At 42.5% G+C, this 121160-nt stretch overlaps 1 protein-coding gene across 2 annotated transcripts; it reads right to left on the reverse strand.

Moving 5' to 3' along the window:
* Positions 1 to 20909: 20909 nt before the first annotated feature.
* On the reverse strand, positions 20910 to 105650 carry dtx2 (deltex 2, E3 ubiquitin ligase). Of its 2 annotated transcripts, XM_060848449.1 has the most exons (9): positions 105214 to 105650; positions 77015 to 77597; positions 58803 to 58861; positions 50308 to 50463; positions 38746 to 38813; positions 35415 to 35573; positions 34253 to 34414; positions 32351 to 32440; positions 20910 to 30691 (listed from the first exon to the last, which is right to left on the reverse strand). In XM_060848449.1, the coding sequence occupies exons 1-9, from the start codon at positions 105554 to 105556 to the stop codon at positions 30467 to 30469; spliced, it is 1845 nt and encodes a 614-aa protein (XP_060704432.1). In that variant the 5' UTR covers positions 105557 to 105650; the 3' UTR covers positions 20910 to 30466. The 2 variants fall into 2 exon arrangements, with proteins under 2 accessions (XP_060704432.1, XP_060704433.1); XM_060848450.1 differs by lacking the exon at positions 50308 to 50463.
* Positions 105651 to 121160: the final 15510 nt, after the last annotated feature.

The following is a 121160-nucleotide window of genomic DNA, read 5'->3' on the forward strand; positions in this document are numbered from 1 at the left end:
TAAATTCACTTAATCTATCAATATCTTCTGTAACGTTATGCTTTCATCTACGCTGAAATGCTGTCTGGCTCTCTGTGATCAGCTAATTTGGAGATGGGGCTTTCTGTCCGATCAAATTCATCGATAAATATAATGAATGGTTGAGTCTGTCATACCGATCCCTCTGGGAGAAAGTGAGGGCTGCAGATGCTGGAGATCAGAGTCGAAAGTGTGGTGCTGGAAAAGAACAGCAGGTCAGGCAGCATCCGAAGGGCAAGAGAATTGATGCTTCGGGCATAAGCCCTTCATCAGGAATCACTACCTGCCAATGAGAATACTTGTTCTTGATACTTACTCTCTGTCACCTTCCTCTTAGCCAATAATTTGTATTCATACACAAGTTTAAAATTTGATTCATACATGGGAAGGACTTTCTCAGTGCCTTCTGGGAGTTCAATCTTCTTCCCTTCCCTTGTTCCCAAGCCTCACACTGCAATGCTGATGGGGCTAGGAGGTGAAGACATAGAGATGTACAGCATGGAAACAGACCCTTTGGTCCAACCTGCCCCAACCCAATCTAGTCCCACCTGCCAGCACGCGGCCCATAATCCCTCCAAACCCTTCCTATTCATATACCCATCCAAATGCCTCTTAAATGTTGCAATTGTACCAGTCTCCACCACATCCTCTGGCAGCTCATTCCATACACGTATCACCCTCTGTGTGAAAACGTTGCCCCTTAGGTCTCTTTTATATCTTTCCCCTCTCACCCTAAACCTATGCCCTCTAGTTCTGGACTCCCTGACCCCAGGGAAAAGACATTGTCTATTTATTCTATCCATGCCTCTCATAATTTTGTAAACCTCTATAAGGTCACCCCTCAGCCTCCGCCACTCCAGGGAAAACAGCCCCAGCCTGTTCAGCCTCTCCCTGTCGCTCAAATCCACCAACCCTGGCAACGTCTTTTTAAATCCTTTCTGAACCCTTTCAAGTTTCACAACATCTTTCCGATAGGAAGGAGACCAGAATTGCAAACAATATTCCAACAGTGGCCTAACCAATGTCCTGTACAGCCACAACATGACCTCCCAACTCCTGTACTCAATACTCTGACCAATAAAAGAAAGCATACCAAACGCCTTGTCACTATCCTATCTACCTGCGACTCCACTTTCAAGGAGCTATGAACCTGCACTCCAAGGTCTCTTTGTTCAGCAACACTCCCTAGGACCTTACCATTAAGTGTATAAGTCCTGCTAAGATTTGCTTTCCCAAAATGCAGCACCTTACATTTATCTGAATTAAACTCCATCTGCCACTTCTCAGCCCATTGGCCCATCTGGTCCAGATCCTGTTGTAATCTGAGGTCACCCTCTTTGCTGTCCACTACATGTCCAATTTTGGTGTCATCTGCAAACTTACTAACTGCACCTCTTATGCTCGCATCCAAATCATTTATGTAAATGACAAAAAGTAGAGGGCCCAGCACCAATCCTTGTGGCACTCCACTGGTCACAGGCCTCCAGTCTGAAAAACAACTCTCCACCATCACCCTCTGTCTTCTACCTTGGAGCCAGTTCTGTATCCAAATGGCTAGTTCTCCCTGTATTCCATGAGATCTAACCTTGCTAATCAGTCTCCCATGGGGATCCTTGTCGAACGCCTTACTGAAGTCCATATAGATCACATCTACTGCTCTGCTCTCATCAATCTTCTTTGTTACTTCTTCAAAAATCTCAATCAAGTTTGTGAGACATGGTTTCCCGCACACAAAGCCATGTTGACTATCCCGAATCAGTCCTTGCCTTTCCAAATACATGTACATCCTATCCCTCAGGATTCCCTCCAACAACTTACCCACCACTGAGGTCAGGCTCACTGGTCTATAGTTCCCTGGCTTGTCTTTACTGCCCTTCTTAAACAGTGGAACCACGTTTGCCAACCTCCAGTCTTCCAGCACCTCACCTGTGACTATCGATGATACAAATATCTCAGCAAGAGGCCCAGCAATCACTTCTCTAGCTTCCCACAGAGTTCTCGGGTACACCTGATCAGGTCCTGGGGATGTATCCACCTTTAACCATTTTAAGACATCCAGCACTTCCTCCTCTGTAATCTGGAACCACTGCAAGATGTCACCATCTATTTCCCTACAGTCTATATCTTCCATATCCTTTTCCACAGTAAATACTGATGCAAAATATTCATTTAGTATCTCCCCCATTTTGTGTGGCTCCACACAAAGGCTGCCTTGCTGACCTTTGAGGAGTCCTATTCTCTCCCTAATTACCCTTTTGTCCTTAATATATTTGTAAAAACCCTTTGGATTCTCCTTAATCCTATTTGCCAAAGCTATCTCATGTCCCCGTTTTGCCCTCCTGATTTCCCTCTGAAGTATACTCCTACTTCCTTTATACTCTTCGAAGGATTCACTCGATCTATCCTGTCTATATCTGACATATATTTCCTTCTTTTTCTTAACCAAACCCTCAATTCCTTTAGTCATCCAGCATTCCCTAAAAGTACCAACCTTCCCTTTCACCCTGACAGGAATATACTTTCTGTGGATTCTTGTTATCTCATTTCTGAAGGCTTCCCATTTTCCAGCCGTCCCTTTACCTGCGAACATCTGCCTCCAATCAGCTTTCTACAGTTCTTGCCTCATACCGTCAAAATTGGCCTTTCTCCAATTTACAACTTCAACTTTTAGATCTGGTCTATCCTTTTCCATCACTATTTTAAAACGAATAGAATTATGGTCGCTGACCCCAAATTGCTCCCCCACTGACACCACAGTCACTTGTCCTGCCTTATTTCCCAAGAGTAGGTCAAGTTATGCACCTTCTCTAGTAGGTACATCCACATACGGAATCAGAAAATTGTCTTGTACACACTTAAGAAATTCCTCTCCATCTAGACCTTTAACATTATGGCAGTCCCAGTCGATGTTTGGAAAGTTAAAACTCCCTACCATAACCACCCTATTATCCTTACAGATAGCTGAGATCTCCTTACAAGTTTGTTTCTCAATTTCCCTCTGACTATTCGGGGTCTATAATACAATCCCAATAAGGTGCTCATTCTTTTCTTATTTCTCAGTTCCACCCAAATAAATTCCCTGGATGTATTTCTGGGAATACCCTCCCTCAGCACAGTTGTAATGCTATCCCTTATCAAACATGCCACTCCCCCTCCTCTCTTGTCCCCCTTTCTATCATTCCTGGAGCATTTGTATCCTGGAACATTAAGCTGCCAGTCCTGCCCATCCCTGAGCCATGTTTCTGTAATTGCTATGATATCCCAGTTCCATGTTCCTAACCATGTCCTGAGTTCATCTGCCTTCCCTGTTAGGACCCTTGCATTGAAATAAATGCAGTTAATTTATTAGTCCTACCTTGTCCCTGCCTGCCCTGACTGTTTGAGTCACTTCTGTTCTCAGCTGTACCCGTCTCAGATCGATCTCTTTCCTCACTATCTCCCTCGATCCCAGCAGCTTAAAAGCATGAGTCGTGGAAGGGGAGAGCAGAACAAGGGAGTCCTTACGAGAACAGTTGAATGGGTTTTGCAGCATTTATTCACTTCTGTTGCACTGAGGCAGTGCTTCTCTCTCACTATGTAAGTGAAAAAAAATTTAATATCATGTGTGGTATGACTCAAAAGACAGTCAATAAAAAAAATAAAAATACATCGCAATGAATTCTCTGAGTGACAAAACATGAGCCTCTAATCCTAAAATGGTTCTGGTCAGAGTGAAACTCTCCAATTGTAAAAGTCTAGTCATTAGGTTTCTGTATGAAAAATTTGCAGGGTTATGGAAACACAGGGCCGTGGGTATGATTATGGAGCACTTTCAGATAGATGCAGAAGCCCACAATGGGCTGAATGGCCTTCTTTATTCTATTCATTTTTGTGATATATGGGCACTGTTGGCTGAGCCAGCATTTGTTGTCCATCCCTAGTCATGTGAGATGCCTTCGCAGCCCACTGCAGCCCATGCAGTACAGCCCACTCTCAGTGGAGGAGGTCACGAGTTTGGAAGGAACTGTTCAAGGAGTCTCATTGAGAAGATTGTTACACTGCACCTTGCAGCATCTTTGTGCTGCGGTATTCTATCACACTTTTCTAGCTTTGTACATCACCCCAGCAATTACATTTGTGTGAGAAAGAAGAGTCTTGTCATCTTGCTTGAGGCATCACGAGTAAGCAGCATACTTGATAGATCAGGCAATCCTTTCCAGCCCATCATTTTCATATCTTCCTTCTGAATCCATAGTCTATGCAAAACTCAGAAACATCCAGCTCTGCCTTACTGAGTCAAACTTACTGAACCAGTCTGGCTACAACACACCCTGAACCATTGCTCACAGCTGAACGAATTGGAGAGGAGTTTCAACACAGGCTCAGATGTTCATTCTAACCTCATGTTCTGACATTGAGTCTGTCACAAAGTCAATAGGAGAACCAGATTCTGGGTTAGTGGTGCTGGAAGAGCACAGCAGTTCAGGCAGCATCCAAGGAGCAGCGAAATCGATGTTTTGGGCAAAAGCCCTTCATCAGGAATAAAGGCAGAGAGCCTGAAGCGTGCAGAGATAAGCTAGAGGAAGGTGGGGGTGGGGAGAAAGTAGCATAGAGTTCAATAGGTGAGTGGGGAGGGGATGAAGGTGATAGGTCAGGGAGGAGAGGGTGGAGTGGATAGGTGGAAAAGGAGATAGGCAGGTAGGACAAGTCTGGACAAGTCATGGGGACAGTGCTGAGCTGGAAGTTTGGAACTAGGGTGAGGTGGGGGAAGGGGAAATGAGGAAACTGTTGAAGTCCACATTGATGCCCTGGGGTTGAAGTGTTCCGAGGTGGAAGATGAGGCGTTCTTCCTCCAGGCGTCTGGTGGTGAGGGAACGGCGGGGAAGGAGGCCCAGGACTTCCATGTCCTCGGCAGAGTGGGAGGGGGGAGTTGCGGTCAGCTGAACTATTGACCTAATATCAGAAAGCGTGAAGCAAGAATGATTTACAAACCTAAGATACAGAAGTACCTCTTAACTCAGACAGGTAGCTTCAAAATTCACTTCTGTGAGAAAGCTCGTACCTGAGTTTTGAACCCAGGAGCCATGTCCTTATGCCACCATTCATAGACAAATCACAATCCCAGTTCCACTACTATCTGGGTATTGGCCAGGGGGGAATTGGGGCCAGGGAATATTCAGAAGAAAGGGAGAGGTCATTGGGTATTAAATACAAATAGAATGCCATAACCTGGGGACTAAGTGTAGTCCCAGGTAATTCAGTACAAACTCCATTATAGCCTTGGCTGTCAGACCACTTCCCATGCCAAAGATCTTTTTCTCCACAGCTTTCACAGCTTATTAGAGCAGCGTTCGGAAGAACTGAGAACAGCTTGTGACAAGGTGTATATACACACACCCAAAATTGAGCCCATTGCTGGGACTGCAACAACAGCCTATTACCCTGGAGTGAGCTGCGCACATGTCTCCAAAGTCACTTTTCAGAGGCTTGGAATCAAGGATTGTGCTGGCCACCTACAGAGACAAGACTCACTCTTCACTCATTTCCAGGTTTTTTAGGTGCATCAAAAAAGGAGCAGTGCTTCGAAAGCTAGTGCTTCCAAATGAACCTGTTGGACTATAATCTGGTGTTGTGTGATTTTTAACTTTGTCCACCCCAGTCCAACGCCGGCTCCTCCACATCGTAATTAATAGTTCAGCTTCCTGTGACACAGTCTGGCTGCACCTACTGGGACTGGGACTGGGGCTGGTGCAGGTTGGGTTAGTGTTGGATTGCTAGGTGTGATGCATTTTCTGCTGGGTCTGACAAACACTTGCTGCTTATTAAATTTAATGCTCAGGGCATAAATGATTCATAATCACCATTGTGACACAACTGGTTTGTATGAAACAATAGCATTTATTCCTTTCTGTGTGTTGAATTAATCACTTGCCTGGGTCAGGGTGGGCGTGGAGGAGTGTAAACGGCGATATGCCCTCAGTGTTCACACAGAATCTCTCTGCTGCGATTGTACCCCATTTCCCTTCCATCCTGTTCCCCTCAAATCCCTGAAGGTGTTGACTCTTTCCCAGCAGTTATGCAAGTGTAGCCATCCTCTGGTAGCTTGCTTGTATAAGAAATGCATTTGCTCTGAACTTGCTTTCTCTGAGACGTTCATTTCAAAGCTACCTGTCTGAGTTAAGAGGGTCTTCTGTACCTTAGGTTTGTAAATCATTCTTGCATTGTGCTTGTAACCAGACCAGTTAAGACTTTCACTCATACTTGATGATGAACTTGAAAAGCAGTTTGCCTGATCCTATCCCCAGTGGGGAATAAAGCAGCAATAGTAATATTTGGACAGGTTGTACTCGGCCTCTATTTTGAAGGATACAAGATGAGTATTTGCTACTTCAACTGCTTTTCCATTTATCTATAAATGTTCTCATTACATTACAGCTGTGCTGAGGGAGGATATTCCCGGAAATACATCCAGGGAAGTTATTTGGGTGGAACTGAGAAATAAGAAGGGGATGATCACCTTATTGGGATTGTATTAAAGACCCCCAATAGTCAGAGGGAAATTGAGAAACAAACTTGTAAGGAGATCTCAGCTGTCTGTAAGGATAATAGGGTAGTTATGGTAATGGATTTTAACTTTCCAAACATCGACTGGGACTGCCATAGTGTTAAAGGTCTACATGGAGAGGAATTTCTTAAGTGTGTACAAGACAATTTTCTGATTCAGTATGTGGATGTACCTACTAGAGAAGGTGCAAAACTTGACCTACTCTTGGGAAATAAGGCAGGGCAGGTGACTGAGGTGTCAGTGGGGGAGCACTTTGGGCCCAATGACCATAATTCTATTCGTTTTAAAATAGTGATGGAAAAGGATAGACCAGATCTAAAAGCTGAAGTTGTAAATTGGAGAAAGGCTAATTTTGACGGTATTAGGCAAGAACTTTCGAAAGCTGATTGGAGGCAGATGTTCTCAGGTAAAGGGACAGCTGGAAAATGGGAAGCCTTCAGAAATGAGATAACAAGAATTCAGAGAAAGTATATTCTTGTCAGGATGAAAGGGAAGGCTGGTAGGTATAGGGAATGCTGGATGACTAAAGAAATTGAGAGTTTGGTTAAGAAAAAGAAGGAAATATATGTCAGGTATAGACAGGATAGATCGAGTGAATCCTTCGAAGAGTATAAAGGAAGTAGGAGTATACTTCAGAGGGAAATCAGGAGGGCAAAACGGGGACATGAGATAGCTTTGGCAAATAGGATTAAGGAGAATCCAAAGGGTTTTTACAAATATATTAAGGACAAAAGGGTAATTAGGGAGAGAATAGGACTCCTCAAAGGTCAGCAAGGCAGCCTTTGTGTGGAGCCACACAAAATGGGGGAGATACTAAATGAGTATTTTGCATCAGTATTTACTGTGGAAAAGGATATTGAAGATACAGACTGTAGGGAAATAGATGGTGACATCTTGCAGTGGTTCCAGATTACAGAGGAGGAAGTGCTGGATGTCTTGAAATGGTTAAAGGTGGATAAATCCCCAGGACCTGATCAGGTGTACCCGAGAACTCTGTGGGAAGCTAGAGAAGTGATTGCTGGGCCTCTTGCTGAGATATTTGTATCATTGATAGTCACAGGTGAGGTGCCGGAAGTCTGGAGGTTGGCAAATGTGGTGCCACTGTTTAAGAAGGGCAGTAAAGACAAGCCAGGGAACTATAGACCAGTGAGCCTGACCTCAGTGATGGGCAAGTTGTTGGAGGGAATCCTGAGGGACAGGATGTACATGTATTTGGAAAGACAAGGACTGATTCGGGATAGTCAACATGGCTTTGTGCGTGGGAAATCATGTCTCACAAACATGATTGAGTCTTTTGAAGAAGTAACAAAGAATATTGATGAGAGCAGAGCAGTAGATGTGATCTATATGGACTTCAGTAAGGCGTTCGACAAGGTTCCCCATGGGAGACTGATTAGCAAAGTTAGATCTCATGGAATACAGGGAGAACTAGCCATTTGGATACAGAACTGGCTCAAAGGTAGAAGACAGAGGATGGTGGTAGAGGATTGTTTTTGAGACTGGAGGCCTGTGACCAGTGGAGTACCACTAGGATCGGTGCAGGGCCCTCTACCTTTTGTCATTTACATAAATGATTTGGATGCAAGCATAAGAGGTACAGTTAGGTGTGTAGATGACACCAAAATTGGAGTTGTAGTGGACAGCAAAGAGGGTTACCTCAGATTATAACAGGATTTGGACCAGATGGGCCAATGGGCTGAGAAGTGGCAGATGGAGTTTAATTGGGATAAATACGAGGTGCTGCATTTTGGGAAAGCAAATCTTAGCATGACTGATACACTTAATGGTAAGGTCCTAGGGAGTGTTGCTGAACAAAGAGACCTTGGAGTGCAGGTTCATAGCTCCTTGAAAGTGGAGTCGCAGGTAGATAGGATAGTGAAGGCGGCATTTGGTATGCTTTCCTTTATTGGTCAGAGTATTGAGTACAGGAGTTGGGAGGTCATGTTGCGGTTGTACAGGACATTGGTTAGGCCACTGTTGGAATATTGTGTGCAATTCTGGTCTCCTTCCTATCGGAAAGATGTTGTGAAACTTGAAAGGGTTCAGAAAAGATTTAAGGATGTTGCCAGGGTTGGTGGATTTTAGCGACAGGGAGAGGCTGAACAGGACGGGGCTGTTTTCCCTGGAGTGGCGGAGGCTGAGGGGTGACCTTATAAAGGTTTACAAAATTATGAGAGGCATGGATAAGATAAATAGACAAAGTCTTTTCCCTGGGGTTGGGGAGTCCAGAATTAGAGGGCATAGGTTTAGGGTGAGAGGGGAAAGATATAAAAGAGACCTAAGGGGCAACTTTTTCACGTAGAGGGTGGTACGTGTATGGAATGAGCTGCCAGAGGATGTGGTGGAGGCTGGTACATTTAAGAGGCATTTGGATGGGTATATGAATAGGAAGGGTTTGGAGGGATATGGGCCGGGTGCTGGCAGGTGGGACTAGATTGGGTTGGGATATCTGGTCGGCATGGATGGGTTGGACCGAAGGGTCTGTTTCCATGCTGTACATCTCTATGACATATCCTCTTATCAAGGGGTGATCATTGGACAGTGATTTCCTGCCAGAACGTGAGCCCTCAGGTTACATTGGGGTGCTCAAGACAACTTACGGTGCCCTTAAAGCCATCCTAACGGAGATCACAAACCCACCATGGGCCTTCAGGGCAGTTCAGCTAATTGCCTGAGAAACCTGTTCAAGCTCACAAAGGTGGGCTTGTACTGTTTAATGACCACCAAGACTGCTGTGCCCCGTCCAACCTTATACTATATTCAACTTGCTTAAATCATTTTCCATTTTACAAATTGTCCCAACACACATCACAAAAGAGGTGTTTCATTTCAGTACTGCATTTATCAGTTGGTTGGGATACACAGCAGCCAAACACAATAAGAATGCGAGAACATTAATGAGATGAGGATGGAGGAGCAGCATTGCTAATGCTGGTTGCAGGCCAGAATGTTACCTCCCTGCTTTTTTAAGAATAGCAAATGGGATTGGTCACATGTGCAAAATAAAGGTAGGGCCTCAGTTTCACAGGTCATCCAAAATACAGTACCTCAGTATTACTTTCAAAAGGGTGGTTTATGTGTAGCCACAGAAACGATTTGGAAGCAGAAAATTGCAAGTAAATTCTACTTAAGTGCTAAGTGTGGCACTCTCAGTAGTTGTCTTACTGATTGGTATCAGGGCAGCTGGTGGAGAAGTTACCTGGCTGATTGTGAACCCAGGTTATGTGATTATGATTACTGATTATGTGAAGCTAGGTGTCTGGGATGATAAGCTGAGCAAAGGGGAATTCAAATCTCACTGGGCCAGGTTGTGAATTTGGATTCAATTTGCAAAAATAGTTTGGAAATAAAAGGGAGACCAGAAAGTGTTCAGATTGTTGTAAAGTACCAGTTGCTTTATTCATTTTACAGGAGGAAACAAGTCACCCTAATGCAGTCTGATCTGTATTGGCTGAGCAATGGGCAGTATCACTGGGCAATCTTGCTACAGCCGGGTGAGTAATGCAGGTGCCACTTCCCTGTCAGCACGACCTCCCTGTTGGTGCCACCTCTCTGTCAGCAATACCTGCCTATTAGTGCCACTTGCCCATCAGTGTTGCCAATTCACTGGCCTCTCGAACTTTTATGCCAGGAATCCCATTGGTGGTAGATGGGCCCAGCTCGTGAGCAAAATCCAGCAGGGCATCGATGGTAGTGCCCTGGTGGCAGACTGGGGCAAGAGGAAGGGCAGAGTCTCCATTATTTAAATCCTGCTCATCCTCCCTGCTGTCTTTAATGCAAAGCCTCGTCTACCACAGGATCAATGTTGCAGCCATAGGCCGCTCTGTGGAATTGAATCCACGATAATGGCCTTGCAGCTGTGGCCACCGCTAAGTTTCAGTAATTTCATATATCTTCGGAGGATACTCCACCTTGAGACATCCTTATATTCTGTTGCTTGCTGTAACACCCACCTCTATTTGTTCGTATTCTGTATTCATTGCTCATGATAGAACACATACAAGCAGACAGACAAACAAATAAATTAGCAGCAGATACAAGTCTTCAGGTTGTTCCACCACTCAATAAGATGATGGTTGAACTGTTTCTGTTTTGAATTCCAAATCCAAATCTATTCCCAAAAGCCTTGATTAACAAGAATTTATAAACTTCTGTCTTAAACATATTCAATGACCCCACCACCACAGCGTTCTGAGGCACAGTGTTTCTGCAGTCTCACAAGTGAGAGAAATTAGTTTTCCTTATCTCTGTTATAATACGGCGATCCTTAATTTTTACAGTGCCCCCCAATTCAAACACACACAAGAGCACATTGAATTTCCACATTCACCTGTTCAAGACCATACAGGATGTTATGAACTTCAATCAAGTCACCCTTTGCTCTTCTAATACTCCCAGTGGAAATAAGCGCAGTGTGCCCAATCTAGCTTCATAACCTTCCAGGTGTCAAACTAGAAAACCTCCTCTGAAACACCTCTGATGTATTTCCATTCTTTTTAAAAAGGACAAAATCTGCACACAGTATTCAAGGTGTGGGTCACACAATGCCCTGCATAACTTGAAGCTAGACATTCTTACTTTTAGGCTTAATTCTTCTTGTACTGAAGGATTCCATTAGTCCACTTTGGAGAAACCAACCACAGATCTTCTCTCTCCAGTCTGTAAGCATGCCTCTGAGCTCAGATCACTGATCATTTTAATTCTCCAGCAGGGAGGAGAAAGTGAGGTCTGCAGATGCTGGAGATCAGAGCTGAAAATGTGTTGCTGGAAAAGTGCAGCAGGTCAGACAGCATCCAAGGAACAGGAGATTCGACGTTTCGGGCATAAGACCTTCTTCAGGAATCATTCCTGAAGAAGGTCTTATGCCCGAATCGTCGAATCTCCTGTTCCTTGGATGCTGCCTGACCTGCTGCACTTTTCCAGCAATACATTTTCAGCTCTCAATTCTCCATCAGTCCCATTCTGTCCTCTGTTCTTAGTCTCCGCACCCCTATAAATAAGCTCAGTGAAAGCTTGAGGTACATCTCATCATTCCTGATAACATTCCTGATGAAGGGCTTATGCCCAAAACGTCGATTCTTCTACTCCTGAGATACTACCTGCCCTGCAACACACTCTTGAACATATGTACCTTGGTCACAGATCTTCCAGTTTTAATGCTGGTTACCTGCAGATGATCTGGATAACTGAATATTTTTCATGACAACGAAGCAGACAGGGTAGAAGCACATGGACCCTGACTATTACTGTTGCAAGTCTTTGGGAAGGTAGGAGTCAAGAGATGCTGGTATATAATAAGCTGTTCATTCACATGGTTGATCATTGGCGAGGGCTAACTTCTCTCTCTCTCTGAGTGCATGTTTTTACATGTTCCTAAAGAAACAAAAACTACAATTTTGGGAGGGGTGGATCATTCACGGTGTGTCTGAAACCAGTTCTGGTGCTGTTCGCATTATTATTTATCTGGCTTTCTGTAAAAACATTCCAATTGTTAACTAGGCCCAGTGTAGCAATGCCTAAACATCCCAAATATACTGCAGCCAGTTGTGGTCTTTACCAAGAATAGGTGCCTTCCACATTTAGCAAAAGGTAGACTCAAGATAAAGGAGCAAAGTTAATTAATGTAGGCTTGGGAAGTTGATCCCTTATCCTTCATTTGCCTATATAAACAGTGAAGTCCCACCCAGTTAATGCAGGTGGTTTCTCAATTTGACTGCTCTCCTGAGAAAAAAAGAGTTTTTATAACATGTACAGCTAGGAAAATGTCCAAAGGCACTTTTAAAGAACAAAGTACAAACATAAGTATAAATACACCACCAAAACATTGTCACATGTTGAGTATGAAATTGAGTTAGCTGATTTTCGCACAGTTACGGATGATGAGTGGGAGATGTCAGAGTTGTTTTGACATTTGACCTAAAGTATGAGAGGCTAGGGAGGGACAACTTCAGTGCGTTTTGTCTTCTGGGCAGTATGCAATAACCAATGCTGACAAAGAGCCATCCCTACGTTCTCCAGGGGAGCAGGATGGAGGTACAGATATGCAGCCAATTTGTGGCCATCAATTGCTATTCTACCAAGAGTCACTTTCAGGAAGATATGAGAAATCAAGTAGGAAAACCTGTCCAAGTACAAGATCTGTACACAAGTTGCGGGGGGGGGAAAGAGAGAGGGGGAGGGAGAGAGAGGGGGAGGGAGAGAGAGAAAGAGAGAGAGAGAGAGAGAGAGAGAGAGAGAGAGAGAGAGTGTGAGACAGAGAGAGTTAGGTAAAGTAAGGAAGATGATAAGCTAGATAGGTGATGAATGGGGACTGAGTGAGTGAGAATGGTTGGCTGTGCTGAAAGTAGCCAATTTGAATGACAAGGCCTGGGCTGTGGGGTGGGTAAAGACATGGAAGAATGTGCTAAAATTATTGTGCTCAATATGGAGTCCTGAAGGCTGCAAGATCCCCAAGTGGAAAATGAGATGCTGTTTTCCAGCTTGCACTGAACCCACTCGAATAACACAGTTGGCCTGAGACAGAAATGTTGGTGTGGGAACACAGTGGTGTGTGGAAGAACTAGGTAACTAGAAGCTTGGGATTATTTTTACTGACAGAACATAGATGTTCTGCAAAGTAGACACCCACAATGCTTTTCATCTCCACAGTATAGAGATCACAAAATGTACAGCATATACAGTGGACTGGGTGGTTTTAACATACATCATTCAGAAATGTTTCAAGAGATTAGAATTGACACATATCAACTGGGAGAAAGTGAGCACTGCAGACACTGGAGATCAGAGTCAGAGTGTAGTGCTGGAAAAGTACAGCCAGTCAGGCAGCATCTGACAAGCAGGAGAATCGACATTGACCATAAGCTCTTCCTGATGAAAAGCTGTCTGACCGGTTGCTTTTCCAGCATCACACTCTTCGATGAATGGCACATATCAACACCAGCCTCCCAGATTGCCTTGATCCAATAAAATTTGCCTACTAAGGGAATAGGTCCACAGCAGATGCCGTCTTCCTGGGCCTACGCTCAGCCCTGGAACATCTGGATAACAAGGACACCTATGTCAGATTCCTGCTCATTGACTTAGCTCTGCTGCCAAAATCCTCTGAACTCAGAAACCGAGGTATTGGCTCCTCCCTCTGCAACTGGATCCTTGATTTCCTGACCCGCAGATCGCAATCAGCAAGGATAGGTGACATCAATTCCTCCACAATAATCCTCCACACAAGTGCCCATTAAGGCTGCGCACTCAGTCCCTTGTTGTACTCCCTACACAGTCACGACTGTGTGAACAAATTCAGCTCTAACACCATTTACAAGTTTGCTGATGAGAACTATAGTGGGTTGAATCTCAAACAACGACTAGACAGCATACAGGAAAGAGACTGCAAGCTTATTGGCATGGTCTGAAGACAACAATCTCTCCCTCAATGTCAGCAAAACAAAGGAACTGTCATTGACTTCAGAAAACAAAGTGGAGGACACACCTCTATCTGTATCAATGGTGCTGAGGTGGAGATGGTCAAGAGCTTTAAGTTCCCAGGTGGAAATATCACCAATCTGTCCTGGTCCACACACATTGATGCTACAGTCAAGAAAGCACACCAGTGCCTCAATTTCCTGAGCAGACTATTGTAATTTGGCACATCCACAATGACTCTTACACATTTTTTGTAGGTGCACCATAGAAAGCATCTTATCTGGATGCATCAAAGTGTAGTTTGACAACTGCTGTTCCCAAGACTCTAAGGAATTACAGAGAGTCATGAATGCAGTCCAATTCATCACATAAACCAGCCTTTCTTCTATTGACCCAGTCTACACTTCCCACTACCTGGGAAAACAGCCAACATAATCAAAGATCTCCTCCAATCCTGGTTATATTCTCTTCTACTGGGCAACAGATACAGAAGTTTGAAATACCAAAAAATTCAAGAACAGCTTCTCCTCTGCTGTTATCATAAACAGACTGCATCCATTAGAGTTGATCTTTCGCTGCATCTTCACTGTTGCTGTAACACAATGTTCTGCATTCTGTTCAATTATCCTGATGTAGTTATGTAAGGTATGATTTCTCTGGTTAGCACACAAAGAATATGTTTCACTGTGTCTCGGAACGTGACAACTATAAACTAAAATGTGAAATGCAGGTAAAATCATTGCTTCACCTGGAGGGTGTGACTGGAGATATGCGTAGTGAGGAGAAAGGAGGTAATTGGGCATATGATTAGATCAGATTCCCCACAACATTTCAGGCAGAGGCTCTTTATCAAGATGCTCCTTGGATGAACTACCCAATGAAGCAGCAGCGCTTTGAAAGCTAGTGCCTCCAACTAAACCTGTTGGACGATAACCTGGTGTTGTATGATTCTTATCTTTTTTTTAAAAAAATCAGAACTAAATCCAATTCCATCATCCTTTCAGATCAGAATTTGCGATGTAAAAATAAAAGATTTCTCAGGTCTTTATTTTTTTGTCACGTATGAAGGGCTCTGGCCCGAAACGTCGAATTTCCTGTTCCTTGGATGCTGCCTGACCTGCTGTGCTTTAACCAGCAACACATTTTCAGCTCTGATCTCCAGCATCTGCAGACCTCACTTTTTACATTTTGAAATTAAGACCAAATGCCCAATTTTAAGTTACTAGAACATGTTAAGAACAACTGTTGTAATGCTATTTACTAAGGGAACACCAATATATACTGCCCAGTTTGTAAAAGAACTGCTTACCACGACACTGTTTTCTATCCCTTTGACAATTTAAAAAACTAGGTTGCCATTGTTTCTTTAATGCTATAGACTTTACACAACTTAATATGATATTTTGTCAAACAAGTTTTTGGATTCTCATCTAATATTTGTTATTTCAAAGACCTTGTTGGTATTCACAGTGCTTTAATTAAATAACTTATACTATTTTTCAATGCCAGTTAATTTTGCTTCACACTTTTATCTCATGACTGATTTTGGAAACCATAATCAAATTTGAACTGTGGTTTGAATGCCACAGCAGACAGGTCTTTTCAATTTCCACAATGAATTCAAGAGCAAATCTTTGGGGAGTTAAATTACTTGTGCCAGTGGTATCAATAAGTACAAAACAAAAAGCACAAACAAAAACCAATTGCAAAACGTGTCTTTGATGGCAAGACAACAATTGATGCATATTTTCACTGGTTTTCATTTTGGATAAGCACTTCAATGGCAGCATTTTAAGTTACAGCAGCAAGATTGTACAGATCCTATTGTAAGGACTGTGAATTCATCTCTAAGTTAAGTGTGCCATCTAGGGGCCATTTTAACAACTTTGACCCATCTTACAAGATGCATTGACTGGGGTTGGTTGCAAATTGCTCTGTCCATTCCTGTTAATTCAGAACACACGGGAAGAAGTGATTTGTTTTAGGATGAACAGAGTGATCTACAGTTCAAAAATCCACTACAGCTCTGGTGATGCAGTGGTAGTGCCTCTACCTCTGAACAAAGAGGCCTTGGTTCAAGTCCCACTTGCTCCAGAGGTGTGTATTTGCATCTCTGAACAGGTTGATTTGAAATATCTAAACAGAACCCATCTACAAGGACAAGCCACGAGGAATAGCTCAGCAAGCAGAATGGATTTGCACCTCAACAAGGAAGAAAGGCTCACTCAGGAAAACAAAACTAATTTTTCTAACACTGTTCCAATACTGATGGAATATAGTTAAAATACTAAGAAAAACAAGCCAGACTAAATGTAAAGAGGTTTAGATTAGATTACTTACAGTGTGGAAACAGGCCCTTCGGCCCTACAAGTCCACACCGACCCGCCGAAGCACAACCCACCCATACCCCTACATTTACCCCTTACCTAACACTACAGGCAATTTAGCATGGCCAATTCACCTGACCCGCACATCTTTGGACTGTGGGAGGAAACCGGAGCACCCAGAGGAAACCCACGCAGACACAGTCAGTCGCCTGAGTCGGGAATTGAACCCGGGTCTCAGGCGCTGTGAGACAGCAGTGCTAACCACTGTGCCACTGTGTTGCCCACAAAGGTAAGTGGAAATAGAATTCGAATTGCTATCCATTAAAAAAAAGATGAAGGGTCGAATTTCACTGGAGATTTTATATATTTAAATCCCTGCAGACATAAAAGTTTGTTCAATTGTCGATTCCACATAGAAGGAATGGCCAGTTGAGGGCTATCATCCACCCTATCTCCCTTTGGAAACCAGAGCGATCAGGTGGGGAAAGGAAGGGGAAGAGGAGAGGACAACTTGGACTCAGGGTCTCAAGTGGAAAAGTGCTTCAGTTGTCTCATTTGCACATCTCACTCGATTTCCCCAATCAACTAATGGCTCCTGGCAAACAGAGGCACTCTTAGGCTGTGCCCTCGATCTGTTCTTGCTGTTATTTTAGCAAAGATATTGGGGGCGATTTTTCTTTGGATGCGGCATACCAGTTGTGTGATTTACTGAGTGAGCAAGAACTGCAAGCCACAATGCTATCTTGGGATGACAGTTTGGTGGTGGTGAAGCTGCTTTTGCGACTTTCTGTAAAAATTATTTTAAATTGTTCAGGCGCAAGGAATTTAATGCAACCTTCATAAACGTGTCGACCAACATCCTATTTAGGTTACAATTAGCAACATTATGTATTGCACAACGGCTTGATTGTTGGTGGTTATGGGTGATCAGCAAGATCCAAAACATGACTGCAGTGATACAAAATTGAGCGATATCACAAGGGACAGCAATTCTAGTGGATAGTGGAAGGGTTCAGACAGACAGGGAATGTGATGGGGAAAGTCAGTCAACATCCTGAAGCTTAATATGTATTTGTTGATTCCTACTGGGAAGATGATGATATGTGGACATTAGCTGCATCAGGACCAGGCTTGGCTTTGATACTTCCTGATGGAACCCGCCTTGAAATGGTAACAGAAAGCATCACATAAATACACTTTACCACGGGCTTGTGCAGGTTTCCCCTCACCCAGACCACACACTGTCCGGACTTGGAAGTTTAATCACTATTCCTTCACTGTTGCCAGGACAAAATTCTGGAACTCCCTCCCTAAGCATACTGTGGGTGTAGCTGCACCACATGGACTGCAACAGTTCAAGCATGCAGTACAATCCACCTATCTCAAGGGCAATGAATGCTGGCCCTGCCAACAAAACCCACATCCCATGAATGAGCTTTCAGAAAGACAAAGTAATATCTTGAAGAGATGAAGGTAGAAGGCTGGAGGGAAAGAAATAAAATAACTGTTATTAAACATCACCCATACACTCCAAATTACAGTGCATGACATTGGAGCATGGTTAGTAGCAAACAATTGACTGTACCCTGTAGTAGTTTGCAATGGTCCTCTACCTCCCTTCCAATTACAACTGTATCACAGTCTGAGGCAAACAGCAGAGCCAAAACTGGTCAATCATGGAAAAGCTAGCCTTCATTTACCAAGTCAAGTCTGGGATGGACAAATAATCTTAAGACACAAGTAATTAAACATACAATATCATTGAGCTTTCAACTGCAGGGCTGAGGGATTTGAGAATCTTTGTGTATAACTGACAAAAATCTAGCAGACAAGTTTATTAGGTCTTGCTAAACTATACAAAATATTAGTTGGAGCACACCTAGAATACTGCAAATAGTTTTGGTCCTATTACCCAAGGTGAACTACTCTGGCACTGTAGGCAGCCCAGAAAACGTTTCATAAGGCTGATCACAGGTTAGGAGGGATTTACCAGAGGATAAACTGAGTAGGCCGGACACTAAACAAAGTAGTCAAAGAACTGTGAATGCTGGAAATCAGAAACTGTTGGAAAAAAACTTCTCCATTAGTAAGGCCATATCTGGAGTACTGCATACAATTTTGGTCACCCTGCTATAAGAAAAAGAGGATGTACAAGGATGTTATTGAGAATGGGAGGTTTATGTTATAAGGACAGGCTGAGACTTTTTCCCTGGAGCATGGGAGGCAGAGGCTTATCAACGTTTTTTTAAATCATGAAGGCCATAAATAAGGTGAATGGCCAAGGTGTTTTTTTCTAAAGGTAGGGTAGTCCAAAACCAGACAGCATAGGTTTAAGGGGAGAGGGAAAGATCCAGGGAAAGGAGCTGAGGGGCAATCATTTCACACAGAGCGTGCTGCATATACAGCATGAGGCACCACAGAAAAAACTAGAGGTCAGCACAATTATAACATTTCAAAGACATTTGGAGAGGTACAAGAATAGTAAAGGTTTAGAGGGATATGGGCCAAATGCAGGCAAATGGGACTAGTTTAGTTTAAGAAACCTGGTTGGCATGGACGAGTTCGATCAAAGGGTCTATTTCCATGCTGTATGACTCTTACTCAGCGTCTGTGTAGACATAGCAGAATTAATGTTTTGAGTCAAGTCTGAAGGAGGAGGGTCATTGGACCCAAAACATTAACTCTGTCTCCACAGATGCTGTCTGACCTAACCATATTCCCAATTCCTTCGTCTCCGCCGCATCTGCTCCCAGGAGGACCAGTTCCAACACTGCACAGCCCAGATGGCCTCCTTCTTCAAGGACCGCAGATTCCCCCCAAACGTGATCGACGATGCCCACCACCGCATCTCCTCCACTTCCCGCTTCTCCGCCTTGAGCCCCGCTCCTCCAACCGCCACCAAGACAGAACCCCACTGGTTCTCACCTACCACCCCACCAACTTCCATATACAACGTATTATCCGCCGTCATTTCTGCCACCTCCAAACGGACCCCACCACCAGGGATATATTTCCCTCCCCTCCCCTATCAGCGTTCCGCAAAGACCACTCCCTTCGTGACTCCCTCGTCAGGTCCACACCCCCCACCAACCCAACCTCCACTCCCGGCACCTTCCCCTGCAACCGCAGGAAATGTAAAACTTGTGCCCACACCTCCTCCCTCACTTCCCTCCAAGGCCCCAAGGGATCCTTCCATATCCGCCACAAGTTCACCTGTACCTCCACACACATCATCTATTGCATCCGCTGCACCCGATGTGGCCTCCTCTATATTGGGGAGACGGGCCGCTTACTTGCGGAAGGCTTCAGGGAACACCTCTGGGACGCCCGGAATAACCAACCCAACCACCCCGTGGCTCAACACTTTAACTCTCCCTCCCACTCCACCGAGGACATGCAGGTCCTTGGACTCCTCCACCGGCAGAACATAACACGAAGGCTGGAGGAGGAGCGCCTCATCTTCCGCCTGGGAACCCTCCAACCACAAGGGATGAACTCAGATTTCTCCAGTTTCCTCATTTCCCCTCCCCCCCCCTTGTCTCAGTCGGTTCCCTCAACTCAGCACCGCCCTCCTAACCTGCAATCTTCTTCCTGACCTCTCCGCCCCCACCCCACTCCGGCCTATCACCCTCACCTTGACCTCCTTCCACCTATCACATCTCCATCGCCCCTCCCCCAAGTCCCTCCTCCCTACCTTTTATCTTAGCCTGGTTGGCACCCTCTCCTCATTCCTGATGAAGGGCTTATGCCCGAAACGTGGAATTTCCTATTCCTTGGATGCTGCCTAACCTGCTGTGCTTTAACCAGCAACACATTTTCAACTAAATTTTTCAAGCAATTTTCGTTTTTGTTCAAGTATGTTGGACCTGTACTCATTGGAGTTTGGAAGAATGAAAAGTGACGTTATTGAAACATAGAAGATTCAAAGGAGACTTGACAGGATAGATACATAAAGGTTGTTTCCTCTCATGTGTGTCTAGGACCTGAGGGCATAATCTCAGAATAAGGGGCCACCCAATTAGGGCAGGGATGAGGAGGAATTTCTTTTGAGGATAGTGAATCTGTGGAAATGTTTACTACAGATAGCTGTTGAGACTGAGTTGTTAAGTATATTGAAGGGCTGAGAGATTTTTGATTAATAAGGAATCAAGGGTTATCAAGAAAAGGCAAGTAAGTGGAACTGAGGATAATCAAATCAGCTATGATTTCATTGAATGACCCGGCAGACTTGATGGGCCAAATGGCCTACTTTGAGAAAGTAGGGCTGCAGATGCGAGAGAGTCAGAAGCAAAAAGTTTGATGCTGGAAAAGCACAGCAGGTCAGGCAGCATCCGAGAAGCAGGGGAGTCGATGTTTTGGGAATGGGGCTACTTTGCCTATATCTTGTGAAAATTCTACTTTACCTTGTTGTGGACATCAATAAAATATATGTCCGGACAACAGCTGTGTAAGTCAAGTTATGAAAAATTATCGAGACTATTTCATACTTGGTTAGGAACCCTTAGCAGAAATTTAATAATGCAACTATACACAGTAAGGTTATTTAATAAAATGACAAAGGAAAATTGTTCCAGAATCAAGAAATTCTGAAGCAACAGCACAACTAAAAAAAAACCAAAATACTGAGACATCAGGTCACAAACTTTGCGAGGAATTTGAAAGATGATTACATAAAATTAAAAATGTTATTAACATGCCATCAGGATATCAGCACAAACACAAGCTTAATCCCTGGCTGGTTGGGAACAAATCTTTAATTTGCTCAACATATCATTCTCCAATATTTTGCTACATTCTACTTAAAAATTGGTTAAAAAATTAGAAACTGAGTAAACAATAAGTGAAGCAGAAACAAATGGGCATTTGGATGCAAAGTGAAATGGGTGGAGTGGTATGTTGAGAGAGGCTTCTCAGCCTTTTGGCTTGGAATATGTGTAGTTCCTGAGGTCCAGAGGAAGAGATTCTGCTCGTGAGCTGCAGGAGCGACGCTGCGGACTTGCGCTGGCGGGGGAGAAACCAAGGGGTTCGTGCTGCGAGTCGTTGGAGCTGCTGGAGACCATCGCTGGATCGTGATTGGCCGTTGGAGGATCGTTTGGTTGTGCTGACCTGCTCTTGGTGGATCTTTTATGCTGGCTTCGGCCTAACGCCAATTCAGGTATCAGCCAACCTCAGAGCTATGGCCTCAGCAGCCGCTCGCAGCCCTGGCCAGAGCATTCGCAACACAGTCAGGGTGACTGTGAAGAAGGTGGAGGAGCACACACAAGTCGATCGGATGGGGTTTATGAAGAAGGTTTTGCTGGAGTGCTGTGGGTTTGCAGCAGCGGACGGGTACTGCCTGCAGGATTTCCCTGGGGCAGGCTACTTCGATGTGACCTTCAGGAGTGTGAAGCATTGTGAGCAGCTCCTGAAGGTCTTCAAGGAGAAGGAAGGGGAACCTCTGTTCTCCATCTTGTCGGCGGTCCCGTTGTGTGTGCTTCCTGCGCAAAGAAGTCGGGTTGTTACAATCCAAATGTACAACCCTTACGTCCCAGCGGCAGATGTTCTCACCTTCTTGAAGAGGTATGTCCAGGTCGAAGGAGAAAGCACCGATGTGGTCGATCCTTTCGGGATCTGGACCAGTAAAAGACAGGTCAAGGTAACCCTGAGGGTCGATGGCAGCGGGAACATCCTCCACCCACCCTCCAGCTTCGCCATCGGAGGAAGCAGAGGCTACCTGACGTACGCAGGGCAGCCGAAGGTGTGCCGAACCTGCGGGAGGTCAGGCCGCATGGCAGCCAACTGTAAGGTGACCGTATGCTGAAACTGCAAGCAGGAAGGCCACCCGACCAAGGATTGTAAGGAGGCCAAGAACTGTAACCTGTGTGGAGAGGCGGGCCACATGTACAAGGCCTGCCCAAGACAAGGAGCCGCCACCTACACACAGATGGCCGGAGGTGGCAACACGAGCCGTGGACCAACAGAGGCACCACAAAATAGCACAGGAACGGTGCCTGGAGGCACCCAGAAGGAAGAGCAGGCGGTAGTGGAGCAGATGGCAGACAGCAGACAGCAGAAAGCAGAAAGCAGGGAGGTGCAGCAGCCGATCCAAGCTCCTTCAAGGCAGACGGAGGAAATGGAAGAGGAGGGATCAAAGGAGGCAGAGGATTGGATCACAGTCAAAAACAGGGAGAGAAACCTCTCTGGGGCCCCAAAGCCACCCAGGGAAGGGGGAAGCGACACCTGCAAGTCGAGGACACAGGCAGCTCTTCCGACGGTGAGGACGGGCGCAAGAAGGGTCGCCACCAGAGGAAGAGACAGAGCGCCATGGGGAGAAAGGAGGGCAGCACCAAAGGGAAAGACGATCCCTCTGAGGGGATGGGTAAAGGCCTCCCCCGACCCGGTGAGAACCAAGAGGTACCCACCGGCCCACAGCTCCAGGTAACTAGGAGCAGCAGTCCTGTGACAGCCACGCTGTCAGATGCAGAACTGGATGGTGCGGACCCTGGGTTCGACACAAAGACACCAGAGCGGGGAAGTGGCTCCAGCGTGGAGCCGGACAGCTACCTCTGCCTTGGGATGGTCCAGCAGTTTGCCGTCACCACAGGGATGCACACAGCTACCCCAGAGGAGCAAGACCAGCAGCAAATGGACACTGCTAACCTTGTAAATTGTTAAAATGGGGTTTAAAATTGCCAGCATCAATGTGCGTAGCATCAAATCAGCTACGCGATGTGTTTCAACGATGGCCTTTCTGGCCAGCGTTAAAGCCGACCTCCTGTTTCTGCAGGAGTGTGGGATACCGCACCTCAGCAGCTACAGGAGATTGTCGAGCTTGTGGGCCCATGGGCCGTCAGTTTGGTCGGGGGGCAACGATAGCCACACCTCTGGCCTGGGTATCCTGTTGCGAGGGAGCAACTTCACCATCTCCGAGGTTAAGGAGGTGGTGGGTGGACACCTCCTCGTCGCCGACGTTATGTACAAGAATGCTCCCCTGAGACTGATTAATGTGTATGCCCCAGTGGGTAAGAGTGAACGGTTGGCCGTCCTGCAGCAGCTTCCACTGTTGCTGGCTACGTCCAGGCCGGTCATTCTGGCCGGAGACTTCAACTGTATCATTGATGCAGATGGACAATCTGGCGGGGGGACAGTAAACTGGACGCCATGTCCAGAGCCCTGATGGACGCGGTAAAAGATGCCAAGCTGCACGATGTCTTCAGCACCCCTGCAGACGGAGCGCAGCGTAGATACACCTGGACACGGGCAGACGGGTCTATCCGCTCAAGGATAGATTACCTGTTTGTGTCCCGAACGCTCTCGGTCAGATCCACCGACATCAAGCCGGTGTTCTTCTCTGACCACTGCCTCCTGCTGGCCGACTGTCACCTACAGGACGAGCAGCAGGCTGGTAAGGAAACGTGGAAGCTGAACACAAAGCTGTTGACCCCGGGAAACATCGAGGAGCTCAAGAGGGATTACGCAGGTTGGAGAACCGTGAAGCCCCTCTTTGAGTCTCCAGCAGACTGGTGGGAAACAGTAAAAGGGAACATCAAGAGGTTCTTCATCCTCAAAAGGTGTTCAGGAGGCGAGAGAGAGGCGGGGAAAACTGTCCCAGCTCCAGGAAAGTATGCAGAACCTGCTCCTGCTGCAGACAATGGGGGTTGATGTCACGGAGGACCTCAAGGAGGTGAAGGGCCAGCAAGCCTTGCTCTTTGCCTCGGAGGCCTCCAAGATAATCTTCCTGTCCAGGGTCCGCTCGGTGGAGCAGGACGAGATGTGCTCACATTTCTTCTTCCAGAAGGTGCACAAAGAGAGCTCTGTGCTCAGCAGCCTGAAGGAAGAAGACGGCTCGATAACGTCATCTCAGGCTGACATCATGAGGATCAGTAAATCCTTCTACGCCAGTCTGTATGACGCGAAGCCGACCGACAGCGCGGCCTCCCAGTCATTCCTGTCGTCTATCACAGAGATCTTAGACGACAGAACACGCGAGAGGCTGGACCAGCCGCTATCTCTGGACGAGCTGACCAAGGCCCTCGAGTCCTTCGAAAAGAATAAAACTCCCGGAAGCGACGGCTTACCGGTCGAGCTCTATTCCGCTCTGTGGGACTTGATTGGCCAGGACCTGCTGGAGGTGTATGTCAGTATGCTTCAGGCGGGTACCATGAGCGAATCCATGAGGAAAGGCATCATCACCCTCATTTATAAGCGGAAGGGGGAGAGGGAGGAACCCAAAAATTGGAGACCGATCACACTGTTGAATGCAGATTACAAAATCCTGTCAAAGGTAATCGCCAACCGGGTCAGGTCTGCTCTGGGGTCGGTGATTCACCCTGACCAAACCTGTGCTGTGCCGGGCAGGAAGGTTGCTGAGAGTCTCGCACTCCTCAGGGATACGATCGCCTACGTGCAGGACAGAGGGTTGGACGCCTGCCTGATCAGCCTGGACCAGGAGAAAGCCTTTGACAGGATATCACACAGGTATATGAGAGATGTTCTCTCCAAAATGGGCTTTGGGGAGGGAATCTGCAATTGGATCCGACTGCTCTACACCAACATTGCCAGTGCAGTCTCAACCAATGGGTGGGAATCAGATAGCTTCCCAGTCAGATCTGGAGTCAGGCAGGACTGCCCTCTCTCTCCTGCCTTGTTTGTTTGCTGCATAGAGCCATTTGTCGAGTCCATCAGGAAGGATGCGAGCCTGAGAGGGGTGACTATTCCTGGCAGCAGGGGTCTGCAGGTTAAGGCCTCCCTGTACATGGATGACGTCGCCGTTTTCTGCTCGGATCCGCTGTCCGTGCGCAGACTCATGTGCATATGTGACCAGTTCGAACGGGCCTTAGGGGCCAAGGTAAACCGAGGTAAGAGTGAGGTCATGCTCTTCGGAAACTGGGCCGACCAATCCTCGATCCCCTTCACCGTCAGGACCGACCACCTGAAGGTGCTGGGTATTTGGTTCGGGGGGGCTGGGGCGTGTGCCAAGTCTTGGGAGGAGTGTATCAGTAATGTGAGGCAGAAACTAGGCAGATGGAGGCTACGGTCGCTCCCCATCACAGGTAAAAACCTGGTCATCAGGTGTGAGGCACTGTCATTGCTGTTGTACGTGGCACAGGTCTGGCCTATTCCCAGAACCTGCGCCGCTGCAGTCACCCGGGCCATCTTCCAGTTTATATGGAGGTCAAAGATGGACTGGGTCCGAAGGGACTCGTTATACAAAGATCTGGGCAACGGGGGAAAAAATACACCCAATGCCACCCCCACCCTGATGGCCACCTTTGTGTGTGACTGCATCAAGCTGTGCATAGATCCCCGGTACGCAAGCACCAAGTGTCACTACGTACTGAGGTTCTACCTGTCCCCGGTGTTGCGAAGGATGGGCCTGGCCTCGCTGCCGCGGAACGCTCTGAGTAGTTGGACCGTTCCATATCACCTGTCCTTCGTGGAGAAATTTTTGAAGAAAAACACCTTTGACCATAAGTCCATCAGGAAGTGGTCAGCACGTAGTGTCCTTGAGACCCTTCGGGAAAAGGAGGGGGCGGATCCTATCGAGCAGTTCCCTGAGCAGACTGTCAAAGCAATTTAGCAGAATGCATCATTGCCAGAACTTTCCAACAAGCACCAAGATATGGCTTGGCTGGTGGCGAGAAGGGCTCTACCTGTGAGATCACGCCTGGACTCTCAGCCGCACCGCACGCTGCCCTCACACACCTCCCTTCTGGAACGTGCCTATGCAGAGGAAGTCTGGAGAGGAATGCAGTGGTATTTGTCGAGGTTCGTCCCGAGCAGCGCCGTGACGCGGGACTCCGTGCTCTACGTCCTGTTCCCCAGGACGCACACCGAGACGAACATCAACGGCGCCTGGAAGATCATCAACGGGGTGAAGGACTCTCTCTGGGTGGTCCGAAACCTGTTGATCTTCCAGCTGAAGGAGTTGACCCCGACTGAGTGTTGCAGACTGGCACATTCCAAGGTCCAGGACTACGTGTTGAGGGACACGCTGAAGCTTGGGGCAGCTGCCGCCAGGGCGCAGTGGGGAAAGACCACCGTTTAACATCTGCCTGTCTAAAGATGATCAGGGGGCCCATGCAGTCATTTAGGCTCTGCTGACGCCTCAGCTCAATATATGGGCATAAGAGCGAGAAATGCACAGACCTGTACGTAATAATGATAATTCTGAGCTGTGTATGTAAATGTTGACATATGTATGGCATTACCTAATGTACAGTGTATCAAATTATTTTATGAATATTTTACGAATAAAGAATATTTTTGAAATAAAAAAAGGTATGTGATAGAGGCAGTAGTGGTCTCACTGGACTAGTTAACCAGAAACTGAGTTTAATGCTCTCAGGGCCTTTGTTTCCATTAATAAAATTCCAATACTGAAAGCTAGTTTCACTATTGGTGACCATGAGACAATCATCAATTGTTGTAATAATCTAATTCTCACGTCATTTATAGAATGAAACCAGTCATCCTTACTTGATCTAGTCACATACTCCAGGTCTCAGGCAATTCAACTGACGCTCAATTGTCCTCTGAAAGGGTCAAAGCCATTTAATTCAAAGGCAATGTAATGTGCCAATTATACATACATCCCATGAAAAAATGAAAAGGTATAAGCAAGGGCGGCACAGTGGTTAGCACTGTTGCCTCACAGCGCCAGAGACCCGGGTTCAATTCCCGACTCAGGCGACTGACTGTGTGGAGTTTGCACATTCTCCCCGTGTCTGCGTGGGTTTCCTCCGGGTGCTCCAGTTTCCTCCCACAGTCACAAAGATGTGCAGGTCAGGTGAATTGGCCATGCTAAATTGCCCATAGTGTTAGGTAAAAGGGGTAACTGTAGGGGAATGGGTGGGTTGCGCTTCGGTGGGTTGGTGTGGACTTGTTGGGCCGAAGGGCCTGTTCTCACACTAAGTAATCTAATCTAATCTAATCCTTGTTAAATGATAACCAAACTCTATAAAACAGTACCAAAGCTTGTCATTGATAAAAGACAGAACACATAGGATAATTATTTTGAATAGCAGTCTTTTTCTATCTCTAGTTTAGTGCCTAAAAAAATCAATTACTTTACCAAATAAATGTCAGAAAGAAAGTGAGACACACATCATGGTTATGTTTAGGAGGGAGAGAATGTGAATTTGCTTTCCAAAGTCTTAAAAAGCAAACAAAACAGCTATTTTAAGTTTGCAGTTAGTCACATGATGCCTCCCTGAACATAATATCTAGCAAAAAATGATTTGCAGGATACATTTCCTTGACCTCTGTAGAATTGTAGAACAGGACGTAGACTTGGATACAAAACTGCACACAACTGTGCCCAAAGATGAATCATACAGTAACACACATAGTACCTTATACTATAACAATCAGGTAACAGTGCATATGCTTTAAAATTTCACATTATCTTAGAAACAGCACACTGGTGGGATGATTTGCGCTTCAAGATTTGGTTAAATTAGACCATTTACAGACCTGCAAGTGTACTGCAGCAGTACCTGGAGGGCAGTTTGCTAATCTGGAGATGCTGGTGCTGGTTGTTGAGAATGTTTGCGTTGATATTCCTTTCCATTCTTCCCATTATCAAGAGATTTCATCCCATGACTTTAAGCATTCAACCACAGTAAGGCTTTTCATATTGCATTGTATTTGGGTTGAAAAGTAAACACTATGGAGGAAGATTTAGACTGATGGTGCTTTCAGAGAGTCTAATTAAGGCAGTTGACTCAGTTTTGACAGTTTGTTCCAATCACTGTAGAATTAATTTTAATGCTTAATTTAGATTTGACAGAATGAGTCATTGAAAGTCAGCAGACATTGTAGATTAATTGAGGAACTAACAAACTGTTTGTTGCCTTGGTCAAGCTAGGCTCAGAAACTATGGCAAAGTTCAACATTGTATAAAACTGGGGGACAGGCCAAAGGATGCGTTTCAGGAACATGCAAATTTGTGCCCAGGCACTGATTGCCCCAGTGTCTCATATTTCCCTTTTAGGTCTATGAAGTTCAGGCCGATTGGAGGGGTTGGCCAAAGACCTGGTCTCCACGTCAAACAGGATTTGTGGTATGTTGAGTAACACAAACAATCAGCTGTACCCACTGCATTCCCCCAGCTCTTCAATACCTGAATGCCAACATGATTTTAACACATTACAAGAAAACGTTAAATTCACTCATTTGTAAAAAGCTGTCATAACAATGCCCATGGGTGGGCAGCACAATGGTTAGCACTGCTACCTCACAGCACCAGGCACCTGGGTTCGATTCCAATCTCGGGCCACTGTCTATGTGGAGTTTGCACATTCTCCTCGTGTCTGCTTGGGTTTCCTCCGGGTGCTCCGGTTTCGTCCCACAATCCAAAGATTGTGCAGATCAGGTGGATTGGCCATGCTAAATTGCCCGTAGTGTTAGGTGCATTAGTCAGAGGTAAAAGTAGTGTAGGGGAATGGGTCTGGGTGGCTTGCTCTTTGGAGGGTTGATGTAGACTTGTTGGGCCAAATGGCCTCTTTCCATACTCTAGGGAATCTAATCATATCAAATGAGTGGGAACAATAAACTCCATGAAAGCAGTGTGAGGAGATCAATGGCACTCCTGTGGAAACTGCACATTTTCTTCCCTTTCAACATGCTGTCTTTAAGAAAATTTTACAGAGGATTCTCTACATAATTCAAAGTATTATGAGCATCATCTCTAAATTAAGAAATATGTACACATATCCTATTTGGCATTACAGTGTACCCCAATTGAATGAATTTCATAGCTACAGCAGGAAGAAAAAAAAAAGTGAGAAAATTGCACATATTTAGAATCATGGAGTTCTATAGCATGGAAACAGGCCCTTCGGCCCAACTTGCCCATGCTGTCCAGTTTTCACAATTAAACTAATCCCATTAACTTGCATTTGGCCCCTATCCCTCATACCATTTATGAGAAGAACTGTAGCAATTTCTCTTTCTAGTCTTTGCCCACCTATTTTCTCTATTAAGTTTGTATATTCACCCCCAAGCTTTAATAATAGGAATATCTGTCTCAGGACTTCCGTATCCTAGTGATTTTATCATCAACTGGCAGATCATTATTGTGACATGGTTTGGGGTTCAGGGTGAAATTCAGTTCCTATATTAAGGGCAACTGCTCTAAATACAAGGGAAAAATGATGCACTAATCAGTGTAGTTTTGCCACAGAGAAGATTTCTATTCCATCAGTCATTACTGGCAATGAAAGGTAAAACCAAAATATTCTGTAACGCTGCAATTTAAATGGTACACAATTTGTCGCAACCATTTTGCGAGTGAAAAAATTATTTATTACTATAATCACTTAATTACTAGGCTTCCCTGAGCACAATAGAAACCAGTAGAAAAGTGATGTGTTTACTGATTGCAGGTTACCATGCCTTGCCCCAGGTATGAAACAAGCAGTAGAATTGGGCACAAAACTACACAATTTGCTCCCAAATAGTAACACACAAGATTTTAGAGCCTCATGCTGTAAGGATAAAATAGTATTTCACATACTTCAAAATGTCACTGCCTTAATGTCCTAGGATGTAAAAAATAGATTCTCTTATAATGCTCCACTGCCTAAACCTATTAGAATCAGATAATAGTGCATGTTATAAGGGTTCCTCTGCTAGCCCCACTTTGAGTAGCCAGTGGTGCACAGATTACAGAAATTCCACTGTGGATCAGATTCTGTTCTACTTTAATGCTCACGGCTAAAACTTGATCAACAGAAGGATACATAGAAGAACTTCAGATGCTACAATTTCTAACATGGCTGCTATGGTAAAATGCAACATCTCAGACAATGCACAAGAAACTGTAACTACATCCAATTTGTTGAAGCTTTTGTTGGCCAACGCTATGTAAACATGTTGCAAGGTGCCAGGAGGAGATGGGGAGGAGGAGGGGATAGAGAAGGGGAAAACATGTGAGTCCAGCTCAGCGCGGTCTGGCTTTGAATGAAAAATCACTGGTGTGGTTAAGAGAGACATCTGGCTTTAGGAAGATGCAACCCGTGCACCCTTGCTTCACCATGCACAGCTATGAAAACTGATTCTGCATTTTACAAAACAAGCAGGAGAAAGGAATAATGAAAACACAGCTTGCACTAAAGCAAAGTGCAGAAGTCCAAACCCTTTTACAGGCTCTCCACTGGATTGGAGAAAACATGATCAATTATTGCCGAAGACAGTCCTCTGTGACGCCCTGAGCAGCCAGCTCTGCAATGACATTGTCTAGGTAGTTGGGGTCAGGGTATCCGTGCCCCGATACATTGGACCCCATCTCTGTTTTATGGTGAATTTCATTCCAAACCACTGTGTCCATTTCCCCAGTTGTGCTCGATGTTCCCACAGTAAAAATCAGCCGTCTGTTCCATGCTACTTTGAGAAGCTCCAGGACCTGAAATAGGAGATTCAATTCAGTTTGCATTCATTCCCTGGGGGAAGTACATATATAGATTTTCAGTCTGACTGCTGATAAATTGGAAATTAATCAGGGTACCCTAGGATTGAGCCCATTTCAGACTTCTACCTGAACGTTAGGAGACCTTTACCAGCACAGTCTGCAGAACCCAATGTGCATAACCAGTTCACCCTCATGGAGTAAATCATCGATTTTTTTCTCTAAAAATGAAACTCTACATTCTCCTGTTAAGATTAGATTAGTTAGATTACTTAGTGTGGAAACAGGCCTTCGGCCCAACAAGTCCACACTGACCCTCCGAAGAGCAACCCATTCCTCTACATTTACCCCTTCACCTAACACTACAAGTAATTTAGCATGGCCAATTCACCTAACCTGCACATCTTTAGACTGTGGGAGGAAACCGGAGCACCCGGAGGAAACCCACAGAGACATGGGGAGAATGTGCAAACTCCACACACAGCTGCCCGAGTCGGGATTTGAACCCGCGTCTCTGACGCGGTGAGGCATTGTTGGAATTAATTCAAATTTCTCAACTATAAAACGGAAAATCTATCCAATACCAAAGTCAGAACAGGAGGCAGTCACAATTATGTGCTTTATGGATTACAGAAAGTTTGTTGGTAATACAGAATTTGAGTACTGCTGACGAAAAATGAAGTTTTGCTGAAGCATTTCTTCTTCTGCTCATGAGAATATTCCGCAACAAAAAAACCTTTTGCATTAAAGTAGCTTCCAAAACACAAATACGCCAGTCACACTGCAAGTCCAACTGACAATCCTTAACTGGTCACCAGGATAATTGCTCACACACTCAGAATTATTGAGCAAATACTGCCCAACTGTGGAATTGCACCGAACGTTGAACACTGTTGTGTGGTTCTTAGGTTGATTGCAACAAGTGAGGTATTGAGTTTATCTGAAAAGTATCAGGGATATGCATTGATGTTATCTAGTTTGGGGATTTATAGTCTATATAACTAGCATCACTTTTGCAAACAAAGAATATGTACATACAGCTTACCTGTATCAATTCAACAAAATGACAGCCATTCTCTGGTAAATCATTACCCAGAATCTAGCTCAATAATTGAACTGACAGTCATTATTAACTGCTACATTCGGCACAATAGTTCAGTGGTTAGTAGTGCTACTTCACAGCATCAGGGACCAGGGTTCGATTCCAACCTTGGGCGATTGTCTGTGTGGAGTTTGCACATTCTCCCAGTGTCTGTGTAAGTTTCCTCCAGTGCTCCCACAAGCCAAAGACGTGCAGGCTAGGTGAACTGGCTAAATTGCCCATAGTGTTCAGGGACGTGTAGGTTAGGTGCATTAGTCATGGATAAATATAGGATAACAGGATAGGGGAATGGGTCTGGGTGGGTTACTCTTCGGAGGGTCAGTGTGGACTTGTTGGGCTGAAAGGTCTGATTCCACACTGGAGGGATTCTATTCTATTCTCCACAGCAACAGCTTCACCAGCCAGCCAATTGTGCGCTCATATAGTATAAATGGTAATTGCCTTTTACACTGGTATTTCTTGTGACTTTCTCAGATCAGCATAAGATATAAAGCTTCAGGAATACTCAATTAATGTGTTCTTTAATCATTAAAGCAGTTTAATCCTGATCTTACCTGTCTGCCCTTTTCACTGTAAGGCAGGTAACAGTGCCGGGGGAAGCCACGGGCAGTATATGGTTTGCCTGGGTTAGGGTGCTCTGGACCCTGTCAAAAAAAGGCAAGTTGGTTAATTTTAGTAAATAAAAAGATGAATTCCAGTTGCAGTTTCCTATTAGAATATCAGCCTGTGATTCAGTTTTCATAAGTGTTTATCTTTAATAAAGCAATAATTGCAGTAGAGTGATAAACAGAAGATGCACTCTCTTAAGACTGCCTGGTTCAAGAATCCTACAGCTCAGTCAGTTCTTAACTCTAACTGCCAGTGTATGCTATGTTATCTAGTCTCTTTTGTGGTGGCTGTTGTTGGCATAATAGACTTTCATGTAATGGAGTTAAGCTAGGGTGGAGTGTAAAGTGGGAGCTGCAGCTCCTCATAATTTTTTTAAAAAGTTCATTGACAGGATGTGGGCATCACTGGCCAGGCCAGCATTTATTCCGAGACGGCAGTTGAGAGTCAACTACTGAATGAAAAAGCGTGATGACGATTTTCACTCCATGGCTGTAATTTGTTGATAAACATTTTTAAAATTCATTCATGGAATGTGGGCATCTGTGGTTGGGCTAGCATTTCTTATCTATACCTAAGGTTGTGTTGGTTGGCTGCTCTCAGGCAGAGAAGCTTGGCATTTATTTCAAAATAGATCTTTTACAACATTACTGATATAATGAAATTGGGAGCAGGAGTAGACCATTCCGCCCTCTGAGCCTGGTTTCCCATTCAATATGATCATAGCTGATCATCCATCTCAATGTCATATTCCCATGTCCCCCCCATACTATTGATGCCTTCATAATCTAAAAATTTATCTCCTGATTGAATATATTCAGTGAGATGGTCCCCATAGCCTTCTGTGGTAGGGAATTACACAGGTGCGCTAACCTTTGAGTGAGAAAATCTTTCCTCATCTTGGTCCTAAGTGGTCTATCCCATATCCTGAGACTGTCCCCAATTTAACTCTCCCAGCCAGGTAAAACATCCTCTCAGCATCTATGTCCAGCCCTGTCAGAATTTTTTGTTTCAAATGGATTTTCTCTGTCTTCTAAGCTCTAGTGAATACAGGTTCAGTCGAACCAATCTCTGCTCATAGGACTCCCATAAAAACTCCATGCATGAAAACAATGCCCTGCGCTACAAGTCTCCCAGCCTCATAATAGGACAGCACCTAATGCATTCCCAACGCTAGCAATAAAATTAGCATCCTAATTCCAAGAACAATGTTATAGCTTCAAAATATCTATGAAAATGCTAAGATTTAGGAACAATTCCTAACAAGTGATATCTGCCTTTCTTCACCTCTCCCATCACAAGACATTCTATGTAACAGATGTAGGTGGAAATTGATGCAACAGAAATAGTTGAACTATCCTCATTGCAATAAAATATTCTGATACAAATTTTGTTGATTTGCACCAAGGTACATAGTAAATAATTAAAGAATAAATCAACATCCAGGTTTGATATTGTTTGAAACTTGGCTGCAGTGAATTTTTGATAATGAATGATTTTAACTTGAGCATCAATCTCCCTTCTGACATTTATAAACTCAAAACTTCCATTACACAAACTGCAGACACGGTACCTCAGTTTTATGACCAAAGCTAATAGATTGGTACAACGCAAGTAAGAATAGACCTGAAACATTAACTGCCCATTGATGAGCAGTGAGGAATTAATTTAAACAGTAAGATATCTACTTATTCAAATTATTGTAATAAGCCCAGATTGCTTTGAATACACAAAACATGAACAATAATAAGAAAATCTAGCTTTCCCACAACCTGCGTGTGAGGTAGTCAATCTGAATCTTCGGGAAGCATAATTTCTACTATCACAAGTGACTCAGAAGAAGTGGTTACCTGAATACCAGGTGGGATATTGTACACAATTTGTATAGATCCAGAGTCTGCATATCCAGGCAGTGACTGTGGTAATAAATAAATATCCATCTTTCCTTTTGGCTGTGTTCCAGTCTTTTCACCATAGATGGTCTTACATGAAGGACACTGTAAACTGCCATCCTGAAATGAATTAATTCCATTGCTTAGCAGAGTTCTCTAATCTGAAATAATGACTCTATTCTGGAATAACAAATTTTTTTATCGCAATGCACTAGTGCATCATGTTTAACATTCATGTGATCTTCCGACAGAGAATTACGTGGATAAGATCAGAGTGGAGTTAACATCTCTCAGCTGGGGTACTTATAAGAGCGTTATGCCTGGCTTCACAACAGTTCTTTTAGCAACATATCACAATCACTGATGTCAACTGTCAAAAACAATGATGTGGAGCTGCTGGTATTGGATTGGGCGAGCAAAGTTAAAAATCGCACAACACCAGGCTATAGTCCACCAGGTTTATCTGGAAGTACTAGCTTTTGGAGCATTGCTCCTTCATCGGGTAGCTGTCTGATCACTCCAAAAGGTAGTACTTCCGAACAAACCTGCTGGACCACAACCTGGTGTTGAGTAATTTTTTTAACTTAATCAAAAACAAAGTGGGGGGGAACAAAACAGAAACAAATAGGATCACTTTAGAAAGGAACTAACAACCTAAAAATTGCTGTAGATCCGGTACAAAAATCAATGCTTACCACTCACAATATCCTATCTTATGATTCAACGCTTCAGGGAAGATTATAATGACATTTTTGCCATTGTGATGTTACTGGCTGTTTTTTTAACTATCCCTTACTGCCAAGAGGGTAATGAAGAGTCAACAATACTGCTATAGGCCTAGAGACACAGACCAAGTAAAGACAATAGATTGCTTTCTGTCACAGTTAGATTTTATGACAACCGATAGTGATTGCCATTCGGCTAGATTCATTTTAAGATTCCAGAGTTTTGTTGGGTTCCAACTTCACCATTTGAAGTCGAGAGATTCAAATCCACATGGTCAAAACATCAGCTCGGGGTTCTGGATTAGTAACCTGGAAGTATCGGAGTACAGCACCACCACCACCCCTTTGAAAGAACATTGCTGCACTATTGCTAGTTGCACAACAGTTTTCTGTACCTTGTTTCCATTTTCATACATGGCCATCATACACAATAAGTGGAAGACATGGCCACATCTTGTGAACTTCCCCACTGTATCTGGCCGAATGGTTCTTGTCCTGGACATTTCATCATAGCCAGACAAGGCACTCAGCTTCTCCATGCAGATTATACAGTCCTAAAATACATGCAAGAAAGATCAATACTTAGTTTTAAAATTTCAACATTCATTAGGTTTGAGGACACTATACTGATATCCAGTTCAGGCTTGCAACATAATCACACCACCTTCCTGGCGCACACTACTTTGGAATTCTTAGGAATGGGCAGTCACCTTATTTAAGCAGAAGGATTGATTCAATGTGTACACCAAAAAATGGAGTAGCAACAAGTTAGTTGAAACATTCAACCCATGGCCTCAGATTGATTCACAGATCCTCATTTTCCAAGATGATGCAGATGACATGTACAGTTTCAGCTTGGCTTAGTTAGCAGCATACAGACATATTATTATACAGTTTACTCATCAGGTTTCGCTTTCTAATCCTGCTCCAAACTTCAGCATATAGTCTAGCATACTTAGCGAGTTTTGAGAAGATTTGTAGTTTCTGGATGTGTTTTGAAACCCTCCCCTAGCCACTCTCCCCTATAGCAATGACATCGCGGGAATGACTGCCAGACAACTCAGACCCCTTGGCATCATGGTAGCCCACAAACCTACCAACCTTCCAGCTCAGCACTGTCCTCATGACCTGTCCTACCTGCCAATCTCCCTTCTCATCTATCTGCTTTACCCTCCCCTGTGACCAATCACCTCCATCCCCACCCCCATTCACCTGTTGTACTCTTTGGTACCTTCTCCCTAGCTCCACCCCACCCCCATTTATCTCTCCACCCTGGAGGCTCCTTGCCTCTATTCCTGATGAAGGGCTTTTGCCTGAAACATCGGTTTTCCTGTTCCTCGGATGCGGCCTGACCTACTGTGCTTTTCCACTCGGATCTCCAGCACCTGCAATCCTCACTTTCTCCTCCATTCGGCTTTGTCTCAGTCCAGGGTCGTTCCCTACCCATGCTCAAGCTTTACCCTTAAATCTACCCAAAGCAACTGACATGCAGCAAATTCATGGGATGAAGAAGCCTTACATGATGTACTTCTGGTGACTGAAGAAACCAAACCCTGACAGGCAGTTTTTGCCACAATTCATCACAGAAGGTGGGGGTTTATCTAATGTTGTTATGGTTTGTTACTTTCAATATCGGTATCTGTTGCCAAGCTGCGGTAGTCACTGATTGTTATGTGGTACACACTGACCCATAGACAATATCAACATTTTCCTCTGCTCCTGTAAGTGTGTGTTTAGGGCCTTCACATGCTATTTTCAAAAATCTTTGATGTAGAGCTTTAAGCACCCTGCTCTTCTGGCCCAGTTTAAAAAAAACCATGAGGAACATGGGGGTCACTGACTGATGAACATTTATTGGCAGTCCCTAGTTGCCCTTGAGAAGGTGGTGGTGAACTGCCTTCTTGGACAACTGTAGTCCACCTGCTGTGGCTTGACCCATGATGTCATTGGGGATTCCAGGTTTTTTTTGACCGAAGACAGTGAAGGAATGGTAATATGCTTCTAAGCTAGAGCGTACTAGATTCCTAGAATACACAAGCACCTTCTATTCTGTAAACATATCTAATAGGTGGCATCTACAAGATGAGCGTGAACATGCTTTCAAGAGATGTCTTCATAGGGACTGCTGCATTTTCAATATAGTCACAATTTGTGACTAGATATGGTCCAACTTTAAATTGTATAAAGTCTCAAATACATATCTGCATGCCCTCAATGCATGACCTGTACAAAAGATTTTGTACAAAACAGTAATAAAATACCTTCATTAGAAGAAACTGGCTAGTTAGTGGAGAACAGTCTGTGATACAGGATATGCACTGACATTCCAATTGTGTGGTCATACAGTTGCTGTTCGGGCTAAAGAAATAAACCCATATGTTGTTCTCAGGGCTGATCCCATTTAGAAAAGCTATTCTTGCATGATCCTCATCAAATCTTCCCGGTTCACTTAGTAAAGTGGTTGGGCATTTGATTTAACTCTGGAGCTCTGCTAACTGTACCAAATATCAACCCCCACCCAATATATTCCTGAACTGAAAGCAGTGCAGTGAACAAAAGAACTTTGGATGTGAGGACCACGTGTAGTGTGTCAAAGTTTGCGAATGACACAAATATGAGTGATAGAGCAAAGTGTGCAGGGACATAGATAGTTTAAGTGAGTGGGCAACAATCTGGCAGATAGAATACAATGTTAATAAATGGGAAGGCATCCATTTTAGTCAGAATAACAGTAAAAAGGACTATTACTTGGATGGTAAAAAAATTGCAGCACACTGCTGTGCAGAGGGGCCTGGATGCCCTTGTGCATGAATCACAGAAGATTAGTCTACAGGTGCAATGGGTAATTAAGGCAGCAAATGGAATTTAGTACTTCATTGCTGAAGGGATTGAGTTTAAAAACAGCGAGGTTATGTTGCAGCAATATAGGATGCTGGTGAGGCCACACCTGGAGTAGTGTGGGCAGTTTTGATCTCCTTACTTGAGAAAGGATGCAGAAAAGGTTCATTAAGTTGATTCCGGAGTTTGGGGGGAGGAGGGGTCGGCTTCAGGAGAGACTGAGGATACTGAGATTATATTCCTTGGAATTTAGAACAATGAGAGGGGGATCTTACAGAAACATTAAATTATGAAGGGGACAGATAGAAGTAGAGAGGATGCTTCTACTGGTGGGTGAAAATAGGACAAGAGGGCATAGCCTCAAAAGTAGGGGAAGCAGATTTAAGAGTGAACGAAGGAATGTCTTCACCCAGAGGGTTGTGGTTCTATGGCATTCCCTACCCAGTGAAGTATTTGAGACACCATCAGTAAATGTTTTTAAAAGCCAAGATCGATAATTGTTTGAACTGTAAAAGGAATTAAATGTTATGGCGAGAGGGCAGGTACGTAGAGTTGAGGCCATGAAAAGATCAGCCATGATCTTATAGAATGGCAGAGCAGGCGCGAGCGGCCAGATGGCCTAACTCCTGCTCCTAGTTCTTATGTTTTATAGTTATTTTAAAAAGTAAAACAACAGATGTAGATGATTCGCAAAGAATGAAATTCCTGCAACTTCTGCAGGGGTGGGGTGATGGTGCAGGAATAAAATAGCGAGTTTAACCTTTTTAGGACAGCCATGATATACAATTGCAAAAAGGACACTTCTGCTTTGGAATTATATGCATTTAAATATCTTCATGTTTAAGTCATGAAAATTGCACATAGTCAGCAATAAAATTTTGACATCACCTCATCTGGAATTTCTTCTATTCTCATCATATACTTGTTTACCACCTCCTCCGGATCCTTTACCATTTCTACAATGGGAAAAAAAATGGAAAGGCATCAGTTACACATTGAGCTGACTGATAAGTACCCAGTACTGCTTAACATTCAGCCCAAACAAATTCCCTTCATTCTGAACTTTACAAGTGATAAGCTGTGAAACCACAGTGAAACATAATCAAGTGGAAGCTGACAGAATCACTGAGTAAAGATGAATGGTCAAGGCTGCATCTCCGCAACAATGCTCATTTTTGCAAATTTGGATGAATCACGTTGAGATTTCAACATCCGATACCTTGGTGCCATGTAATAGCCTAGGGTTAAAAATTATTTGCAAAAAAAGACAACAAATAATATCACCACCAGACAAGTTTAAATCTCTGCAGGATGTGAGGGAAGCAACTGATAGCAATATTCAAAGCTGAAGTGAGGATGATTATCTAAAACAGTTTGACTAACTGATCCTCTTGTATTAATTCAGCCTTTCATAGGATTCAGATTTCTCAACAAACTTTCCAAACATTGTAGTAACAATGTTCAATTAGACAACCAGACAGTTATTACTCTCCAGTCTCATTTATTTCCTCAGATAACCTCATTTCTACTGACTTCTGCCCGTGTTTTAATATTAATACTTTACAAGTACTTAATTCAGACGATAAAATGGTATGTGCCATGGATAATGCAGGAACATTCCACAGGTACTTAGCAGAGAGGATAATGGAGCAATACTAGTCCTGTTATAATTGTCTTTGCATTTTAAGTATAGTCTATTTATAATTTGAAGTCATTTAACTTGAATCATCAGCTTATTTGAATTATGTTAATTCAACGGTGTTTAAATATCTGTTGCGTTCTTATTAAACTAATTTCAATTCAAAATGCTGAATAATTTGAAACTTTATTCCAGCAAAAGATGACTTTAAATATCCAAGTGGGAAATGGTGAACTCATTCAGGATGGGTAGATGAGTGAACCTCATATACTGCCAAACCCAAAAGGAAAGGTTAATGTGCACATGGCATTGAGGGGAACACATAATTTTTCTTTAATCAGCAACTTCTCATTCATCAGTTCATTGCTTAATCGGCAAAGTCTAAGACAGAGACGAATAATCATGGGAAATTTAACCACTATTAAATAAAATGGCAAAAAAAAAAATCAGAGTTAGAGATGCAGGTTTCCTTTGAGGCTCAAACAGATTAGGAGCTGTGATCCACTTTGGACCTTGTACCAGGAGTCCTGGATTCAAATTTGACCTATTCAAGAGTATGCAATACATCTCTGAAAAGGAGGATTAAAACATTGTTTCAAAATTAAAAGAGCTGAGTTCTTGGGCTCATGTGATATAGTGGTAGTGTCCCTACTTCAGAGGCAAAAGGCCCAGGCACAGTGGTTAGCACTGCTGCCTCACAGCGCCTGTAGACCCGGGTTCAATGCCCGACTCAGGCGACTGACTGTGTGGAGTTTGCACGTTCTCCCCGTGTCTGCGTGGGTTTCCTCCGGGTGCTCCGGTTTCCTCCCACAGTCCAAAGATGTGCGGGTCAGGTGAATTGGCCAAGCTAAATTGCCCGTAGTGTTAGGTAAGGGGTAAATGTAGGGGTATGGGTGGGTTGCGCTTCGGCGGGTCGGTGTGGACTTGTGGGGCCGAAGGGCCTGTTTCCACACTGTAAGTCTAATCTAATCTAAATCTAAAAAAGGTGTGTCATTACACTGAGCAGGTTGATTATAAAAGAGTTAAGTTCTCAAGTAGGTGTTTTGGTGCAGGGATGAAAAAAAGAGAGCTGAGCTCTGTAAGGTTTTTGTGGTGCACTGGTAGGTGAGTCATAACACACCTAAGCAACTTATTAAAAATACCTAATAGTGAAGCTTTTTAAACTTTTAGAAATATATAGCTACCACTTAGGATGGAGTGCATGATCTCTCCCACCAACAATATATTGATTTGATTCCCTCACTCATTTCCCCATCTTTTTGTTTGTTAGTGTGACAGTGTTTGTTATTTATTAATTGGTCATTTGATTAATTTGACATTAGGTATTTCAAAAATAAAGGCTGAATTCTTGAAGCTTTCAGAGAGAAATGTGCACTGCAAGGCCTGTAGTGCATTATTTCCCTCTGATAGTATTTTGATTTAATCCCCTCCCTTATTATCTGGCCCTTTTTTGTTATTGTGGACAGTGTTTTTTTTAAAAATAGGGTGAATGGTATTAAATTTTAAAAGGCGGAGTTCTTCCCCAAGTTGGACATTACCTTCTGGACAGCGAAATAGGTGGAAACAGACATTTGTTCTAAATTCTAGATTGACAGTAAAACATTTTTGTAATGTCTGAAAGTCTTTTGTTGCCCATGTACAGGTATTTGAATTCTTAAGAATGTGTACAGAACTCATTTCTTACCTAGACAGTAAGATCCACATTTTCCTTCATATACTGGGTTTAGCTGGTGCCAGCAAATTAAAAATGCAAGCTAACCCAGCAGTTAGTATTGAGGGACCAAATACAACCAGCTCTTTTACATTCCAGTTGACAGCACTTGCATTTTATACATTTACGTTGACACCTGATGCACTTACTTAATAACTGCTGATCTTCAAAACAGGATTGTTGTTTTATGGTCACAAGTACAGTAGACAAACACTAACAGTCATAATGATAATGCAGAGCTACTTTAATAACTCGGGCATGATTTGTAAGCTGTAAATGCTGAAAGTGCATTTTTTAACGTAGACACTGATATGGGTGAAAATGCATTATTCTCAAAACATCAGAAAAACTTTCAAGATTAGAATTTTAAGACTACAGGCAATTTTTTTTAAGGTGAGAAGAGAAAGATTTATAAGACAAAATTAGTGGTGTAGTGGACAGCAAAGGAGATTATTGCAGAAGGGCTAAGTGGGCCAATAAGAAGCAGATGGAGTTTAATTTAGATAAATGCGAGATGCTGCACTTTGGAAAGGCAAATCAGGACAGGACCTACACCTTTAATGGTAAGGTCCTCAGAAGTGTTGCTCAACAAAGAGACCTCGGAGTGCAGGTTCATAGTTTCTCGAAAGTGGAGTCCCAGGTAAATAGGGTAGTGAAGGCGGCATTTGGTATGCTTGCCTTTGTTGGTCAGTGCATTGAGTATAGGAATTGGAAGGTCACGTTGTGGCATTACCGAGATTGTTTAGGCCACCTTTGGAATAATGCATGAGCTCGGATTTCGCTGTTATGGGGAGGATACTGTGAAACTTGAAAAGGTTCAGAAAAGATTTATAAGGATGTTGCCAGGGAGCTGAATAGGCTGGGGCTATTTTCCCTGGAGTGTCAGGGCTCCGGGGTGACTTGATAGAGATTTATAAAATCATGACATGCACAGATAGGGTGAATAGACAGGGTTTCTCCCCTGGGGTGGGGAATTCCAAAACTAGAGGGCATAGGTTTAAGGGGAGAGGGGAAAAAAATTAAAAGGCACCTAAGGGGCAACATTTTCATTCATAGGATGGTGTGTTTATGAAATAGGTTGCCAGAGGACGTAGTAGAAGCTGGTAAAACATTTAAAAAGGCATCTGGATCAGTATATGAATAGGAAGGGTTTAGAGGACTATGGGCTAAATGCTGGCAAATGGGACTTAGATTTATCTAGGATACGTGGTCAGCATGAATGAGTTAGACCGAAGGGTCTGTTCCAGGCTGTACATCTCTATCACTCTATGACATGATGGATCATTTCTTTTTATATAAGCAGAGAGTAGTTTGTGTGCATAAACAACTTCCAGATGTAGGTACAGTTAAAACATTTAAAAGACATTTAGATAAGTACATGAATAAGAGATGTTTGGAGGGATATGGGACAAATGCAGAGGTGGAAGAAATTTAGTTTGGGATTGTGGCATTGGTTGGTATGGACTGAATGGACCGATGGGTCTGTTTCCATGTTGTTTGATTCTATGATTCTATAACTTATGAACTGTCAAATCCATCCATCAAATCATAGTCAACAGAGTTATGGGAGCAGGGGGTGAACAATGGATTTCAGTGAAATCAGATATACCAATTGATGGAACATTCCAGCTTGCAATACGCCACAGAACAGAAATTTTACTGGATATAAAAATCCAAACAAGGAAGGAAGCACTGCTGAATTTAACAAAGGGAAATGTTAACTAAAATGGTCAAGTATAGTTCAGCATCTAGGAAATAATGAAGACATAATAAATTTCAGGGTAACTGAGCAAGACATAATTAAGACAAGGACTGCAATATGGTCTTCTAACATATAGTAGTCATGTAGTAGACAGGACACTTCAAGGACTAGTAGCCAAATAGCTGCAAGCCAACTGTATAAAAGAGATTATACTGTACTCAAAGATGATCTGGAAAAATATCTAGAATCTGAAAATAATAAAGAACACAACCTCTGCGGATTTCCAGAAGGGAAGGTCATGCTTGAACTAGCCTTATTAAAAATTTTGAAGAACAGCAAAGGTAGATTCCTAAATATTTAACTTAGGTGGCATTTTTATGGCCTTATTAACCTCTGGAGACAAATAAAACTGGATACTGGAATCCAAAGTAGACAAGCAGGAGGCTGAAAGAACCCAGGCAGCATCAGGAGGGGGAGAAGTCAAATGTTTCAGGTACAGCCCTTCAGGAATGGAGGTGGGAATAGGGGTGGTTGTAGATAAGGGGGTTGGGGGGAGAGGGTTATGGTGGGGAGGGGGCAGGAGTGGTGAGGTGGTGCAAGGTGAATTAAGTTAGTAGGTATGACATGGTAGGTTGATAAGAGGAATGAATCCTGTCGGTAGCTGGAAGGAGGGGTTGGTTGGAAGGATGGTAGAGAGGAGGCGGGGCTGGAAAGGGAGTCAAAGGATAGGTGGGAAGGTTATTTGAAATTGGAGAACATTGAGTTCTCCAATTTCAAATGCTGAGTCCTCTGGATTGTAGGCTGCCCAGTTGGAAGATGAGGTGTTGTCCTTCCAATTTGCGGTCTGATTCACTGAGGCCATGGAGGAGACAAGACGATGGACAAGTCGGGCAGGAAGTGGGAAGGGGAATTGAAATGGGCAATGACCAGGTGGTCAGGCTTGCCCTGGTTTGCCAGGTGAGACAGAAGTTCACCTGTCTCTCCTCCCAACTAGCTTACGGTGTCCAGTGTTCCCGATGTGGTCTTCTTTACATCCGTGAGACCAAATGTAATTCACCCCTCCACTACCTCCAACCTCAAAATGTCCCCCAGCCCCACACTGCCCACTTCTACCTGCTTCCCGAGATCCACAAGCACAACTACACCAGTTGACCTATCGTCTCCAGATGCTCCTGCCCCGCCAAATTCATTTCTTTCTATCTCATCTCCATTCTCTCCCCTTTGGTCCAGGCACTTGCCACCTACATCCGGAACAAATTACTCTCTCCATCTCTTCAGAAACTTCCATTTACCCGGACCCCAGCGCTTTATCTTCACTATGAAAGTGTAATCCCTATACATATCCATCCCCCACAAGGATTGCCTGCAAACCCTCTCCAACAAGTCCATCCAGTCTCCCTCCACCAACACCCTCCTGTGCCTTGTCAAATTAGTCCTCACCCTCATCAACTTTCTTTCAACTCTTCCCATTTCCTCTAAATCTAGGGGTTAGCCATGGGTACTCACATAGGCACCAGCTATGCCTGTCTCTTTGACAGCCATGCTGAATAGTCCCTCTTCAGTACATAGAAAAGTACAGTTCCCCAACTCTTCTGCCATTACATCAGTGACTGCATCAGTGCTGCATCCTGCATCCAGGCTGCAGTTTATCAACTTTGCTCACAATTTCCACCCTATTTTTAAATTCTCTTGGTCTATCTTGGACACCTCCCTCCCATTACTTGATCTCAGTGGTTAGCACTGCTGCCTCACAGCGCCAGGGACCTGGATTTGAATCCAGCCTTGGGCAACTGTCTGCGTGGGTTTCCTCCGGGTACACCGGTTTCCTCCCACAGTCCGAAGATGTGCAGGTCAGGTGAATTGACCATGCTAAATTGCCCATAGTGATAGGTGCATTAGTAGGGAGTAGGGGAATGGGTCTGGGTGAGTTACTGTTCGGAGGGTTGGTGTGGACTGGTTGGGCCGAAGGGCCTGTTTCCACACTATAGGGAATCTAATCTGTTTCCATCTGGCAACAGTTTATGCATTGATATTTACTACAAACCCACAGACTCCCATGACTACCTGGACTACACCTCCTCCCACCCAGTATCCTGCAAAAACTCCATCCCATTTTCCCAATTTCTCTCTCTTGGTTGCATCTGCTCTGACGAGGAGACGTTCCACTCATAAGCATCTATGAGTGCCCACATATTTTGAACAACTTTTCCCCCTCTCTGTTATCCAGACAGCCCTCCACCATACCTCCTCATTCCCCACTCCACAGCTCTAAACCCTGCCCTCACATTCCACACCACCAGTTTATGCATCCAACAGATCATTCTTAAACACTTCCACCAACTTCAACTAGACCCCACCACCAAGAACGTCTTCTCCCTCTCATCCCCCTCTGCATTCCGCAGGGACCATTCCCTTCGCCACTCCTTGGTTCACGCCACCCTCCCCGCCAACTCCCCTGAACACCCACACCACCTGCACCCCGCCCCCCCAGTCACCACCACCATTGGGTCGGTGGTGATAACGGAGTCATTCATTAAGTCATTTCAGAGTCATAGAGATGTACAGCACAGAAACAGACCCTTCGGTCCAACCCGCCCATGCCGACCAGATATCCCAACCCAATCTAGTCCCACCTGACAGCACGCGGCCCATATCCCTCCAAACCCTTCCTATTCATATACCCATCCAAATGCCTTCTAAATGTTGCAATTGTACCAGCCTCCACCACATCCTCTGGCAGCTCATTCCACACACGTACCACCCTCTGTGTGAAAAAGTTGCCCCTTAGGTCTCTTTTATATCTTTCCCCTCTCACCCTAAACCTATGCCCTCTAGTTCTCGACTCCCCGACGCCAGGGAAAAGATTTTGTCTATTTATCCTATCCATGCCCCTCAATTTTGTAAACCGCTATAAGGTCACCCCTCAGCCTCCGACGTTCCAGGGAAAACAGCCCCAGCCTGTTCAGCCTCTCCCTGTAGTTCAGATCCTCCAACCCTGGCAACATCCTTATAAATCTTTTCTGAACCCTTTCAAGTTTCACAACATCTTTCCGATAGGAAGGAGACCAGAATTGCACGCAATATTCCAAGAGTGGCCTAACCATTGTCCTGTACAGCTGCAACATGACCTCCCAACTCCTGTACTCAATTCTCTAACCAATAAAGGAAAGCATACCAAACACCTTTTTCAGTATCCCATCTACCTGCGACTCCACTTTCAAGAAGCTATGAACCTGCATTTCAAGGTCTCTTTGTTCAGCAACACTCCCTAGGACCTCACCATTAAGTGTATAAGTCCTGCTAAGATTTGCTTTCCCAAAATGCAGCACCTTACATTTATCTGAATTAAACTCGATCTGCCACTTCTCAGAGGGTATCTAAGAGTTACCCACATTGCTGTGGGTCTGGAATCAGACAGTCCAAACCAGGTAAAGGTGGTAGATTTCTTTCCCTAAAAAGAGCAGTAGTATTCCAATGGGTTTTCACAACAAATCGCTGATGATCTCACAGTCATTGTTACTGATGAGCTTTCAAGTCTGAAAATGAAAAGCTCTTAGCACTCTTGTAATGTTGGATCATTTTCATTACTGTCTAGAAAAACCATGTTTATTTTTCTCTGTATAATTGAAATGTATAATAAATGACCCATGGATTAATGGCATGGTTGAGTAGTTTACAGTTATCATGTTGATGCTAAGACGGTGGTACATTTTTGTGACCAAGAGTGGATGCATTGAGTTATGATCTTTTGATAAAGCAAATGCTCCGGAGGTTGTGCGCACTTAATTACCAAAGTTGAAATGACAATTAATCTTACGAGTTATGGGGATGATATTGAATGGAAGTCCAAGTAAGACTCTCATGTTAAATAATGCAAGTTTATGAGAGTCATAAAAGCACAATTAATTTGGAGATTGATTTCAAATTATCTGTTTTGTGTCTTGTTCCAATTTAAAGATCAGAATAAAGGAAGTCTAAGAGAACATAAGACTAAGCTGAATGAAGAATTCAGAGACTCTAAGCCACAATGTGCAGAATGCAAGTTGTATAGAAATAGCACTAGAATCCTACAAAAGGAGCTACAGGGTCGAACCAGCAACTTGCTGTGAAATAAAATGAGGTGCAGACAAGCAAGTGTTACCACTTAGTAATCAATCTTATTTAATTATATATTAGATTTGAATGAGAACAGGAAAAAAATTTGTCTGAGAATCATTTAAACTGCTCATAATTTGTACACACACAGGTGACCAAACTACAAATCTGAATTAAATAAAACAAAAGAACCACAGGAGTAGGACTGAGCTTCGGTTTCTAGAAGAGGCCATTGTTATGGGATCCTGAAGAGCAGATGCTTGCAAGAAACTCAATGACAGAAAACCACAGCACACTTTAATCCTGTTCTCTCTGCATATCCATACAAACGGATTTTCTAACAAGGGCCCGAAAGACTGATTAATTACTCTTTAGCATAGAGATTGCTGTCTTGCTAATATTAGATAAACTGGCATAAACTGTGGATCAATTTGGGAATCTTGTGTGGTACAAGACAGAAGCTTGTGCATCTTGCCAAGGCATCAGACAGCATATTCACACTTTTATTCAGTAAGGTGACCATCACTGCAATGGGATAGTTTATAACAGAGGATAACAATTTATTTGGAAAACAATCCAGTTTGGATACCCTCCTGATATGCACTATATCCCAGTCAGCAGGTTCTAACTATCCCTGGGGTTGTGAAGGATGGATTGGGTTTTGTAACCAAGCCCAAGCAGTTGGACCATTCGTGTCACCGGTCCACTGTGGAGAAGTTTGCAAACGAAATCATCTTTGACCACAAGTCCATGAGGAAGTGGTCAGCACCTCCTCGAGACCCTGCAGGAAAAGGAGTGTGTGGACCCTGTCAGGTTGTTCCCTGGGCAGATTGACAAAATCATTTGGCAGAATGCCTCATCACCAGAACTTCCCAACAAGCACCAAGACGTCGCTTGGCCAATGGTGAGAAGAGCACCACCTCTGAGATGCTTCATGTACACCTGGACGCACTATCCCATCACATGCTTCCCTCAAAGTGGCTGCCAAGGTGTTGGGGGTGTGTGTGTGTGTGTGTGTGTGTGTGTGTGTGTGTGTGTGTGTGTGTGTGTGTGTGTGTGTATAGACACTGTCACACAAACTGCTGTAATGTGCCTTTGTGAAAGAAGTGTCGAAAGAGATGTAATGGTGTTTGTTGAAGTTCTTCCTGTGCAGTTCCATGAAGCAGGACTCCGTGCTCTACGGCCCGCTCCCCACAACACAGAGACACAAAAATTGACTGCACCAGGAGGACCATCAACTCAGTGAAAGGCACTCTTTGGTCTGCCCAAAACTTGTTAGTCTTCCAAAGCAAGAAGTTGACCTTGACCGAGTGTTACAGACTGGCACATTTGAAGTTCCAGGAGTAAATGCTGAGGGACACACTAAAGCTTGGGAGGCCACCGCCAAGGCGCAGTGGGGAAAAGCCAACATCTAAAGTCTTTCTGCTGAAATTAAAGGAGGGTCCATTCAGTTATATGCCTCAAACATATGTAAATATAATCTTGAACAAGTGAGAAATGCCTTTGTTTGTTGGATATTCAAACTCCAGTGTTTGTTTGCTTCTTCGCGTTACTATGCAGAACCGTGAACTTCAGTGACTATTTATGCATTAAAATACTTTTATGAATAAATTATATTTTTGAGATTAAAAAATCCTGGTCAGTTAGTTCCCAGAGTGCTGCCACTAAAGCCACTAGGATGGATACTTATGAAATTGATGCAATTCTCCGTGGATTTACCCCTACTTGCCTGCACCAGGAGGAGATTAAGATGCGCAGGATTTTCACTACTGCACTCCAGCAATACTGCACCAGCTAAGGTGGCACTGTCAGATTGGGTCAGTAAACTACAATATAAATTATTATGCTGTCAGTCCTTTTATACTGTCAGAAAAATTTCTCACTTTTCATCCCTTGCATGTGAAAATTGGTGCATGGCAAATTATAATCTTCCTGACATATACCTTGTTTGATTGGTACATTTATCAAATAACTATAATGACAATATCTGATAAATGTAAAACATTTAAAGGCCACATGAAGTTTGCAGGATAAACATAATCCAGTTCTGGGCATCATATTTTAGTAAAAGATGTGAAGGCATTAAAGATGATGGAATAATTCTTGTCTTTTTTTTTTACAAGAATGAAGAAATTCAGTTGTGTAGCTCGACTGGAGAAATCAGATCTGTTCTCCTCAGAGAGAAGATGTTAAAATTAAGAAAGGAAGGATCAAAAATCAAGGGACATCATTTTAAAGGGGATTTGCAAAAGGTGCAATGGCAATTAGAATCTGAAATTCTCTGCCCAAAAGCATGATGGAGACCGATTCAATCCAGATCTTCAAAAAAGAATTGAAGAATTATTTAAGGAGAAAGAAATTAAAAGGCTATGAGGAAAAAAACAAACAGCAGTGACTAGGTGAGTTGCTCTTGCAGACAGCCATATGAATACAACAGGCCAGATGACCTCCTCCTGTGCTGTTCACATGACCATTTTATGATTGCACAGGTATAACCAGAAAACTAAATATGACGTACTTAGATTAAAACAAAAATCCGATATAACTTGTACAGAAAATTGCATTGGCAAAAATTCCAACAAATACACAGTTGTTTCAAACAAAAACCTGATGGCTTTTCATTCAAAAGGATGGGAGCATGCATTTTGCTGTAACCAATATACAAGACTGTACTCTGCCTTCAACTTGAGAATGGGGTTCATTAAGGAATAGCACCTCTCAGGATAAAATCTGACATGACTAGTCACTGGTTGATTAACATCACATTACGAGACACATATGGAAACATAAAATAAATGTTGATCTTCAACATTTAAGTCAACATGCAAGAATTCATATTACTTACCTGTACAAAAGAATATAATGACCAAGAGACAAAGATGAAATTTTGGTACTTTGCCTGAACCCAAAATAGTCCAGAAATAGAAAATGCCAGAAATGCACTTGAAAGAGGGGGATGGGTTAACAATTCTGGCATACTCCTTGATTGGAGCATGGCTGAAACATCAAGCACTGTTGGATCATAAACCTACTCTGCAGTTCCAGCATTTGTGGTTTTACTTTTTAAGGTTACACTGAAGTTAGTGCAGAACCACTCTTGACACCTACAATCCATGCTCGCTCCCAAAAGTATATCAGTCAAAAATATTCAAATTCAGCAAAATTTCTGGGATTGGTTGCAGTATCACACATGAAAAGAGAAAAAAAAAATGCCATTACAACCAAATTTGAGACTTCTCCCCACTGAGCAACAGAAAACAGATTAAAACTAGATGTAGATAGGAAATGTCTTTATTTAACTACCTTTTCTGGATACTTTCTTCGATCTCCTAAATGATTTATCTTGGGCAGTGCTGAGTTTTTTACCGCTTTTTCTTGAGTCAGGTTTGTGTACGGGTTTAGTTGCGCGGGTGAAGCACACAGGCAGTCCAGCAGCACACATCAGAATTGCAGTCATGCCTACAGAGGTTCAGTGGACATCAGCATGCACAAGGGTAATGGTAAAAAAAACAAAATAAAGCACACAAAATAAATTTAAAAAGGAACCAGAGAAAATAAAGGAAAGTCAACAGAACTAAATAAAATTCAAATCACCAAGTGACAAATGATTTCATTAGGCAAAAAAAGAAGTGCAATTAGTTTAAACATTGTAGGCTTCACCAGTGATTTGAAAGAGACCAAGTGAATAAAATCCCACAGAACAAGCAATAAGGGCAGCAAAGCTGTGCAAATACTATGGCAACAGCAGAATCTTCTGAAACAGTTGAATCAGAGAACATCTCCATTCAGATAATGTTTTCCTGCAGCACAGAAAGAGTTCTAACATGAAATACCACATTGTCTATTTAAAATCCAATGAAAACATCAATACCGAGAGGTTCTGACACTGGTACTCCGATTACAATCATTCTCCTGTGGTTTGCATTTGTTTTCATGAGAAAGGGTGAACAACCATATTCTTTTTGAAAAAGCATTTCAACTTCGATATTAGGTGCAAGTGCTCTCTATAGGACTGCCCCAATCCACTTCCCTCTCAGATAATCTAATTTCTAATTGTTCATTTGATCAGAATTGTGGAATTAAAGCAGTATATTGAGCAACTTCCTCGGCAAACTCTTCTGATTTTTCTCAACTGGATGGAAAAGGTTTCCAATGAAAAGGCAGAAATTCCTCTAAATAGTAATGCATGCTGGAGAAGAATTTCTCACTCTTCTGATAAGAGAAATCAAACTGCTGCTATGATCCAACTACCCTGAGTGTGGCATAGTTAATGAAGTCAGTGTTTCATTGAAGCACAGCATTTGTAGTCTATACAGTCTCAATCCAAACTCTATTCATGCAAAAAATTTGGGAATTGAAATATAGTAACAACAAAACACACCTGGCTTACTTTGAAAGTCACTTGTCAAATTTCGAAAGGATGCCGTGGGTGTTTAAGGGATGATGCAAGCAGATCAGGTCAATTTGAAAGAATCAACAAGAAATACAAATCTGAATGCAATCAAAAGCTGTTTAGTTAAAAACAAAAGCTTGGAAGTTCGAAGGTTTAGTAGAAAAGTATATAACAGTGCACCAATGATTATCTCCTTCAATGAACTGCAATACTATATGTCAAAGTGCAACACTTTCAATGTTTAGCTGGTGTGTAAGGGCATCTAAGAAGCAAAATGAATGTCAGAGCACACAGTCAGATGATATAATTGTGCTAAGATTTAGGAGGAATATTTATAATGCACTGGGCAGATTAAACCACACAGTGGACCGAGAACGGTTTAGATACTGTGCTTTGAAAAGGGAGATCTAGGCATGAGATAAGCTGGAATGATACAGCAACAGATACCAATATAAAAGATAACAAGTTAGAAGGGAAGATCAGATGCTTGGGACTAAGTATAGTGACTGAACCGTTTGTTATAAATCCACTCTTGATACTACATTTATATTAAATAAACATTCCATTTCATTTTCAGGTGAAATTTATAGCCTTGAAATTAAGCAACACATTAACGCTCCAAAGATTTACCTCAGATAATTGTTTTCACTCATTATTTTTACAGTTTACTTTATAAAAGTTGAATATATTTGGAGAGCAAGGTAAAATCTTATAGCAAAATGTTTGCGAGTACCATAAAAACAAATCTGCTTTCCCAATTCCTCAATATTTAAGTACCTTGAGATATTCTGGCGGGATCTCTCAATAATAGGTCCAGCATCTCAGTGAATCACTTCAAAACATTGAACGTGGCAGCTCTATATTGCTGCGGAAAACTTCTTGGAATACAAATGTTGAAGTGAAAATTCAGTCTAATCCTTCCTTTGCTAAGGAGAGACAGTTCTGCCATTGACATGAACATCTGTTAAATATCCAGAGTTTGCCTGAAACGGTCTCCTTTATGGTCATTTATGAGGAGCCATGATCAGGTAACCGTGCTATGAAAGAATGAAATAACGTGGGCTGTGAAATTATATTGTACTGACAAATGAATGTTCAGCATATTTTTTGACTACTTCGACAGACATTAATACAATCAGCTGATTAATTCTTCTATGTTGGCAGAGGCAGTACAGATGAGCATATTAAGGCTTCATGTTTTGTTATCCCTCTTGCAAGTTTTGAGCACGGCTTTATAAATAAATCAGTGGATTTATAGCATTCTAAAAAGAAAATATTGTACACCAGGCAAACTAAGTGGTCCAATCATGAAGAATAGCTAATGAAAATTTTCAGACATAATTTCAGGCAAGTTTTCAGAAAGTGAGCTACACTATATATGAACTGTGCATGAAACCTCTCCCAGCTCCCAAAGTCTGCAATGATCAACAAGATACAAGTAAAGAGTGTAAGAGTATTTTTCATCTGTCTGGAGGAGTGCAGCCCCAGTGACACAAGCAGCCCTACATCATCCAGAACAAATCAGCCTGTGAGACTGGCACCTCGTCGACAGTCTGAGTATCATGCCTGGACTGCAGCAGTGCTGCACAGCTTCTTTGATAATTCCTTCTAAATGAGTGACCTGTACTTTCTGGAAAGGGTAGCATGTTCTTGGAAACACTACCTCCTTCAAATCTCACGCCATTTAGTCTTGGAATTATATCCCTGTCCCTCAGTTATCAGAGGTAAATTCCTGGAACTTATACCTAACAGCTTTATGGGTGTATTTACATTTCACAGATTGAGAGTCATTGTCGTGAATTGCTACAATCAACTTCTCAAGGACATTCAGGGACAGCCCAATATGTGCTGGCCTAGCCAGTGGCACCCACATCTCCTGAATGAATGAAAAGTATTCAATGATGAAATCTATGAAAAGAATATTTTATACATTGATATATTGAAGTTGTAGAAAACAGAACACATCTTTTTAGGAATTAATAAGACTAACCAACCATTCTGAAAATAGTGTAGAATACAGACAAAAGGTATTGCAGGGCACCTCCAATAATGCTTTAAAATGTATTCTCTCCCACTTTCAAAACAACAGACTCTATTGCTTCACAATATTTATTTCCCATGTTCTTTGCATCTCCAGTCTTCTCTGAGCCATCTAATGGATAGTATTGATCTGTGGTTTTGCCTAACTGGAAACTAGACGGAGATTACCTAGACCTTTGCTGATGAAGGGCTTACTCCCGAAATGTTGACTATCCTGCTCCCCGGATGCTGCCTGACCTGCTGTGCTTTTCCAGCGCCACACACTTCAACTCTGACTGTTCAGCATCTGCAGTCCTCAATTTCTTCTGGACTCTTACTGCTGTCATATCTGACTATGCTCTTTTTCCTCTCCACCCTAGTACTAGCTTTGCTTTTGACAGTATAGATTCATACTAGATAGAACTCTTATGGTATCAGAGAAATGGACTACCACTGAGTTACAGAATCATAGAGTCATAGAGACGTACAGCATGGAAACAGACCCTTTGGTCCAACCCGTCCATGCCAACCAGATATCCCAACCCAATCTAGTCCCACCTGTCAGCACCCGGCCCATATCCCTCCAAACCCTTCCTATTCATATACCCATCCAAATGCCTCTTAAATGTTGCAATTGTACCAGCCTCCACCACTTCCTCTGGCAGTTCATTCTATATTCGTACCACCCTGTGTGAAAAAGTTGCCCCTTAGGTCTCCCTTATCCTTTATAAAGAGTACTTTACTTTTACTTCTTGAAATCCATATGAGTGCATGACCCAGTGCTCTTAAACAAAGTATTATTTTTCTGGATCTCCCCCAAAAGGTTCACTAAGCCACAAAGTATGATAATAAATCACAAAGGCCAACTTATACAATTGAGCATTCATCATATGAATGTTGACAGGCTCCTTGATCAATTGAATCTTTTTGGGGGTAGAAGTGACCTGTACCAGGAGGATAGATTGCAACTAAATTGTATGGGGACTAATATACTGGCAGGGAGATCTGCTTGGATGGATTTAAACTAGTAAGGGGAGGTGGTGAGGTTCAGGTAAATAGTGGGGAAAGACTGGTACAAATTGAGAAAAGAAACAAGTCAAACAGTCAGGGCAGGCAGGGACAAAGCAGAGAACAAGATAGGACTGATAAACTGCATTTATTTCGATGCAAGGGGCCTAACAGGTAAGGCAGATGAACTCAGGGCATGGTTAGGAACATGGGACTGGGATATCATAGCAATTATAAAAACATGGCTCAGGAATGGACAAGACTGGCAGCTAATGTTCCAGGATACAAATGCTACAGGAAGGACAGAAAGGGAGGCAAAAGAGGAGAGGGAGTGGCGAATTTTGTACTGAGGGAGGATATTCCCAGAAATACATCCAGGGAAGTTATTTGGGTGGAACTGAGAAATAAGAAAGGGATGATCACCTGATTGGGATTGTATTATAGACACCCTAATCGTCAGAGGGAAATTGAGAAACAAATTTATAAGGAGATCTATAAGAATAATAGGGTGGTTACGGTAGGGGATTTTAACTTTCCAAACACTATGACTGGGACTGCCACAGTGTTAAGGGTTTGAATGAACAGGAATTTGTTTAGTGCGTACAAGAAAATTTTCAGTCTATGTATTTGGAAAGGCAAGGGCTGATTAGGGATAGTCAACAGTGGTTAGCAGTATTGTCCTCGATTCAGTACATGGAGGTCAGCTACTAGAGAAGGTGCAAAACTTGACATACTCTTGGGAAATAAGGCAGGGCAGGTGACTGAGGTGTCAGTAGGGGAGCACTTTGGGGCCAGCGACCATAATTCTGTTAGTTTTAAAATAGTGATGGAAAAGGATAGACTGGATCTAAAAGTTGAAGTTCTACATTGGAGGAAGGCCAATTTCAACAATATTTGGGAAGGACTTTTAAAAGCTGACTGCAGGCGGATGTTCGCAGGTAAAGGGACGGCTGGAAAATGGGAAGCCTTCAGAAATGAGCTAACGAGAGTGTAGAGACAGTAGACTCCTTTCAGGGTGAAAGGAAAGGCTGGTAGGTAAAGGGAATGCTGGATGACAAAAGAAATTGAGGGTTTGGTTAAGAAAAAGGAGGAAACATATGTCAGGTATAGACAGGGTAGATCGAGTGAATCCTTCGAAGAGTATAAAGGCAGTAGGAGTATACTTAAGAGGGAAATCAGGAGGGCAAAAAGGAGACATGAGATAGCTTTGGCAAATTGAGTTGAATTAAGGAAAATCCAAAGGGTTTTTACAAATACATTAAGGACAAAAGAGTACGAGGGAGACAATAGGACCCCTCAAAGATCAGCAAGGTTGCCTTTGTGTGGAGCCGCAGAAAATGGGGGAATTACTAAATAAGTATTTTGCATCAGTGTTTACTGTGGAAAAGGACGTGGAAGATATAGAATGTAGGGAAATAGATGACGACATCTTGAAAAATGTCCATATTGCAGAGGAGGAAGTGCTGGATGTCTTGAAATGCATAAAAGTGGATAAATCCCCGGGACCTGGTCAGGTGTACCCGAGAACTCTGTGAAAGCAAGGGAAGTGATTGCTGGGCCTCTTGCTGAGATATTTGTATCATCGATGGTTACAGGTGAGATGCCGGAAAACTGGAGGTTGGCTAACATGGTGCCACTGTTTAAGAAAGGTGGTAAGGACAAGCCAGGGAACTATAGACCAGTGAGCCTGACGTCGGTGGTGGGCAAGTTGTTGGAGGGAATCCTGAGGGACAAGATGTACATGTATTTGGAAAGGCAAGGGCTGATTAGGGATAGTCAACAGTGGTTAGCACTGTTGCCTCACAGCACCAGGGTCCAAGGTTCGATTCCAGCCTCGGGCGACTGTGTGTGGAGTTTGCACATTCTCCACGTGTCTGCGTGGGTTACCTCCGGGTGCTCCGGTTTCCTGTCACAGTCCAAAGATGTGCAGGTCAGGTGAATTGGCCATGTTAAATTGCCCAAAGTGTTAGGTGCATTAGTCAGAGGGAAATGAGTCTGGGTGGGTTACTCTTCGGAGGGTTGGTGTGGACTTGTTGGGCCGAAGGGCCTGTTTCTACATGTAGGGAATCTAATTTTTAAAAAATCACATCTCACAAACTTGATAGAGTTTTTTGAAGAAGTAACAAAGAGGATTGATGAGGGCAGAGTAGTAGACGTGTTCTATATGGCTTCAGTAAGGCATTTGACAAGGTTCCCCAAGGTAGACTGGTTTAGCAAGGTTAGATCTCATGGAATACAGGGAGAACTAGCCATCTGGACACCGAAATGGCTCAAAAGGTAGAAGACAGAGGGTGGTGGAGGGTTATTTTTCAGACTGGAGGCCTGTGACCAGTGGAGTGCCACAAGGATCGGTGCTGGGTCCACTACTTTTCATCATTTATATAAATGATTTGGATGTGAGTATAAGAGGTATAGTTAGTAAGTGTGCAGATGACACTAAAATTGGAGGTGTAGTGGACAGCGAAGGTTACCTTGGATTGCAATGGGATCTTGATCAGATGAAACAATGGGCTGAGGAGTGGCAGATGGAGTTTAAATTTAGATAAATGCGAAGTGCTGCATTTTGGGAAAGCAAACCTTAGCAGGAATTATACACTTAATGGTAAGGTTCTAGGGAGTGTTGGTGAACAAAGAGACCTTTGAATGCAGGTTCATAACTCCTTGGAAATGAAGTTGAAGATTATTAGGATAGTGAAGGCGGCATTTGGTATGCTTTCCTTTATTAGTCAGAGTATTGAGTACAGGAGTTGGGAGGTCATGTTGCGGCTGTACAGGACATGGGTTAGGCCACTGTTGGAATATTGCGTGCAATTCTGGTCTTCTTCCTATCGGAAAGATGTTGTGAAACTTGAAAGGGTTCAGAAAAGATTTACAAGGATGATGCTAGGGTTGGAGGATTTGAGCTACAGGCTAGGGCTGTTTTCCCTGGAGCATCGGAGGCGGAGGGGTGACCTTAGAGGTTTATAAAATCATGAGGAGCATGGATAGGGCAAAAAGACAAGATCTTTTCCCTGGGTCGGGGAGTCCGGAACTAGAGGGCATACTTTTAGGGTGAGAGGAGCAGGATATAAAAGAGACCTAAGGGGCAACTTTTTCATGCACAGGGTGGTGTGTGTGGGGAATGGGCTGCCACAGGAAGTGGAGGAGGCTAGTACAATTGCAACATTTAAAAGGCATCTGAATAAGTATGTGAATCGGAAGGATTTGGAGGGATGTGAGCCAGGTGGAACCAGGTTGAGTTGGGATATCTGGTCGGCATGGATGAGTTGGACCGAAAGATCTGTTTCCATGCCGTACATCTCTATTACTCTATGCTCAAAACCTGTGTATTTATTTGAGAACCGGCCTGTTCAGTCATATGAAGATCGACAGCTGAAACCCTCAATCCCGAGAAGACATCTTTGTTGAATTGAGGGGCAGCTAACAGCAATTTACTTAAAAGGATTAAGAGCTCAAAGTAATCCTTGTTTACATTTACATTTTCTGATCTTGATTTACTGAGGCAATTATATTAGCTCTGCCACAGAACTGACAAGAGATCAGCTGGTTCAGCAGTGACTGGGGTGATGGAGAGGGAACCATTCTCATGTGTCTTGTTTGACAGAATATTAACACGTACTCAGTGGAACATGATGTTTTTGCACCATGTCAGGTTACTTTTTGGATACAGGTCTTTCTGCAATGACATGCATTTCGTTAATGCAAATTCTCTATAACACAATTGACAAAATGGGGATACAGTTTCTAAAGTGCAAATTTTTAAGGCATGTATTGGGTATAATGTGGTTCTGGCCCCATTAGTTTCAGTGGCACTGCTATTATACAATTTTCTTATAACATGGATTGCACAAGAATGGAACTACCACGTTATCATAGAATCTCTACAGTGTGGAAATAGGACATTTGGCCCACACCGATCCTCTGAAGGGTTTCCCACCCAGACCCCTTCCCCTACCATACATTTCCCCTGACTCATGCACCTAGCCTACACAGCCGTGAACACTATGGGCAATTTAGCATGGCCGATTCACCTCACCTGCACATCTTTTGCCTGAGGGAGGAAACCAGAGCACCCGGAGAAAACCCATGCAGACAGTCGCCCAAAGCTAGAATCAAACCCAGGGCCCTGGTGCTGCAAGGCAGCAGTGCTAACCACTGGAGCCACCATTATAGCAGAACCAACGGTACAAGTTTCAAAGACTGAAAGTATACTGCCCTGTAAATCAGAAATCCATCGAGACAGCTTTAATATTGAGAAGACATTACTACTTTAGAAAATGCAAACAATGACAGATTCCCTTTGTATTTTCACAGGATCCGGAGCATCTGAGGTCATTTTACTGATCACCCGCATATCATTAATAAGTCAACTGATTACCTGCAAATGCTGGGAATACATTGTTTGGACCATTCAGCTGTACTGGCAACGTTTGAATGCTGGCAAAAACAAAAACAAATGCAGTGCAAGTTATTGGGATTGAACAAGATAAATAATAACCACTTATCATACTAAACACAAGCAGAATAATGGGACAGTTGACATTTGATATTTATCCTATAAAGCATTTTGGTATATTTTTTGTTATAGGCACTACTCCACCCACCTCATCTACTGCATCTTTAGCTCTCAATGTGGCCTCCTCAATATTGGGAAGATAGGATGCCAACACGTAGAGTGGTTCAGGGGTCAGCTCCGGTCTGCACACACCAAACAACTCCACCCCGCTATGACCAACCACTTTAACTCACCCTCACACTCCCGCAAGGACATGCAAATCCTCGGCCTCTTCCACTGCCAAATCAAAGCTACCTACCAACTGGAGGAAGAACGCTTCATCTTCCACCTCGGGACCAGACAACCACATGGCTTCAACACTGACTTCACTAGTTTCTAGATCTCACCTCCCCCAAACTCATCCCAGATCCAACCTCCAACTTGGCAGACTCTCTTGACCTGTCCATCTTCCTTTTCACCTATCCGCTCTGCACTCTGAGCTGACCTATCAGAATTACCTTCCACCTGCATCCACCTATCACCATCCCACCTACCTTCTCCCAGCCCCACCCCACCCCACCCCCTCAATTATCTCAAAGCTGCCTTCTCCCTCCACAATCCTGATGAAGGGCTTATGCCTGAAACAATCGACTCCCCTGTGCCACAGATGCTGCCATACCTGCTGAGCTTTTCCAGCACTACACCTTTTGACTATATAAATGCAAGCACCGTTAATAATTTCTGATTAAATCACTGATTCTGGGCATTCCACTCCCTCACAACACCTAGCATGAAGACACTTTTCCCACTCTTTCCTAATTCCAGACATCCTAGTACCAAGTCAGGCTGACATGTGAGGTTCAGTATTGTCCTGTGTTATCAGGGCAAGGAAAGAACCCCATAAACAATTCATCTGCATTACTATTTTGACAGTGACACCAAAGGAAGTGTTCTCTCTACGGAACAGTTATTTTCAGAAACCTCCAAACAGGAAACACTGACTGCACAAGGATTGTTAGATGCAGTGCAAAGTAACAGCTCAAAAGGTCCCAATATGACAATCTGGAGGAAGAGCTAATTTTAGTAGCTATTTAGTCACTACCATTTTCCATAAAAATAGATTATAAATTGAAATTGTGAAATTTTGAACTTCATATTGTTTCAAAATGAGAGAAAAAAAATCACTATGACAAAGACATACATTTTGAGTAGTTACTGGTACAACAGAAGGGAAAACGTTGGGAAAAAGGAAATTACTGCAGATGCTGGAATCTGAAACTAAAAGAAAACGCTGGAAAATCTCAGCAGGTCTGGCAGCATCTGTAAGGAGAGAAAAGAGCTGACGTTACGAGTTAACTGACCCTTTGTCAAAGGGAAAACATTGGGTCTGACTTGTATATTGCATATTTATAACAAGGTCAGTCGAAAGATCTTCATATAAAATTGCTGAAGAAATCATTGGACAACAATCAAGATTGCGAAACCCAGCTGATTTTGATCAACCCTAGCTCAGAGACCAACCCTCCCTCCAAGAAAGGTGAGCCAACACCACAAAAATCTCTGTTCTGATGATGTTGTCATCTTCTGCAGGGGGGCCTCAGAAATATCCACCATTTTCCTGAAATGAGGAAATTACTCCTGCCTGATTGGCGAGGCCCTTAGTTGTGTCCAGCCTATTTCCTATACTTCTGCCCTCACCCCTTCTCTCCCCTTCCACAAAGCTAATCGGATCGCCCAGTCCTCATTTTCTACCCCACTGCAACCAAAAGGTTCACAAGCCCTCATTTCCACTAGCTCCAGCAGGATGCCATCACCAGACGCACATTCCATTCCATTCCCTCCACTCCCTTGTCAGCATTTTGCATGGAACATTTTCTCCTAGACACCCTGGTCCATTCCTCATCTGAACCTGACATTCCCACTATACCTTCCCATGCAATCCCAGATGATGCAACACCTGCCCATTTATATCCTGCATCCTCACCATCCAAGGCTCCACACGCACTTTCAAGGTGAAGCAGCGATTTACCCACACTTCACTTCATCTACAATAATCGCTGCTCACAATGCAACCTCCTCTATACAGGGGAGATGAAACACAAACCGAGCGATTGCTTTGTTGAACACCTGCGTTCTGTTTGTAATAATGGTAAGCTTCTAGGTGTTACTTCAACACACCACCATATTCGCTGGCAACATTTCTGCCTAGGGACTGCTGCAGTGGCCCAGAAAGGCTCAGTGCAAAGTGGAAGAGCAGCACTTCATTTTCTTCGCGGGTCCTGCAGCTTGCAGGACTCAATATCGAGTTCAATGATTTTACAGACTCATCACCTGTGTGTCAGGCATAGCCAAGGGCCCCATTAACTTCCTTAATGCCATGAGCTGTTTTTAGCGCAGCTATTTCCACTGACTTATGGCCCACATTATTAGTTTCTCTCTTTCTCCTGAGCATATTGTTATCCATCCCTTTTACCTGCCAACTGTTGCTCACTCTCTTTGGGCTCCATCTCTGCCCATCCTCTCACTCTTTGCACCCCTTCTCCTGCTCTTTAGCATAAATACTGTTGTTTTCTAGTTACCACCAATTCTGAAGAAAGGTCATTACACTTGAAACGTTAACTCCGCTTCCCCTCCACAGAAGCTGCCAGACCAGAGTTCCACCAGCAATTTCTGTTCCCATCAAGATCTTTCTGTTTCAGTGTTACACTCATCAGATGAACTTTGCACTTTCCAAATAAGTGCTTCAGCTAGATCAGGGGAGACAGTTGTGTTATAGTAACTTCATTTGACTAGCAATCCAGAGGCCCTTGGTTAATGCACAGGGAGTACAGATCATGCCAGTTGGTGGAATTTAAATTCAATTTAATAATCTGAAATTAAAAGCTTGTATCAATAATGGTGGCTTACAAATGTTGTTTAATGAAGAAAATCTGCCACCTTTACCTGACATGCCTCACAGCCATGATGTTGGTTCTTAAATGCCCTTGGTACTGGCCAGCAAGTGACTCAGTTCTATTAAACTGAGGAAGGAACACTCAACCCAAAACCTTAACTCCTTTCTCTCCACAATACTGCCAGACCTCCTCAACCTTTCCAGCAATTTGTTTTTGTTTCCTAAAACACCCTTGGCAAAGGAAAATTCCACCAAACAAATTTCTCTCACTTGCGATCTCCTTTGTCCAGAAGAAAGGAAAAACAAAGCATGTATCTAGCAGCAGAGAGAGAACTCTAACTTTTTACAGCAGCAGAGAGAGTGTTGCATCCAGCAGCTTCAACTCCCAAAACTCCAACAACTAAAAGCAATAACTATAATCTTGTGTGGGAGTGCCTGACTCTACCCATTTGTACTTTTCTTTTGTAATTTAAAAGAAAATCAAAACCTATGACTCTGCTTTCCATGGAGCAGACACATGGGAAAATCTAGCCCTGTGGAGTTGCAGTCTTCCTTGCTAATATCTGGGGGCTTGTGCCAGAATTGGTAGAGCTGTCTCAAATACTAGTCAAGCAATGACTTGATAGTCATAGTCAGGTCTCTTATGTTAATCTTGTGTTAATCATTATCATAAATGCTTAACACAACAACTACTCCATGCCTGTTTATATGGTATACCAGAAAGTACCCACTCGAGGTGGCAGCACAGTTGTACATGATAGGAGGAATTCCCTAAGTCCTCAACATTGACTCCACAATCCATTAGGTCTCATGGTATCAGGTTAAATATGGGCATAAAAATGTGCTGCTCATTATCATATACCATTCCCTGCCACCTCAGCTGATGAATCAACATTCCTCTATGTTCAACAGCACTTGGAAGCAACAGTGGACTGTGGCAAGGGGACAGAACACATTCTGAATGAGGGACTTCATCAAAAGTAGTTTGGTAGCACCACTACTGATTAGGACACGGTCTGCTCAAAGGACATTGCTGCTACACTGGGTCAGTGGCAGGCAACGTGGAAACCAACAAAAGGACAAGACAGACTTAACTTCATCCTCACCAATCTACCTGCTGTAAATACAGCAGTCCAGAAAAGGAGACAGAATTTCACTTTCACATGGACAATACCTTAATCATGTTGTGCAGCCCTACCATTGTGCTAAATGTCATAGATCTGAGTGAACTCAAACATCTTAAAACATGGCGTCTACCAGTAGCCAAAAGAACTGTATTTAACTAGAATCTGCAATCACTTGCCTTGGCCTATCTCCCACTCCTCCATTAATGTCAAGCTGGGCATCAATTGTGCTTCAAATGAAGCATGGAGGACATACAAGGAGGAAACCATAAAATGAGGCACTAATGTGTTGAAGTGACAGTGGCACACAAGTAGACCTAACAGCACAAGTAGTATGCAACAGTCTTGGCCAAGCAAACCTACATCCAGCAGATCACATCTAAAATTCTACAGTCCTACACAAGGGCAGACAATTAATAGCTAACCAGAGGCAGCGTGGCTCTTCCTCAAACATCTCCATATTCATTGCATAGTTGAGCATTTGTAACCACTTGCAGCCAGAAGTACCAAGTAGATGATCTAGTTTGACTTCTTCCTGAGGTTTCTAGCACCACAGATTCAATTCCACAATTCAATTCACTTCATGGGTTATCAAGAAATGGCTGAAGGCATTCGATACTGCCAAGGCTTTGGTATCCTGACAACAGTACAGTCTGGCAATAACACTGAAGGCTCCAGAACTAGGTGTAGCCTAACCATGCTGTACAAGCACAGCTACAACAGTGGAATCTACACAACAATGTGGAAAATTGCCCAGCTATGTCCTAATTGCAAAATGCAGGACAAACCCAACTCAACAAATCATTGCCGTATCTCAATCATCAGCAAAGTGATGAATGTATTGTTGACAGTGGTATCCAGTGGCACTTACTCAGCAATAATCTGCTCAATGATATGCACTCAGGTATGGCCAGAGGCAAATTAATCTTTGGTCCAAAAATGGATACAAGTACTTAACTCCAGAGGTGAGTTGAAAGCAACTGCTCTTAACATCAAGGTCCACTTGACTGAGTGTGCCTTAGTAAAGGAGCTAATGAAACTGGGGAAAAAGTCTCCACAAAATCATATTTAACACAAAGGAAAATGTTTGTTGTTGGATGCCAGTCATCTCAGCTCCAGGATTTCACTGCAGGAAGTCCTTAGGTGTAGTGTCCAAGGTCCTGACCACCTCCAGCTGCTTCATGAATGATCTTCTCTTCATTGGAAGTTCAGGAGGGGAATGTTTGTTGATGATTGAGTAATGGTCAGCACCATTTAGGACTGCCTAAATACTGAAGCAGTCCACAGTTAATTCTGATATTGTCCAAGTATTGTTATGTATGAGACAAGGGTCAATCAAGATATATTCGTTGCCTGGCACAAGTGTATCAACAAAACTCAACATGTTCCTCCCACTACCAAATCCCCTACTAGCAGCATCCCACATAGTGCCACTGAACAGAAAAGCAATGCAATCAAACAGAATCAAAATGGCTTTGTAGAAGGAAATTCTGAGGATCTAACAGCAAATGTGGATAAAGAGAATATTTTGAAAAGGCATCTGACAAGGTGTGTTATATTAAGGATTATTACACAAAATAAAAGGTCGTGGCATAGGGTATAACTTGTTAGTTAACAGATACTCTATCAGTCCTAACAGGAGAAAGACAGTAAGCATAAATGAGTCATTTTTGGTTTGGAAAGGGGTGACAAATGGGGTACCACAAGAAGCAGTGCAGGGCCTTCAGTATGTGCAATTTCTCAATAATTTGGATGGAGACACCAAACGTGCTAAAAACCAACATAACATGGTTGCTAAATTTGCTGACGGCAAAAAGACAGGAAAAGTGAAGACGACATGTTTTCGTGCTGTAGGACTCTGATTATGACGTGACCTATCTATTTTCCTTTGCAAACTTGAGAGAGAAAGTAAAAATTAGGCAGATGGACAATGATGTGAGAAAAAAATGTGAACCTGATCACTTTGGCAGGAACAAAAACAGTAGATTATTAAAATAGAGAGGAATATAAAACTCTGAGGTACATTGGGATCTGAATGTTCTGATGCATGAATCACAAACAGTTCATGTACAGGTACAGCAAGTGATTAAGAGGCAAATGGAATGCAGTTGTGTCATGCAAGTAGAATGAAGTTATTTTGCTAAACTTGACAGGGCGTTGGTGAGACTACAACTGAGATATTGTGAATTGTTTTGCTCTGTTTATTAAAAGAAAATGAATATTAGTGCATCAGAAGCAGATCAGAGAAGCAGTACACTCAATTAATTCCTTTGATAGATATTACACTATCAGAAACATTGGATAGACTGGGCCTATATTCATTGATGTTTAGAAAAATAAGAGGTGACCTTATCCAATCATACAAGATCCTGAGGTAAGGTGGTGTGACAGGGTGAATGCTCAAAGAATGGTGGTTTCTTATGACAGGGACTAGAACTAGTGGGTACAGTGAGAAAATACAGTTTACCCATTCAAGACAGACAAGGAATTTTCTCTCTCAGAAGGTGGAGGCACGCTCACCGAATACTTTTAAGGCATAAATTTATTTGACTCCTTTATTAGTCTAGAATGCCAAATTATCGTGGATAGATAGGTCAAAATGTAGAGTTGTGGCCATGTTATTAATGAATGATGTAACCACTTGAGGGAATGCGGTTTACTCCTATTTCTAACTAATGTTCATGTGCATGGGGCCAGTCAGATAAATAAATGGGGAGAGTCGCACTTCCCAATGCCTATCCATCAGCAATAAGGCTCAAATCAGAATGGTGTTGGAATACTCTCCACTTGCCTGCAAGAGTGCAGCTTTAACAACACCACAGAAGCTTAACATCACTCTTATTGATATCCCATCCATCACCTTAAACAATCATAACTCCACTACCAGTGCAGATTGGCAAAAGTACACACTCTACAAGATGCACTGTAGTAAATCAAAGCTCTTTCAACCGCAACCTCTACCATCTAGAAGGACAAGGACAGCAAGTTCTTGGGAACGTCACCAGATACAAGTTTCCCTCCAAGCCATACATCATCCTGACTTGGAACTTTTGTTGGATCAAACTTCTGGAACTCCTTTCCCAATAACACTGCGGTTGTACCTATGAGGATGGTCTACATCCCTTGAAACATTCATTTCAGATGTCTGAGAAACACAAGACTCCATGAATAGCCATTTACCACACTGGGAACCATGCAACAGTAACACATTCTTGTATCAGATGAAGATAAATACCTAAACAGAAGTTTTGGAGAAGCTTGCACACTTCAGACATCACAGTTAAGAGTCAAAAGGACAAACATAAATTAGGAACAAATAAAAAAGGTGCCAGAGTTCAATTCAGGCATGTAACCAAACCTGTGCAAGCCCTGACTGACTGTTCTCACCAACACAGGTGTAAAACACTGACTGACCCACTTAAACACAGCTCCACAGATTACATCTGAGCAAATGCTCAGGCGTTAAAGACAACTGTTCTTCTGACACAATGATCAAAACTACTGAATCACTTTTCCACCCAAAAACACAAGGTAAATGTCAATGGCTAGTTGCAAGTGGACATTTTCCTTTAACCATACTGGAAATCAACTCTCTCTGATTACTGAATGTCCCAGACTAAGGAAATCAAAAGTATAGATTTGGACATTTAAATGCTCTTGTGGTACAGTAGTAGTGTGGGCTAGAAGACCTAGGTTCAGGTTTCACTATAGGATTGTGTTATAACATGTCTGAACAGGTTGATTCAACATAACTAAAATTGGATATTTAAATAATCTAACAAGACCGGGAGCCTACACGGGTCAGCACTGACAGGGATGATGACGGAACATGGCTGACACAAGTCAGCATACACACAAAATGAGTTGTACATTTTGAGCAAAGTCCCAAGCTGGTCAGTTGTGTCAAACTATTCTGTAAAACAGACCCAACAGACATGCTGATAAAGACTGAAGGTGATCTCATGAACAGGTCTTTCAACCCCTTCATTGACTGATGTGCTGTTCGTGCAAAATTCAGTCTCAACAATGGCAGATGCTTTCTCTTACATACCACCTTTAGCTAAACAAGACAGTTCACAATAGCAGACTGGACTTCACCCAGACACAGAGCTTCTGATTGCATGTGCTCTGATTAATAACCCTTATTCCCACCTGCATAGCATCAGGAGCAAACTTTATGAAACAAAAGGTTCTAAGGGAGCTTGACAGAGTAGAGATGGCAAAGTTGTTTCCCCTTGTGGGTGAATCTAGGAGTAGAGAGCATCGTTTCAGGGAAACGACTTGTCCCTTTAAGAATGATGAGGAGGAATTTCTCCTCTGAGGAGAAGTAGTGAATCTGTGGAATTCTTTACCACAGAGGACTGTCGAATTGGATAAAAAGTACTCAAGACTGAGATACAGATTTTGTTTTAAATCAGCAAGTAAATCAAGAGGTCTGAGAAAAAGACAGGAAATTGGAGGATTATCAGCAATGATCTCAGTGAATGGTCAATGGACCTAATAGCTTACTTCTGCTCCTATGTTTTCTGGTCTACAGTCTTAGCAAACTTTATCCACCAGTCGAGGAACTCCTCATCCATGCCCTTTTTTTAAAAAAAAAACTAGATACCATTATTCCATGCTCTCTTGAATGGCTTATCACTGTACCAGCTCTGTAAAAGTTCACCCAAACATCTGCGATCTGTATTTCAGCTTTCACAAAGTCCTGGTCATCTACCATTTACTGCTGCCTGATTAATGAAGTCTTCAAATCCAGCCTCAAATTCATTATTCTCGAGTGTTCAAATTCATAGCAACCCTACCTCTAAAAGGTCCTAACATGTTATGATACATATGAACAAATATCCTACAACATTCGCCATCAAGGCTTACATGTGAGGAACGGTGAATTAGTCCTAACTGAACTGCAGCAGAAACAGGAGAATGGCGGTGGGGACTGCAAGAAAAGAACAGACAGCTTCCAACTCCAACCTGAACTGCAACAATCAATATACTTTCAATGTATAATGGTGCAAAATTACCAAACACCTTCAAGACTTGAAAAAACATTCCTGTCAGTGTGTAGAGATTTAAAAATTGCTGGCATTATTAAGGAGGGTTATGGTGCATATAGCTTGACTGAGCCTGCTAAGCACGACATCAGTGTGTAGAAAGATTAGTTGTTGCTGCAGGGATTTGTTTGGGTTATTTAGAGACTGACAGATTATTAAAGTCAAGAACTTCATGTTGCAACAGATATGTTGTTTTAAAACTCAAAATATCATCCTCTGCCCAATTTTTCCTTTCTTCTGCAGAAGCTGAGAGGTGGAACAGATTTCCAATGGTTCATGAGCTTGCAGTAGTTACCAAGGAGGCCATGAAGGTAATAAAGGGAGAGGCAAATTGACCTTCTGGGCCTTGTGCACGATTATTACTAAGTCTGATATTTTCACATACATAAGGGGAACTGAATTTATTGTTTACACCTTTTTTTGGAAAGTTACAACCACTGTCAGCTTGCATGTTATATTTACATCTTATATTTTTCCTCTTGATCTGCCTCCCTCCTATTGCAAAGGCCTAATTTTGACACAATGCAACATTTCCAGCCCCTCACCCAAGTAACCTTTCTAACATTGATTTTCATAATAAGTGAAGACACAGCAAATCGACAGACTGTTTTATCTCCAAGCTACATTATGCATGGCTAATCCTATTCACTATCCACACTTGTAAGAAAACGGCAACTTTGCTGCAAACTAGTCAAAATGGTAGATAATGACAAATGTTCTGCCACAGAAGAGTGTCACAATATGTTTCATACAGCTAGGATGTTGTGTAGATTATAGGTATCCAGTGAAGATAGAATTATGTTCGACTAAGAAACCTCAAACAAAAGGATAAAAATCACAACACCAGGTTATAGTCCAACAGGTTTAATTGGAAGCACCCGAGCTTTCGGAGCGACGCTCCTTCATCAGGTGATAGTGGCTACCACCTGATGAAGGAGCGACGCTCCAGAAGCTAGTGTGCTTCCAATTAAACCTGTTGGACTATAACCTGGTATGGTGTGATTTTTAACTTTCGACACCCCAGTCCAACACCAGCATCTCCAAATCAAACAAAGGATGACACACTAAGATCAGCCACAGTATTGGGTACTGCTGCTGTTGACTGAACCACAGTTAGCATGGAATAAAAGAAAATCAACCTGGAGAGATGGCGAGAAATATTTCAGTCTGATACTCTAACATTCAAAGGGAGGCCTAGTACGTTTAGTCAATGTAGAATCACAGTTATGTGAAACACTAAAATCGGAAACAGCAGCAACCTTGACTGAATGATACATGAAACACAGTACACTGTGTTAACCGGCACACTATCAAACAAACCAGAATTTCGAACAGCATATTTAAATAAACAAACGGCCTGCAACTTCCAGTGCTGAGAAACGCATTCTTTTAAAACATGTAATAATAAAAAAAATTATAAATCTGTACAGGCTTTTAGGATTTATAGTGAAATTAAGTTAGCATGTTATTTTCAGTTATTGTGCCTTGAAAAAAAGTGATATACTGTTCAAGCAACTGTCAGTAAAGTTGAATGGCATTTTCAAAAAAAAAGAGGGCCTGAGGGAGGTGGTTTCATTCAGCCTGGTGTTCAGTTCTAACGGTTATATTGCGATGCCCTGCTGTGCTGGGGCATTCACTTCCCAAACTGCTTCCCCTCACCCTTAATGAGTCAAAGACAGAACAGAAAGTATTTGAGTCCAGAGTAATCTAATTCCCTGTTAAGACTAACTGGCACCACCCATTCCTTCAGCATGCCAGATAACAAAACATTTACTGTGGTTAATGATGCACACGTCCAAACAACTACAGGAAGTGTGTGGGACAGCTGCTATTCCCATCTTCACTTTTATTGTCTATAGATAATGTGGAAATCCTGTTCACTAAAAACAGTTACAGACCTGAAATGTTGACTTTTTCTGTCACTCCAGACTTAGAGCATTTCATTTTGTTTTTATTTCAGATTTATAACATTTGCAGTACAGTTTTCAGTTTTTGTGAGAAGTCTTTAATTGGATCTCTTGTAACATTGATTCAAGACTGATCCCTGACTGGTATCATTAACGAGTTAAATGAACAAATACCAAAAAAACAGTTGATGCATTATGACTCACTGGGCACGTGTACTACAAATCAAACCCTACCACTCCCAGAGTCATCAAAAATGTGAACATTTGATAAAACCACCAAATTTCTCAATTTTACCTCCTGACTAATTCAAGTTAAAAGGTGGTACCTAAGAACACAAGAACTTGAAGCAGAAGTAGACAATTCAGCCCCTCAGACCCACTCTACCATCTAATACGATCATGAATGATCACATCTCAACATCGATTCCACTTTCCTGCCTGCTCATTACTAATGGAAAATCTCTCTCCTCTTTAAATTCATTCAATATCCTGGTATTGGTCACACTCTGGGGTAGTGAATGCCACCATTTCACGACCATTTGAGAAAGGCAATTTCTCCTAATTAATTTTAAATCTGTTGCCACTTTACCCAAAAATTATGGCCTGAGGAAACATTCTCTGCATGTACCTCAAATAGATCTCCTCTGATTCTTCTAACTGTAGACAGTAAATGTCTAAGCTGCTCATTCACTCTTCATAAGACAAACCCCTCATCTCTGGAGTCTATCTCGCGAACCTCCTCTGAACCGCCCTCCAATGCAACGACATCCCTCAAATAAGGGAACCAAAATTGTATGCAGCATTCCAGGTGGAGTCTCATGATGCCTTGTACAGTTGCAGTAATACTTCCCTACTTTTATATTATATCCCTTTTGCAAGAAATGCTACAATTCCAGCTGTCTGCTTTATTACCTGCAAACCAGTTCTGTTATTCATGCACCAAATCACTTTGCACCAAAGCACTCCGCAGTTTCACTCCATTTGGATAATAAATTGCCTTTCTATTCCTCCAACCAAAACAGGTAACCTCACACTTATTTTCATTTGACTTCACTGGCCATAGTTTGGCCCATTCACTTAGCCCATCCATTTGCAAATTTCCTATTTCTTCAGCGCAACTTACTTTTCGAAATATTTTAGTGTCATCTGCAAATATAGTACTGACTATAGCACTTTTTAATCCCTGCACTGAAGTCATTAACATAGATTGTAAATAGTTGGAGCACCAAGGAACACCACCTGTGGTACCAAAATAGATACACTTTGCCAATCAGAAAAAGACCCATTGATTCCCACTCTGCTGAAGGCTAGCCAATCCTCCACGCTAATAAATTACTCCAACCCCATATGATCTTAAAACTGCACATCAGATATTTTCCCATTAACAAATAACTGCTATAATCAAACTGTTTTTAGCCAATGGCAAAAAAGTAGTCAAGTTGAATTGCTCATTTATAGCTAGTGGTGTTGATGCTGGCCATGGTGTGGAGGTGCCGGTGTTGGACTAGGGTGGATAAAGTTAAAAATCACAACACCAGGTCATAGTCCAACAGGTTTATTAGAAAGTACTAGCTTTCGGAGTGCTGCTCCTTCATCCTTTAGCTCTTTGATGAAGAAGCAGTGCTCTGAAAGCTTGTACTTTCAAATAAACCAGCTGGACTATAACCTGGTATTGTGCAATTTTTAACTTCATTTATAACTGTAGAAGTTAAACTTTACCCCTTTAAAAATTCCTATTCACACTTCCAGACATTCAGCACCAGTTCAAACTAAAGCCATGGAGAGGTAGTTTTCTTTCGGACTCTTTTCATTGACAAAGTGGTAGGTACAGTGAATCTCAGCCTTTTATTCCTTGGTTTGACAATTCACCCTTTCAGTGTCTTTGAAGGTAGTTTATGCTTTCTGATTTCAACAGGGGATTTGCAGAGATCAGCTTATAGGGGAAAGGTGAGGGAGAGTACCTAATTACTAAAAACTTTCTTTCACTTCACACACAAAGGAGAGAGAAATGGATGCTGTATTGTACACACACAAGGCTACAGCGATTTGCCCAGGAACCAGTCAAGAAGTTGTTACAATGCTGAGGTCTCCTGAACCGACAAAGGTACCACTTAAGAGTCATACAGCACAGAAACAGACCCTTCAGTCCAACCAGTTTATGCCAAACATAATCCCAAACTAAACTAGTCCCACCTCCTGGCCCATATCCCTCCAAACCTTTCCTATTTGTGTATCTATCCAAAAGTCTTTTAAACTTGTAATTATACCCACATTCATCACTTTCTCAGGAAAGACAACTCAAAAGACTACCTTTGAGCAGAATTGCCCTGAACACACACACACACACACACACAATTGGTGCTGATTTAGCTCAACTTCTCCTTCACTGCTTGAATAAGGCAACATTGTATATAAACTCACAATGGGCTCCAGTAACTTGATTTTGAAACTGCAAACATCTTACGTGGCTTAAAACATATCAACCCCATTTTCAGTCCACTGTTCAAAAATAAAAGTGGTTTTATACATGCAATACTCGTCCCTTTTGCCAACCAGCCTGAGAGAGAGAGAGAGTAAGAGAGACAGAGGACTTCACCACCTACTGCAATTAAAGTAAAAACAGTAAAATATCCTCTCAGCAATCTCAAAGTACTCGCTGATTGCAGGACATGTCCAAAGAACTTTTGCACCCACTCTGCTGTTGACAACATGAGACTCTTGTCTGGATGATCAGGTACTTACTGTAGGCCAAGCAGGAAGGATGGTGGTGTGGTAGAAACAGAGTACTTTAGTCTGAAATGTGTGAACTGAGGTAAGAATAAAAGCAAACGTCAGAAAAGAAACATGCAGCAACTCTGGGGAAAACAAATGACAGGAGAAAGTGAGGTCTGCCGATGCTGGAGATCAGAGCTAAAAATGTGTTGCTGAAAAAGTGCAGCAGGTCAGGTAGCATCCGGGGAACAGGAGATTCGACAGCAAATTAACATTTTGGGTCTAAGGGTTTGGAGGAAATTGTCTTTCACTACAACCATTAACTAACTGACATCCATTTCTCCACAGATGTTACTTCACAAGCTGATTCTACCCACCTCTATTTCAGTTTCAGATGTGCAGCATCTCCTGTGTTTTGCACTGAGATAGTTTCTGGTCTTATTCGGAATTTGATTATATTTAAAGCAACAGGACAGGTAGGAGAGAGTTTGAAAAGACATGCGGCAATTAAACACAACTATGGAGATAAAGACAGATCACAACTTATCAGCTTTTAGTTAAAAATCACACAACACCAGGTTATAATCCAACAGGTTTATTTGGAAGCACACTAGTTTTCGGAGCGATGCTCCTTCATCAGGTGGTAGTGCCACGATCACCTGATGAAGGAGCGTCGCTCCGAAAGCTAGTGTGCTTCCAATTAAACCTGTTGGACTATAACCTGGTGTTGTGAGATTTTTAACTTTGTACACCCCAGTCCAACACCGGCATTTCCAAATCATATCAGCTTTTAGCCAGTTTTCAAGGTGACAACCGGTATGGATAAAGCAAAAATAGATAAGAAAAGGTTTACTGGCAATAGAAGGAGAAAAAGATGAGAATTTGTTTGTTAGTTAGTTAGTAAGTACAGAATTAGATGAAGTTGTGTTGCATAAAACAAGTTATTTAACCCATTAGCAGTTAAGAGGCCAAGAATTTACCAGAGATGTAAATTTTAATATTTGCAAATTGTGAACTTGCAAAGTCTAGCCTAAATGTGAAATTACCTTTAAGTTATTTTACTACCTAATCAGTTTTCAAATTGAAGTTTAACCAGTGGCTCTAACTTCTGCAGTACTTCTAGACGATGTTACAGTCAATACCATCCTCCACTCAGTTGTTATCAGACACACACACTCAAAAGCTCCAGTCATTACTGGATTGGTAATGATTTGTAGATATGGAAAATATCTGATGAATTGCACAAAGGTTCTGGTTTGGGTTAAAGCTTTCAATTTGATGAGTAGTTTATCTGTTTGGTGACTTTTTCCTTTTGACAAGATGTCTCTTATGTACTGATATTCATAAATGTATTAGCAACTGTTATCCAGGCTAGATTCAAGGGATGTTGATAATTATTTCATTGTTTCAAAGAAGAAAGGTATCTTAAAGTTTTAAATATTTACATGAAGTTCCGGTATTGTTCCAGCAAAGGACAGTGAAGAGAGTACAAAACAACACTTATTTCAATTGATTCCCTTAGTTGAGCACAAGATAGCAGAGGGAAATCTGACAACTTTGAGAAATAGCTATAAAAAGAGAGCACTGGGGCTGTTCTTGTACCTTTCAGAGTGAGTGACCAATGAATTTGTTTTTCTGGTATTTGCTCAGCAGCAGCTCAGGACAAAACAAGTGAAGAGCACGGTATCCCGGTCACTGCAGAACACTTTACATCTTCCCAACAAAAACAATTGGAGGATGACACTTGCCGAGGATGACAACTAAAATCTGACAACTGGAAAGCAGAATACTGGCCTCAATTTCCCTAAGCTCTCAGTAACACAGAATCCGACTGCACCTGTTGTATTTGCTGCATTGCCCTAGTGGAACCATACAATGTTACATGAATTCTGGCATGTCCCAACATTCCATGAAACTTAAGTCAGACAATAACACACAGACCACCATGTGATGGAGTTAAAATTCTAATTCTTTTTTACAATTTTACAATTTGTCAAAAACTTTGGACTTTTAAATTATGTAAAGGTGCCATCATACACATGGAGATAAATCTGGTTTAAATCAAAGTGTTACACCATTTGGACACATCATTATGTAGCTTCCCATAGCATCTTACACTTGCTACAACACAACTGTTCTGTGCCCACAGTCAGAATATAGAAAAAAATATTGTGTCAGAGAAGACAAAGATTTAGGGAAAAGCAGCACTAACAGTTTTGTCATTATTTCACTGACTTTCTTCAACAGGAATATAGGAAAAAAGAGTAGGCCAATCAGCTCCTTGTGTTTGTTCCACCATTCAGTACGATCATGGCTGATCAGTGACCTAATTCCAAACTTCCTGCCTTACACCCATATCTCAGATTTAAATTTAACGATTGAACGACCACCGTTTGAGAAAGAGTTCCAAATCACCACTATTGTGTGTAGAAGTAATTTCTAACATCTCTCTGAATGGCCTGTCCCTAATTATTAGACTATGCCCGGTTTCTTAAATCTTGAATCAGTGGAAATACTTTATTTTAAATCTACCCTGCTGCCCCTGCTATTAACCTAAAAACCTGAGGGTCAGGTCCTCAAGGCTAGAGCCATGAAATAGATTAAGTGGACTTTGTCTTAAATTCTTTATTTTATTGTATTATCGTGGAAAGATTATTAACTTCTTATTTCTTCATCTTTCTAATTTATTACTATGATTTTGTACTTTTGAAGTTCAATAATGTGGACTTTTTATTTTTTAATTTTTCTAATTCGTCCCCCCCAAGAATTTGTACTCAAGTATCTTACCTTTAAACCTAAGATGGCGCTATAAGTGTGACTTATAAACTTTTTACTGTATGCAACTACATGTGACAATAAATCTAATTCATAGATCACCCTGTCCCCTTCTAAATTTTCAAAAATAAAGGCCTAATTTGTCTAATCTTTCCTCATAACTTACCCCCTCAAAGACCAGGTATCATCCCTCCAGGACCAAACATCCTTCCTAATGTGTGATGTCCAGGTCTGCTCACAATGCTCTAACTGCAGTCTAACTAGGATTTTGTCAACTGCAGCATAACATCTGCACCCCTACACTCCAGGCATTTAGAAATGAAGGGCAGTTTTCCATTTGCCTTAGTGACTACTTTCTATACCTGTTTGATCATTTTATAGAGCTATGCACCTGAACCCCCAAATCTTATTGGGTATCCACTGTTCTTCACTTTGTGCCTTCTTTAAAAAAAAAGTACCCTGATCTATCCGTTTTCAGTCCGAAATGGATAACTCCACACTTGATTAAGATCTATCTGCCGCAGCTTTGTCCATTCACCTCATCAACATCCTGTTGTAATTTTACACTGTCAATACGGTCTACAATTTGTGCCATCATAAAATTTGGGTACTTGATTTGTAGTTCCATTATTTAGTGTTGTTCATGAATATTGTAAAGAATTGAGGTCCCCTTCCTACATTAGTTAACAGTATCTTGTGTGGGGCTGTCAAAAATCTTCTGGAAGTCCACATCAACAACATCCATCAACTTACCTTTGTCTACCACTTTTGTCATCTCTTCAAAAAAAAAATTTGAAGTTTGTCAAGCATGACCTACCTTATGAATCCACGATGACTCTCTTTGAATAACCAAAATTTTTCAAGGTGCTAAGTTACCCTAACCTTGATTACAGGCTCCAACAATTTCCCCACCAGATGTTTGGCCAACTGGTCTGTAATTCCCTGGTTTCCGTCTATAAACCATTCTTAAAAGGGCAGAGTAACATGAGAAAATTTCCAATCTAAAAGTACAGCTCCTGAACACAGGGAACTCAAAAATGGTGTTTACGGCATCGACACGGTGCTCCGCTACCTCCTTTAACACCCATGGATTAAAATGGTCAAGTCCTGGCAACTTGACACTCATCAGTTCCATTAATTTCCCCAAAAACTAATTTTATTTACACCCTGTCCATGATCCTCTTAATTTCTTAACTCACTTCTAAGGAAGGGTCATTGGACCCGAAACCTTAACTCTCACACAGGGGGCCAGGCCTGCTGAGCCTTTCCAGGGATTCTGTTTTTGTTTGATTTACAGCATCTGCAGTTCTTGCGGTTTTGATTAAGCTTTACTGCTGTGAATACTAAAGTAAAATAATTGCTCAATACTTCTGCCATTTCCTCATGGTCATTGACAATATACCCACACTCAGCCTACAGTACACTAACTGTAATCTTAACCAGTTGCTTTCCCTTTATGTAACTATACGTTTTTTTTTATTATCCTTTACATCAACATCACCAGAGCTACTAATTCATCCTCAATATTTCCATATACAAGGCCTTGATTTAGCTGACAGGTTCTATATCACTGAGTAATTCAATGTCTTTTAGATTGCAAATGAAGCAACTGCATTAAGGTTTATTACTATACCTTGAACCATTGGTGAACTGAGAGCCAGCGGTTGTAGATTGACCTGGAATACCTGCTGCATTAACCGGCCGACTGGGATTTACAAAAGGCATAGGGCCCCCTGATGCTGGTCTCTTGTTATAAGGGGAGTATCCATGGTTATGAGGCATTATTAGAGATGATCTATTAGAAATTAGCTGAGTAGAAGGGCCTGCCAAGTTGGATACAGTGTATCGACTACGATTTGAAATAGGCCCAGAGCCAGTATAAGCTAAACATTGGTTGCAAGAGCAGATTTGACTTCCATGCGTTGAGCCAGAAACAGCTGATGGATAGGGTGCATCAGAAAGTCTTTGAACTCGTCTTCTGAACCCAGTGGTTTTATTTATTTGACATGAGTTGGTGAAATTCACTATGTAGTTGTAACCAAAGTGTCCCAAATCAGCTGTCTGCTGGTTTGCAATAAGACAATCCTCTATGAAAATGGAGATGGGCGTTTCATAGGCTGTCCAGCCACCTTCATCATTTTCCCACTGCCATAATAATCCTTGTCCTGGTGCAGATGACTGAGCATATCGTTGCCTCCTAACTCGTCTCATTCTTCCTGTAAGAATATTGTGAAACAAAATTAGAATCGAGACAGAACACACAGGAAAGCACAATACTGTATTCATGACCATACATAATCAACACTTTTCATTAAAATACACTGGGCAGTAACTTAAGCATTTCATCTTCTAGAAGTGCACCTTCTCCTTTCCCACAATACTTGAAAGTGAGGTGAACAATCAATAAAGTCCCTAGGCATCACTATCCCAGACCTTCTCAGAAAGCTCATCTCTCTGCCTTTCAACTTAGATTTCATCATGAAATAATGTGCTTCACTGGTATTCTTTTTGAAATGAAACTTTGAGCAGAGAACGACTTTGTGGTAAACATTAAGTATGGTTCATTTCTGTTGTTTCTAACTTCTGCGTGTAAGGAATGCTAAGACCGTTTCCTCAAAAGAATCAACTGTCAGCCCCAACTTGTGTGTTGACTTGGTGTTACTAACAGGAAGAACAAATCTGGAATAATTCAATTGACCTGTCCTGTTAGCTGGGGAGAGACTGTGTAGGCACAGGGAATGCCATATTGAACAGGCAGAAAAGCATCTGGCATTACTTATTCATCACACAAATTAATGAACTGATTGCACAGTAACAAGTGACACTTCTTGGGGGGAAAAGTTGCTTCACCTGCATACTTTTGTGTTCAGCCCAAATGCACGCAATTCAAACAGATTGCCTGAACCTGAAAAGTTGTGAAATACAAGTTAATATACTGAATTGAATTGGCTGCAAACTAACACAAAATTCTGGGGATCTCAAGAGAAGGATCATATCTTTAGTACTTCTGGCTGCTCGTACTTACAAAGTATTTCAGTCTCAACATGTGCAACCACTTTCTGGTTTTCTCTACTGCAGATGGAAAAATTAATCGCACCTCCTCCCCTCGTTAGTTCTTTAATTCTCTACCATTGGATGGGGCAAGGGTTCTTTAAGGATTCATTTCAATCTGTCTATTCAAGCATGCTTCTTTTGTTGCTTAGTAATCATGCTGTATTGTTGCCTCAAGACTTATACCATGGGTGAGGGAAGAAATCATAAAAGATCAAAATGTGCATTGAAAGTTGGAATAAATAATAGTGATAACGCTCAGCGTTCAGGATAAATATGTAATCGACAGACAAGGATGGAAAGCGTGGAAAGCATAGTGCACAAGGCAATGTTAAAAGCAAAAGACAAATCAGTAGAATGTATTTAAACATCTTGTAATGAAATGCACACAGTATTAGGAGAAAAAAAACATAGTGACAACACAAATTAAGACAAATGGGCACAACCTGGTGGGGATTATTGAAACATGGTTACAGGAAGATCAGGTCTGGGAGTTAAATGACTATTCTGAAAGAACAGACAAGAAGGAGCAAGAGATGGAGTTGCTTTACTGGTTAAGGATGACATCAAGGCTGTATTAAGAAATGATGTTGGTGCTAGGGATGAAAATGTTGAATCAGTCTGGGTGGAAATAAAAGGGATGAAACCCCTTAGTAGGAGTAATTTACAGGACCCCAAAGGAGTACTTCGGAAGTAGGGCATAGTATAAACCAGAGAGAAATGAGAGCTTGTGAGAAGGGCATAACAGTAATTATGGGTGATTGAACATGCATATTGATAGGATTAATAAAGCTGACAACAGCTTACTCAAAGAAAGATTCACACAATGTAACAGGAATTGTTTCTTACACTAACATATCATGGATCTGTCTATATTAGATTGTGTATTATGTAACAAGGAAGGATTGATAAATGGTCTTGTAGTTAAGCATCCTCTTGGAAGGAGTGACCACAACATGCTAAGAGTTTCAAATTTTGTTTGAAAGAGTGAAAACACTTTCATTCAAGAGTTTTTGCGTAGGGGAAGATAATTATACAGACATGAGGAAGCAGTTGGTCTGAGTGGACTGGGCAAAAATGTTAAAGGGTAGGTAAGGTGAAAAATCATTGATGGCTTAACAAGGAAGTCAAGGATCACATTGTCAAAATCTAGGGCAGCTCATACTGCAAACACTAGTGGCACTCTGGAGGATTGGGAAAACACGAATACCAAAGCCTCAGTCAAAACAAAATTGAAACAGCCAAGATGAGCTTCAAGGAGAAACTAGCATTAATACCAAAAGATTCTCCAAGTATATAAAAAGGAAGTCATGATTTGGAGATGCCGGTGTTGGACTGGGGTGTACAAAGTAAAAAGAAAGTCACAACACCAGGTTATAGTCCAACAGGTTTATTTGGAAGCACTAGCTTTCAGAGCACTGCTCCATCAGGTGGTTGTGGAATATAAGATCATAAGACAGAATTTATAGCAAACATTTACACTGTGATGCAGACGAAATTGTATATTGAAAAAGACCTGGATTGTTTGTTAAGTGTCTCATCTTTTAGAATGACCATGTTGGCTTCAGTTCTTTCATATGTAAATCCCAGAACTGTTTTTTTAAAAGTTACATTCTCAAGTGAACTTTAATAATAGGTACCATGTTGGACCAAATAATTCATTGAAGAAGTGAGGCTGTCTGTGCCCCAATGTTCAGACTGATTCTATTTCTAAAAAGGGGACTTACGGAATCTTATATGAATTCATGCAGTTTTTGAGCAAAATAAAATTTAATTCTGCAAGTATGAATTCGCCCCCACAAACTTACATGCATGGTTAGAAGGTTGGGGGGGGGGGGGGGGGGGGGCGCGAATATGAGTGCCTGTGAGAGTGTGTGTGCACGTGCATGTGAGACTGTAAAGTCTGTGAGAGGATGCATGTGTGGGTGTGTATGTGTCAGCATGAGCAAGTGCGAGACAACCCAAGACCCAACATAAAAAGGAAGAGAATAGTGAAAATAAATGTTGGCCCTTTAGAAGACAAAAATATCAAGGTAATCATCATTGCCTACAGGAAGAGTGCCAGAAGACTAGAGAATAGCAAATGTTGTCCCCTTGTTCAAGAAGGGGAGTAGAGACAACCCTGGTAATTATAGACTGGTGAGCCTTACTTCAATTGTGCGTAAAATGATGGAAAAGGTTATAAGAGATAGGATTTATAATCATCTAGAAAGGAATAAGTTGATCAGGTATCGTCAACATGGTTGTGAAGGGTATATATTGCTTGGCAAACCTTATTGAGTTCTTTGAGAAGGTGACCAAACAGGTGGATGAGGATAAAGTGGTTGATGTGTTGTATATGGATTTCAGTAAGGTATTTGATAAAGTTCCCTACAGATTAATAAAGTTGACAACAGCTTACTCAAAGAAAGATTCACACAATGTAACAGCAATTGTTTCTTACACTAACATATCATGGAACTGTCTATATTAGATTGTGTATTATGTAACAAGGACAAAATATGGAGGCATGGGATTGAGGGTGATTCAGCGATTTGGATCAGAAATTGGCAAGCTGAAAGAAGACAAAGGATGGTGGTTGATGGGAAATGTTCATCCTGGAGTTCAGTTATTAGTGGCATACCACAAGGATGTGTTTTGGGGCCACTGCTGTTGGTCATTTTTATAAATGATCTGGATAAGGGTGTAGAAGGATGGGTTTGTAAATTTGCAGAGGTCACTATAGGTTGGTGGGGTTGTGCATAATGCTGAAGGAAGTTGCAGGTTACAGATGCACAGAGATAAGCTGCAGAACTGGACTGAGGGGTTGCAAATGGAGCTTAATGCAGAAAGGCGTGAGTTGATTCACTTTGAAGGAGTAACAGGAATGCAGAGTACTGGGTGAATGGCAAGATTCTTGGCAGTGTAGATGAGCAGAGAGATCTCTGTGCTCATGTACATAAATCCCTGAAAGTTGCCACCCAGTTTGGTAAGAAGGCATACAACCATGTTGGCTTTTATTGGTGGAGGGATCAGGTTTCAAAGCCTTGAAGCCATGTTGCAGCTGTACAAAACTCTGGTGTGGCTGCACTTGGAGTATTGCATACAGTTCTGGTGACTGAGGAAGGATGTGGAAGCTCTGGAAAGGGATCAGAGGCGATTTACCAGGATGTTGCCTGGTAAAAAGGGAAGGCTGAGGGACTTGAGGCTGTTTTTGTTAGAGAGAAAGTTGAGCGGTTACTTAATTGAGACGTATAAGATATTCAGAGGGCTAGACAGGATGGACAGTGAAAGCCTTTTTCCTTGGATGGTGATGACTAGCACGAGGGGATATAACTTTAAATTGAGGGGTGATAGATAGTGGACAGATGCCAAAGATAGTTTGTTTACACAGAGCAGCAGAGGTGTGGAACAACCTGCCTGCAACAGTAGTAGTTTCTACAAATTTAAGGACACTTAAATGGGCATTGGATAAACATATGGATGAAAATGGAATAGTGTAGGATAGATAGGCTTCAGATTGTTGCGCCGACCTGTGGAAACATCGAGGTTCGAAGGACCTGTACTGCGCTGCATTGTTTTATGTAATAATGGGAAATGGCAGAGACACAGTCAAAATTTTGTCTGCTTTCATGGTAAAAGAATAATTTCTTATCAAAAACTGCACTTAGTACAAGGGAACTTGGTGAAATTATAACTATAACTATAACTAGGGAAAAGGTATAAGAAAATGAATGGGATTAATGACAGGGCCTGTTGGTATACACCCTGGGGTATTAAAGGAGCTGGCAGCAGAGATAGTGGATGCACGAGTTACCGTATTCCAAAATTCCCTGGATTCTGGAAAGGTACCATTGGATTGGAAACATGCTAAAGTGATAGTCTTAAGTCAAAAACAGAGAGACAAAAGAAATGGTTTCCATATGTGGATGTACCTACTACAGAAGCTGCAAAACTTGACCTACTCTTGGGAAATAAGGCAGGGCAGGTGACTGAGTTGTCACTGGAAGAGCATTCTGGAGTCGAGAGTGTCGTGCAGTAAGAGGTCAGGCAGCATCCAAAGAGCAGGAGAATCGACGTTTCAGACAAAAGCCCTTCATTGGGAATGAAGGAGCATTTTGGAGTCAATGGCTATAATTCTATTAGTTTTAATATAGTGATGGAGAAGGATAGACCTGATTGAAATGTCAAAATTCTAAACTGGAGGAAGGCCAGTTTTGCTAGTATTAGGTAATAACTTTCAAAGGTTGATTGGAGGTGCATGTTCGCAGATAAAGGGACAGCTAGGAATGGGGAAGCCTTCAAAAATATGCCGAAAGTCGAGACAGTATATTCCTGTTAGAGTGAAGGGAAAGGCTGGTGGACTAGACAAATTGAGCTTTTAGTTAAGAAAAAGAAGGAAGCATGTGTTAGGTATAGACAGCAGAGATTGACCGAATCCCTAGAAGAGTATAAAGGCAGTAGGAAAACACATAAGGAGGAAATCAGGAGGGTAAAAAGAGGACGCGAGATAGCTTTGGTAAACAGGTTTAATGAGAATCCAAAGGGGTTCTACAAATGCATCAAGGACAAAATGGCAACTAAGGAGAAAATAGGGCCCCATGAAGATCAGCAAGGCCACCTATCTGTGGAACCACAGGAGATGGAGGAGATACTAAACGAATATTTTGCAGTGTTTACTGTAGACAAGGATATAGAAGATATAGAATGTGGGAAAATAAATAGCAGCATCTTGAAAAATGTCCATATTACAGAGGTGGTGGTGCTGGATGTCTTAAAACAGGTGGATAAATCCCCAACATCTGATCAGGTGTACCCTCTAACTCTGTGGGGCAATAGGCAAGTGTTTGCTGGGCCCTTTGCTGAGATATTTAGATCATCAATAGCCACAGGTAAGGTAGCAGAACACTGGAGGTTAGCTAACATGGTGCCACTATATAAAGTGGTAAGAAAAAGCCAGGGAACTATGGACCCGTGAGCATGACACCACGGCAGGCAAATTGTTGGAAAGAGTGCTGAGGAATAGAATTTAATGTGTTTAGAAAGGCAAGGAATGATTAGGGATAGTCAACATGGCTTTGTGCATGGGAAATCATGTCTCACTAACTTGATTGAGGTTTTTGAAGTAGTAATGAAAAAGATCAAGGGCAGACTTAAGATGTGATCTATGTGGACTTCAGTAAAGTGTTTGCTAACCAGTCTACCACGCGGAGCCTTGGTCAAAGTTACAGCACATGGAACACAGGGAGAAGGAGCCACTTGGATACAGAACTGGCTCAAAGGTAGAAGACAGAGGGTGGCGATGGAGGGTTATATTTCAGACTGGAGGCTGGTGACCAGTGGTGTTCCATAACTATGAGCATTAGGTCTGCTGATTTTTATCATTTATACAAATTATTTGTATGTGAACACAGAAGGTATGATTAGTAAGTTTGTAGATGACCCCAAAATTGGAGTTGTAGTGGACAGTGTAGGTGGTTACCTCAGAGTACAGAGTCGATCAAACCAATGGACTGAGCAGCAGCAGATGGAGTTCTATTTGGATAAATGTGAGGTGCTGTATTTTGGAAAGGTATATCAGGGCAGGACTTATGCAGGTAAGGTCCTGGGAGTGTTGCTGAACAAAGAGACCTTGAGTGCAAGTTCATAGTTCCGTGCAAGTGGAGTCACAGATAGTGAAGGTGGTGTTTGGTATGCTTGCCTTTATTGGTCAATGCATTGAGTATAGGAGGTGGGAGGTCATGTTGAGGCTACACAGGACATAGGTTAGGCCACTTTTGGAATACTGCGTACAATTCTGGCCTCCCTAGTATAGGAAAGAAGTTGTGAAACTTTAAAGTGTTCAGAAAATATTTACAAGCACGTTGCCAGGTTTGTGTTATAGGAAGAGGCTGAATAGGCTTGGGCTATTTTTCTTGGAAGATCAAAGGCTGAGGGTGACATTATAGAGGTTTATAAAATCATGAAGGGCATGGATAGGTTGAATAGTCAAGGTCTTTACCCCAGGATTGGGTGGGGGGGGGGCAAAACTAGAGGCCATAGATTTAAGGCGAGATGGAAAAATTTTTAAAACGGACCTGAGGAACAATGTTTGACACAGAAATGGCATATATATGGAATGAGCTGCCAGAGGAAGTGGTAAATCATGATACACTAAAAACATTTAAAAGGTCTCTGGATGGATATATGAATAGAAAGGGTTGAGACAGCGATATGGGTCAAATGCTGACAAATGGGACTAGATTAATTTAGGATATATGGTTGGCATGGACAAGTTGGACGAAGGGTCTGCTTCCATGGTCTACAACGCTATGATTCTGTAGATCAGTTAGTTTGACCTCTGCAGTCAATCATAAAGGAGTTAACTGAACCTTTGAAAAAAAATAAAGCTCAATTCACTGGTGCCAGCATGATTTCACAAAGGACAAGCTGTGCTCGACAAACTTGGGAGTTCTTTGAGGATATACCCAGCAAGATGGATAACGAGGACCAGTGGATATGGTATCTCTAGATTTCCAAAAGGCATTTGATAAGGTGCCACATGAAAGACTGATCCAGAAGGTTAGATCCCAGGGTGTTAAGGATACACTATTGGTTAGAAATAGAGGATTGGCTGAATAACAGAAAGCAGAAGGTCGGGATAAATAGGTCCTTCGCTGGATGGTGAAATGTGGGCTACCGCAGGAGTTCAGTTCTTGGATCTTAACTATTTACAATCTACATAAATGATCTGCAAGCAGAAACAAACTGTCACATAGCTAAATTTGCAGATGATATGAAAATAGGTGGGAAAGCAGGCTATAATAAGGAGTTAAAGAGTTAACAGATGGATATTATTGGGTAATGAGAATGGGCCAGAATGTGGCAGATTGAGGTTAATGTGAACACACTCAAGGTCGTCCATTTTGGTTAGAAAATAAAAGGGCAAATTACTATTTAAATGGGAAGCAGATTCAAAGCATGTCAGTGCAGAGGGATCTGAGCATCTTTGTGCATGAATTGCTGAAAGTGGGTATACAGGTGCAGTATATGCATATGATAAGAAAGACAAGTGGAATTCTGACACTTATTGCAAAAGGACTGGATTACAAAGGTAAAGAATTGTTATTACAATTATGTAAGGCATTGGTGAGACCATACCTGGAGTATTGTGTCCAGTTTTGGTCTCCTTACTTGAGGAAGGATGTGGTAGCTCTGGAGGAAGTTCAGAGGACTCACACCAGATTGATTCCAGGGATGAAACAGCTGCTTTTGAGGAGTGGTTGAATAGCTTGGGCTTGTACTTGCTGGAGTTCACAAAAATGAGGGGAGATCTGACTGAGGATCCTGATCCTGTCCTGTCAGTGGAGTTTGTGATGCATGTGGTTTTGTGCAACTGAAAGATAGGCTGAAGATTTGAGTGCTGTTGGGATAGGCCTGTAAAAGCCTGTAGGTTCTGAGTTGATCTGTTATGTCATTATTGCCAGAATGATCTACTCACCCTTAACTTCCCTTCATTAATGGCCTAGTAAGCGATTCAGTTGAGTCAAGCTATTACAAGTTTGAAACTAAACAGATCATCAGTCTGGGCATCGTGGATGTTGATTTGATATTCCCTTTTGTGCATCAGTCGCAAACACGGACATAGATTGAGAACAGGTAGATTCAAACCGACATGAGGAGAAATTACATCTCTCAAACGGTTGTGAATCTGTGGAATTCACTTCCCCAGAGTGATGTGGAGGCAGAATCACTCAACAGATTAAGAAATAGATAAGTTTCTGATGAAAAGTTGGATAAAGGGCTTTGGGAAGGAGGCAGGAAAATAGAGTTGAGACCAGGATAAGATCAGCCATGATCATGTTAAATGGCAGAGCAGGCTCGAAGGGCTGAATTGCCTATTCCTTGTCCTAATTCCTATGATCCTAAACCTCATTATTTAGTATGCCTGCCATTGCTGCTGGCACATTCTCTTCACTGAGTCTAGACTGACCTCCTGGCCTCATGGTAATTATAGAATGAGGAATATTAGGTCATGAAATTATAGATGGTGATCGAATAGAACTCCATCACTGATACTTTACTGCACCACAGGATGCCTAGTTTTGAGCAGATGGATCGGTTTTGAATTTACTCAAAGTAGAAAGTAAACATTGCTCCTCAATTACAAACATTGCTCCTTAATTATATGCAAGTGGAGGGCATTCATTTGAGCACCACTTGAACAGGTGTAAAGAAAAACTCACTGAAACCAAGATGCAGATGCTTATCATGTTTTACTCTAAATAAAATGTTAGATCAGTATGGTTTAACCTCAATGCTACTCTTCAAGAACAAAATCAAATTGCCGGGGAAACTCAGCAGCCTGGCAGCATCTGTGGAGAGAAAAAAAGTGTCATTCTACAATGTTATTGACAGAGGGTAAGGAACAACAAGTGAAATGGTTTGTGAGGCTGCCTAAAGCAAAAGACAAAGGCCAAAGGCCAGTGGTAATAGCAGTCAAGGAGAAAGAGATATTAAAAAGGGTGTAAATGAAGGGGTGAAAGGAAAAAAAATGGATCTGCTCCAATGAGAGGATCCCCAACCAATTCCTCCCTCACCCATGTCTTGCTTTTGCAGTCTCTCAAACCAAAAGGCTCCAAACTTATGATAAAATTCGAAGTGTAGTCTTATAAATAAGCTGCCACATATTGGTGAAAATAACATTAGGTTTGTCTGGTCTGCGTACGCTTGTGGGTCCAGTGCCCAGACTGATGGTCTGTTTAGTTTCAAACTTGTAATAGCTTGACTCAACTGAATCGCTTACTAGGCCACTGATGAAGGGAAGTTAAGGGTGAGTAGATCATTTTGGCAGTAATGACATAACAGATCAACTCAGAACCTACAGGCTTTTACAGGCCTATCCCAACAGCACTCAAATCTTCAGCCTCTTTCAGTTGCACAAAACCACATGCATCACAAACTCCACTGACAGGACAGGATCAGAGAGATGTATAGCACGGAAAAAGATTCTTCAGTCCAACTCGACCATGCCAACCAGATATCCAAAATTAATCTAGTCCAATTTGCCGGCATGTGGTCCATATCCCTCTAAACTGTTCCTATTCAAGTACCTATCCAGATACCTTTTAAATGCTGTAATTGTACCAGCCTCCGATACTTCCTCTGGCAGCTCATTCCATACATGCACCACCCTCTGCATGAAAAAATTGCTTCTTTTATATCCTTCCCCTCTCACATTAAATCTATGCTCTCTAGTTTTGGATTCCCCCACCCTTGATAAAAGACCTTGGCCATTCACCTTCAAGATTTTATAAACCACTATAAGGTCACCCCTCAGCCTCCGACACTCCAGGGAAATAACCCCAGCCTATTCAGCCTCTCCTTATAGCTTAAACTATCCAACCCTGGCAACAACCTTGTACATCTTTTCTGAATCCTTTGAAGTGTCACAACCTCTGACTTATAGTAAGGAGGCAAGAATCAAACAATATTCTAAAAGTAGCCAAACCAATATCCTGTAAAGCTGCAACATGACCTCCCAATTCCTATCCTCAATGCACTGACCAATTAATGCAACTATACCAAACACTTTCCTCACTACCTGCGGACTCTGCTTTCCAGGAACTATGAACCTCTAGCCCAAGGTGTCTGTTCGGCAACACTCCCCAGGACCTTAACATTAAGGTGTACAAGTCCTGCCCTGGCTTGCCCGACCAAAACGCAGCACCTGTCATTTATCTATGCAATTCATTTTCCAATTGTCTAACATACAATAACTACATATAGCTGGACCATTCTGTAGTTTCAACAATCACCTCTGCATAAACAGGTTTCCTGTTATTCTTTCTGGTTTCCTGTGAAGGCCACTGTGTCAGTGTGCAGATAGCTGGTAAACCGCTTTGCACAATACAGCCCACGTGTCTATCAAGGAGTATTTGTCTAGACGTTCAAGAAGTCTATTCTAACTGTTCAAATCCATTTTTTCCCTTACCAATGATTCCCATGAAATAGGATGAACATTTCTCACTGCATTTAGAAAACATGATAGGAAGACAAATCCATCAAGTCACGAATTTTAGATTAGTATCCTGCCCCTCACCACCAGGACTTGGAATTACATAGACAACAAGTCTTCTTTTTGACAACTGTGCTACAAACACCTCTCAAACCAGTCCCTTGTAAGGAGTTCAAAGGGCAATCTGCCCTATTATTTCAGTACAAATTAGCATCGAATAAGCTCTCAAAGAGATTGCAGGGATGGCTAACATGGAAAGGCTACTTGGCTAAAGTTCAGCCGCCTCCCTCAAAAAAGCTGAACAGGATTTGTTAAACATAGTCATTCATGGGGTGAGGGGGTCAAGAGGGTCAGGCCAGCATGTATTACCCACCCCTAATTGCCCAAAAGGCAGTCAAGAGTCAGATTGCTGTCGATCTGGAGTCACATTAAGGAAAGATGCAGACTTCCTCCCCTTCAAAGGGGATCAATGAACCAGATGTACTTTCATGACAACCACCAGTAGTTATATGGTTGCTCCTAGACCAGCTTTTGTTAAATTAAATTCAATTTTCACTATCTGCCATAGTGGGATTTGGACCAATGCTGTAGAACATGGGCCAGACATTGTGGATTATTAGTCCAGGGACATTATCACCATACAGCACCTCTGCTTAGATGATCCTGACACTGCATGCTAATATGGAAACACACTCCTTTCCTTAACAATGGTAACCAATGTCTAGAAGTTTGTCCAGCTGTGTCCTGATGCATTTGAAATCTCTCTTTCATCTCGTTGTGCAGTATCATGGAAAATGCTTTGTTTTAAAAGCAGCACATAAATCATGAAAAAACAAGCTATTGGTGCAGTTCCCAAATTAGAAGCAGCTTACCTTAAGCTTTCTGAAAAGGGAGAAATAGGGCAGGGTTGTGGGGCTTTTCATAAAAGGAAAGTTTCTGGAGAAGGGTAATGTTCTGGAACTGATCTCTTTTTGGTTGCTTAGGATGACACCAAAATTTGAGATATCAGGAAGATTTATTTTCATATTACGAAACCTATAACTCTTTACTCGAACAGAGTGAGAAACAAAGCACATTGGAGGAGTTAAGATATAGATCAGTCATTATCTAAATGAATGTTAAAACTGATCATTTAATTGCCTATGCCAATTCCTTTGTAAATTCGAATGAAATCAAAAATATATTGAAAAACAAAATTAAACTTGCAGAATGTTTCAACAATGTTTATGAGTGATAAATTTTAAGAAAAGTTTTTGACATGATCAAAAACTGCGGAGCATCTTCAGAATTCAATGCTAAAACTGTTGGGGGGGGGGGGGAAACCTGCAAATGCTGGATATTAGAAACAGAAAAAAACAAATTTCTTGGAAAATTCAGCAGGTCTGGCAGCACTTGTGAAGAAAAAGCAGAATTAATGTTTCAGGTTCAGTGAGCCTTCTTCAGAACTGGGTATATATCTTCGCTTTCAAAAGTCTATTCTCACACTAGTGGCTATGTAACTCAAGCTTCAGAACCCACATGATACCCAAAACCAAGTGGTCAGAGATCTCCTAATGTCATGTAGTTTCAACAACCTGACACAGTAGTAGTTTTGGATTCAGTGATTGTAGTTTCTTCATGTACTTACCCCCTCACTCAAAATAACCAAGGTGGCCAAATGGACATTGCATGAAATCTTTCAAATATTAAATCAGTTGAGCACAAGTGCCTTTTTTTTAAAATGTGGAACTTGTACAGATACAGTGTCTCAGACTGAGTTCATCCCAAAAAAGGTTCTAAGGTATTTAGTGTCCAGGGTGAAATTATGTAAAAGTGAAACTAGATATTGATTTGGGAAGGCTACAACTTACAAAATACTGTTCACGCAAGGTCATTGGGAACAAGAAACACTCAGCATATCTCCCAAATTTTCTAAGGTGGGTTGGAGTTACTCTTGCCACATGGTATATAGGAAGTGGCAGGGTTGCAAAGTATATGATTATCAAGTGCATGCAGAAACTCTCTGAACAAGCCAAATGTTTTTCCACCCATTTAAATAATGCCTAAAATTTTTGCATGGCTTACTCAAAAAACAAGCCCTGTTTTTGGATAGCTGGATTTCAGGTGTTGTATTTCTACGAGTGGCTTCTGCAGTTGGCATTTACTTAGATATCAATAGTAAACCAGATTTGTGTGTATAACCATCATTTCAAGAGTCAAATTATCTAAAAGCACCAAAAACTGGGTTCAATTTCACTGAAGGTTGCTTGGTATGAACAATATGAATAATACTGTTGATATCAATTGAAAATCAATTTAGTTTATTATAAAGCGACATTGCATTTCTTACTAAGAATAAAAAGTTAGTGCTCCATTGCTATTTTTATATGTTTCTTCACACCATGGGCAATTCGAATTATTTCACAAAATTTGGGATCGTCTTCTAATCAATATGACACTACAGCAAATTTGATTTTCATCTGGAGAATGCAAGACGACCATTTAGCCTCTCGAGCTTCATTTACTTTTCAATCTACGGCCTAACCGTAAATATCCTCTATTTCCATATCCTGCAATATCTTTTGTTTAAAAAAAAATGTAAATCTCAAATTTAACATTGACTGAGCATTGGTGAACATCAGCCACATTGTGTGTAGACAGTGGCTCAGTGGTTTGCACTGCTGCCTCACAGCACCAGGGTCCCAGGTTCAATTCCAGCCTCAGGCAGAGTATCTGAGTGGAGTTTGCACATTCTCCCAGCGTCTGCGCAGGTTTCCTCCCACAGTTCAAAGATGTGCAGGTCAGGTGAATTGGCCATGCTAAATTGTCCATAGTGTTAGGTGCATTAGTCAGAGGGAAAGGGGACTCGGAGGGTCGGTGTGGACTTGTTGGGCCGAAGGGCCTGTTTCCACACTGTAGGGAATCTAATCTAAATTGTTTCTAATAGTTGAGAGAGGAGCCGGTGTTGGACAAAGTTAAAAATCACACAACACCCGGTTTTAGTCCAATAGGTTTATTTGGAAACACTAGCTTTCAGAGCGCTGCTCTTTCATCAGGTGGTTGTCGAGTATAAGATCATAAGACACAGGGTTTATAGCAAACGATTAGTGTTTACAGTAATATATTGAACAAACCTGGATTGTTAAGTCATTCATCTTTCAGAGCGCAGGTTTCAGTTGATTAATATGTAAATCTCAGAACTTCTTTTAAGTCACATTCTAGAGATAACAAGGTTTTATAACAAAAGATAACATCTCAGCTCACACAATGTATTAAAAGTGTGAGGTCAGAGTCCGTCTGCATCCCAATCTTGAGCCTGACTCTCTCATGTTTGCCATTCATTTCAGATACCACTGCTTGCATTTCCAAAAAAAGTTCAAATTTGAACAGGATGCAATTAAAACCATTTTCAGGTACAAAATAAATCTGCTCATAATTTTGTAAAGTTTATGTATTTTCAAAATATGATTGCACACTGGGGTTTGGTTTCTCAGTCTCAAAACTGCAATTGAGTATTCCTGTCTGCAGACCATTGTTATTTTTGCTAGCTTGTAAACTACACATAACTAACTGGTTAACTGAAGATATTTTGCCAAGTGAAAAATTTAAAGAAAATAGAAAATCAGGAAATAGTCTCCTCTAACTAGCCATAGTATAACCACTCTTACCTTCTACTAGCTCTGTTTACTTGCCCTCATTGGTTGAATTTTTAGTAGCTTCCTCAGTTTTATTTATTCGTGTGTTGTGGACATTACTGGTGAGGCCAGCATTTATTGGCTTTCCCCGATAGCCAAGAGGGCAGTTAAGAGTCAACTACATTGCTATGGGTCAGCACTTACACAAAGGTCAGATCAGGTAAGACATCAGATTTCCTTCCTGAAAGAAAATTAGCAGTTGGGTTTGTATGACAAGTTGAAAATGGGTAAATGGTCACCATTAGGCTAGTTCTTTTTCCCCTCAGATTATTAGTGAGTCCAAATTTCACCGTCTGTCACAGGGAGCTTTAAATCAACCTTCTGTGAACTTTTGGCTGGGGATTGGATTACTTGGACCAGTGACATTGCCACTGCACCACCATCTTGTTCCTCTGCTTTTTCCTTTGTCTTCTCTGCCATCGCTCCATCTCATTGCCCCTTCCCTCATTTACCCACTCTTCTTCATCTCTTACTTTCCATCTCCTACATTAATTTCATTATACCTATGTTCCGACCTCTCAAACTCAAAAATTCAAGCGTTCTTGATTATGTGTAAACATGAAGGAGGTTTTAATATTGATAAAGCATATGTCTCAACTGCATACAATCACACTTTGAAACCCAGACAGGTGTGAAGTAGGCAGATGTGTCAGTGCATGAGACAACTATGCCGCAGAAAGCAAAGCAATCGAATGAGTTGAATTGTATTGTTGTTGATGGTGCTTGAGGAAGTGATGCAAGTCAGATTTTTTTTGATTTAAGCACTGCGGACAAAGTCAGAATTTATTACCCATTCTTAATTGTCCTCATGAAAGTGATGATGGGTGCCTTTTTTTTAAACTCCTGCAGTTTACAATGCTATAAGGAAATGGGGGCATTCCTGGATCTTGGCTGAGTAACAGTGAAGAAATGGTGACATACTTCCAAGTCAAGATGCTGTATGGATTGGAGGGGAAAATTGCTATGATGTTCCCATGCATTTATTGTCTTCGTCCTTCTAGGACAGCAAAGATCACAGATTGGAAAATGCTGTTGAAGGAATCTTGGTGAGTTGCTTCAGCATATTCTGTACGTGGCACACACGGCAACCACTGTGCATTGATGTTAGAGGAATTGAACATTTAGGGTGACGGATTGGGTGCTTTCCCCTGACTGGTATTAAGCTTGAAAATATTACATCAAACCCCTGGCTTATGAACCATAGAGTGGATAAGCTTTGGGGAGTCAGGTGGTCAGTTATTCAGCGTACAATTCCCAGCTGACCAGTTCTTGTCACTGCAAAATTTTGTGAGCTCATCCAGTTTAGTTTCTGGTCTTTCGTAAACTCCAACATGTTGATGGTGCAATGCTGTTAGTATGGCACTTAAGTGGGAAGTTTGAATGTTATCCAGGTTTTGCTGTATATGATTACAGAGTGCTTCAGCTTCTGAGGAGATGCGAATGGAATAGCAATCATGCAATGAGTGTCATTGATGGAGCAGCTGAAGATGACCAGGCCTACGGTATCATCCTGAGGAACTCTTCCAGTGTCCTGCAGCTCCCAACAATTATATCCATCTTTCTTTACACCCAAAAATAATACAAAAGAACTGCAGATATTGGATATCTGAAACAAAAACAGATATTGTTCGAGAAATTCAGCAGGTCTAGCATTATCTGTGGGGAGAAAACAGAGTTGACATTTTAAGTCCGTTGACTAGGAGTCACCGGAATCAAAACATTAACTGCTTTCTCCCCACAATGCTACAGACCTATTCAATTTCTCCAGCAGTTTCTGTTTTTGCACCTTTATGCCCAACTTGACTTCACTCGTTAAAAATTTTATACAGATTCCCACTAACTTCAATTTTGCTTGGGCTCCTTGACATCACATTTGGTTAAATGGTGCGAGAAGATCTCCCCAGTCTTCCAACTGCAGCACAAATCTTTAATATCCATCTGAACAATCAGAACAGTACACCTGATGGATGGGAAAGGCACCGCCTATGAAGCATTGTAACTTCAATTTTTGCTCAGGCCCTGACGCGAGGTTCAAATTCATAACCTTATAACTTTAACCCACTTACATTAGATCCTATCAAAACATAATAAACTTGTTTTGCTGTGCAGCAAATTGGACCACAAGACACATTCCTATCTGGTGTCGAAAGTGTTCCAGTGTTGTTCCATTTGGAATTTAATTTATTTCAGCTGCAGAAATTCTTTCAAGTCAGCACTAACTTATTAGTACATTCCTGAAGTAATAGTTTATAATAGTTGCACAGAAGAAATAATTTCAGACTTAGAACAATGCCATCTGTTATTTTATCGATACTATGTGGACATGCAGCTGCAGTAGGTTAACAGTTTCTCAGTAACAACAGCAATGCTACAAGTGAAATGTCATCACTGCAGGCTAAACATAATTTAAGAGTCCTGAAAAAGGGTGAACATTGCAGCCAGGTTTCTTTTAAGTTGTTTTACCAGCACTTTGTCTTTACACCGGTTTTCACCACGTTAGGCAAAACTTAATAGTGCTTTGGGAATACAGTTTGAAAAAAAAACACTGTCAGCAAACCGTTATAAAAAGGAATCGGAAAATTTACATTCACAAAATTGGTGAAAAAGGGCCTTAGAGAGGAACATGAAACAGCACAGCAAATCCAATATAGGCTAACATTCCAAGATTCTTTACAGATGGTAAAAAACTAAAATGGATTCTAAGAGCAAGCAATTGGAAGAGGTAAAAAAATGTAATTACAGAGATGGACTTTGAAAGCATTTAAAGGGGGAAAAGCAAAAATATTTAAAAAGGGAACTGTAGAGAGCAACCAAAGCTGCTAAAGGCTCTTGCTCCAATGAAGAAATAGAATATAAATAGAAGCTGAGAATCAGAAGGGGCTTACACAGCTGGAGCAAGCTGAAGAGGAAAGGATAAAGATCACCTAGGGTACAGTCTACAGAGGATGACTGAGGATTATAAACATAATGCAATTAAAAAAGCGCAAAGAGATCAGGTTCCTTCTCACAAATCATTAGATAAACTGCAACTAAATCCCTTCTTCCTCTAGATCACCCATATTAGGCTCCAAGACAGAAATACAAAACAATTGCTGAGATAATAATAAAAATTAAAAACTATGGTTATTGTGGAATCCTGTAATGTGGAAGCAGGCCATTTGAGTCCAGACCAACCCGCTGAAGAGCATCCCACGAAGTCTCACCCCTTACCGTATACCTGCAAATCTTTATTTCCCATAGCTAATCGACCTAACTTGCACATCCCTGGACATTGTGGGGCAATTTTAGCGCGGCCAATCCACCTAACCCACACATCTTTGGACTTTGGAAGGAAACTGGAGCACCCAGAGAAAACCCACGCAGACACAGGGAGAATATGCAAACTCCACACGGACAGTCATCTGAGGCTGGAATCAAACCCTCAGTGGGGAGTGAGGCAGCAGTGCTAACCACTGTGCCTAAAGTCCTAAGGAAACTAAAGCAGCATGGATTTAAAGTTGGCTGAGTGACAAGAGAGAGATTAGTGTCGATGAGTTATTCTAAACCTTTCTCAGACACTGTTCTTTCTTCAACTGGAGTATTGTATTCAATTCTGGGCATCATTGTTTATGAATGATGTGGAGCCACTGCAAAGGGTGCAGAAATATTTACAAGAATTGTTCCAAGATGGTGGGAGACTTCAATTAAGGCTGAGAGGAGATTTGTTTGGGGTATTCAGTATCAGACTAGGTCTGGACAGCTTGGAGGAGAAGATGTTCCCATCAGCAGAGTTGAGAATGAAAGGACAATAATTTTAGGTAAATAGCAAAGAACCAACAGTAACTGAAAGAATGATTACATTATATATTGGGTGGAATGCATTGCCTGACAGGATGGTGGAGGCAAGTTCAATTATTGCTTTCTAATGGGAAATTTTATTTTTTTGAAAAGAAAATGTGCAACGCAATGGAGAAAAAAAAGGGGAGTGGTACCAGGCCAGTTACACAGTACGATGTGGCCTCCTTCTATGCTACAAATATTCCATAAAATTAAGTCAAAAGAAATTTTGACAGGATTCAAAACTGACAAGTTGAGATGATAACAGAGGTATTGTATCACTGGTGAGCCAGGATCTAGAGGGCATTAAAAAAAAGACAGGAAAAGAATTTATAAATGTTCACTTTTTGAAGAAAAAAAATGGCTAGTAAAGACATGATACACCCAACTAGGAACAGCTTGCTCATAAAGGTTGGACTACAGCCAACTTCAGGCTTTAAATTCACCCCACTAACCAATATGGTTCACTTCCCTTACAAATGCACAAATAAATGATTCATGGTGCTTTGTGGACCAAATCCATAAAATCTGATAATAACAGCTTTCCAGTTGCCAGAATGTATAGAAGCTGAAAGAAGTTGTGCAGAGGTAAAACATGGAGGGTTACACAGTTATTAATGCCTAAACAAAAAAAAACTGAATTCAAGCTAAGGTTGAGAGTGATTGCCGTTGAGATCAAGCCAACAGATGACAAAATATATCAAGAAACTCTAACAAAACCACAAATGCGAATTTTTTCGTGAGGGTGTTTGTGGGAGAAAGACGACTCTGAACTTACTACAATCATATCTCTAGAAGAAAGGAGGGCTGTGGTTTTTCTGAGGACAATTATTAGTATTTTGTTGCCTGCACAGTGAAACTCCTCATATGAAGGTAGTTGATACCCAAATGCAGTGAGACCTAAACAACATTCTAGTGTGGGCTATTAAGGGTCAAGGGCAGCATAAATTTTACATGTTCCAGATAATGAGAGAATATCACAATCTCCCTTGATGATCAACAGCAATGCCATAGTTGAATGTCTCACTGTCAACATCCTGTCATCAACATCATTCTGTGGTCAGCAGTGACCTGAAACTTAAATTAGCCTAATCATACTGTACTAGTCTAGGTTTTAGTTTTGTATACTGGGTTACAAGAACAGATCAAAAGCTGGAAATCCTGCAGCCAGCCATCACCATCTTACTCCCCAAAATCTGTCCACTATCTTCAAGAAATGATGGAATACTCTCTCCTTGCCTATATAAGTATAGCTCCAATAACAGAAGGAGCTTGACACCATACAAGATGAAGCAACTGACTCGATTGGCACCTGATCAATCACCTTTAATATTCACTGCCTCCACCACTGGAAACAACATACCAGATGGACAAGCCTAATAGTATTATCAATGGACTGTTAATTCAGAGACCCAGGTAATGTTGTGTGGATCTGGGTTAGGCAGATAGTGGAATGTGATTTCAATAAAATTTGGAATTACAATGACTATGAATTGATTATTAATTGTAAGAAAAACCCATCTGGTTCACAGTTGTCCTTTAGGGAAGACGACCGCCATCCTTACCTAGTCTGTTTTACATGTGACTCCAAACCCACAGCAATATGTTTGAATCTTAACTGGCCTTTGGAAAATTAGGGATAGGCAATAAGTGCTGGCCTAACCATGATGCCCCATACCCATGAACAAATATTTAAGATAACTTAACAAAACCCCTTCAAGAAGTGGAGAGCTTCCTTCCAAAGCAATATACCATATTTTCTAACTGGATTTTAATTGTTGCAATTACATTGACTGATGTTGCACGTAAAGACCATGAGGAAGTATCTACACAGCTGACTACAGGCATCCTTCTGCAAGTTAAAAGTTCCAACGGGCAATTACTTGGCATCTGGAGGCCTCCAAAAAGATCCCAGTTTGGTGTTAGAATCAGAGAGACCAGGCCTGGAGGCTCACTGCAGGCTGAGTCTTGATCAAAAAGGTTCTTACAGACACAGCAACCCCAGGAAGGACACTGCTTAAACAGAGAGCAGAAGTTGACTACTAACAAGGACAGTAGAGTGGAATGAGTTTTGGCAAGTCTAAAAGGGGCCAGATATTTAAGCAAGTGCCAGTTATTGAATGGCAACCGAGGCCTTGGGAAGGCACTCAGTCCATCAGGGTAGAATTGAAGTTGTTTTTTCTCAAGTGTTTCCTGAGAAGATGATCTTGATTGCTGTCAACACAGCATGAAGATTTCACCAAAAATCCTTAGGCAGCATCTTCCAAACCACAGCTACCTCCATGTGGATGGACAAGGACAGCAGTTACTTGGGAAAACAATCACCTGCAAGTTCCCCTCCAAGCCACTCACCCCACCCTGACTTGGGAATATAATCACCATTCCTTCACTATCATTGCATGAAAGTTCACCACTACCTTCTCAGTGCAACTTTGTACAGACAATAAATGTTAACCAGCCAGCAACTCCCAAAGTCCACAAGCGAACAAATGAAAAAAGCTCTCTGCTTAATCTCTCACACTAGCCTCCAGAAACCAAAAGAATAGAAAGCAAGGTTAGTACTATTGCTTCGTATACCTGGGTGAAGAGGTGATGACCTTAATCAGCAGTTCCAAAAGAGAACAACCAAGGATTTCACACTATGCCTGTTAAACAATGCATCATGAAAGCCATTTAAATAATCTAATAATCTGGCCTGTTTGTTATTTTCTTTTTATTTACCCCCTTAACTCTGTCAGTCTATTTGTCTTTAGCCCTTGTTCACATAAATGTTTTGGATTTAAAGCATGGACATTAATGAGTTTCCCTGTATTTAATTTTTCCTCTGTTAAAGTTATTGTGTAGGGTGCATTATTGTTTGAGATACAAAACCATTGTCTGGAATTGGTTATGCAAAAAGTCTGGGATTTGTTTAAAAGTCTGATCAGGGAACCACTGTAGTAACTCCGGAGGGTCTTCGACAGTTTAATTTTACTATGTTGCGAATATAAAGGGAGAAAGGCTGATTTGGTTTGGCTGTCTGTCTCCATATCGTAATGCCAACTCCACTCAAGATTAACCATCCCCTCAAAACAATTCCGTTCGCCCAAATCCCAATTAATTACCTTGGACATCATCTCCCCTCTTGACTTAACCTGACTGGATTGCAATCTATTTGTCCTCAACCCCAGACCACACCTATCTAATCACTACCAATTACAGAAATATTACAGAACACCTACAGTGTAGAAGCAGGCCATTTGGCCCATCAAATCCACACCGACCCTTGAAGAACATCCATCAAGACCCACCATCTATCCTATCCCCATTTTCCCATGGCTAATCCACCTAGCCTGCACATCCCTGGACACTATGGACAATTTAGCATATCTAATCCACCTAACCCACACAACTTTGAACTATGGGAGGAAACAGGACACCCAGAGGAAATCCACGCAGACATGGAGAGAACGTGCAAATTCCACAGTCGTCGAGGCTGGAATTGAACCCAGGTCCTTGGTGCTGTAAGGCAGCAATACTAACCACTGAGCCTGATACTCATGGCCAACACTCCCCCACCCCCACCCCCAACCGATTCTCTTCCAAACACTTCAACCTCATCTTGTCTTCATCTACCATCTACCCTCTTATCCATACACATCACTCACCCATATTCATTCACTCGAAATCATTTTAAAAAATTGAGCAAAAGCAAACTAGATTTTGACATTAAACTTTTAAGGTCATTAAGGTCTTAATCATTAAGAAATGATTTCACAATTAAGTAACATTAAATGCTTAAAAGAAATGGAAACATAATTAAAAAGCTAGATAACATCTAAATAATGCTTTGTTATGCTTGTCTTGTGGTTATTTCTATGCTATTTGCTACTGCCACAAAGGGGTGTTCACAACCAGGTCATCTGGTGTTTGGCTGATGATGATTGGTGGCTTTGCCTCCCGAGCACTACATTCAGGCTTAGACAGGAGCCCACAATGGAAGCATCCAGAACAAACCAGATTGAGAAGTCTTCCATCAAATATACAGAAAAGTAAATGGGCACTTTTCAATATGATTATCATTGGATGGATGTATTCCAATATAAAATGAGGTTCTGGATCATTGCCGTTGCTAGTTGATAGGACAACAGCAGCTAACACACAGGGACACCATGACCTGCAGACTCTCCTCCACACACCATCTTGACTTAGAAGGATATCACCAGCACCTTCTCAGCAGCAAACTGGAGATCAAATGCTGGCCATGGCAACAATGTTTACATCCCATGAATGATTAAGAAAACAATTGATTTTAGCAGTAATAGGTTACAAGAAATTGGATGGCAGGGATCAAAAGCAATCCTTCCAGTTTATGTTAAAAACTACTCAGTGTTTAATAATCAAAAATTACAAATAAGACTCATGTGAATTTATTATTGATAGATTAGATGACACAAATAGGTGAAACGAAAGTCTCGTATAAGATTTGACCTTAACGATCTTGGGAACAAAAACGTTATTGTGTGTTGGAACCAATATACAAGCCACTGTTCCTATAATCCACTCAATGCCAGCTACAGCAATCAATGTTTGAGGCCACGCTAAACTCCCATGGAGGAGTTATGCAGGCCAAATACACCATGTGTGAATTTCTAACTGTGACTATGGAACTAGTAAGTTCCACCAATTCCTAAAGAAAATATTTTTTAAAAATAGGATCTTTATAAAATCAGCAGCCTACTTATGTCAACTTGGATTTCCTGGTAGCATGTTCACTTCTGAAATCAGAAAACCTGTGTTTATCCATGCTGTACATCTCTATGACTCTAAGTAAGCAGGAATCGAGTGTGTAATTTAGGCTGACAATTAGGTGCATACTGAAGAAGCCAGTGAGGCAGAGGCTGTCTTTTGATTTAAGATGTTAAACTGAGGTCTTGACTACCCTCTTGAAGAGCAGGGAAATATGCCTGGGATCCTAGACAATATTTATCCTTTGTTTCCAGTAAAATTTCTGTTTGTAGGATTTTATTATAATAAAATGACAAGTTAAGACCACCGATTTGAGGTCTGCACAAGGGTCAATGGACTCAAAACATTAACTTTTTCTCTTCACGGATACTGCCAGAGTTGCTGAGTTTCTCCAGCAACTTCTGTTTTTGTTTGTGGGTTTTGACTGTTGTGTTAGCAACAAACTCGCCTCTGAGCTTACCTTTTCAATCAAGACTCCTACCCACCTTCCAAGGACCCCTTTGCCCGCCTCCAACACAGTCCATCCACCTGGACGCCCCGTGCCAGTACCTGCCCTTGACCTCTATTTCCAACTGCCACCAAGATACCAATTGCCTCAGCCTGTCTACCCCCTCCCCCACTCCAATCCCTCACCCTCATAACGTGCAACTCTCTACTCCCTCTGCTTCAACCCCAACCTCACCATCAAAGTAGAGGATGGGGGGAGGGGGGTGCAGTGGTAGTTTGGCATACTGACCTCTACACTGCTAAAGCCAGATGCCAACTCGAAGACACTCCTCCTACCAGCGCCTTGACCATGATCCCATCCCCCCATCACCAAACCATCATCTCCCAGACCACACACAACCTCATCACCTCTGGAGATCTACCACCCACAGCTTCCAACCTCATAGTCCGGGAACCCCGCACCACCTGATTCTACCTCCTACCCAAGATCCACAAGTCTGACCACCCCAGCCAACCCATTGTCTCAGCCTGCTCCTGCCCCATTGAACTCAGCTCCACCTACTTCGATACTGTCTGATCCCCACTGGTCCAGGAACTCCCCACATACATTTGGGACACCACCCACACCCTCCACCAACTCCAAGACTTCCGTTTCCCCGACTCCCAACGCCTCATCTTCACCATTGATATCCAGTCCCTCTACACCTCCACCCACCATGGCCAGCCTCCAAACCCTCCATTTCTTCCTCTCCCAACGTCCCCGCCCGTACCCTGCCACTTGACACACATTTGTTTGGCTGAACTGGTCCCTCACCCTCAACAAACTTATTCTTCCAATCCTCCCACTTCCTCCAGACGATAGGGGTAGCCACGGGCACCCACATGGGCCCCAGCTATGCCTGTCTCTTTGTCGGCTACATAGAACAGTTCATCTTCCAGAGTTACACCGGCACCACTCCCCACCTCTTCTTCTACTACACTGATGACTGCATTGGCGCCACCTCATGCTCCCGTAAGGAGATTGAACAGTTCATCAACTTCACCAACACATTCCACCCTGACCTTAGGTCCCCCTGGACCATCTCTGACACCTCACCTTCTTTCCTGGGCCTCTCCATCTCCATCAATGGTAACCGACTTAACATTACAAAGCCACCAACTCCCACAGCAATCTGGATTACACCTACCCCAACCCTGCCTCCTGCAAAAATGTCATCCCCTATTCCCAATTCTTCCGTGTCCACTGAGTCTGGTCCCAGTTCCACCACAGAACACACAAATGGCCTCCTTCTTTAAAGACCGCAATTTCCCCTCCCACGTGGTTGAATATGCCCTCCAACACATCTCATCCACATCCTGCAACTCCGCCATTGAACTCCACCCCTCCAACTGCAATAGGGACAGAACCTCCCCAATCCTCACCCTCCAACCCACCAAACTCCATATACATCGCATCATCCTCCACCATTTTCGCCACCTACAAACAGACCCCACCACCAGATATATCTTTCCCTCCCCATCCCTATCCGCTTTCCATAAAGATTGTTCCATCCGTGATTACCTGGTTTGGTCCAAACCCCCAACAGCCCACCCTCCCCTCCTGGCACCTTCCCCTGCCACCGCCATACATGCAAAACCTACGCCCACACCTCCTCCCTAAGGGAACCTTCGACATCCAAAGCTCCACTTGCACTTCCACACGTGGCATTTACTGTATCCGTTGCTCGCGATGTGGTCTCCTCTACACTGGGGAGATTAGCCACCTCCTGGCAGAGCGCTTCAGAGAACACCTCTGGGACACCACGCCAATCAACCCCACCACCCCTGGCTGAATATTTCAACTCCCCCTCCCACTCTGCCAAAGACACGCAGGTCCTGGGCCTCCTCCATCGTCATTCCCTCACCACCCAACATTTGGAAGAACGTCTTTGCTTCCGCCTCGGGATCCTTAAACCCCACGGCATCAGTGGATTTCACCAGTTTCCTCATTTCCCCTCCCCACACCCTACCCCAGTTCCAACCTTCCAGTTCAGCACAGTCCCCATGACCTGTCAATCTTCCTTCCCATCCTATCACCTTCCCCACCACCTTACTGTGCTCTCAGCTACTGTCCCCCAGCCACTCCACCCCCCTCCCATTTATCTCTCCACCCCCGAGACTCCCAGCCTCATTCCTGAGGAAGGGCTTTTGCCTGAAACTTTCCTGCTCCTTGGATACTGCCTGACCTGCTATGCTTTTCCAGCACCACTCTTAATCTTGACTCTAATCTCCAGCATCTGCAGTACCCACTTTTGCCTGTTTGGTAAGAACACCTACAAGCAAAAGGTAATGCAACCAACTATGAAAGTTACTATAAAAATGAACATTCTTGCAATTTAATGCCTCAGCAAAACAGGTCTCAATCATTTAAGCAATGTTCTAACATCTACGAAGGGCCTGTTTCCACACTATAGGGATTCTGTAGGAATTGTTTCGGTCAAATTACTGGTCTTTGTTAATCAAACATATGAAAAACTCTCAAACAACTAGAAATTTAACAAAGTACATCGCAACTCATGTTAAAAAAAATCAAAACTAAAGTTTTGAGCTACAGATTGCATTTCAATTTAAAATGGAAGTCAAAAACCTAAGGCAGCTTTATTTGTTCTCTTCTCATCCACCCAGAGAGAGCCTGTTTGTGTTGTGCTGTGCAAGGCTGAAGGTGCCTTTTGTCTCGTGGTTGAATAGTCAAGCCAAATAAATTCCCTCATGCCAGATTTCAATATTAAGATGAAGGTGTAGAAAGATTCTAAATTTGAACAATGAAAACTGTAGTTTTGACATGACAATTAAGATGTCTGTAGGGACTGTTCGCTGTAGGGAGCATTTAACTTTCTTGACAGCCAGCTTTAAGGTTGCAAACACCTTCAATTTTCTGGTCATGTACAAGCAATTCAATAATTCCCTTGTGGAGGAGGTACTGACAACAAACCTCAACCTATTCAGCTTTGTGAATGCACATCTTTACATTAAGTGTTTGAATCATTCCTTATATCAGTTTAAGTCTAGATCTAAAATCACAAATGCAAATAAGGAATCTTATGTTTGACTTGAGAAAGTATACATTTGTCTTGCTTCATTTCAGACTTAAAATCCCTGAAAAATGAATCTTTACGTACTATTGCAAGTTAATAGATTTCCACAGCACTGCAGAATCGCAGAACGTCAACTTAAGGTCAGAGTGCCAAGAACCCAATTTCTCCAATCTTAGTTGCAACTATGGGAAGATACCAAAGAAAGTGTCTTTTTTTAAATTTCATGAGCTGTAAGTATCAATGACAAAATTAGTATTTGTTGCCCATCCCTAATCACCCTTAAATTGAGTGGCTTGCTATGCCATTTCACAGGGCAGTTCAAAGTAAACCACACTGCTGCGAGTATGGAGTCACACACAGGCCAGATTAAGGTGGCAGATTTTCTTTATCAAAAGCCATTAACAAACCAGATAAATAGGTTTTTGAAATAATCTTGAGTTGTGTTGTGGCACAATCCGCTTTTGAATTATTTAACTGAATTTAAATTCAAACTTCCAATCCTGGGATTGGGATCCATTTCTCTGGGGCAACAGTCAGCGCTTCTGAACCAACAGTCCAGTGATATTACCACTACCTCAATATCTCTCTGAAACAGGGAGGGGGAAAATCTGAAATATATAGCCTAATCACAATGGTGACTATTACCAGGGAATCTAATTGAAATGATTAGTCTCGCAATTAAATATTAACACACCTATTCGTTAGTTTTGATAGTCCAGACAAACTATGGTGCGATGGAAAAGTTTTAATCTTTAATAGGGCTAATGTTTGATTTCCTCATAATTTTGGGAGAAATGAGCTCCAAATACATGCATGTTGCTCGAAAACGGAACCTCGTTTCAGTCAAAACACCTCAGACTTAAATCGAATGCAATTTACTGAAGAAAGGTGGAAATTAAGAAAGATATCTGCACCTTTAAATGAACATTTAGGTCCACAATGAACCACTGACAGCAACACCAAAGGTGAAGCTGAGGACTGGCAAGGATCAGTACGTTTCCGGACAGCAGTGAAGGCAGTACTGAGGGGATCTTGCTGAGTTTTGGGAGCGAGGGGCTGGTCTTACCTGTGTCCTGTCGGAACTGGGTGAGTGTGGGGATATCGATGATGTAGGGGGCCAGCCTCGGCTCGGCCTGGCCCAGGGAGATGCTGTTGATTCCTTTCGCCGCAGCCGCTCCTTGTAAATGCTGGAGGCTGCGCTCGATGTGCTCGCTCACACGGCTGCTGTAGGGCCTCCAGCGGCCCGCCTCGTCTTCCCACTCCCACACGGCGACCAGCGGAGCCAGGCCGGCTCCAGAGCCCGACACAGGGAAGGGGCTGACGGAGAAAGCCGAGCCACTGGCGCCGAGGCCGCCGCCGCCTCCTCCAGCAGCAGCTGCCCCTCCGTTTCCGAAACCCGGAGTTGCCATCCTCGTCCTCCCCGAAGTCAATGTCCGTGTGGGTCCGAGAGTTTAGTATCGGCTGCGAGAACTTTCCGATCCAAAACTCCGCCCTCCCACTGTTTTCCTCGTCTCCAGGGTGTCAACGACCGCACTGCCTTCTGGGAACTGCAGTCCTTTCCGGTCACAATCACCGGAAGTCTAGCTGCTGTTTCGCCCGCTGTGAACTCCAAATCCCATGAGACCGCGCTGCAGTTAGCACCCTCTCTTGACGACTGGTGTCAGGTGCGAGCCAAGAAACGAAACTTGGTCATAAACTTTATCGAAATAATTGTGCAAATCTAACAGCGGAGACTTAATTGCACAGGCCACGTTAAGCGAACTCTGCAGTTATAAAGGTTTCACCAGTAACCACATACAAAAACAAAATGCATAATCAGTTATAAAACAGTGCTGGAGAAATTTGAGAGTCTGGCAGCAACTCCAAGAGTCATACAAAACTCGAAACATTAACTCTCCAGCACTATTTTTTTATTTCGAAATCTCCAGAATCCGCAGTATTTTGATTTTTATTCGAGTGCATAATCAACTTGGCACGTTTAGGACTGACGAAGCGAGCCGCTGTTCCCATTTGTCTACTTTATTTCATGCTCTTGTCAATGTTGGTTTCACAGATGCACTCTCAGTTCGGGGTCATGCTATAGCACAATCGAATAATTGTGCAAGGCTGATGGGAAAATTCGTGTCCGGAAGATTATTTTTAATGCAAATTATCACTTGGAATGAATGCTGCGTTCAAGAATACAGCACAGACTGGTACAAGGGTTAGCAGGAGGATCCTGGTAAATCCAATCAATAGGTGCAAATACATTTCTCTTCAAAACTATTATGACAGTGAAAAGGATTAGGCGAGTTAGAAATCTGTAGGGGTAGAAATTTTTTAATCTGAGATGAAATCACTACAGCACTATTCTGGCACAAAGAGACAGCTGGGATTTAAAAAAAAGGTAAACCTATCTTGGAAATGTGCCAGTGTTTCATCTAACTGTTGCAGATTTGTAACCACCACCTTATTTTTCTGAAGTGGTACAATGTTCACTTAAGCAGCTATATTATTTACACAATTATTCCAGCTAGGAGAAAGTGGGGACTGCACATGCTGGAGATCAGAGTCGAGAGTGTGGTGCTGGAAAAGCACAGCAGGTCTGGCAGCACCTAAGGAGCAGGAGAATGATATTTCGGGCATAAGCCCTTCATCAGGAATGAGGTTTATGGGTCGGGGCTGAGAGATAAATGGAAGGGGGTGGAGTTGGGGGGAGGTAGCTGGGAAGGCAATAGGTGGATGAGGGTCTGGAGGGCAGTGCTGGGTTGGAGGCTTGGGGCTGGGATAATGTGGGGGGAGGGGAAATGAGGAAGCTGTTGAAATCCCAGTGTGATTGCAGGGTCCCAAGGTGGAATATGAGGCATTCCTCCACCAGGCATCGGATGGTAATGGTTTGGCGGTGGAGGAGGCCCAGGACCTGCATGTCCTTGACAGAGTGGGAGGAGGAATTGAAGTATTCATCCACAGGGTGGTGGGGTTGGTGGGTGCAGGTGCCCCAGAGATGTTCTCTGAAATGATCTGCAACAAGGTGTCCTGTCTCCCGATTTAGAGGAGACTACACTGGGTGCAATAGAAGCAATAGATTACATTGGGAGAGGTGGAGGTGACTTTCTGATGGATGCGGAAGGATCCCTTAGGGCCTTGGATGGAGGTGAGGGGAGTGGTGTGGGTGCATTTTGCACTTCCTGTGGTGGCAGGGAAAGGTGCCAGATGTGGGCTGGTGGGGTGTGTGGACCTGACAAGGGAGTCGCAGAGGGAATGGTCTTTTTCGGAAGGCTGATAGGTGTGGGGAGGGAAATATATCTCTGGTGGGATCCGTTTGAAGGTGGTGGAGGATGATGCATTGTATGTGGAGTTTGATGGGGTGGAAGGTGAGGACCAAGGGGTTCTGACCTTGTTGCGTTGGGAGGGGTGGGGGTTCAGGAGGGGTGGGGGTTCAAGGGCGGTGGTGTGTGAAGTGGAGGAGATGCGCTGGAGGACATCATCAATCACATGGGAAAGGAAGTTGCGATCATGGGAGAAGGAGGCCATCTGGGATTTTCTGTGGTAGCAATCCTCAGAACTAGTCATCCTGGGAACAGATGCAGTGGAGGTGGAGGAATTGGGAATAAGGGATGGTGATTTTTCAGGAGGTAGGGTGGGAGGAGGTGTAGTCTAGGTAGCTGTAGGAGTCAGTGGGCTTGTAATAGATGTCTATGGTAAGATGGTCACCAGAGACTGTGGTGGAAAGGTCCAGGAAGGGGAGGGAGGTTGCCGAGATGGTCCAGGTGAATTTGAGGTTGGGGTGGAATGTGTTGGTAAAGTTGAACTGTTCAACCTCCTCATGGGAGCAGAAGGCGGTGCTGATACAGTCATTAATATAGTGGAGGAACAGGTGGGGGGATGGTGCTGGTGTAACTGCAGAAGATGGACTGTTCCACATATCCGACAAACAGGCAGGCACAGCTGGGTGCCATGTGGGTGCCCATGACTACCCCTTTGGTTTGGAGGAAGGTGAAGGATTGGAAGGGAAAGTTGAGGGTGAGGATCAGTTCAGTCTGGCAGATGAGGGTGTTGGTGGAAGGGTACTGGTTGGGACTGCGTTAGAGAAAGAAATGGAGGACTTGGAGACCTTCGTCATGATGGATTGATGTGTACAGGGATTGGATGTCCATGGTGAAGATGAGGTGTTGGGGGCCAGGGAAACTAATCTTGAAGGAGGTGAAGGGCATGGGTGGTGTAACAAATGTAGATGGGCAGTTTCTGGACTAAGGGGGACAGGACAGTGTCGAAGTAGGAGGAGATGAATTTAGTGGGACCGGCACAGGCTGAGACAATGGGCCGACCGGGGCAGTCAGGTTTGTGAATCTTAGGAAGAAGATGGAATCAGGCAGTGCAGGGCTCATGGACGATGAGGTTGGAGGCTGTGGATCCGAGATCCCTAGAGGTGATGAGGTTGTGGATGATCTGGGAGATGATGTTTTGGTGATGGGAGGTGAGTCGTGATCAAGAGGGCAGTAGGAGGAGGTGTCTGCAAGTTAGTGTCTGGCTTCAGTGGTGTCGGGGTCTGTGAGCCACACTACTACTGCACACCCCCCCCCCCACTTTTCTGTGGGTTTGATGGTGAGATTGGGATTGGAGCAGACAGACTGGTGGGCTGAGCATTGAGGGTGAGAGGTTGGAGTGGGTGAGGTGGTTGGACAGGTTGAGGCGGTCGATGTCATGGCGGCAGTTTGAAATAAAGAGGTCAAGGACGGGTAGCAGGCCAGCACTGGGTGTCCAAGTGGAAGGGGTGTGTTGGAGGTGGGAAAAGCGTCCTCGGTGTGTGGGTGTGTGTCTCGGTTTAAAAAGTAGGCATGGAGGCGGCAGAAGATTGCAGCATATGCTGGAATAATTGATTAATGAGTTTGACACATATTTCAAAATCTTACACTAGTTCCCAAGTTGTCTTTTAAAAAATACCTATGTCTCTGCTCCTCCTGATCAGTTTGGTACCATACTTCAGAACTAATGTGGTCTTGCAGGTGGATAATATAAGATTTGCATTTGTAAACTTTTCATGACCACAGCATTCCAAATGCTTTACAGCTAATGAGGTATTTTTAAAAGCACAGTCATTTTAATAATGTAGGAAATGAACAGCCATTTCTACACACTAGGTTCCCACAAACAGAAGTGTCATAATGATGATCTCTATTGTTAAAGATGTTGAAAGGAAAAAAAAAGTCAAAACACAGAACATTCCTGCTCTTTGTATGGTACAATGGGAACTTTTACTTGTGGTGATAGGGCCTCAATTTAAAGTCTGACTGGGGGGGACAAAAAGCCTTCCAGTACTATTCTTGATGTGTCAGTTTAGATTACATCGTCTAGAGTGGACTTTAGACCCACAACTTCTGAGTTAATGAGGAAATCGTTAGTTTGAGTCAAAGCAAATTTAACCTTAAATCGTTTTAGCCCGTACAGGCAGATTGAGATTCCACAGCATGTACATGTGCATAAGGAAGTTTTAATATTGTCTGCAACATCTACTTCTCAAATAGCAGCACCACCTCAAAAAGATTGAATTTTTATTCATCTCATTGTACAATTTGAGATCTTGCTATGTGCATTTTAGTGTCATATTTACCTACAAAAGTGTGAGGGTCTTGTATTGCAGAGGTAGTGTTACTACCTGTGCATCAGATGGTTTGGGTTCAAATTCTACCTGCCCTGAAGATGTATCACAGCATAATTTGGCTATAAAGTAGTTTGACATGTCATGTGGAATTTAATAACTGTACAGGTGTACTTCTCTTATTAGTATAATTATTTTTTAAAAACCAGAGTGTAAAAATACTGTTACAGTGAAGGGAACATGCCTAAGCAAGGAAATGATGGCCTGGTGTAATTATGCTAGACTATTATTCCAGAAACTCAGGTAATGTTCTGGGGACCTGGGTTCAAATCCCACCACAGCAGATGGAAGAATGTGAATCCAATTAAAAAAAACTGGAATTCAGGATCTACTGATGACCACAAAGCCATTACCAATTGTTGGAAAAACGCACCTGGCTCACCAATGACCTCTAAGGAAAGAAATCTGCCATCGTCACCTGGTCTGGACTACACGTGACTCCAGACCCACAACAATGTGGTTGACTCTTAACTGCCCTCTAAAATGCCGAGCGAGCCACTCAGTCAAGGGCAGTGAGGAAAGGCCAATACATAACTGGCCAGCCAGTGATATCAGTGTCCCACAAGTGGATAAAAATTCTAGAATGACCTTTTCCATTCTCCCCCACCCCCATAACATTCTGATTTGAGTTTCATGTTGAGATGATTTATGTAATAGAAAGCAAATAAACCTTTCCACTCTAAATGTTTCAGTATCTATCTTACTATACTCCAGTAGTTTTGCTGTGGTGGCCAGGAAATGGCTGCAAGAGTGCTGAACTGGGAAGTAATGGCTTTGGCAATGATCTGGCAGAGACACTGCTGAGCTACTTGATGAGATCAAAGAAATGTACAGTAGTAAAGTTAGGTGAAGGGGAAAGACTGAGAACCACTTCAAAAATAATGCAGAAAGAATACCTGGAAATTAATTACTTGACTTGCGCTTTTCCAGCAACACATTTTCAGCTCTGATCTCCAGCATCTGCAGTCCTCACTTTCCCCTTAAAGTTAAATTAATAGATCTTCAAGATATAACGGGAAAGGGAGCAAGTCAGGGCAGGCAGGAACCGAGGACCAGGTAGGACTGATAAATTAATCAGCATTTACTTCAATGCAAGAGGCCAAACAGGGAGCACAGATGAATTCAGGTTTGGAACATGGGACGAGGATATCATAGTAGACAATAGGTGCAGGAGTAGGCCATTCTGCCCTTCGAGCCTGCACCACCATTCAATATGATCATGGCTGATCATTCGTAATCAGTATCCTGTTCCTGCCTTATTTCCATAACCCTTGATTCCACTATCCTTGAGAGCTCTATCCAACTCTTAAATGAATCCAGAGACTGGGCCTTCACTGCCCTCTGGGGCAAAGCATTCCATACAGCCACCACTCTCTGGGTAAAGATGTTCCTCCTCAATCTCTGTCCTAAATGGTCTACCCCGTATTTTTAAGCTGTGTCCTCTGGTTCGGCACTCACCCATCAGCGGAAACCTGATTCCTGCCACCAGAGTGTCCAATCCTTTAATAATCCTATATGTCTCAATCAGATCCCCTCTCAGTCTTCTAAACTCAAGGGTTTACAAGCTGAGTCGCTCCAGTCTTTCAGCGTAAGGTAGTCCCGCCATTCCAGGAATTGACCTCGTGAACATATGCTGCACTCCCTCAATAGCCAGAATGTCTTTCCTCAAATTTGGAGACCAGAACTGCACACAATATTCCAGGTGTGGTCTCACCAGGGCTCTGTACAGCTACTGAAGAATCTCTTTGAGTCTATACTCAATCCCTCTTGTTATGAAGGCCAGCATGCTATTAGCCTTCTTCACTACCTGCTGTACCTGCATGCTTACCTTCATTGACTGGTGTACAAGAACACCCAGATCTCTTTGTACTGCCCCTTTACCTAAAATTGATTCCATTTAGATAGTAATCTGCCTTCCTGTTCTTGCCACCAAAGTGGATAACCATACATTTATCCACATTAAACTGCATCTGCCATGCATCTGACCACTCACCTAACCTGTTCAAGTCACCCTATAATCTCCTAACATCCTCCTCACATTTCACTCTGCCACCCAGCTTAGTATCATCAGCAAATTTGCTAATGTTATTGCTAATACCATCTTCTATATCATTAACATATATTGTAAAAAGCTGTGGTCCCAGCACTGATCCCTGCAGTACCCCACTGGTCACTGCCTGCCATTCCGAAATGGAGCTGTTTATCACTACTCTTTGTTTCCTGTCAGCCAACCAATATTCAATCCATGTTAGTAATTTGCCCCCAATACCATGCACCCCAATTTTGCTCACTAACCTCCTATGTGGGACTTTATCGAAAGCTTTCTGAAAGTCCAGGTACACTACATCTACTGGATCTCCCTCCTCCCTCTTCAGAGTTACACCCTCAAAAAATTCCAGAAGATTAGTCAAGCATGATTTCCCCTCCATAAATCCATGCTGACTCTGACCTATCCTGTTACTACTATCCAGATGTGTCGTAATTTCATCCTTTACAGTAGACTCCAGCATCTTTCCCACCACTGAGGTCAGACTAACTGGTCTATAATTTCCTGCTTTCTCTCTCCCACCTTTCTTAAAAGGTGGTACAACATTAGCCACCCTCCAAACCGCAGGAACTGATCCTGAATCTATCAAACTCTGGAAAATAATCACCAACGCATCCACGATTTCTCGAGCCACCTTCTTCAGTACCCTGGGATGTAGACCATCAGGCCCCAGGGACTTGTCAACCTTCAGACCTAACAGTCTTTCCAACACCAATTCCTGGCAAATATAAATTCCCTTCAGTTCAGGTCCTACAGTCACTGTTACCTCAGGGAGATTGCTTGTGTCTTCCCCAGTGAACACAGATCTGAAGTCCCAATTCAATTCTTCTGCCATTTCTTTGTTCCCTGTAATATATTCCCCTGTTTCTGTCTTCAAGGGCCCAATTTTAGTCTTAACCATTGTTTTGTCTTTCGCATACCTAAAAAAGCCTTTTCTATCCTCCTTTAGATTATTGGCCGGTTTACCTTCGTACCTCTTTTTTTTCTCTCTGCATATTTCCTTCTTAGTAATCCTCTGTTGTTCTTTAAAAGCTTCACAGTCCTCCGTTTTCCCACTTATCTTTGCTATGTTATACTTTTTCTCTTTTAACTTTAACTTTATATGTTTCTTAACTTCCCTCATCAGCCACGGCCACCATGCCTCCTCCTAGGATCTTTCTTCCTTTTTGGAATGAACTGATCCTGCATCTTCTACATTATACACAGAAATATCTGCCATTGTTCCTCCACTGTCATTCCTGCTAAGGTATTGCACCATTGAACTTTGGCCAGGTCCTCCCTCGTAGCTCCATAGTTCCCTTAATTCAACAGAAATATTGACACTTCTGATTATACCCTCTCCCTCTCAAATTGCAGATTGAAGCTTATTGTATTATGGTCACTACTTCTCAATGGCTCCTTCACTTCAAGGTCCCTGGCCAATTCTGGTTCGTTGCACAATACCAGATCCAGAATTGCCTTCTCCCTGGTAGGCTCCAGCACCAACTGTTCTGAAAATCCACCTCGGAGGCACTCCACAAAGTCTCTTTCTTGAGGTCCAATACTATCCTGATTCTCCCAGTCTACCTGCATGTTGAAATCCCCCATAACAACTGTAGTAACATCTTTGCGACAGGCTAATTTCAGCTCCTGATTCAACTTACATTCGACATCCAGACTAATGTAATTATAAAAACATAGCACAGGGATGGACAGGTTGCCAGGGTTGGGGGATTTGAGCTATAGGGAGAGGCTGAACAGGCTGGGGCTGTTTTCCCTGGACCATCGGAGGCTGAGGGGTGACCTTATAGAGGTTTACAAAATAATGAGAGGCATGGATCGGATAAATCTTTTCCCTGGGGTCGGGGAGTCCAGAACTAGAGGGCATAGGTTTAGGGTGAGAGGGGAAAGATATAAAAGAGACCTAAGGGGCAACTTATTCATGCAGAAGGTGGTACATGTATGGAATGAGCTGCCAGAGGAAGTGGTGGATGGCAGTACAATTGCAACATTTAAAAGGCATTTGTCTGGGCATGTGAATAGGAAGGGTTTGGAGGAATATGGGCTGAGTGCTGGCAGGTTGGGTAGGGATATTTGGTCGGCATAGACGGGTTGGACTGAAGGGTCTGTTTCTGTGCTGTACATCTGACTGGCAGCTTAATGTTCTAGAATACAAATCCTATAGGAAGGATAGAAAAGGGGGCAAGAGAGGAGGGGGAGTGGCCTTTTTGATAAGGGATACTACTGTACTTAGGGATGATATTCTTGGAAATACATCCAAACAAGTTATTTGGGTGGAACTGAGAAATAAGAAAGGGATGATCACCTTACTGAGATTGTATTGCAGACCCCCTAATATTCAGTGGGAAATTGAGAAACAAACTTGTAAGGAAATTTTGACTATCTGTAAGATATAGTAGGGGACTTTAACTTTCCAAACATAGACTGAAACTACCATAGTGTTAAGTATGTACAAGAAAATGTTCTGATTCAGTATGTACCTACGAGAGAAGGTGCAAAACTTGACCTTCTTCTCTTGAGAAATAAGGCAGGGCAGGTGACTGAGGTGTTAGTGAAGGAGCACTTTGGGGCCAGCAACCATAACTCTATTCATTTTAAAATAGTGATGGAAAAGGATAGACCAGATCTAAAAGTTGAAGTTCTAAATTGGAGAAAGGCTAATTTTGATGGTATTAGGCAAGAACTTTCAAAAGCTGAATGGGGGCAGATGTTCGCAGGTAAAGTGACGGCTGGAAAATGGGAAGTCTTCAGAAATGAGATAACGAGAGTCCAGCGAAAGTACATTCCTGTTAGGGTGAAAGGAAAGGCTGGTAGGTATAGGGAATGCTGGATGACTAAAGAAATTGAGGTTTTGGTTAAGAAAAGAATGAAACATATGTCTGGTATAGACAGCAGAGATTGACTGAATGCTTAGTTATGAAGTAGGAGTATACTTAAGAGAAATCAGGAGGGCAGAAAGAGGACATGAGAGAATTTTGGAAAATAGGATTAAGAAGAATCCAAAGGGATTTTATAAATACATTAAGGACAGAAGGGTAACTAGAGAGAGAAAATAAGACCCCTCAAAGATCTGCAAGGCAGAAAATGTGTGGATCTGCAGGTGATGGGGGAGATATTAAACGAGTATTTTTGCACCAGTGTTTCATGTGAAGAAGGACATGGAAGATATGGAATGTGGGGAAATAGATGGTGACATCTTGAAAAATGTCCATACTACCAAGGAGAAGGTGCTAGATGTCTTGAAACACATAAAGGTGGATAAATCCCCAGGATCTGATCAGGTGTACCCTAGAACTCTGTGGGGAAACTGGGCAAGTGATTGCTGAAGCCCTTTTGTATCATTGATAATCACAGGTGAGGTGCTGGAAGACTGGAGGTTGGCTAACGTGGTGCCACTATTTCAGAAAGGTGGTAAGGACAAGCCAGGGAACTATAGACCAATGAACCTGATACTGGTGCTCGGCAAGTTGTTTGTGTAAATCCTGTCCCTCAGGATTTTCTCCTATTTGGAAAGGCAAGAACTGATTAGGGATAGTCAGCATGGCTTTGTGCGTGGAAAAATCATGTATCTCAAACTTGATTGAAGAAATAACAAAGAGGATTGAGTGCAGAGTGGTAGACTTGATCGATATGGACTTCAGTAAGGCATTTGACAAGGTTCCTCGTGGGAGACTAGTTAGATCTCATGGAATTCATGGAGATCTAGCCATTTGGATACAGAACTGACCAAAGGTAGAAGTCAGGGCGGTGGTGGTGGGTTACTTTTCAGACTGGAAGCCTGTGACTCGTGGTGTGCCACTAGGATCAGTGCTGAATCCACTATTTTTCGTCACTTTATATAAATGATTTGGATGTGAATATATAAGGTATGGTTAGTAAGTTTGCAGATGACACCAAAAACGGAGGTGTAGTGAACAGCGAAGAAGATTACCTCCAAGTACAAAGGGATCTTGATCAGATGAGCAAATGGGCTGAGGAGTGGCAGATAGAATTTATTTTAGATAAATGCGAGCTGGTGCATTTTGTAATACCAAATCTTAGCAGGACTTACACACTCCTGGGGAGTGCTGCAGGTTCATAGTTCCTTGAAAGTGGAGTCGCAGATAGATAGGATAGTGAAGAAGGCATTTGGTATGCTTTCCTTTCATTGGTCAGGGCATTGAGTATAAGAGTGGGGAGGTCATGTTGCAGCTGTACAGGACATTGGTTAGGCCACATTTGGAATATTGTGTGCGGTTTTGGTCTCCCTCCTATTGGAAAGGTATTGTGAAACTTGAAAGGGTTCAGAAAAGATTTGCAAGGATGTTACCAGGATTGGAGGATTTGAGCTATAGGGAAGGGCTGAATATGCTGGGGTTGTTTTCCCTGGAGCGTCAGAGGCTGAGGGGTGACCTTCCAGAGGTTTATAAAAATGAGGGACATGGATAGGATAAATAAACAAGGTATTTTCTCTGGGATGAGGGAGTCCAGAACGAGAGGGCATAGGTTTAGGGTGAGAGGGGAAAGATATAATAGGGACCTAAAGGGCAGCTTTTCACACAATGGGTGGTGTGTGTATGGAATGAGCTGACAGAGGAAGTGGTGGAGACTGGTACAATTACTACATTTTAAAAGCAGCTGGATGGGTCAATGAATAGGAAGGGTTTAGAGGGATATAGGCCAAATACTGGCAAATGGGACTAGATTAGTTTAGGATATCTGGTCAGTATAGACTAGTTGGACTGAAGGATCTGTTTCCACACTGTACATCTCTATGACTCTTTGGCTCTAAATAAAAATCACCAGAGACACCTGCAGGTGATAGCTCACAACTACAAGCAGATACAGCTTTATTTTGTACTTGCTACCTGATGGGAATGTCATGTAACATTTTGGGGGTCACTCATAAGAGTGCCTGTATAAGTCTTAATGTTGCTCATCGGTGTGTTGAATCTCTTGGGTGGGGGGGGGGGGGGAACCTCTGGTGCTGACTAAGAACAGGGATGAGATGTCACATCAGAAGGCTGAAGGACTAATTCCCCACTATCTAAGAACCCCTGGTTAGAATAGAATCCCCACAGTGTTGAAACAGACCATTTGGCCCAACAGGTCCACATCAACTCTCTGAAGAGCATCCCACCCAGACTCATCCCCTTACCCTATCCCTGCAACCCCTATGGCTAATCCACCTAACTTATATATTCCCGGACACTATGGGCAATATAGCATGGCCAATCCACCTAACCTAGGAGAAAGTGATCTCCAGCATCTGCAGACCTCAGAGTCGAAAAGTGCGGCGTTGGAAAAGCACAGCAAGTCTGGCAACATTTCAGGCATAAGCCCTTCATCAGGAGTCAGGAATTTCTGATGAAGGGCTCATGCCTGAAATGTCAGCTCTCTTGCTCCCCAGCCCTTTCCAATTGCACACTTTTTGCCTCTAATCCACCTAAGCTGCACATTTTTGGACAGTGGGAAGAAACAGGAGCACTGAGGAAACCCATACAGACATGTGGAAAATGTGCAAACTCCACACAGACAGTTGTCCAAGGCTGGAGTTGAACCCAGGTTCATGGCACTGTGAGGTAGCAGTGCTAACCACTGAACCACTATGCTGTCATCCAATGACACTCCTGTTTCAGAATTGCAGCAGCTGGGATTTGTACCTCAAGCCTAGGCAGTCCTTGTCCATCATATCTACTTTTCATATATAAGAAGCCATCAGTCATATGTGATGGGCAATGGATGGAATTCTTGGTTGCATTATAGACAATTAAGTTGAGTTTGTAAAGTGTATTCTGGGATGTTTCCTGAGGATCAAGCGATAATACATCCTGAGGATGTTACGAGTTCTTATGCATTCAGTCTTTTGAATTGATCAGAGAGCAGCTAATTCCAAGTTAGCTATCCAGCTCTTAAAACTTTTCCATATCCGCAACACTGCCCATGAATTGATTCAGGCACTAAGGTACCTCTGCATCACCCCAGGGCAGTAATTTCTATAATATTTCTTTTCAGTGATCCAAGTTTTTTTCACAATTGTATAGAAAGATCTTCTCTTCAGAAGTGAAAACTTTGGATCTTCAATGTATTAATTGTAAGACTGTGTTATCACAATATGCCTGGACTGTTTTAATGTTCTTCATCATACCAGCACACCAGTCATTAAAAACTGCAAAATTTTCTGTGAAAGCTAGGGTGGAGCAATTCACTCTTTTGCTGTTCAATATCAATAGATACTCCTGAATTGGCCTCCTCCAAGATGCACAATAACAGATTCAAGGCAATGTTAAAGAATATTGGAAACTAGAGGGCCCCCTGCTTAAATGCCCAATTTTTATTGGTTTTGATTTTGGTTTTCCTCCATTACAGTCATAATCAATGTGTGTTTCTAGGTCATTAATTAATTGTATGAATTTTAGGGAGACAAATTACTAATAAGGCACTAATGAGTCTATGTCCCTCTGAGTCAAATGCCTTTACAAGGTCAACAAAAATACAAGGTACTTTCTATCCTGTTTGGCATCTTTAACAATGTTCTCCAGTGTTGTGATGTTGTCACTACATCCTGGGGTTACCAGTGATGTTCCTCCAGTTATCAATGTTTCTCACATTCTGCTTTTTGAATCAGACTAGCCTGAATCTTTTTTTAGTGAGTTCAGGATGGTGCTGGTTTTTAACCACAGGGCAAAGAGTTGCGGCAAACATCTGACATTCCCATTGTGAATATTCTTGAATATCCCCTAATTTCATTCCATCTGGACCAGTTGCACCCTGGGTCTATCTCCATGATGACTGAGTTGACCTCTTGTTCTCTATGGGATGCAACAACTGGATGTCATCCCTTTGACTGGAGTATTTTGTAAATTTGTCAAGATTTCCCACTGACCAGATTGTACTTAAATTGTGCTTGAGCTCCTGCTTCGAAAGAGGACATAATGTTATGGCTGCCATCCCCATTATCTAGCGGGCTAGTCGATACCTATTATGTTTATAGAGCAACTGAGCTTTTCTGAGCTGTGCCTTTTACTTGCCCATCCTTTCCTCACACCCATATTCTTTTTGTGTCCATATCTTTTTAATCTATCTTGAGATACGTTCTATTGGCCTGGGAGTAATTTTGTGCTGTTCACCACCAGTCACTAGAAATGTTGTGGAAATGTTGGTGGTGGACAGGGTTGGACAATGTCCAAAAAAAAATCACATACCAGGTTATAGTCTGACAGGCTTATATGAAAACATGAGCTTTTAAAACTCTGCTCCTTCCTCAGGCGTAGTATGGGAGAGGGGAGGAATACTGACACAGAATTTATAAGCAGCAAAGGTAGCTACCCTAAAACTGACCACCTTCTGTTGAATCTTTAATCAGTTAGAAAAGAGACACCAGTTTCTATTATTTAAAATGCAAAATCCAAATTTTTTTCAAATCACTGTCCTGAGATAATTAAAAGTTTTATCAGTGTACACAAAGCTGGTATCTCAGGTCAGACAATATATTTTAGGTGTGAGGCCATGCTTAGACTCTGTTTTAAACTGGAAATAGTTTTTTTTAAAACAACAGATATATTCAATCTTGCTCAAAAAGTAAAACCCAGCTTGATTCCAGTACAATGTATACAGTACATTGTCCCAAGATGAAGGTTTTATTAATGACTTGAAAGAAATCTGGACTTCGCATTTTAATCAATAGAAACTGGTGTCTCTTTTCTAACTGAATAAAGATTCAATAGAGGGCAGCCAGTTTTAGGGAGCTACCATTCTGCTAATAAATTGTTGGTATTCCTTCCCCCTCTCATACTACGCCTGTTGGACTATAACCTGGTGTTAAGTCATTAGAAAGCTAATGACTGGTCCATAAGACTCAACTCCTACACTCTGACTTTGGGATCACCCTTCTTATTTAATATTTCTTCATGCTGGATTGTTTGATTGTCATCATCACAATTTTTGGGATTACAGGCCAGGTGTCAAATGATCCTTTATCATTTATTGGGTACTCCTTCTAGATACCAGCTTAGTCAAATGGACCGATGTCCATAGCACCGTCTTCAGCCTTGTTGGGGGTTGGTGGTTGTGCTACCATGCTGATTCCCTGCAACACACTGCACTTGTCAGAAATTTGCTTGGGTGTTTTCGTGGTAAGGAAGCCGGTGACCTTTTTATTTATAAATGAGCATCCCACATATTGCTGTTCCAGTTGATAGAGAAGATGTGTTTCTCAACGAGAATATTAACTCTCATTTGGAGCATGAGAAGGCCCTGACTTGTTTGGCGGGTCCTCCATCTTTGCACTTAGCATGTGGTATTTTCTACTCTTGTCACCACATCTTAGCGACATGGGCTATTTGTCACTTGACCTTCCTCCTGCTATGCTAGGTATTTCTCCAGGATGGTAACGGCTGGGGAGTATTGTCAAGATTAGAGTGGTGCTGGAAATGCACATCAGGTCAGGCAGCATCCGAGGAGCAGGAAAATCGATGTTTCGGGCAGGAGCCCTTCATCAGGAGGTATTGGGGAATATTGCTGAAGAGACCTTGGGGTGCAGGTTCATACTTCCTTGGAATTGGAGTCACAAGTAGACAAGGTAGTGAATACAGTGAAGGTTCCACTTTGGGACCCTCCAACCACACAGCATTAATGAGGACTTCACCAGTTTCCTCATTTCCCCTACCCCCACCTTATCCCACATCCCTTTCAGCTTAGCACCGCCCTCATGACCTGTCCTACTTCTCCATCTTCCTTCCCATGTATCTGCTCCACCCTTCTCTCCGACCCATCACCATTACCCCCACCTCCATCTACCTATCACATTCTCAGCAACCTTCCCCAGCCCCACCTCCCTCCCCCTTCCATTTCTCTCCACCCACTCGGCTCACAAGCCTCATTCCTGAAGAAGGCCTCTTGCCCGAAACGTTGATTCTCCTGCTCATCGGATGCAGCCTGACCTGCTTTGCTTTTCCAGCACCACCCTCTTGACTTGGTAGTGAAGGTGGTGTTTGATACTCTTGCTTTTATTGGTGAAGGCATTGAGTATTGAAGTTGGGAGGTCATGTTCCGGCTGTACGAGATATTGGTTCGCCCTCTTTTGAAATAATGTTCAATTCTGGTAACCCTTCTACAGGAAAGATGTTGTTAACCTTGGAAGGATTCAGAGAAGATTGACAAGGATGTTGCCAGGTTTGAAGAGGTATGGGGAAGAGGCTGAATAGGCTGGTGCTATTTTCCCTGTAGCAATGGAGGCTGAAGGGTGGCCTTATAGAAGTTTATAAAATCATAAGGGATATTGATAGGGTGAATAGTCAAGGTCATTTCCCCAGCATAGGGGTGTCCAAAACTAGACACCATAGGTTTA

The sequence above is a fragment of the Hemiscyllium ocellatum genome, chromosome 31 (assembly GCF_020745735.1).
Source record: "Hemiscyllium ocellatum isolate sHemOce1 chromosome 31, sHemOce1.pat.X.cur, whole genome shotgun sequence".
Lineage (NCBI taxonomy): Eukaryota > Metazoa > Chordata > Chondrichthyes > Orectolobiformes > Hemiscylliidae > Hemiscyllium > Hemiscyllium ocellatum.

Coding starts and splice junctions, on each gene's coding strand:
- dtx2 (XM_060848449.1), bottom strand. CDS start 105,556: ATGGCAACTCCGGGTTTCGGAAACGGAGGGGCAGCTGCTGCTGGAGGA. Junction 38,814..50,307: donor GAAGAAAGTATCCAGAAAAG/GTAGTTAAATAA, acceptor TTCCCATTGTAG/AAATGGTAAAGGATCCGGAG. Junction 32,441..34,252: donor ATATCCCACCTGGTATTCAG/GTAACCACTTCT, acceptor TTTTTTTGACAG/GGTCCAGAGCACCCTAACCC.